The sequence below is a fragment of the Triturus cristatus genome, chromosome 7 (assembly GCF_964204655.1).
Source record: "Triturus cristatus chromosome 7, aTriCri1.1, whole genome shotgun sequence".
Taxonomy (NCBI): domain Eukaryota; kingdom Metazoa; phylum Chordata; class Amphibia; order Caudata; family Salamandridae; genus Triturus; species Triturus cristatus.
The window spans coordinates 1,817,609,398-1,817,753,576 of record NC_140590.1 but is presented as its reverse complement, the minus strand read 5'-3'; the positions used below and the strand labels follow the sequence as shown (position 1 = coordinate 1,817,753,576).

Here is a 144,179-nt window from a genome sequence, read left to right as displayed (position 1 = left end):
TTTTCCTCTTTCTAAGTGTGCTGCATTATGCAGCATGCATAGAAAGAGGAAAATGCCTCAGAGGATTGCTTTTGTGCAGGAAGATGTCCCTTCCTGCACACAAAAATAACCCTGCTTACAATGCAGACTCCCTTGCACCATGGAGCAAAGGTGACTGCATTGACTCACGCATTCCTTTTTGGCCAATTCTTAGACTTGGCATCTTTTGGCGTGTTTCCCCTGAGTTTGTGCTTTCTGCCCTCCCGGTTTTGACTCTATTTTTGCTGCTGTAACGTTTCTGTGCGCTTTTCGCACTGCTGATCAGTGGTAAAGTGCTGGTGCTCTTGTGGTAAATTGTGTTATGATTGGATGTTTGACTTACTTGTCAGTCCCCAGTAAAGGGCACTGCGGGCGCCGGGGCTTGTGAGTCAACCGCTACTCGTGGGCCTGCGGCACGGATTGTGCCACCCACATACATAGCCCGAAAAATGTATAAGTGAATGAAGATTGGTATGCCTGAACTCAGCGTCTAAAGACGCAGCCTTTAGTGAAACTGCACTTTTCATTATGAGTTCATAAAGGCCAATTTTAGAAAGAGGTTATTATTTTGCTCGGTCATCCCGTGTGCCTCTGCTGGAATGTGGATTGCCTGTCTGGGTTTTGGACGACAGATGGCTAGGAAGCTGGGTGGCTCCCGATAATCTAGGTAGGTCAGGAAAGGGCTAAATAAACCTGGGCTGCGATGTGGGAAGAGGGAGGAGATTTCCTTGCACCTTAAAGGGCCTGGTCTGCCTCTGACAAAGCAGTCTCCACCTCCTGCCAGGAATTCACACCAGAGAAGGCCGAACTGGTTCTGGCTAGGCACAGACACCCTCTGCCTGGAAGATCAAAGGATTTTTGTGTACAAATACTGGGGCCCAGACCCCTAAACTTTAGAACTCATCTGGATCAAGACGACTGCCAAGAAGAAGAGCCGGAGAAGCTGCAAGAAGGAACGACTGCTTTGCTGCGTGCTTTGCTGGGCCGACCTGCAGTGGCTGCTTCTGTCTTGGACAGTGAAAGGCCTGAACTGGACTTTCTGCAACCGCATTGGTGAGACTCTCCAAGGGCTCGAAGTAGAGCTTGCCCCCTGTTCACGGAGTCTCAGGAACATCAAAGACTCCAGGTTCTTCGACCTGCAGCACTGGGGACTGTGTGTTTCATACTGCGACTCGAAGAACACCACCTCAATGATGCCTACGACCACCCTGCCGACCCCGTGTCCTGAAGGCACCACAGAAGGCACCGCCGCACCACGACCCTGGTCTCATCGACGACGGCGCTGATGCCATCACTGAGCCGCTGCTTGCACCGCGACCTGTGGGCACCGCTCTCTGCACCGCCTCACTACACGACAACGCCGTGGCCTTCCTGATGCCGCCACTTCCCACCGAGATCGATGCCGCTGCTTGCACCGTGGTTCGGGGGCACCGCTTGTAAGTTACACGATGCACCGCCCTCATTCCACACCGCAGCCTTGGCCCACGAACGCCGGTGCCATCGACTTCCACTCGTCAGCCGCCGACAGTGCTTCAGCAACGACGACGCCGCTGCTTGCAGGTGACCTGCTAGCTCTGCGCCGCGCACTGCCTCCATCTCGCACCGCGACCCTGGTCTCAGCGACGATGCCATCTGACGCCACCACCGAGCTGCTGCTCACACCGTGACCTGGGGGCACCGCACGCCGCACCGCTGCCCTACGCACTGCAGCACCTGAAGCCTCTTGGCGCCAGCACTCCTGATCCCATCAGACTTTAAGGGCCCCATTGCCCTGCATCTCTGAAAGGTACTGTTTGCGGGTCTTCCCGACACCGCAGCTGGCCCGCGACCCCGCAGGCAGCCAGAACTGTTTTGGAATTTGTGTTCCCACAGCGCCGTGGAAGCCCGGACGGAGCTATCCACACAAGGAACTCTTTTCACTCAATGTATTTTTGAACTGTGAACTTCTAAGTTTAGTATTGTGGATTTTTATCGTTTTTGGTCTTGTTTTAATTATATAAAAATATTGGATATTTAACTGGTGTGGTGTCCTTTTGTAGTGCGTACACTGTATTATTGCCGGTCATGTGCAAATGCTTTACACACTGCCTCTAAGATGAACCTGGTTGCCCGTGCCAAGCTACTGAGTGGGTGAGCAGGGGTTATTTTGGACGTGTAACTCCCTTATCCTGACTAGAGTGGCGATTTTTGCCTGGCTTTGGCCCACGCCCGAGCCTACTAAAAATCCCATTTCTAACAGGCATGCTAATCTATCACCCCCCTGGAGCCCATAGACAACTTTTTTAAACTTTTACCAGAAGTTGGTGCCAATTTGACAAGCACCCCCTCTAATTTTACTCTGTTAGGGGATTTTAACTTGCATTTAGAGGACTCTTTGACTCGGTTGCATCTGATTTAGCCCAAAATCTCCTAGCTAGCACTGAATCCTGTGCCATGGTCAGACCATTTCCTGATTCCTTTGTCTTGGGACACTTTGAGACCTCTCCCACGACTGGTACGGTTAGTAGCTGAGAACACACATGGTCCAAACTTCCGTTACTATATTGGATTGAAGTTTTGAAGACACAAGGCCTATATCAGACCCCAATCCTGTTTCCGCTAATGTAAAATGTAATCATTGGATTGACTTCTCCTTGGACCTAGTCCTCCTAAAGAAACACATCCATAAAAGAGTTAGGGATAATACCTCTCTGTGGGACTCCCCCAAGCTGCATGAGTACAAACAAGCTCGCAAGCGTTTGGAAAGGAAATGGAGAAGGGATTATGATGTACTAAGCAAACACAAATATAGGGATTCTATAAAAGTCTACCAAACAGAAGGAAATAATTAATTTAGACTCTCACTCCTCTCGTAAAATCTTCCGGATCGCGAAGAATCTTCTCAAGTTGTCTGCCTCTGATGTTCCCCATGAGGGCGCCCCTGTCCGCTGCAGTGAACTGGCGGAGTTCTTTAAATAAAATTCAAGACATTTATAATACCTTTCCCCATTCCTCTCCCGTAACTCGCCTTCTAAGGATGCTATCCCTTTGAGCGAGTACTCCCTTGAAGAAATTCCCATGATGGACATGGACACTTTAGTAAAAAATCTCTGCCTTGGTAAAATCTGGCTCCACCAGTGACCCAGCATCCCCCCAATTTCTGAGTAAGGCTGGGGAAGCAGCCCTTCCTGTGATACTGAAGTTGATTAATTCATCTACCTCCACCGGACTAGTGCGGCCACCCTGGAAACACGCTATGGTAAAGGCATTGCTGAAGAAGCCCTGATATCTTGGGAAACTATCATCCCATTTTCCTTCTTCCTCAGATTATCAAGATCCTAGAAAAACATAATAATTCGGTCCTTTCTATGCTCCTTGAGTCCCACAATTTACTGCGCTCTTTGCAACCCGGATTCCGCCCCCAACATGGGACAGAAACTGCCCTTCTGGCAGTGGTAGAAGAGTCTAAAAAGATTCCTGACCAAGGAGAAACTACAGCTATTATCCTCCTGGATCTCAGCTCTGCATTAGACACTGTTAACTATGACATCCTGATTATCAGGTTGAGGAATGATGGAGTGTCGGGAGGCTTTATTGCCTGGCCACAGTCCTTCCTGGTAGATAGGACCTTTCAGGTTTTTGACTGAGAAAATATCTCAAAGTGTATGTCACTCAGCTGCGGTGTTCCTCAGGGTTCTTCCCTGAGTTCCACACTGTTTAATGTTTATATAAGTCCCTTGACACAGATTGTCCTCCTTTTTGGTATTGAGATAGTTACGTACGCCGAGGACACCCAACTGGTTGTGGGCTTAAATAATCCGGAAAACTCTCCGTCCTGCCTACGTCCCCGCTTAAGTGGATGGAATCCTCCTATCTCAAACATAATGGAGAAAAGTCTGAGCTTATGCTGATGGGTAATCCACCCATTTCTGATTTTAGATTAATATGGCCAAGCTGACTCGGCCCGCCCCTACCCAAAAAAACAGATTAAAAGTCCGGGTATGTGGCTGGACGGTTGCCCAAATTTGACCATCAGGTGACGTAACTGGCTGCTTCTTGCTATGGCAATCTAAGAATGCCCCACAAAGTCCTTCCTTTTTAGTCAAGGAGACTCATGATCCAGGCCCTGATTCTCTCCCGTCTGGACTACGGTACGCTCTGTATTTAGGAGCCCCACGGGCAACCACATCTAAACTGTAAATAGTCAGAATTGTGCAGCATGTATGGTCCTTAAGATCCCTAACAGACAATCTGCCAGGACTGGACTGAAGGCCTTGCACTGGCTTCCCATGATGGAAAGAATAACATTCAAGTCCTTATGTATTGCCCACAAGTCCTTCTGGAAGTAAGCGCCTTTAATCATTCGAACCATTATCTCCCCCTATGGTCCAAGCAGATGCCTGCGATAGACCAACCTTCACCTAGCCTCAGTCCCCAGAATTAAAAGGGTGAGTAGTGGCTCCTGTTCCTTCTGCTATACCGCTGCCAACTTAAACGCCTTTTCTCTCTATTTACTCTCAGAATCTAATCTTCTGGCCTTCCATAAACTTCGCAAAACATGGCTTTGCTAAAATCCCACCTATTAATTTGCTGTCAACAGTCTGTTGTCTCGGCCAGCGCTGGGAGGCCTACGGGTAGCTACGCGCCCTATAAATATTTCTAATAATAATTGATGCTAGGCAGCACATTGTACACCAGCACAAGGAAAGGACCGGAAGGCACCGTATAATGTTAAATATGGTGCATTAATGCCCTTTCATGCAGCACAACGCAGCAAGGTGGCTTGCTGCCCTGCGTGAAATAATGAAACATCTGACCCCCAAGCCTTATTGACCCTAGATAGATTACTGCAAGAGAGGCCCTAAGTCAGTCTGCTGATTCTCGGGTTTCTGTGGGACGAAGATTTGTTCTCACTTGTCACTTTAGGAGGAGTCCTGAATGAACCCCGCCCTCTGACATCACAATGTCGAAATCTCCAATAGAAATGCCCTCTACATCCCTCGCATCCACAATCTCGCGCATTTATATAGTATAAAAAACATCCAGGTATGGACCCTAAGACACTGACATCATTTAAATCACCCACTCATCCCCTTTCATTGCAAATCAAATTCATGTGTTTTTTTAATATGTTCCACACAACCATGGAAAGGGATTGCAAAAGCTTTTGGTTAGTAATGAACATTTACTTTAATTTACAATATTGCCTTTGTTACAGGAGCGAACATACTCACCAATATTCACGCATGGGAGGGAGCCGCCGAGAACAGGAGATGAAATTGGCCAAAGATCACTGACTCTAGGCAGACTGCACCCCCTGGCGGCCATGCAGAGAATATCCAGAATCACCAATGCGTCTGTACTGTAGCAAAACTGCACTCCATCAGAAGACTCACTGAACACATCAACGACATGACGCTCATCCCAAGACCATAACCACACCATGGAGGACACCATCCTCAGGTCAAGAAGGTGGATCCCCAGGACACTGACACATGCACACCACATCATACGGATGCATGACTAGGTGAATTAGAGCCAGGGTAGGGTGTGAGGGTACTACCTGCTCTGAGCACTCATGAAGATCTGCATGTGGTAAAAACAGCAGAATCGTGATCATCACCTGAATATATACATTCCACAAATGACCTTTACATTCATTGTAGTTCTATGATGCTGCTTACCATCAGGAGGATCAGGGCAGTGCAACCGGTGCAGCCACACCTGGTCCAGACCTCTGGTGGGTTGGTGTCTTGTTTGGAAATAACAGAAATAACATGTGGTTTGAAAAAACCTGCTGTAAAGTTCCTTGTGTGTCCAGCAGATTTCACTCAACAATTAAAATGTCAAAGTATCACTGGTCATTAACTCTCCAGCTGCAGAGAGATGGAGTTTTATCTAGTGGCAGTTTTGATTCATCATATGTAGCGCGGAGAGTTAATGTGCCTGCTGCAAAGAAGGTGTACCATGCAGAACAAGGAACTGTATTGTATGGCTCAGTGGGTTACTGCTTTTCTCACAGACATCCCTATGTTACTGGCAGTTCTTAGGTACAATCGTAAAATAACACAGTGATCTATGACTGTCATCAAATAGCTGCTTGCAAACTGCATGGTATAGGTTAGAATGTTCTATTTTTCCCCAGTCTTTAATTATCCTTATGTTGTTAAAAGTTTGTATAAGTCGAAATATACTATTATTAATAAAGTCAACTTAACCACTGTAGTACATTTTAAATCCTGAGTTTGTGCTTCTGCAGACCTAATACTCTAAAGATAAACTAACTACTGGTATCGACAACATGTTATTTAACACCTTGTAATCTTTGGTGTTTAATGTAACATTTCCTGTCGACTGATGTACACAGGTGTGATTCATTGTGTCTGTATAATGTGTGTGTGATGTAACGTGCTCTGACACCTCATATTGGTATGAACAGTGCTGTAAAATAAATGAAATGGCTGTGAAAAGGGGGCTATGGAGAGATGAGGGGCACTGTTGGAGGGTGATAGTGAGGGAGTCCATGGAGAAGGAGGTCATTCGGGGGTCGCCAAAAAAGATTGCCGCAGCGGGCACCACCAGCAGTAAAGCCAGCCCTGGGGAGGATGCATCAGCTGCCATTTTAATTCTACTGCATAGGGTTTATGCGCTCTGTCCCTGTCTGCGTGTGTCTACCACCTTATCTTAAGAGTTCACACACAACCCTCTATTCCAAATGTGAGCAGATGATACTTAGATCTAAAGTATATGGAAGATGGGGGCAGAGTGTCAATAAAGGATCACAAATGATCTGAACCGCGTCGCTTCTGTACAAAAAACTGTGGTCCTGATTCACAAAGATAACTTACCCTTTTGAACAATTACCATTTTTCATTGATTTCACTACTTTTGGTTATTCACAAAATCCATGTGTAAAGTTACTCAAGAGTGTAAGAGTAAATTTCAAGTGTAAATTGTAAAAAGTCCAAGTTCCCTTTGTGAAAAGTCATTGTATTTTGTGAATAGCCCGCAGGCAGTTTCAGTTTGGTGGAGACAAGTAGGTTACACTTCTGGAGTAAATCAACACATTTCGTGAATAGCCAAAAAGTGGTAAACAAACTGAAAAGTGTAAATTACTCAGAAGTGTATGTTTCTTTCCTGAATCAGATCCAAAGAGTATTGCGATTCCATCAGTTTCTGCCTCTCCACCAACTCGTTCAGTGGTTTATCCTATTTCTCTCTCATCAATGCTGTTATTTTATTGAATTCTGAAGATGTCCCCACCAGAAGCCACCACAGCACCCCCTTATATGCATCCTGCGTACCTCCATATTCTCATCCATTATTTAATTAACCTCCACATATTTCGATCCCATTTTTTAGCCTCACCTTGACCACTGGGAGACTTGGTTCAGATTTCAAGGAGGCTATAGGTAAGGCTGAAATGAACCATAGTCGGAAGAGAGATGGCCCATTCTCCCTTTTCTTTTCCTTCCATGCGTCATCAATGAGGACATAATTCACTGTTGTAGACGCCTGGTGGACTGCAGAGCAGAAAGTAAAATCTGTGAACTGTTAGTGGCACAACTTCCAAATATAAATCAGATCCAATGAGTCTAGCCAGACCCCTGGTTTCCTGTTTTTGATTCTCATCCTTTATTGTTTATATTGTGACTGGTCGTTCACTTGATTCAAATCACCTACTCTAATGATCCCTGCATCCTGCTAATTGCATTTTTTCTGAAGAGCTAACTTCAAGAAATCTGCCTGTGCTATCTTGGGTACTTTTACTTTTAACTAACATTTGAAAACACCACAGTGAAAGAATATCCCTGGATGTCTGCCTTATCTATAAAAGTCTTCAAATTGAATTTTTCTTCTAACGCTCCTGTTCTCTTGGATTCTGAAGCAAAGAACATTTTGGAAAATGCTGCAAAGGAAATCTTACACCAGTTGTAATCAAACATGTTTCTCGGAAGAGACATACATATACCCTGCATGGGCATGACAGTGTTAGAATGCCAAAACAAGGGATAATATTAACTATGGATTTTTAACTATATAGCCAACAACCTTGATAAGCATAGCTTAATATCGATTTCTATAGACAGATTGATCAACTACTGGATTCATCCTTAGGCCAAAGTACAATAAACCACCCCAAAGAATATTATCCCCACATCAGGAGGACCATCAAACTCAGTCCTTTGAATTCTGCTGCCAGGATCCATCCTTCATCTCTGGGTGTCAAGAAATAGATATCCTTCCTTCAATTTACAGCACTCAGTCCAAAGACAAAACTGTTCAAATAAGGTATTGCCTAAGTTCTGAAAACACAAATCAGAGTCCCTTTCATTCTCATATTTCTCACAACCTATATGTCAAATTATGTACCTAGTCCTTCCATTCATGTTGTCTCCACCATCTTATTCCTGTCAGGTCTGCATTAAGCACTCTTACTTGTACCCAGCATTTAAATCTTTTCCAGATGAAATCTGTCTGCGTCCTGTGAATACTAACATAGCTAGTTAGCTTTGGGGGTGGGGGGGGGTTGGAAATTGAGTTACTGGCTGAGGGAGTGAATCCCTACTCAAGCAAAGACCACAATTCTTGTCGAGGAGAAACACAAGCAAACTCCAAATTAACTTGTGCTTATCCCTCAGGTAGCCTGACACAACATCAGTCAGGCTTAACTTAGAGGCAATGTGTAATTATGTATGCAGCACTTAAAACAGGAATAAAGTGGGATCACAGCAACAGCAAATACCACACCAATTTAGAAAAATAGAGTAAAATTAAAGAAATTAATTGAGATCAAAATTACAAAAACCCAATCAGTAGAACAACATATGTGCAATTAAAAAAACTTAAGGCAAAACAGGGCTTAGAAGCACAAAGTGGCTTCTGTGATTTTCTCATTGTGACAATCCAGTTCAAATTAACAATTTAGGCCAATTGCGATAGAGCATGGGCCAAACACAAGGACCAAGTTAGGCCAGCTGAATAAAGTACCTTAAATCCTTGCTTGCAGAGAGTTGTAAGAATGCTGACCTCTCTTTTGTCCCCTCCATCAGAGCAATCTGCCTGTACCCTGATGTGAGATCAAAGGCACTGTGGAAATTGGCAAAATCTAGCCGGTCAATGAGCACATCACTTCAGGGGATGGGGAGAGTGTCAGTCTTGGTGACTGAACTGAGACCCCTGTAGTCTACATAGAACCTGGGTTCTGGGGTGGCGCCTGGTGGAGACCCCCTCCTCTTTTATACTCCTTATTCTCCTCTTGGAGAACTCCTCATTTATACTCTCGTAATGAGTAGACAAATGTATAAGCACAGGGGCATGGGAGAACAGAGAAGAAAACATCCCAAGTAACAGGCAACAGTTATTCTGTTGCTCTAGGATCAGAGAAGGCGACAGGTTAACACCCTCTACTGACCCATCATGTCCCTGGGTAGACAAGAAGTCAGAGAGGTTCCCATTTCTCTTTCACTCTTTCATACATCACCAAGATCATGGTGACTTCAGACCGCTCACAATGGGGCTTGAAGTGGTTTATTTGGAGCACCCTTAAGATGTTTCTAGGGATTTTGAGATCCACCAGGTAGGTAGCAGCCCACTTCCGCTCCTTTACCTCAAATGGGCCTATCAAACCATCTTGGAAAGCTTTGGGCTCTACATGCTCCATGACCATCACAGGATGGCCAGGTTAAAACTCCACCAGAGTGGCCTTCTGGTCGTACCAGAGTTTCATCACTTCTCGACTAGCCTCCAGATTATCTTCAGCCATTTTTCAGGAGCACTACACCTGATTACAGAGAGCCAACATGGCAAGCTGACTGCATCCTGTGGGGGTTTCCCTGGGAGCTTGCTACCATCCCTCTCATACAAGGCTGAGATGTCCCCTAATGTCATGTCTATTGAGGAGCTCACTTGGACCTAAACCCAATCTCCATCTATGGCACCTCTTTGTGAGTGACTAGCAGGCATGGCTAAGTGATGTCCCACTTCCAACTCATGGGCTAAGGTAGGCCCATTCAGGGTCTTGCTGATTCTTTCAACAAACCTGTTGGTTGGAGGGTGGTTAAGTTTGAAGAAGTTATAGCTTACCCCACACTCATCAAACATGTACTTCCTGTACGCCGCCATGAAGTTAGTGCCTCTTTCATTCACCTCTTCCATGGGGAACCCCAGGCATGTAAAAATCCCCATCAGGGTCCTTGCCACTGCAGGTGCTGTCACCAATCAAAGACCAGAATGACTCAGTTGCCTGAGGTTTCCCGGGGTCCAGGGGACTAACAGTATCAATTCCAATCCTCTCAAAGGGAGAGCCACTGACAGGCAAGGGAACCAGGGTACGAAACATATCTGAGGCTGTCTTCATCTGGGGCAATATAAGTGGGAGACAAGCCTGGCAAAGGCTTTATCCTTCCCCAGATGTCTTGCCAAGGGTATATCATGAGCCAGCACTAGTAGAAAGGCCCTGTAACACTGAGGGACCACCAGCACATGGGCGGCCCCAGGTCTGGGAACCAGTGGCTCACAATAAAGGAGGTTGTTCTGTCAAGAAATAAGTCCATCTCCAGAGGTATCACCTGTTGCCTGGATCTCAGCTTGCAGCCTAAAGCCCTCTAGAGTTGGCCACCCTTTCTGCACCTGGCAGAATTATTCCCTGGTACCCCCACCCTCAAATTGTCATCCAGGAAGCCAGGTTTCTCAGGTCGGCAATGTCATCCCCGTTAGGCTCAGGGGCAGCTTCTTCAGGTGCCTCGTCAACCAGGACTCTAGGAATTTCGGGGGTTGATTAACCACATCCTCTCGCCCTTTCTCTTCTTGGCAGCTTCCTGGGCCATTCTTTCAGGGCACAGGCTTGCTTAACTACCCTATTGGGCAGTCAAGGATGTGTGGTCCTTCAGACCAGTTCAGGCAAGCCTAACATCTCCAGGTGTGACCTGAGCTCTACTTCCTTCCAGACACTGTGATCTAGCTCATTGCCCAACAGACAATCTACAGGCATGGCAGAGCTCACAACTACTATTAGAGAACCTGAGACCCACCCGCACACAAAGGGAACCAGAGCCACTGGGTAGTGACTCTCACAGTTGTCTGCCACTATGGCCTGGTGTAATGTAATAGGGATGACCTGCTCTGAGGACGTCAGATGACACTTTACAGTAGTCATACTGGCTCTGTGTCTTTCAGAGCATCTATCCTGTGCCCATTTATGGTGACCTACTGCCTATACTTAGTAATATTCGAAGACATATGGGCGTTTAGTGCCATCCCTCTATCCTTTAGGGACACTAAGGTAACCTCTTTCCTCTTCCTCAAAATAAGTGGGACCAGCCTCTTATCCAAGTGCTACACTCCCCAACCCACAATTTAGCAATCCATCTTTAAGAAATGTTTTTAAAACATGCATTTTTCAACAAGCTTAAAAAGGCGAGCTGTGTTTTGTGGGTGGCCTCTATTCCAGCACCTGGACACTCCTGAGAGTATCTGTGTACTTTATAAATCTATTTTCATCATCAGGTGTTTGCCCACCAATGGGGGCTGTGCCCTCTTGGGACATTTGCTGTCACACTTGTAGTGCTCATCCTTGAAGCACTCAGTGCACAGGGGGAAAAACCTCTCTGTCTGTTTTTCAAAGAACCTCTTCTTCTTTGGTTTGGATTGGGACTGGTTACTGTTGGTCCCTTGAGAATCATTTTGGGGGCCTTTAGAGAACTCCTTATTTTTAAGTATCTCGCTATCTGCTCCCAATTAGAAGATACACTTGTAAGATGTTACAAGACAGTTCCAATGTGAACCTCTGGGAACGATATGGCTTGCTGTAGTGAAAAACAAATTTAGCAGTATTTAACTATCAGGACATGTGAAACTCAAAAGGACATGCCCAACTTTTTAAAAACACTGCACTCTGCTTATCGGGCTACCTAGGGCCCACCTTAGGGGTGCCTTACATGTAATAAAAGGGAATGTGAGGACCTGATAAGTAGGTGAACTTGCCTGGTTGAAATGGCAGTTTTAAACTGCGCACACAGGCTCTGCAGTGGCAGGCCTGAGACAGGTTTGAAGGGCTACTTATGTGGGTGGCACAATCGGCACTGCAGGCTTACTAATAGCATGTGATTTAATTACCCTGGGGACACACAGAGCACTGTACTACGGAATTACTAGTAAACCAAATATGCCAATCATGGAGAAATCAAATACCTTTACATTTTAGACATAGAGCACATGCACTTAGCACTGGTCAGCACTGGTTAAATGCCCACAGTCCTAAAACCAGCAAAAAAGAAGGTCAGCACACAGTCAAAAGCATCAGAAGCAAACAGACTGGGGACACCATGGCAAAACATGCCAGTTCTAACAGTCATCTTTCCTTAAGAGATGTGAATTGATTCTGGCACCCACGCTCTTCTCACTTTATATCAATGGGATAGTTGAACTCATGCTTTCTGTTAATACGGACGCTCCAAGGTTGGCTGGTGTTTCCATCCCCATACTATTGTTTGCAGACGATACGCTAATCGTATCTAGAACATCTAATGGTCTGCAAAAAGCCCTTCGCCTGTTTGACGAGTTTTGCCTTGACCATGGTCTAGAGGTTAATGTGGCAAAAACGAAGTCTATGGCCTTTAACCCTCACAGCAGCTTCCAAGGGAAAAGAGTGTTCATGAATGGGCAACCCTTGGAATTAGTAACCAATTTTACGTATCTTGGATTGCAAATTTCAAATAGTAATAATTGGCGCCGGCATCTTGAAATGGCCTCCCTGCGATTTAAGCAGATAACTGGTGCCCTGAGCAGGGAATTTAGCAGGTCATTCACTAAACCAATAAGCCCGGTTTTGCAAGTTTATGAAGCAAAGGCCCTAAACTCTGTCCTCTACGGGGCGGAGCTCTGGGGTTTTGAACAGCTAGCGACTTTGACAAGTGTGGAGCACAAATTCCTACGTAGTATAACTAGTCTTCCCCAGAGCACCCCTCTGATCCCACTTAGGTATGATCTGGGCAGGAGGTCCATCAAGGATATTGCAAGGCTCCGTCCGGTTTTATACTGGCGGAGGCTTTGGACTACTCCGGAACTTTCTTATTATGCCAATGGCCTCAAGGACATTATAAAATCTGATGTCTTTCATAAAATCGAGTGGCTAAAGAACTTGCATGAGTCTTTAAAAGACATGGGTATGGAAGGGATGTGGTCTGACCCAGCTACTGCCCAGTTTCCATCAAAAAGCTCTCTCAAAATAGCATACTGGGAAAGAATTGATTCCAAGGTTTTGAGTAGAGCATCTGGGATGTCCGGGAACTTTCTGGAGTTCAAAGACTTCCCCAGCCTTGAACAATACTGGGATGTGGTGACTAATGTGGGTGACAGAAAACTCTACTTCCAGTTCAGAGCTGGTTCTTTGCCTCTTAGATCTTTGACTGGAAGGTGGGCCAGGAATTCGGAACTGCAGTGCCCTGCATGTGGGGCTGCGATTGAAACATCTCCCCACTTTTTGTTTGTTTGCCCGGCATTTTCCATTCCTAGACGTGTTTGGCTTACTCCAATGTGTAAATCTCTCGGCACAAGGAGCTGCGCTGTAGCATTACGCATTTTGCGCACTAGCTCTTTGGCATTAGTCTCTGTCGCATTGGCAAAATATCTGGGCTGGGCATGGGCATTGCGGAGAAAATCAATCAAGCGTACCCTTGATGGCCTCTAATGAATTCTGTGTCTGGGTTTCCCCTATTTTTATGCTGTGTTAGGGACAATTTTAATTCCAAAATCTTTTTTACTATATGTCAGTCCAATGAAGTGTTTAATGTTTTTTTAACAAGGTTTTTTAATAAGGTATTTTAATGTATTTATTGAAATGTATGTTTTAGGTACTATGTTTGTGTCTTTTATGATTGTTTTTTAAATCGAATAAAGACTGATTGATTGATTGAATTGATTCATCTGTACCAGTCCTTCCAGTATTGAGTTGCACCCTATTTTCATTATCCATTTTTTTTTCCAGAGAGGGGTCTCCAGCTTTGAAGGGGCAATGTATTTCCAGACCCCAGGTTTTAACCTTGAAAGAAGATTAACAGATTACAATTTTGCATTGTGTTACTTCTAGCAACCCTCTAATTTAATGTGAGATTTTCAGAACACTACCAACTTTTAAAACATACATAGATGCTTAAGGAGCATATTGGGTGCCAATACAATGTCTGTCTTCAAATTCTTTAACTTATTTCTTCCTGTCGAGTCTTCACACACAGGGTAAGCCTTGGGCTTCACAGTCTTGCCAAGGGAAAGTGGATTTGGTTCAGACATTGGGAGTAATCTCTATTGTGAGAATGTGCCTGTTTCTGCATGGTCACCCCCAGTTTAAGCTGATTGAAATTGCTGTTTTTTCTCAACTCTGCACACTGGGATACTGCTGTCCAGTCCCTAGTTTATGTGCTCTGACCACCTTGAATAACTCATAGTTGGCCTACATAATATCTCAGTAAAGCCACAGTATATGGCGTAGGAAATTTCACCAGTGGTATGAAAAGTTAAATGTCATCTATGGACTGGAGAACATGTAGTGCCATGCACTAGACTGAGAAAGAAAATATGGTTTTAGGCCTACCTGTGTAGCCTGACTTTTGCAGCTTTTAAACATGCAGGTGCATCTGGCAAAATCCATTTTTGAAAGGAAAGAACCCTATTATCAAATATAAAATACATCACCCCTAAGAGGTCTTGTAGACCGTAAGTTATGGCGCGTGGTATTCAAAAGTGCTATATACAAGAATATAGTGTTGGCATGTACTCAGAGTGACCATCTCCCAAAAGCTATTTTCAGTCTGAAGGGATATAGCTGTTCCTAAAAGAGAAACTAAAGTTCTGAATAAAATCATAATTCTGTTAACTTTAGTTTGGGACTATTAGATATGGGTCTCTAGTTGGCATTGGTTTGCACCCTGTCCAAGTAGGGACCCTCACTCTAGTCAGAGTAAGGGTGTCACACAGCTAAAATAGCCGCTGCCACCCCCTTAGTAGCTTAGCATGCGCAGTCAAACGTTTCTCAGAGGCAGTGTGAAGTATTTGTACATACACAAACACACACACACAGTTTTATTGGCTTGACAGAGTATAAACAATGACAGGTTTCTGGAAAGGTATATGAATTTCAAAAAGGAGATAGGATAATAATCTGGTTCCATCAAAGAGATTTAGGTTCAATTTTAGATTTTAATAATGCCCCATCTATTCAATTGATGGAAAATCATTGAAGTGATTGAGATGAGACTCGATGTGGTGTCTGATAAAATATTTTTGTAAGAGGTATAGATAGAATTTTCTCAGCTTTTCCAGGATAAACTAGGATGTATCCAAGATTTTCATCACAGGAAACATTTGATTATGGGAATCAATCCCACATGCAGTATTATGCGGAGACTGCCAATAGCAGTGAATGAAGAAAAGCGTTCTGAGCTGGAGAGACTGAAGAAAGATGGGATCATTGAAGAGGTTGAGGGAACTGCGTGGCTAGCACCAGTGGTTGCAGCTAGGAATTGAACAAGAATGTGATCATTGACAGGAATCCCCTGCCCGATATCTCTGAAATGCTAACGTTCTGGGAGGAACAAAGGTTGTCTTTATCATTGACCTCACCTCAGCGTACCATCAGATTAGACTTGAGGCAACATCTAAAGATTTGACAGTATTTATAGCTCATTTTGAGATGTTTAGATATGCTAGGCTGCCTTTTGTATTAGTTTTGGCAGTGTCTATTTTCAGAAAGCCATGGAATGGGTTTTGGAAGGAGCAAAATGAGTAAGAATCTATCAAGATGACATTCTTATGTTTAGAAGGAATATTCATGAGCATGATGTCAGTGTGAGGAATGTATTGGAAATGCTGCGTGATTTTAACCTCACAGTCAGATAAAAAAAAATGTAAGTTGAGGAGTAAATCCATAGATTATGTGCATCAAGTCATGTCAATAAACATTATTCAGTCATAAAATGTGAACCATTAAAGTAAAATACACACATATACTATAAAACACAAGTTATGATAAAACGTACTGCACATTGGCATCCTTAAAAATATAAAAACTATAATCCTCCCTCAATACATCTAAAAGTTCTTAACAACAGAGATCATAGAGTGAACACACTTCAATGGTGTTCAATTTAGAAGCCCTCCTATGCAATTTCCCAGCATTAAGCACAAGTCTATACACAGTCAGCACAATTTCATCTGGGGCCAAGGATTACAAAAGACACAGTACTTCAATGCAGAGGTGAACAAGCATTAGGCTTAATAACCTACCCAAGCAATTTCCTTGCCTTAATCAGCAACCTCAGGAAGGTGTAGGTTATGTGGGTCATACCATCAATGGCGATGTGATTGTTCCTAAAGAGGAGTTGATCAATACGATACAAAATATGAATTTTTCTTCTTATAACGATTGATGTAGTTTTGGGCATGGATGAATATTATACTAAGTTTATTCAGAACTTTGAAGTACTGAGTGGAAACTTGAGGAATTTGCTTAAGAAGGGTGTGGGTTTTGTTTGGAATTCTGCATGTGAAAAATAATTTTTAGAGTTGAAAAACAGTTTGAGTCTGGCACCTAAATTGGAAACCTTTGATCCTCTGAGGAAGTCCATTCTGATGACTGATGCCAGTATGAAAGGTTTAGGAGCTGTACTCCAACAAGGTGGACAGGGTGCAGAAAGAATGATCATGTTTATCTCACGATGCTTGAAATGAGCAGAAACAAAGTACTCAGTCTTTGAAAGAGAGGCGATTGATGTGTACTGTGCTGTGAGATGGCTCAAGATGTTTTATGGGGTGGAGTCTTTATAATAATAGCCGATCATTAACCATTGTGTGAGGTTTTTAAAAGAAAAGGCATAGTTACAGTGTCTGACAGGATTGCCAGGTGAGTAGGTGCAGGATTATGACTGTGATGTGAAGTACATTTAGAGAGTGGAGGCAGCTGATGCATTGTTCAGAGTAGTCCCTAATGCAATGAGTAGTCACAGAATATGAAGATTGGGAGATTTTTCAGTGAGATTGGAGATGAGATTATCTTTGAAAAAGGATGCTGTTTGGAGTCAGATAAAGTTTTTCATGAGGTGATGGAGTTAATTTGTACTTGTTGAAAGTATATGAAAGAAGGAAATGAACAGTGTGAGAGTTTTTGGTCAGGGAAGAATCAATTATCAATGATCAATGTTTTAACGTTCAGGGGCAGGAGATTGATCCCTCCAAGCAAGATTAGAGAAGAACTGATGTTCTTAGCTCACAGTGGTTGTTAAAAATGGGATCAGCAGCAGGCTCGACTACGGAAACGCCCTCTACGCCGGAACCTCGTCCAAGCTCATCAGCAGACTACAGAGAATCCAGAATGCCTCTGCACGCCTGATCCTGGACGTCCCGTGCCTCGACCACATCACCCCCACCTGAAGAACCTGCACTGGCTCCCCGTCGACAAAAGAATCTCCTTCAAGCTCCTGATCCACGCACACAAGGCACTCCACAAAACCGGCCCGGCCTATCTCAACAGCCGACTCTCCTTCTACGTATCCAACAGAAAACTCCGCTCCGCTGACCACGCCCTGGTCACGGTCCCAAGCATCCGGAGAACTACTTCCGGAGGCAGATCCTTCTCCCATCGTGCCGCCAAGACCTGGAACACCGTTCCCCTCCACCTACATCAAACCGAAGACCTGCTGACCTTCAGGAGACAACTCAAGACCTGGCTCTTCAACCACTAACAGCTCCCCCCCCCAGCACCTTGAAACCCGCCCGGGTATGTAGTGCGCTTTACAAGTTACATGATTGATTGATTGAATGATCTAATTGGCAGTGGTTTGCACTGTTTCCAGGTAGGGACCCTCACTCTAGTCAGGGTAGGAGAGTCACACAGCTAAGATAACTCCTGCTCCTACTCAGCCCCCTTGATAGCTTCACAAGAACAGTCAGGCTTATTCCAGAGGCAATGGGTAAAGCATTTCTACACACACACAAGCATACACAGACCTAACCATTTGAAGTGGGGAGGAATCTGTCATGGACATTGTTGGACAAAAAATAAACAAAGAAGGGGGTATCCTTAAATGAGAGAAGGTAAAGACCTTCTGTGTGTTAGAGAGTTCTCAGAGAAGTAAAAAGAGAAATTATTTCTTTTTTATGAAACCCCTCACTCACCAACCTGGTTGGTGACATGCTTCATCATCGGGGTCCACCCGAGCAGTCGAATACCACTCGGGTGGGCTTCCACGTCTGATTACAGCGGAGCAGGTTTGTTATTATATCAGTACGTGTAAGTGACGTGTGTGAGTGAGTGAAATAAAGTTAAAAGTAATCCTACTGTGCTCCCTAACAAATTTAATATGGAGCAGCAGGGTCACGATTAAAAAAGTGGTGAAGTGTAATACTAATGTAGGTTTAATTTGACCTAAAGTATTATCCAAATATTGACGGTCTACATGTTTCAACCTTTGAGTGTAATCACAGGTTTTCGTCAGGACCTATCGACACACCGGGTGGTCTACACGCACTAAGGTGCATCCAACCCTGGAGCGTCTGTGTGCCACCTACATATACTTGCGAAGGTGGTAAAAAGGGTTCAAGGAGTCTTCTGTGTACAGATGAACCTGAAAAAAGCACATACAGTTCTGGGCAATCAGAAAATGATCTAATTTGAATTAGAATGAACAGTGCCCATTTCCGTGTGAACTCTAATTTGTGCGCATATAATCACCTCATTCTGAGTTATGCGCCCCATGTAATTACCATTGGTTGTTGGAATCGAGCATTCGTTCCATATTATGCGAAATTAGCATCAACCCACTAAATCATTGTGGAAATCGTGGGTGTCTTATGGCTACACAGAAATTGTGAGTATACTTGATGTGTGATTCTATAGAGCGGACAAAGACGCACGTGAAAAAAACTCTATTTGTGACATGCGTGCGCTAAGGAAATTATTTAAAAACAGAACACGGTGGAAAAAGGAAACGACTCAAGACTCACTCGCGATTCTTACTCGAATCGTGTCATGGGCTCATAAGGGAGACAGACGGTGCTGCATTACTGTTGGACAAGAAACACAAAACACGTGCGGCAATGGTCAGAACACTTAACTCTAAGTGCCTCACGTGTGCGTGGCCACCAGCTCTTCCCTACATACTCTTACCTCAGCTCACCGACTGCCTGCCACAAACCTGCGGTGCTTCCCCCAGGCGCCTGGATGTTACTGAATGGGCCGCAAGGCTTCAACTAAATACTCCTCACTTCCTGGTCACATGACTAGTGGGCGTGGCCTGGAGTGAGGAGACAATTTTTAAAGCGACAGGTCGATTTCTGCCAGTGAATGGCTAGTCATAGGTGAGAAAATAAAAGGAGTCAAGAGTGATTATTAAAAATATATTTACATGGAATAGGACCTTCCACACGTAGGAGGAATGCTACAGAGAGGAAAACAGTAATTCAGTTAAAATTACAAGGCACAATGAGGTTATTTGTTCAGCACAGAGTTCCAAGGTATGCAATCGTTCATACCATGTTTGTGGGTGGACAATCAGTGTATCCAGCGTTGTTCTTTTTCATACAGATATTTCTGTGTGTTAGTACCAGTCACAGTTTCATTTATCGTCCAACGCATATCGTTGGGTGTTTGATTGTGTTGAAGAAAGTGTTCCGTTAGACGCGTGGTTTGTTTGTTTTTTGCATCTAATAGTGCTCCTGTGCTCACAGATCCTCTGCTTCACTTTCCTTGTTGTCATCCCTATGTAACGAAGTTCACACGGGCAGATAATTAAATATACTGCATTAGTGGTGTTACAGTTTGTATGTTTTCTTTGTGACCATTCTCTGCCAGGTTCTAGGGATAGTGTTTTTGTGGCTGGGGTCCACTCTTATGGGAACTGACCCTAGTAGCTGAGAGGGTTACGCTCCTGGCCCGGCAGGCGGATGAGGCAAAATCCTACTCCTGCATGAGGCAATGTTTAATAAAGAAGGTTGGTCTGACCCTAAAACAATGCAGGGTAAGGTTCAGGGACACCCAGATGGTAAACACACAGTCATGGATGGACTTTGTGGACATCTCATCGAACGCACTGGAAGACTGGATTGGTGGTATCCAAGTAAATACACATGAGGGATTGTATAGTTTGTTTTTGAAAGAGCACATGTTGACTTATTGTGTGCCAGTATCTAGTCGACTCTAAGCTGACTAGGTCTAGAGAGCTGGGGGAGTTAGCTGATGAGTAGGTGAGAACCCTTGGTTCCAATAAGCATCAGGTGGGTCAACAGAATAATGGAGGACAGGCCTCTCCCAGGGGAAAAAAGGTCAAAAACCGAAGGAGTCCTCAAAAGACCCACAAAAACCTGAACAATGAGTGAGGCCCAAGCCAATCCAACTTCAAGCGGAGGGGGGCATAACAGCAGGAAATCTTGGTTACACACTTGGCTGTGGTAAGCTTTCCCAGTGACTGTGTTGTTAACTGCGCCTAGAAAAGGCTGGACCTGGAGGAGTTGAAGGTGGGACTTGACTGTATTGATAATAAAGCCTAAATTGTGTTTTGTGCTGGTTTGGTGGTATTGAAGTAAATACATAAAACCTGAACAAGGAGGGGGGCCCGAGCCAATCCAACTTCAAGGATAGGGCGTTTCAAGGGAAGAATGGTAGGTTCTTTGATATCTTAAGGTGGGAAAGTGCTTTGACTCTAATCAACCAGTATACAAGAATGGAGACGCTGTCTGCAGAAAGACGTACCCCATTATTGGACTGTCCCCAGGGATTGCTATTGTAAGTGTGGGGGTGGATAGTGCCCCAGAAGCAGGTAGGTAAGTGACTGAGGAAACCTTAGTGTCCAGGGTGGGGCTGAAATATTGCAACCCTGGCCGCCTTACCTCCAAGATAAGTACAGACAGAGGCTGAGGCTCAGAGAGACACAGGAACCATTGTGATTATGATCATGCACCCACTGGTGTCTATAGAGCAGATCCTACCTGGTGAGTTTCACCAGGTGACCTATGTAGACCCTCATCCCGAATAGTGCAGGGAATTCTTCTGCCTAACCCAATCCAGGGGGCATTTTTTCCGCCCTGAAGAAAGTCCAGCACCCTTTATGGGGCCCAGCAGGACTGAAACATGTTGGCTATAGGGTCTTAGGACCATAATATCCCAATTTGACCCTAAAACTATTTTATGTTCACCACTGACAGTTCCAAGAATAAAAGGGATACTGGGAACTGCTGTGGCTTTTAATCTTTATCTACCTGGCCAAAAACATCTTCATAAGAGCTCCCTGAGATATGGTCGAGCCCACCTCGACTTATAGGGTTCGAGGTGTCCCGATGATGAAGCATGACACCACTAGGGTGTGTGAGGGAATATAAAACAAAAGGAGTTGCCTCCTTCCCCACTGAGTAGTGGTGTTTAGTTCCATCTTCATTTAGGGATCTTAACATCTGAAAATTCTAGGTCTGTTCAAATACAACTCACAATCTCATCTTTGAGTTAGTGGTGGGGAGTACTTTTTGGTAGAACAGTGTATAACCTGGGAGGGTGTACTCCTCCGTATATATTTTTTCCTCTCAGCCCCCTTGTAAGTTTGGAACCCCTTCCTGCTTACGTCTGTATTTAACGACCTATGTAGACAGCAGGACCACACTCCATCCAACGGCTATGGTGAATTTGGAATGGAGAGGTGTGACAGGCCCTATAAAAGTTGTTGTGTCTCCGCACTCCCACTACAGTGTTTACTGGAAAAGTATCTAAAAGCATCTAAATGAGCAGAGATGGGGAGAGAACTCCATATGAGGATGTTGGCGCTCCCTTTGTGGGTACGTGCTGTGACTAGCTCACAGACTAGCCAGAAGGGAAATGATGGACACTTGGATCCTGGAACAATGGGCCAAGCGCCCATGGAAAAGGGCACTTTGTCTGATGAGCCTGCCCAGGGAAATCCAGAGGTGCAGCAGGATTCTGACCCTGAGGGGGAGGATCTGGCTTCTGAGCCAAATACTCCATCCCTGCCAGAGCTGTCAGGCTTGGCAGAACTGACAGTAGCCTGTGGACCCTCCAGATAAGAGTATTTCATGGCCAGAGAGACTGCCACAGCCTTGAGGGCTTGAGGAGGATTGCCTTAAAGCAACAGGAAGCGGATGACAGAGGGTTCCAAAGGATTTACTGGTAAGATGGGCTGCTCTATATTGAGGCCAGAATCCTCATGGAAGGATCAACAGGAGATTAGTGGTGTCCCAGAAGTACAGAGACATCATCCTGACTTTGAGTCATGATATCCCATTGGCAGGTCATTTGGGACAAAAAAAGATTTGGAACCAGTTGGTGAACCATTTCTATTGGCCCCCATATGTCTGAGAAGAAGATAAAGGAGTTACGTAGCTCCTGTGTCACCTGTCAGGCCAGTAGAAAGAAAAGCTGCAAGTCAAAGGCTCCCTTGATACCACTGCCAGTGGTCAGGACTCCCTTTAAGAGGGTGGAGGTGGACATTGTTGGTCACCTAGAACCCCCAACTACATCAGGGAATAAGCATATCTTGGTGATAGCCGACCATCCCACAAGATACCCTGAGGCAATACCCCTCAGAACAGTCACTGCTCCTTAAGTGACGAGGGCCCTGCTTGGGATGTTCACCAGAGTGGGGTTCCCAAAGGAGGTAATTTCACATAGGGGCACGAACTTCATGTCCAGCTATCTGAAAGTGATGTGGGATGAATGTGGTATTACAGACAAGTTCAGCACCCCATATCACCTCTGGAATAATGGTCTGGTGAACGGTTTAATAAGACTCTGAAGGGCATGATCAATGGTTTGTCTGACAAACTCAGGAGGAGATGGGATGTTCTGCTCCCATGCCTACTGTTTACCTATAAGGAGTTCTCACAAAAAAGGGTTGGTTTAAGTCACTTTTAGTTACTGTTTGGGGAGCTTGTGAGAGGGTCATTGCACCTGCTGAGAGAGTCTTTGGAGAAGTCTCTCAAGAAAGCAAAGAACACTGTGCTTGACTATGTGCTAGGCCTTAGATCTTGCAGGATAGAGTACATGTACATGGCAAGCAGGACACTGGAGCCCAGCTAGGAGCTCATGAAGTACTGGCATGATCAGGGAGTTGCAATGCCTGAGTATACCCCAGGACACTTGGCATGGGTGTTGGAGCCTGCAGCTCCTAGGGTCCTCATGAAAAGTTGGCTGGCCCCAACCAATATTTGAGAAGAAGGGTGAGGTTACCTACATGGTCGACCTTAACACCACCAGGAATCCTGATAGCATTCTGCATGCCAATGTATTGAAACCCTACCATGACAGTGCGGACACAATCATGTTACTGGTCACAGAGAGGTAAAAGAAGAAAAGACTGAACGAGTACCCAACCTCCTCTCCAACAATGTTTAAGATAGGTCAGTGGAGGAAGTTGTACTCTCCCCCAAATTGACAGGCCAGCAGCACAGAGCCTACAATACGTTGCTGAGGCAGTTTGCTGGTCTATTTACTTTCACCTGATATTCACAGAACACTGTGATACTCGTTTTGGCGTAGCATATTAGCAAGATGGTTAATAATGTTTTCCTTTCGCTTAAATTCTAACATCACTAGCGTGAAATTACTAACGCATGAATACCGTAAACCCACTGAGCTCGGCCATCGTGAACTGATGAGATTTATTAACAACATACACAGTATAGAACACTCCACAAGCGTGACTTTGTCAAATATACCGGCATGTTTAATTACTGTGTATCTTGGTTGAAACATCACGGGCTCTTCCGGTACTATCACATTTTTAAAACCACGCTCACATTAATCGCCTAAATACATGCCGCCGCAGCATGCATGTTTAATCATTTTGTATCTTGGTTGATACTTCACGGGCACCTCCGTTACTATCGCACATTCAAAACTTCGCTCACGTTGATCTCCTTATGTTTGCGAGCCGGCTGTAATTACCACATGCAAGCATAAAACCATACGCGTATAGATCTCATCACACAACTGCCACTATACTTTTGACAACATAAGTAATTTGTCATATGGTCACTGCCATCACAATAGCGGATGTATGCACTACTAGTTTATAGCTCTATTCTCACCATGTCTTGTTTTATTAACCTATTGCTTTTTATATGGAGCACTTCACGTAATAGTGATCGCATGCAACCACAAGTTTTTACTGTTAAGTTCAATATGTACATAGGTTATTTGTCCCTCATGGATTCACATATTTGTTGTAGGATTTATCCCTGATGAAGGATGATACATCCGAAATGCATTGGATATTTCATTCCAGTTGTTATGATTCAAAGTGCATTGCTAGGATTGAAGAAAGCAAGGACACAAACAGTTGATAAAATTCAAAATAAAAACCAGGATTGAACCTGTGGATTATTTTCATTTGTATCTTGAAAAGCCTAACAAATAGGACAAGAGTTGTGCCTATTGGGACACACCCTGTTTAGGATGTGCACCAGTAACTATTTATTTTCAGCCCAGGTACCACTGATTGGTGTGTGAACCATATTGACACTGGTGACAGCCAATCTGTCAAAAATAAACTGCACATGTTGTTTGACCAGATCAGAGCTAGCATCAAGGCAGAGGTGGCTAATATGCTGGAGTTGTTGATAATTGAGCCCTCACACAGTCCGTGGGGCAGCCCATGGCGCTGGGGCCCAAACCTAATCCCCAGGGGGAAAAGAAGGAGTTAAGGTCCTGTGTGGACTAAAGAGCACTGAATGCAGTCACTAAGACTGATATTCACTCTATTTCTAGAGCGTATGAGCTCATTGATAGTTTAGGGGCTTCTAAGTATCTGAGTACATTTGATTTGACTTCAGGCTACTGGCAGAGTGCCCTCACTGAAGGAGAGGTCAGCATTCTCCACACCAGAGGGACATTACCAGTGCAAACTAATGTCCTGTGGCTTAAAGAATGCCCCTGCCACCTTCCAAATGTTAGTGAATAGGGTCCTGTGGGGTAGGAGCAGTCCTTTGAAGCTTATCTGGATGATATAGCTGTGTATAATTCTACCTAGGAGGTTCACTTAAACCATCTGAGAGAAGTGCTTCAGGCCATGCAGCAGGCAGGTCTGATGATTTAGATGTTGACCTTAATCATCAGACCTGCCTGCTGCATGTTGCATGCTGTCGAAGTGCTTAATAGGGCAGAGTTCTGTGGTGTACCTGGGCCACCTGATAGGAGGGGGCCATGTACAACCTTGTACAACCTCTCTAGGCCAAAATCCAAACCATTTTGAATTGGAAGGCTCCTACTACCCAGACACAGGTCAAGTACTCATTGGTCTGACTGGGTACTATAAAATAATTTTTTCTGAACGATGGGTCCATTGCGGCTCCACTGACAGAGCTTACTTCCCAGAAAAGGCCAATAAAAGTGGTGTGGACCCCAGAGTCTCAGAGTGCCTTTGACACACTAAAAGAGGCAATTTGTTCAGCACCAGAGTTACTGGCCCCTGACTACACATAGAAATGTGTGGTTCAGACAGAGGCTTCGGAACAAGGGCATGAAGCAGTGCTGGTACAAGTAAATGAGGAGGTCCTTAATCAGCCAGTTACATTTATTAGCAGGCAACTTCTCCCCAGAGAACAAAGATGGAGTGCCATTGAAAGGGAGGCCTTTGCTGTGGTTTTTTTACCTGCAAGAGTTGAGACCATACTTGTTTGACACTCACTTTTGTGTTCAAACTGACCACTGAACTCTCAGGTGGCTCATGCAGATGAGAGGGGAGAATCCTAAGTTGTTGAGGTGGGTCATTTCTCTACAGAGATGGACGTCACAGTAGAACACAGACCTTGGGATGCCCATGCCAATGAGGATGGACTTTCCATGTGTTTCCACTTAGCTGATTAAGACCTCCAGGGTGCAGGTTGTTTACCCATCACTTTTCAATTGGGGTATGGCATGTTAGAAAGTCATCCTTTTGCCCTGTTCACCACAATGTTTTGCTGAATGATACTGGTGGTAAATGGCCCTAACTGTACCCTGGGCTCTGCTAACCAGGCCCAGGCCAGTGTTATGTTTAAAAAGGTGCATGTAATAGGGTACACTTAGAATTGGCAAAGGCAGATCCTACAAGTTCCTAGTAGTTTATGGACCGGGGGTGCAATCTACCTGTAAGTCCCTAGTATAAAATGGGCCATGGGGGTTTAGAGGCCCAGCAGATTTCCTGCACTTGCATGTGTGCACTGCTGTGTGCCTGCTGTCATTTGAAAGGCAGCTTAGCTTTGCAGACTGTAGTTAAAAGTAAATTATGTGAAAATACAACCTTGGTGGTATGGGCTCTTCAAAAGCAATAATCTACCTTATTTGTACATATTAGGCACCCCCAAGGTCTCTCCTAGGAGTCTCAGGGTTGCACCTATAAGCAGGGACCCTATAAAATATGTTTTATTTGTCCTAGTGAGGGAAATATTCCCCATTTCATTTTCCCCATTGTAGATACTTAGCTCCATAGGATATCGTTGCTATATTTTTTAAGTGTAACTAATCATTCAAAGACTCAAAAGATTGGTATTGATAAATTCAACAGCTTGCAACTGTTGATGGTATCATAACTAGTACAGAAGATAAGTTATAGAACTTTCTTTTCTGTAAGCCAAATTCCAGCCTTGTGGTGGTCTGTGCTGACTCGTAAGCCTCAATAGGCGTGGCCATGCTGCTTTTAGTAGGTGATAAGTGGCCTGGCCAGAGCAAAGATTATCTAATGGAGATAGTTCTGCAGCTGAGGAGGATAAGTCATAAAGAGGGGGCTGGGTAAATCAAACTGAGCTCAAAGAGAAAGCAGATCACTAAGGAATGCCAGGCGTATCTACCCCACATCCAGATGGCAGGCGTGAGCCAGGAATTTGCAGAGGTCATGGGGAGGAGAGCTAATGGAAATGAGCCACACTGTGTGTTTTTTTAGCCAGCTCTTACTCCTCTGGAGAGAAATTATCCATGTTGGATTTTGGAAGTGCAGTGCTTTGTGGGGAAAGTAGATGCCACATTTTGGAGGAAGTTGTCATTCTTTTGGGTGGCACCCAGCATCTCATTGGACAGATGTGTCGCCCTTTTGCCTGTCACCGCAGAACACTGAATAAATATGTGAAAGCTGCGTTGTCTCTCAGATCTGCTACCTGAAACTAAAAGGAGAGGAAGGACTGACCTGCTAGAATCTCGATCGGCGGCCACAGACCTGCATTATGAATGACTGTACCTGCTGCACACTCTGATAATACAGCCCTGAGGACTGTGCTTTGCTTCAAGTAGTATTACGAAGTGGGCTTTCTGCAAGCTACAGGTTAAAAGAGCCCAGCTGCTTCCTCTCCACCAAGAATCCCCATCCTGGATTATGTCCAGTCGACTTTTAAGGATTTGGCCAGGTGCATTGTGACAATTGTAGTTCAGACGACCCAGAGACAATCTAGGAGACTCTAGACATTTGAATTAGTGTTTTGGACACTTTGAACCTACTGGGAAACCTCCAGGAATCACCTTCTAAAGTGTTGAGGACTTTGGAGAGCTTTTGTGGAAAATAAAACTCCATGATGTGACCAACCCAATGGCGAGAATCAAGCCGACTACCTTCAAGCGCGACCCAGCCTGGATTTCAGGTTGGTTCAGCTGAAGTCTATGAAGCTACAGACTTCCAGGATTTGAGCGGGGCCTCGCAGAATGTCAACCTATTGAACCCTCACCAGATCCAGCCAGCCTGCTGTGAAGGGCCGAGCGAAGTTGGAAGAAAAAGCTTCAGAAAAGCTTCTAAGTGTGAAGGTAAAATTTTGACCAGGACCTCCCGCTTAGCGTATCCGACCAGGGCTCCATCGCGATAGACCGTCAGCTATGATTTTGTCCCTGTCAAGCACGACCATATGCCCCAGAGTGGCGCTATATGTTTTTAAGCACTATAAAGTGGTTAATCATTACAAAATCATATCTCTGTTTTTCTAAATTAAATTTTTGTCATTTTGCTGTCTATTTGTTCGTAAAATTCTTTCCTATTTTAGTAAACTGATGTGAGATTTCTATTGTGTGTTCTGTCTTACCTATTTGATGTAATGGTGTTTTTAAAGGCTTTATACTTCTGTCTGCTAAATTAGGCCTCACTGCTGCTCATTGTCAGCTACCAAGAGTTGAACAAAGGGCTAATTTATTGAGACATTTACTGGACCCTATACTGTGTTGGTGGCCTTATTATTTGTGGTAGGTGCATACTTACCTCTCCCATTAAACCGCTTGCCAACAGTATGCTGCCACCAATTGTACTGAATGTTACTGAAGTTATAGTGATTGTAAAAAATCCAAGCCAATTCATTAGTATAGTGGTAAGGGTGTGGTAGGTAGCTGGTGATGCATTTTGGAGAACACTACCACGCATATATTGCTTACCCATGGTATGGTAGTGCAATTAAAGACTGCACATGTTTCATTGAAATTGCAATAAAATTCACTCAGACATGCAGTTTTACTGATAAAACTGTATAACTCAGAAATGATAAAGTGTGGAAAATGAGTTTCAGCAAATGTTTATTGTTTGCACTTCACCTGTAGGTAAAGGGTCTTTATTTGTTTTGGTCCTATTAAAATCTTAGTTTCCACAACACCTCAGATTTACAAACAAATTTGCTTCATTTGGGCTCTCCTAACTGCTGATACATTTGGAAATATGTTTACAGTTCATTTACAGCTATTGAAATGTTTGTTAGATTAAACGTAGTCTCTACTTTCAAACTCCATATTCCCCAACAAGATTGTCTAGTAGTTCACTTTACAAAAGAATCTAAATTTCCAGTAAAAGAATGAAAAGTAAACACTAGCCTACACATTAAAAAATCAGCAGTAATTCAGCAGAAAACATAGACTGACATTTAACCTCTGTCTTTGAACACACAGCAAAGATAAAAAAATGTAAAGGCATCTTTATTACTCATTCACTTTCTGAACTCCAGCATGTTTGTTTTGGGGGGTATCAGTAGTCTCTAATGGGGGTGTGGCACTGTTACCTCCCAGTTCATGATATGCCTCCCTTGAGGTGATCCCCCCTGAGTACACTCCAGCCTGTCCACCCCCTGCTTCAAGGGGTGTGGTAGCATGCAACATACTAACTGGCTGCAAGCAGAATAAGCCACCGCTAGCCGAGCAGTGCCATAGCCAGTATTGCTCTCCTGTGGAAGGAAGTGTTGTGGTACTCTTTGGCTCCCACTGGCGGGGCGGTAACTTCAATTGAGGCAAATACAGCAAGCTTTGGCTCTCCCACCTCGGGATACATACAGCATGGACTGTTGCTATTAGAGCCATGATGCATGAGGCGTTTAGGGGCATATTTACTACGAAGTGACAAAGCGCAGTGTTAGCCTCATTGGCTTAACGCCGCCTCCACCACTTCTGAAATGCAGGGCTGCACCATATTGACAACAATATAGTGCAGCTCTGCATTTCCCCCTGCCCTGCTGCTAAATTAAGCAGCCTAGCACCAATGCAGGTGATGTAGCTCAGATTTCATCTGGATTCAGGCATTGCTTTAGTTTGTGTTTCAGCCAGACTGCATTTAAATTGGCACGCAGATTTTGGTGCAAGTGAAAAATACATGGCACATGAAACATGAAATGAGGCCTAGTCAAATGCTTATTAAAAGTGGCACTTTTGGTGCATTTAAAGTGAAAGACATGAAATGAGGCCTGGTCAATGCTTTCAGTCTGAAATGCTTGTGCTGAATTAACATGTGTTTTTGCAGTGTAGAGAAAACTCGTGATTTCAGTGGCCTCCTTAGCTTTGAAGATAATCATGGAATGTGTTCTCTCTTCCCAGCTCCTTTTCCTTATAATCTACAATCCCTGTTCCTGTCTTAAGAGACTTTGGCTTTGTTGCATATTTAGACAATACATATTCAGTTCATAACCTATCTTTTTATAATGTGTATTAATTAATGCACCAACATTACACGTGGGGCTAAAGCATTTTGCATGAAAAAGCTATCTAAAATATTAGAGCATGTTGCTATAAGTATGAATTAACTGCTTGTGCTTTGATAATGTACACTGATGCATGTTTATGCTATGTTGTACATTGTACATTTTTGCATGTTGTGCACAAATAATAGAAAAGCTGCTTTAAATTAATACATTTTGCTAGGTAATAACTAATACAGGGTATTAGTATGGGGAAGTAAACAATGTTTTTTTATTTTGTAAATTAATGCTCTTTTGTCTTTGTTTTGCTTTTGGGCCTAAGATAAAATGGCTGCCTGTGAATCCAGCAAGGCTGTGAATTGTATTGAATGAGGGACGCATGTGCAGAACCAGCAACACACTGCCAAGTGCCTGAAGTGAAGTCATGGTTCAAGGCCACCGTGAACTGTTCATTCTTGTTGTCCTGCCAATGTTCCAGTGTTTGTGGAATGTGTTTATCCTGCGTGCGATGTGACAGGAAGGAGGAAATGGACTGAAACATTTTTTCCTAGTAAATGTTGCTAAAACATATAATTGTATTAATCATTAACGCTTCTTTTGTTTTATGTTTATGTAAAGTCTCCTGAAGGTAATATACAGTGGCAAGGGTCCAGTATCTTTACAGCTGTAAATTAGAGGTAAATGAGGTTTTGCATTGAGAAATGACCGTGAAATTACAGCTGCATCACAGGCACCCTTGCACCATAGTGCAAGAGTGTCTGCGTTGAGGGGACGATTGTTTATGTGCAGGAAGGGTCACCTTCCTGCACATCAACAATCAATGGCCTTTTGCTGTTTCTTGTGTGCTGCACAATGCAGCACACATAGAAACAAGAAAAACTATGAGAAATGAAACATTTCTCCTTGTTGCTCCTGCTTAATACCAGGTTTTCCCTGGTCTTAATTTTGGCACTGCCCCATATGTACACTGCCTTTGTAAATATATGGCAGCGTCAAAACCAATGGGTATTGCTTAACGATGCCTTGTGAATTAGGCAAATCCTCTATCACCTCTACAATGTCCTGAAATGTGACATTGTGGTTGCGATAGGGGCTTGCATATTTGCCCCCAAGTGCTGGGGATGACCCACGGTTCTGGTCATCTTCCAAAGGTCAGTGGTGGTCATCTTGGGTGATCTATCAAGCCAGCCTCATGAAGTTGGCAACACATACTATCCAGGTCACAGAATTTCCAAATGGGAACACTGTTTGCCTTCAATAACCCTAGCCTCCTTGCTCTCACTTGTTAAGTGCTACAAGTTCCCAGTCAGTAGAGGGGTACAGGGATACACTTGTGTCTCATCAGAAGTTCCACCCCCTGAAAGTTCAAAGACCCAATAAGAAACTGGTAGAGATTATAATTAACGCAGCAGTGTCGAGCAATAGCTCCCATTTTTTCTTACTTTCCACAGGATAAAGAGGAAAGGAGGTGGACTCAGAAGTGTAGGCAGGCCTGATGTGAACCTTCTCTGTTCCTCAGGATGAATACTTCACACTGGATACTAAATGAGCTGGAAGGTTGCATCAAGTGTCTCTGCTTGAAAATAAGACATAAAGCTGAAAAATATTGTCAATCGTGGGTCAGGTCTATCAGGGTCCCACAGGGAGGCCAACGACTATGTTGCTTCGTTAGATAAATCCAGGAAGTGCACCTTGTGTTCAGGTTCTAGTGATCCTTGATGCTTACAGGAGGGTGAGCTCTATGAAGAGATAACAAGAGAAGAAATGTGTTGTTTTTTTAGTTATGGCCAGAAGGAGGATGCAGCAAAATCTGTTGAGTTCCCCCACTGTCTTATTTTATCAAACAAAAAAGCAGAAGTACTTCTTTAGGGCAAATTAGAGGAGTTTAAAGTCCCTTTTTTACCATTTGTATAAGAGATGCTCCCAGGTCACCTCTGTAGTGAGCAATGAAGGCCATATTTCTTAATTGTCCTTCCTTGTAGCAACCATGTCTTTCTTAACGCCCGGCTCTTTTTCTGTGACTCTATTCCTGCTGCTCAGTCCATTGCTGGTAATTTCCAATCTGAGAAGCCAGCAGCATTTCTACCCCATCCACTCAAGTGAATCAGAACCACAATTGTCAAAGCGTTAGTCTTTCTCCAACTGTTCAGCCTGAATTATCTGACCCAATTCCCTCTGAACAGGAAAAAAAGCAGTCCAGGCCAATATAGTCTTTGTTGGCCATCAGAGTAATTCGATCAGTTGTCCCAACATTATTACCAACAGCAGCCATTAACTCAAGACCTCCACCCATGAATTAATTTGTTTTCCTCAGTTTTCCTCAGGGGCAATGGAGGAAGCAGTGGGGACAGAGAGAGTGTTCTTACCATCAAGCTGCCTCTGCTGCAAAGACAGTCTGAGCAAACCTAAGAACAACAGATGAAGCTTTAAACAAATGCAAGTGAGTGATACAAACAATGTTGAAGGCTATATCATAAGTAAATAAATCGAAAAAATGTGAAACGTTGTTTAGTAAAGAGGGAACCACTTAACCCATTATCCTAATGCACAGACATTTTCTTCTCACTCAAACGGCAAAATTATTTGTGGTGCATAAAGTAGACCAACCTGGATGTTGTAATACATAGACTGTCCTTAGGATTCTTAAAAAGTAGGTACTGCAATTTCCAAGGCTAAATCTGTCTCTACATACGTTTCCCTTTTCCATTCAGGTATAAGGCAGAAGGCACTTTTTCTGTGAATGGCCGTAGTTGGTATGACTCAAAATTACAGTAAATTAGTTTTACAAAAAACAAGAACTACTGAATGGAATGGAGAATAAAGAAAACCAAGTAAATATTGATATCTAATACATGTATATGTTAGTTAATAGAATAGTTATACTAGTACCTAACAATCATTAATGGTGGATTTATTTTTTAACATTAATTTTCGCAAAGCTCCATTTAAATCTTTATTTCGAGAACTATAAATCAGAGGGTTTAGGATAGGAATAACAGTGACATACATCACAGCAATCAGTTTGTTTCCCTCCATGTAGTAGAGTGAAGCTGGTCGCATATACAAGCAGAGTGTGGTCCCATAAAACAATGTAACGACTGTCAGGTGGGACGAACACGTGGAGAAGGCCTTGCGCCTCCCCTCAGTGGAACGGATACGCAGGATCGTGGATATGATGCAAACATAAGAGGCAAAGGTTAGGAGGAATGGGCCAATCCCTAAAAAGATGCCTTCCACATATGTCACCATCTCTATGGCATAGGTTGCTGTGCATGAAAGTTTCATCAATGCTGTGAGATCACAGAAGAAATGGTTAATCTCATTGGAACCACAGAAGGATGACAGAAATGCAAATAGTGCATGTGGCATGGTGTCTAAGAAGCCAACTAACCAGGAAGCTAAAATGAGAAGCACACATGCTTGATTGTTCATGACGACTGCATAGCGTAGGGGATTGCAAATGGCGGTGAAGCGGTCATACGACATGGCTGTCAGGAGGCAAAACTCTGTGCTGAGAGAACCCATGAAGAAGTACATTTGCAGCACACACCCAGTGACTGAGATGCATTGATTCTTTGTTATGAGTGTCAAGAGCATCTTTGGCACAGTCACAGACATGTAGCAAATGTCAATAATTGATAGGTTGATCAAAAGGAAGAACATAGGGTTATGCAGTCGATGATCGATGAGAACTAGGAATACAACTAGGATGTTTCCAAGAAGTGCCACAAGATAAATGAAGAGAAATACAGCAAAAAGGATGCCGCGGAACTGAGGTGAGACTCGAAATCCTAGAATCAGGAACTCTGACACTGAAGTGTTGTTTATCATGTTCTTCTTCTTCTTCTTCTTCTTCAATTCAAGGATATGTAATGTTAAAGTATTTTTAAGGTGCTGTAAATAAAGAAGTAAAATTGTCTGTGCACAGTGATTCCATGAGTGTAGACTTTATCCTACTCTTGGGGTCTTTGCCAAATAGTCAAATAATTCTCCAAACCAACAGCCTTAGAGAACACCATCCACCCCTCCCAAGAATTCTGCGACACACTCTCAGACTTCTTCAGCAGCAAGATCACCAACATCTACAAGAATTTCAACAGCCAACCCAACACCCTCAACCCCGACGATCTCAATGAACACCAGCCAAACTATTACCACCTGGGCACCGCTCTTACCACCTCAACCATCATGTCTTTCATCCACTCCGGGGTGCCCACCGACCGATGCCTTCATCACCTCAATAACCTCACAATGAACCCAATCAGCACGCAACTCACCAGCATCCTCAACACCTCCATCTTCACAGCAACCTTACCCGATAGATGGAAACACAAAAACATTAGACCCCTCCTAAAGAAAGCCTCTGCTGATCCCAACAATCTTAAAAATTACCGTCAATCTCCCTGCTCTCATACCTGGCCAAGGTACTCGAGAAAGCCATCAGCCAGCAGCTCACCGATTTCCTGGAACACAACTAGCTACTTTACACCTTTCAATCAGGATTCCGTGCCAACCACAGCACTGACTGTGCTTATTGCTGCTACAGATGACATCAGAACACTCCTCAACCTTGGAGAGTCATTTGACACAGTCTTCCACAACACACCCATCAACAGACTCTAAAACATAAGCATACAGCAATATGTCCTCAAGTGGATGGCCTCTTTCCTTACAGGATGCACACAGAGAAACCAACTGCCTCCCTTCGCAACCGCACACAAAGACATCATATGCTGCATACCACATGGATCATCCCCCAGCCCACCCTGTTCAACATCTACATGACCCCCTTCGCAGACGTCATCAGTATCTACAGACTCAATATTATCTCCTACACTGAAGACACTCAACTGATCCTCTCGCTCACGAGGACCCCTCCAAAACCAAAACCAACTTCTGAGACACCATGACCACCGTGGCCAAATGGATGAGGGACAACTGCCTTCAGCTCAAGTCTGACAAAACTGAATTACTGATCTTCGGGAAGAACACCTGCACATGGAACCACAGCTGGGGGCCTGCAGGACACAGACTAACGCCCTCTCTGACCAACTATGCTTGCAACTTCGGCATCATCCTCAACAGCCAACTGACTATGAAACACGTAAACTCTGTCACCTCCTCCATCTTCCACACACTTTGCATGGTCCGCAGAATCTTCAGATGGATCCTAACCAACACCAAAAAGACGGTCACTCAAGCTGTTGTCACCAACTGCCTCAACTACAGCATCGCCCTCCACACTGGCATTTCCACCCAGCCCATCAGAAGACTCCAAACTATACAGAAACACAACCTACCAAACAAACCCATATCACCCCCACCTGAGAGACCTCTACTGGCTGCCCATCCAAAAGAGATGCCAGTTCAAGATCTTCAAGACCACCTACAAAGTGCTCCACAATGTACGACCTGCCCCCCCAACCACCGGCTGAACTTCTAAAAACACACTAGACCCCTGTGCTCCTCTTCGTTCAACCTCGCCCATACCACCCGCATCTGTCGCAGCAGTGGCCACTCCTTCTCCTAGATCGCTTCCAAGACCTGGAATGATCATCCCCTCCAGCTCTGTACAGCTCCCTCCCTCGCAGGCTTCAGAAAGAGAATCAAGACCTGGCTCTTCGATGGAGTCACAGCGCCCAGATTCCACTGAGGGTAACAGTGTTGTGCATTATAAACCCTATTTGATTGATTTGCTATCCCCTTCTACTACTATAAGGGTTTGGAGGTAGGGCTGTCCTATCACCTCCCCAGTTTTACAATGCCTAGACTTGGGACATGCCTCCCACAGACTGATAGGAGCATGAACACATTGAAACAAAAGCTGCCTGTGGAGAAAAGGACTCTCCATTGAACATAAAAACATTCCTAGCAAAAAAAGAGAATCCTCTGAACTCAATCTATGGACTGCTGGAACATATATGGGAGGGAAGGAATGAGGAAGGGCTCAGCCGTGTCTAAGACAAAAGCCGCAGAATGTCAGTCTTTCCTGAACACATTCAAAGAAACTACTGTAGTGCTAAGAGAAGTTCAAACTCAATGCAGTATTATCATATAAAGAAAGATGTGCCCATTATAGGTTAAATAGAGGCTCTCTGATCAGGGGATACTTCGGACATTTCAATTTTGAAGGGTCATGTAGAACCTGGCAGACAATCTGTAAGTCCTCCAGGGGCTAGGAGGGGACCTTCCACCCTGTTTAGGCAGGTACGGATGTCTGTATTGTGAAGGGAGTCGCTGCCTAGGAATTACCAAATGTGCTTGCAAAACATTTTTGTTTAAAGAAAAGCGAGACTCCAAAAGAAAGAGTTTCTCTAAAAAAATCAAATCACCCCAACACACAGGGAGTTTTCTTCTTGCAGAGAGGTCAGGAAGGGAGACATTCTACATTGTTCACTACATTAGTCATCAATGCTTTCATGGCATTCCCTGGCAAGAAAAGTCAGTGATGGGTCTCACCCTACCCTCAACAAGGCAGGATGACTGTCACTGTGACAGAATGGCCTTTGGTGGATCCTGAGGAGTTTCTGCCAGCATAAACCAGGTGATCTCTCCCGCTCCAAGTGGAACATGGGAACCACAAGTGGGGGAGCATAAATTACACTATAGCTGTAATTCAGGCAATATGGATGCTCATGGTCAGCTACAAGTGATCACTTCATTCTTTGTTATCTGAAAAACACACAGATACCACTGAAGCTGAAAACAGTTGTTCCATCAGTTGAGCATCCCACCCCTACCAGAAGAAGCGGTCAAGCTCTGGATAATGATACACCAGAAAAGAAAGCAGCTGCACAGAGAAGGCCCTAAATGACAATACCATTCCATCAAAGCGAATAAATTGTGAATCCAAGACTTGCCTCTGAACTATGCACAGTCATCTGGCTTAGGGCTATATCAGCAACGGCCAGCGAAAATTTTCGCTGCCAGTGCTTAGCGATAATTTTTGTTATCGCTGGCTATCTCTGCGTTTTATCGCCCTGGTAGCACGTTATCATCAACTCGCTGCTCCTGGGTGATAAAAATTCCAGAGATAGAGATGTTATCGCCGTTTTGCAGGGAACATCGCTGGTTTACCAGCGATGTTCCCTGCAAAAGGGCGATAACCTTGCTGATACGACCCTGTGGACATGTAGTGTATGTCAGGAACACCCACTTTGCATCTCATTAGAGATACAAAGGTAGGCGTAGTGTAAAAGGGTGCTAACCTGCGAATATGCATGTTAGCACCCTCTTGCTGATAGGGCGTTGGTTTTATCTACGCTTTTCTGGCTTTTAAAGCCAGAAAAGCCGAGATAAAGCCCTTGATGATATGCCCCAAAGTTTCCATGACTTAATTATCTGGCCAGTCTCATTCATCTCCAAACAAGGGAAGAGCTCAAATGCATAAGCTGTTGAGTAGTTCCTACTGATCCATAGGATCTGCGTATTGTTTGGACAACATAAACTAGGGCCTTGGTGTCAAGACTGATTCCGAACACCCTGGTAGGAGATGTCAGCCTACAGACCAGCTTGCTCACTGTGCCACTTTAAGCCGCCCGAACCTTACCAGAGAGCGAATAGTTTCTGGCAACCACTGAACATGACAACTCTGACCCCTCAGGGATCGTGGAAACACAATAATGTTGTGCGAAACTAGATGTGTGAACAAAATATAGTTTCAGGGAAACTAATCCAACATTGTCATGCATGAAAATATGAGCAAAACGTTACACCTGAAAGATAGTACAATGTAAGAAATAAGCTGCTTCGCTACATAGGGCTAACTCGGTAATATAACAAAGCTACCACCCGCAACAGCTGCAAATCTCTGCACCCTCATCTGGAAATAACCAACACACCCTAATAATTCTGTACTGGGAGGTGAGCGATGGCAGTGATGAGGAGATAGTTCCCAACCTTTGACCTGGAGAAAGCATTCAATCAAGTTGATCAGCCACCCAAGCAGGTGTGGGCCCAAACTTCATCTCAAAATGGCCGTCCTTCAACCCAGTTGTAAAGAGCTACTGTGTGTCCTTTTATTTGAATCATTTGCTGTGAAGAGATGAATCAAACAGTGATGCCCCTTGTCTCATTTACTCTGTAGGTTGGCACAAGAACTGCTGGCAACTGCTTTCCAACAGAAATTGTTGTGAAGTTCCTAGGACCCCCCAGGACCTGTGCATTTTGGATGACCTAAACTGAGGGCTTGGTGTGCAGACAGACTCTGGACACTCCCACAAGATGTATCATCTGTTAGACCAGCTATCTCTACTGCACCACTACCACCCCCCTGTATTCTACAGTGATGTGTGTAGTGTCTACCTAAATGTACCTAGCCTAGATATGTAGGTAAACCATGTGTATGTAAGTGCTAGGATTGATCCTAATGGAGACAAGATTCCCCCGGGGAAGTACTAACCCCTCATCTGATGGTTTTGAATGAAGGGCCCAGTCCCTGCGTCGAGGATGGCACACTGCAAGGGATGTCAGCTCTCTGCCTGTCGAAGGATCAGCCTCCAGAGTCTTGGTCCAGCTGGTAAGAAATTCTCCACTGCCTTTGTATGGGGGAGTGAGGGTCTTTTATTCTAAAGTGATCACTCCAGGGTTTCTCCTAGAATCAATATGTTTTGAAAATATTCACTAATCCTTTGCTAATCCTTTTCTAAATAAAAACACTCATACACAGCTGGCTGTTGGCCATGGATGAAAAAAGTAGAAACCCTTATACAGAATAAATCTGCCGTGCCTGGGGACATGTTTATGTACGTCAGTTACAGGGATTAAAATAGGGTACCGAGAGCCTGGTGTCAAAGAGACAGTAGCTAGCTACTAGGCAAAAGGTCACCTGTGTATAACCGTTATGTCGTGTGGATGGGACAACATGTATGTAATTGGTATGTACATGATGGGACTATCCTAAAGGACATGACAAAGTAGTCTATTGAAGCTATCAATGTTCCTGCAGGAGAACAGACGCTAATGAGAGAAATGTACATCTCACAAACTCACACATGATGTGACAGGTAACATTACAAATGATGTTAATGCATCACTGGCTACCTTATCTGTCACCTTTGCACTGACGTTATGGATGACGTCACTATGTAGGCAGTATCATTTCTTTGCGGAAATATCTATATTTAATGATGTTAGGATGTATATTCTATTATTCATTGGCACAAATATTGTGAGGTCCTAAACAGTACATTTGATGACCAAGTTATATTTTTCAAGGTAGGTATGTAATCCATAGTTTGCATATTTAACAATAACTGGCCAATTTGAGGTGTTTCTGAGTATTATTTTGTGAACATAACCACATTATAACTGTTTTCTTAATTGATATTTCAGAGGTGTTATGAGCATAAGCTAGCATAACAACAAGTTATTTCCATGAGTTTCTGTTTTATTTGATGGCATTCTCTTCCATATTATACTTTTGATGCCCAGCACCAACGTTCCATGCTTGCCTAATCTCAGTTGCATATGGCCACAATGCCTTGTCTTTTCATTGCATGGTAGCCTTTAGAACATTAGTTTTTTTTTCCTAGTCTGCTGAAAATCCACTTAGCCATTTTGAAAATCTACGGCTAAAAGTGAGTGTCCATCACGCATGTCAAAGTGAGTTTATTTCTTTAAATGTTCTCCTACATGAAGTGTAGATACATATACTTTCTGGCCAAAGTACACATGCACAACACTTTTCCCACATGCACTGGACACTCATAAGTGTTTGCTCCCATTGTTCCCAAGCACGGGGAGATAAGTGCAAAAAAGAAGGCCGCATTGTTATGTTATGTTAACATTATTTGCTATAGCGTGCGACTCACCCAGGGACATCTCTGCGCTGATGCGGATCCTAACAGGAAACATGTACCAGATAGTTCAGAATAAATAGGCTTTAAGTAGTTTCCTATACAGTATGGGGGGTGGATCTCAGGGTTAGGGGAAGTTTGTTCCAGTACCTTGGGGCAAGATAGGGGCAGGCCTTACCCCCAGTGCATGTTTGGTGGTGCGGCGGATACACAGTAAGGCTTTGTCACTGGACCTAAGATTGCGACTAGGGGCATAAGCTGTAATCTTTTCTGGGAGATAAAGTAGGCCTTTGCCTTTTAAAGCATTGTACGTGAGTCAACAGATCTTAAAATGGGAGCGCATCTTCACTGGCAGTCAATGCAGTTCCTTCAGCAAAGGCGCTGAGGGTGTTGCAGAAGGGCGGATCAGAATAAGCCTGGCCGCTGTGTTCTGGACCCCCAGGAGCTTTGAGAGCAGTGATTCACTGGCTTCTACCAAAAGGGCATTTCCATAGTCCAGTCTGCTTATCACCATGGCCTGGACCACTGTTCTATGGACCATAGTGGGGAGAAAGTGAAAGATTTAAAGTAATAACATGCAGTAGTTGCCGCTATCTCAAGCTGATATTTCATCGTTAACGCTTGATCCAGTTTTATCCCTACATTCTTTACAGTTATTTGGGCACGGGGGTAGCACCCAATTGGTGGGTCCACCAGCGGTCCGACCAGATGAAGGGGGCTTTTCCAAGCAGCATGATCTCCGTCTTTTCTGGGTTTATCTGGAGAAAGTTCTAAGCCATCCAGCTGGAGATTGCTAGCATACTTGAAACAAACAGTTTTTTTGCTGTTGGTTTTGTCCAAGAGTAAACATCAGCTAGGTGTGTATGATATTATCTCAAAGTCAAAGTGCTCTGCAATCTTCACTAACGGTGCCACATAGATATTGAACATTGTGGGGCTCAGACATGAGCCCTGCGGGACACCCTTGTCTAAGCTCATTTTACGTGATGAGTACGTGCCCAGGATGACAGTTTGCTGTCTGTCTGTCAGGAAATTCTGAAGCCACTTAAGTGCCAGACCCTGTACACCGAGTGCTTCCAGCCTTTCCAAGAGCCTTAGATGAGAGATGGTGTCAAAGGCTGCGGAGAGATCTAATAGTATCAGTTTAACTGGCATTCCCGCATCCATCCCCAGTCTCAGTGAATCGAGTGCTGTACCCTGGGAGAAAGCCAGATTGAGAGGGATCAAGGATATGGTCGAGTTCAAGATCAGATCCCAGTTGTTTGTTTATTAGGCCTTCGAGATGTTTGCCTAGAAGAGGTAACAAGGATATTTGGCGATAGTTGCAGAGAGATTTTTGGTCCAGCGTTGCTTTTTTTTAAATGGGCCGTACGCATGATGCCTTCCACTCTGTCGGAATAATGCCTGTTTTCATTGAGCAATTAAAGATCTCTTGGATCATTGGGTGCAGCAGGTAGCTAGAAAGGAAATTATTTTCGGTGGACAAAGGTCCCGTGGTGACCCAGACTTGGCTGCAGCCAAGAAGCTGTGTATTTCCTCTAAAGTGAAAGGCTGAAAACTGTCTAGTGTATGGAGGGTTACTTTTGGCTGCTCTTCTTTCAAAATGGTGGTCTCAGTGTCCTGCAAGGGAGCAGCAGGACATTTTGAGTAGTTGTGAGACATTTTCTCCTGGAAGAAATAAGCCAGAGAGTCACAGAGGTCCTGGGATTCCACGGGAGATTGAATGCACGCTTGTGGAGTGATACAATCGTGAACTATACTAAAAAGGACTTTGGGGGAGTTGTCGGCTCATTCGATTTGGTTAATGATAAAGTTCCGCCTAGCATATTTAATATTCTGATGATATTGAGACAGCGCTTGTTTTTACTTATCCTTGTCTTGAGGCTCTTTCCTTCTACGCCAGAGTCTCTCTAAGATCTTGCATGTCGTTTTTTCTTGTTTTAGATCTGGCGTGAACTACTGGGCTGAAGGCCGGTGATGTGTGGTAGCGTGGTTTTTAAAGGGAACCGTTGCATCCAGCGCCGCCATAAGGGCAGAGTTTAAAGAATTCAGCAATTCAGAGACCTCAGGGTTATCATTTGGCGATGTGGGATGAGAGGCATCGCTAAAGGCTTCAAGAGTACGTTTGTGCCAAGGTCTATGGGCATCGCGTCATGGTCTGTTGTTTGTAGTAGTACCCAGGGAGTGAGGGGGCTGAACCTCAAAAGTGATTAGAAAGTGATCACTTCATGTAAGGGGGAAAGGTGTTTTACAGTCCAGCTGTCCTATGTTGGAAAAAATTAGATCCAGCGTGTGACCAGCTGTATGCGTCGGGCCATTGACTCTTTGGGAGAGTCCTAATGTTTCGACGTCTGTTAACCCCTTCGCTGCTAGGTCTTTTCCCCCTCTGTGATAAGCCTTTTTTGGGCTATTTGGGGTAGTGCGTGCTTAGGCCCCTGTAACCTTTTGACCGCATAAGGTATCCACACCAAACGTGCGTCCTTTTCTTCCAACATCATGGGGATTCTAAAGCTACCCAGGGTTTGTGGATTCCCCTGGAGGGGTCCCAGAAATTAGCCAAAATACAGCAAAACTTTGTTTTTTTTGGGAAAAACTGGTTGCAAATGAAAGCGTCTGGGTTTTTCTCTACAAATGGTATCAAAAAGGGTTTGTGGGGCTGAAATCACCATTTTCCCAGCTTTTAGGGAATGACAGACTTTTGTCAGAAAACCAACTTTTTTTACACAGTTTTGGCATATTTCTGGGACATATCCTATTTTTGCTATTTTTTGTGCTTTCAACCTCTTTCAAAGTTAATGGTAGAAATGGGTGTGAAAACAATAATAGATCCTGGAAAGCTATACATTTTAGTAAATTAGATAAAATTCTGAATTCTGCAAGGGGTCATTTGTGTAGACCCATCAAGGTTTCTTTATAGAAACTAACAGTTAAATATAGGAAAAATTGAAATTTAGTTGAAAAAAAACAGCCTTTTGTGTCAACGTTTTCACCTGCAACTTCTTCTAATTATGACAGCTCTTTGAAAGTGATATACCGTTACATCCGCTCGACGTTCCTGGTTGTGGAGATATATAGGACTTGTAGGTTCACCAAGAACCCGACGAACCCAGAGTTAAAAACTGAGCAGCAATTTGCAATGCTTTTTTATTATGTTCCGGGTAAAAAGCAATTATTGTGGGAAAATGTATACAATGAAAAATCGGTATGAAAGACACCTATGTATTTCTGAAATGGGAACAAATTATAGAGTTTAGAAACAGTACATATTTGCACATTTTCGAAATTAAATTGGGAATACTCATACTAGCATGAGAATTATAGGTCATTTTTCAAAATGACTTCTTTTTTACACATTGTCTTTCATTTGGAAGGCAGAAATGCATCAAAAATCAATAGGTAATAACAGTTGCTTTACAAATCTGAATTACCCTAAGTCTCCCAATAAAAATGGTACCTCACTTGTGTGGGTAGGCATAGTGCTCACGACAGGAAATGGCTCAAAACTCAACGTGAACACAACACATTTTCACAATGAAAACTTACCCTTTTTTTGCGAAGTGTCTAGCTGTAGTTTTTGAACACTAGCTCTGCCGGCACCTAGGGAAACCTAGCAAACCTATACATTTTTTAAAACTAGATACCTAGGGGAATCCATTATGGGGTGACTTGACTGCCTCCCACCAGGTTCTGTTATCCAGAATCCCTTGCAAACCTAAAAAATTGTCAAAAAAAACACATTTTCCCCACATATCTGTGGTGGAAAGTTCTGGAATCTGCGTGGATCCACAAATTTCCACGCACCCCGCGTTCTCCAAAGTCTTCCGAGAAAAATGCTACCTCACTTGTGTGGGTCGGCCTAGTGCCCGCAAGAGGAAACGACGCAAAATGCAACATGGACACACCTCAATTTCGCAGTGAAAAATGACCCTTTTTTGGCAACGTGCTTAGCTGTAGTTTTTTAACCCTAGCTCTGCCGGCACCTAGGGAAACCTACCAAACCTATAAATTTTTGAAAACTAGACACCCAGGGGAATCCAGTGTGTGGTGACTTGACTGCCTCTCAACAGGGTCTGTTACCCAGAATACCTTGCAAACCTAAAAAATTGACAAAAAAAACACATTTTCCCCACATTTCTGTGGCGGAAAGTTCTGGAATCTGCATGGATCCACAAATTTCCACCCACCCCGCGTTCCCCAAAGTCTTACGAGAAAAATGGTACCTCACTTGTGTGGGTCGGCCTGGTGTCCGCGACAGGAAACGGCGCAAAACGCAACGTGGTCACACCTCAATTTCACAGTGAAAAATGACCCTTTTTTGGCAAAGTGCCTAGCTGTCGTTTTTTAACCATAGGTTTGCCGGGACCTAGGGAAACCTAGCAAACCTATAAATGTTTAAAAACTAGACACCCAGGGGAATCCAGGATGGGGTGACTTAGCTGCCTCCCACCAGGTCCTGTTACCCAGAATCCCTTGCCAACCCAAAATATTTGGAAAAAAACCACATTTTCCCCACATTTCTGTGGTGGAAAGTTCTGGAATAAGCGTGGATCCACATATTTCCAGCCACCAGGCATTCCTCAAAGTCTTCCAAGAAAAATGATACCTCACTTGGTGTGGGTCAGCCTAGTGCCCGCGACAGGAAACGTCGCAAAACGCAACATGGTCACACCTCAATTTCGCAGTGAAACATGACCCTTCTTTGGCAAAGTGCCTAGCTGTAGTTTTTGAACCATATCTCTGCCGGCACCTAGGGAAACCTAGCAAACCTATACATTTTTGAAAACTAGACATCAAGGGGAATTCAGGATGTGGTGACTCGACTGCCTCCCACCAGGGTCTGTTACCCAGAATCCCTCGCAAACCTAAAAAATGTCCAAAAAACAACAATTTCCCCACATTTCTGTGGTGGAAAGTTCTGGAATCTGCGTGGATCCACAAATTTCCACCCACCCCGCGTTCCCCAAAGTCTTACGAGAAAAATGGTACCTCACTTGTGCGGGTCGGCCTAGAGTCCGCGACAGGAAACGGCGCAAAACGCAACATGGTCACACCTCAATTTTGCAGTGAAAAATGACCCTTTTTTGGCAAAGTACCTAGCTGTAGTTTGTGAACCCTAGCTCTGCCGGCACCTAGGGAAACCTAGCAAACCTATACATTTTTTAAAACCAAACACCCAGGGGAATCCAGCATAGGGGGACTTGACTGCCTCCCACCAGGGTCTGTTACCCAGAATCCCTTGCAAACCTACAAAATTGTCAAAAAAAACACATTTTCCCCACATTTCTGTGGTGGAAAGTTCTGGAATCTGCGTGGATCCACAAATTTCCATCCACCCCGCGTTCCCCAATGTCTTTCAAAAAAAATGGTACCTCACTTGTGTGGGTCGGCCTAGTGCCCGCGACAGGAAACGGTGCAAAACGCCACGTGGTCACACCTCAATTTCGCATTGAAAAATGACCCTTTTTGGCAAAGTGCCTAGCTGCAGTTTTTGAACCATAGGTCTGCCGGCACTTAGGCAAACCTAGCAAACCTATACATTTTCGAAAAATAGACACCCAGGGGAATCCAGGATGGGGTGACTTAGCTGCCTCCCACCAGGTTCTGTTACCCAGAATCCCTTGCAAACCTAAAAAATTGCCAAAATAAACACATTTTCCTCACATTTCTGTGGTGCAAAGTTCTGGAATCTGCGTGGATCCACAAATTTCCACCCACCCCGTGTTCCCCAAAGTCTTACGAGAAAAATGGTACCTCACTTGTGTGGGTCGGCCTAGTGCCCGCAACAGTAAACGGTGCAAAACGCAACGTGGTCACACCTCAATTTCGCAGTGAAAAATGGCCCTTTTTTGGCGAAGTGCCTAGCTGTAGTTTTTGAACCCTAGCTCCGCCAGCACCTAGGGAAACCTAGCAAACCTATACATTTTTGAAAATTAGACACCCAGGGTAATACAGGATGGGGTGCCTTGACTGCCTCCCACCAGGGTCTGTTAACCAGAATCCCTTGTAAACCTAAAAACTTGTCCAAAAAAAAACATTTTCCCCACATGTTCTGTCTTGGAAAGTTCTGGAATCTGCGTGGATCCACAAATTTCCACCCAACTCTCGTTCCCCAAAGTCTTACGAGAAAAAAGGTACCTCACTTGTGTGGGTTGGCCTAGTGCCCGCGAGAGGAAATGGTACAAAACGCAACGTGGTCACACCTCAATTTCGCAGTGAAAAATTACCATTTTTTGGCAAAGTGCCTAGCTGTTGTTTTTGAACCATAGGTCTGCCGGCACCTAGGCAAAGCTATCAAACCTATACATTTTTGAAAAATATACACCCAGGGGAATTCAGGATGGGGTGACTTAGCTGCCTCCCACCCGGTTCTGTTACCCAGAATTCCTTGCAAACCTAAAAAATTGAATTGCCCAAAAAAACACATTTTCCCACATTTCTGTGGTGGAAAGTTCTGGAATATGCGTTGATCCACAAAGTCTTCCGAGAAAAATGGTACCTCACTTGTGTGGGTTGGTCTAGTTCCCGCACAAGGAAACGGCGCAAAACGCAATGTGGTCACACCTCAATTTCGCAGTGAAAAATGACCCTTTTTTGGCAAAGTGCCTAGCTGTAGTTTTTGAACCCTAGCTCTTCCGGCACCTAGGGAAACCTAACAAACCCACACATTTCTGAAAACTAGACACCCCGGGTCTTTCAGGGAGGTATGGCTTGCGTCGATCCCCCAACGTTTCCTTACCCAGAATCCCCTGCAAACCTCAATTTTAGCTGAAAAAATCACTTTTTTCACACATTTTTGTGTGGGAAAGTTGGGGCATCACCAGGCTCAAACTAATTTCCCACCACCCAGCGTTCCCCCAGGTCTTTTGATAAAAATGGTGCCTCACGTAGTGAGGCGACATCAACATTGCCTATCAAAAATATTTTTGGGCCCTTGCCTGTCGCGGGTACTTGGGTACAAGTGAGGCACCATTTTTATCGAGAGACCTGGGGGAATGCCTGGTGGTGGGATATTTGTGTGAGTCCAGTAATGCCACAACTTTCCCACACAAAAATGTGTGAATAAAGTGATTTTTTTTCAGCTAAAATTGAGGTTTGCAGGGGATTCTGGGTAAGCAAACTTTGAGGGATCCGCACAAGCCATACCTCCCTGGAAGCCCCCGGGTGTCTAGTTTTCAGAAATGTGTGGGTTAGGTAGGTTTCCCTAGATGACTGCCGAGCACGAGGCCAAAAACCCAGGTCACCCCCTTGCAAAACCAGGTGGTTTTGAGAAAGGCAATTTTGATGACGCCTCACTACGTTTTGGCTTTTGGGCCCTTGCCTGTCGCAGGTACTTGAGCCTCCCACACAAGTGAGGCACCATTTTTATCGGGAGACCTGGGGGAACGCTGGGTGGTGGGAAATTTGTGTGAGCCCGGTGATGCCACAACTTTCCCACACAAAAATGTGTGAAAAAAGTGATTCTTTCAGCTAAAAATGAGGTTTGCAGGGGATTCTGGGTAAGGAAACATTGGGGGATCCACACGAGCCATACCTCCCTGGAAGCCCCCTTGTGTCTAGTTTTCAGAAATGTGTGGGTTAGGTAGGTTTCCCTAGATGGCTGCTGAGCCCCGGGCCAAAAACTCATGGGACCCCCATGCAAAACCAGGTTGGATTGTGATAGGTCCTTTTGATTGTGCATCAATAGATTTCGGGCCCTTCCCTGCCGCGGGTGCTTGGCCCACCCATACAAGTGAGGTACAATTTCTATTGGGATACTTGTAGAAATGCTGGGGGGTTGGACATTTGTTGTTACTTTCCGCAGTGTGAAAATTTGGGCACAATAATGCAAGGAAAATGTCACAGTCACAGTTAGAGGTCTGCAGGACATTGTGGGTAAGATGACTTGTTTGGATCCACAAGAGAGACATCACCATGCACTCCCATGGGTGTTTAGTGTACGACAAATACTACAGTTGTTATGTTATTCTTAAATGAAATGTACAGCTTGGCAGAGAGACAAAACAGACAAAGATTACTGCACAGCCATCTATTCCTCAAGCACACACACATACTGGTTGGATTTGGCACGAGAGGCGAGTAGTGGTTCAGTATATAAAATTGTGTTAACAAGAGATTTCACAAAAATGAAATGCACTATCAATAATTGAATGGACAAAAAACTGAACCAGTGACTCGCAGCTCGTGAGCTGTAAAGCCACTTCAAGGCACCAACTGCTTTACAGGCCATTCACACACCTTTCATACATGATACACACAAGACAATTTACACCACCAGGCACAAAACCAACACATTCCAACATTCACAAAAAAGGACAAGGTATACCCTGCTTGACAAAAACAGAAAAAACAAATTTTTAACACAACCACCTATTCCTCAAGCACACACACATACTGGTTGGATTTGGCACGAGGGCGAGTGATGGTTTAGTATATAAAATTGTATTAACAAGAGATTTCACGTACCACCAGTATACACAGATGAACGGTACCACCATTAAATGTACAATTGACTTAACTCTGCGAAACTTTGTATAACGTACACTGTGTGAAATATGAAAATGGCAATAAAAATATGTTTAAAAAAAAAAAAAAAAAAAACAAGAGATTTCACAAAAATGAAATGCACTGTCAATAATTGAATGGACAAAAAACTGAACCAGTGAGTCGCAGCTCGTGAGCTGTAAAGCCACTTCAAGGCACCAACTGTTTTACAGGTCATTCACACACCTTTCATACATGATACACACAAGACCATTTACACCACCAGGCACAAAACCAATACATTACAACATTCACAAAAAAAGACAAGGTACACCCTGCTTGACAAAAACAGAAAAGACACATTTTTATGCACAACCACCAATTCCTGAAGCACACATACATACTGGTTGGATTTGGCACAAGGGTGAGTGATGGTTCAGTATATACAGTTGTATTAACCAGAGATTTCACAAAAATGAAATGCACTGTTAATTGAAAGGACGAGACACTGAACCATTGACTCACAGCTCATGAGTTGTAAAGCCACGACAAGGCACCAACCACTTTACAGGCCATTCATACACCTTTCATACGTGTGACACATACAAAACCATTCACAACGCCAGCCGCGGGGCCAGCACATTACAACACTCACACCAGCAGACAGCGCCATTCAAGGGCCCATCACTTTCACACGCCCACATTCCTGACACAGCAACCACACCAGCTCATGGATTTCATTAAGTGGCGTTTGGCTAGCAGTGTGTGTAGTGACCAGCAGCTAGTCACTACTCACACACCGCCAGCCAAGCGCCAGTCCACGCACACCACACTGCCAGCCAAGCGCCAGTCCATGCACACCGCCAGTCCACGCACACCACACCGTCAACCATGCGCCAGTCCACGCACACCACCAGCCAAGCGCCAGTCCAAGCACACCACACCGCCAGCCAAGCGCAAGTCCACACACACCTCCAGCCAAGCACCAGTCAAAGCACACCACACCGCCAGCCAAGCGCAAGTCCACACACACCGCCAGCCAAGCACCAGTCCAAACACTCCACCAGCCAAGTGCCAGTACAAACACACCGCCAGCCAAGCACCAGTCCACGCACACCGCCAGCCAAGCGCCAGTCCATGCACACCGCCAGCCAAGTGCCAGTCCACACACACCAAACTGTCAGCCATGCGCCAGTCCACGCACACCTCCAGCCAAGCACCAGTCCATGCACACCACACCGCCAGCCAAATGCCAGTCCATGCACACTGCCAGCTAAGTGCCAGTCAACACACACCGCCTGTCAAAGGCCGTTGATTCTCCACAGAGGCAGAAGATGCTTATTCCCAATTCCTTCCTCTCAGAACACACTGCGTTAAGCAGCTGCTCTAAGCAGGGGGAAAGGGGAGTTGGACAGAGAAGAGAAAGACACTCGAGCTGGACCTGAATTCCCTTGTCTTCTGTTTTCCTGTCTTCTGGGGTTCTAATGCACATAAGGGGAAATAAGCATTCAAATACACATAACAGTTCTGCTCATTACTAATCTAAACACTTCTTATCTGTCCTACCAGGTATTGCTGGAGTGTAGGCTCCTCTTCTGTAATGAGGTCTCTCAGTTCCTACTGGTCTGGAACTGTAGCTTCCTAGCACACATGGAAGACACTACATTAGAATCACAACACTACTTTCTACCTTTCTTCTATTAACTGGGAAATGGACGTCTCCTACCTAACTGGTAGCTTGACCTATCACTTAGGTTTCTCATAAAGGTTCGGAATATTTGTCTAATTGAATGAAGTCTCACATGAAGTCTCTCTTCCTGAAGTCTGGAACAGTTCTCGTTGAATTAGTGAAGGTAAATGGCTTCAGGGAGGTACGCGCAAGAAGGATCAAGGAAGGATAGAGTGGAAGGAAAGGAAAGGGAAGAACGCTAGGAAGGAAGGGTACAGTGGCTAACGCGCTTCTCCAAAGTTGCAGTCTCCTTAACGCTGTAGCAGGATAAATTCTTGGCTTACTTGACTGTGAAGGTTCTCGGGCTCACCAGCTTAGTACTCTCGAAACTCCTGGAAGGCTTCAACAACTGGCCTCTCACAATGCGAATTAGTAATGTCCCAAATAAGAATTGGACACTTGAATACTGAACACTTGAATGGGAAATAATTCCCTCTGTGAAATTATGTCTTTGAATAAGCGCCGCTTCCACTAAATTGCTTAAAAGGAAGCACGCTTCGAATTCGAACTTCTCTACCTCAGATTCAAATTGAAGTGCGCAGTTGAGCGCGCTCGCGAGCCGCATCATTCCGAAGTGCCTTCAAGACTAGAACGTCTCTTCTGGAGCCTCTGATGCTTCGCGGGCAACGCGGCGGCCATCTTGAAAGGGTCTTTTTCACCGGGTTAACATTAAACCAATAATTTACAGTAGCCGGTTTAATTACTACTCTATGTCTTTTGGGATAACACTGCCCTATGGTAAGAGCACTCACCAGGTTCCTGACAGTACCCCCTCTCAATGACCGATTTATCGGTCTAAGTTTGAGAGGATTTTGCAAATGATAGCGTTTAATTAATTGGGAAGCATGCACGTTTAAGGCCGGTTCCCAAGATCTCTCTTCAGGTCCATACCCCTTCCAGTCCACCAAATAATATAGTTTCCCTCGAATCCTTCTTGAATCTAAGATTTCTTTGACTTCATATTCAGTGTGTCCTTTGATTCTCACTGGAGGGGGAGGGGTACCCTTGCGAAGATGGGGGACTGCTGGCTTAAGGAGGGATACATGGAATACACGGTGAATCTTTAATTGTGAAGGCAATTTTAGCTTAACTGTCACTGGCCCTAACACCTGTTCTATTGGGAAGGGACCAATATACCGTGGTTGAAATTTTCTATTCCCCTTCAATCGCAGGTGACGAGAGGATAACCACACTGAATCTCCCACCTGATACTGAGGGGCCTTCTTTCTGTGTTTATCTGCTTGTCGCTTATAACTCTCCTTAGCCTTTAGAATATTAGACTCTGCAGATTTGTGAGCTCGGGATAGTTCTTTCAAATACTGATCAGCTGCCGGAACCCCAAACTCTTCTCCACAACTGAAGGGATTTGGATGTCTTCCAAAATTGAGGTAAAATGGAGTAAACCCAGTGGAGACATTCTTCGCATTGTTGTGCGCGAATTCTGCCATCCACAGCAGGTCAGACCACTCACCATCCCGAGCCAAAAGGAACAGGCGAAGGTATTGTTCCAACTCTTGATTTACTCGTTCCGTTTGACCATCTGTCTCGGGATGATAACTGGTAGAATGCCTGACTTCTACCCCTAATCCCAGCATGAAGGCCTTCCAGAATCGAGAGACAAACTGAGGACCCCTGTCAGAAATCAAGATCTTAGGCACCCCATGAATCTTAACTATGTGTTCACTGAAAAGTTTGGCTATTTCTCTAGCTGTGGGAACCCCTTTTATAGGAATGAAGTGACTCATTTTAGTAAAGGTGTCCACTACCACTAAAACGGTATCATACCCCCTGCTTACTGGAAGGTCTACGATTAAATCTAATGTGACTGTGTGCCAGGGTTCTGTGGGAGTAGGTAGGGGTTGTAAAAATCCTTGGGGCGCTTGCCTACTGGTTTTCCCTCGAGCACAGATGTGACAAGATTCCACATAGCGTTTCACATGAGCCTTCATATCCGGCCACCAGAAGTATCGCTGGACTAAGTCAAGTGTCTTGGCCATGCCTTTATGCCCTGCTAATGGTTGATCATGACAGTCTTTCAAAGCTTGTTCTTGGATTGCTCTGGCTGGCAAATATAACGCACCTCGATGGTAAGGCAAGGAGTTGACAATCTCTCGGTCTGTTTCTTGATTTGCCCATTCTGACATTTCCTCTATAGTCATTTGTCTTCCAATTTCTTCCTTATAGTTCGTGAAACTAAGAGTGCATACAATCTTGGATTCAGGAATAATTGGGCGTGATTCCACTGGATGTTCTGAGGCCTCTGTTTGAATTCGGGACAGAGCATCCGCTTTGCCATTCTTACTGCCTGGGCGATAAGTAATCACAAAATCAAAGTCGGCAAAGTAAAGGGACCAGCGTAGTTGACGAGGAGTCAAGGTTATGGCTGATTTCAAAAACTGAAGGTTTTTATGATCCGTGAAAACTGTGACCGTATGCTGGGCTCCTAATAAATAATGCCTCCATTCCACAAAAGCATCCTTTACGGCCAGCAGCTCTTTCTCCGCAATAGTGTAATTCTGCTCTGCTGCATTCAACTTTCTAGACCTGAAAGCTACTGGATGTAGTTGTCCCGTAGATCGGTGTCGCTGAGACAGGATTCCACCTATGGCTTGGTCTGAGGCATCCGCTTCTACAAAGAAAGGTTCCGAAGGATCTGCATGAAGGAGAATTGGGGCCGATGTAAAACTGGTCTTGAGATAGACAAAGGCCTGTTCCGCCTCTTCTGTCCATTGAAATTTTTCCCCTTTTTTTAACAATTTTGTGATGGGGAGAATCTTTTGAGAAAAACCTTGAATGAATCGACGATAGAAATTGGCAAACCCCAAAAATCGCTGTACCTCCTTGACATCTGTGGGAGATGGCCATTCGACCACAGCCTGCACCTTCCTGGTGTCCATGGTAATTCCGTCTGGTGACAGTACAAACCCCAAAAACTCAACAGTGCGAACACTGAACGCACACTTCTCTAATTTCACATAGAGCTGATGTTGTCGAAGTCTTTCGAGGACCAACTTCACATGCCTCACATGTTCTTGTGGATTCTTAGAAAAAATCAAAATGTCGTCCAAATAGATCACCGCTACCTTATCCAACAAATCTCCCATGGCATCATTAATAAAATGTTGAAAGGCTGCGGGAGCATTGCACAGCCCGAAGGGCATCACCTGATATTCGAAGAGCCCGTACTTGGTTCTGAAGGCTGTCTTCCACTTATGACCCTCCTTCATTCGGATAAGATGGTAAGCTCCCCGAAGATCTAATTTCGTGAATATCTGAGCCTCTTTGATCTGATCCAAAAGGACGGAAATCAAAGGTAACGGATAGCGGTTTTTAATCGTTGCTCTGTTGATTGCTCGATAATCGATGCAAGTCCTCAAAGACCCTTCTTTCTTTGGAATGAAAAACAATGGTGAGGAGACCGGAGAATGGGATGGTCTAATGAACCCGTTAGCTAAGTAACGATCCAAATAATCCTTCAAATACAGGTTCTCGGCCTCCGTTAATGCATAAATCCGACTACAGGGCAAAACGGCCCCTGGTTCAAGGTCAATGGCGCAATCGTAAGAGCGATGGGGGGGCAATCGTTCCGCTTCACATTCACTGAACACATCTCCAAATTCCTTGTATTCATCCGGAACAAGTATAGACTCGACAACCCCAATGGGATCTCCTCCGTAAGACAACAAGGTGGCTGTGGAAGGTTCTAGATTCTTTTCATCTGAGGAGAAACAATGTTCAGAACAAAACAAAGAAGTCATCTCAACAGTCCGATTCTCCCAGTCAATTGTCAGATTGTGTGTGGTGAGCCACGGGATACCCAGAATGATCTGAAACTGTGGGGCATCAATCAAGTTAAACTGAAGATATTCTCGATGTCCATTTGATTGGACCAATTCTAACAACTCAGTGTGATGGGTGATGGGACCCGATGAAAGATTGGTCCCATCTACGGCTCGAACCAACTCCTTCTTTTCCTTTAACCTCGCTTGGATTCCCATCCTCTTCGCGTACTTGATGTCACAGAAGTTCCCCGTAGCTCCGGAGTCAATCATGATGGCTACTCCTGTGATTTCTTGTTCACGGAACTTCAACGTCATCTGTAGGATCAAATGCGGTGCTTGAGTTTGAAGGGTGTTCATTATGCAATGGGATTCTGGAACCTTCTTTTCACATTTCGCCATCTGAGCGGCTCCTCCTACAGATGGTTTTGAGAGTTTCCCGACACAACAGGTTTAGGTCTCTTTGGGCACTCTTTCACAAAATGTCCTGCAGCTCCACAGTACATACATAACTTCTTTGCTCTCCTCGACTCCTTTTCCTCTTTACTTAAGGGACCCCTCACTGTTCCTATCTGCATTGGTTCACTCTCTGATGTGGATCCATTAGTTTTACTCCCTTCAACTCTAGGTCTGTCAAAACGTGAAAAATTCCATTTAAAATCTCTAGACTTCTTTTCTCCTTTTCTCTCCGTACAGCGAAAGTCGATTTCTAACACTAAGTCTACTAATTCTGTAAAATCAGTAGGTCGGTTTGGAATCTGTGCAAGTGTGTCCTTTATCTCATCCCGTAAGCCTCTATAAAACAGTGCAGCCCTCTTCTCTGGTGGCCAATTAGTTTCCATTAACAGTTTGTTAAATTGCGTTAAGTACGTGAGGAGATCTTTGGATCCTTGACGCAGTTCCAAAAGTTCATTGTCAGTGGCCTGGGAAATTCTTCTCCTGTCAAAGATACGAAGAAACTCTGTCTTGAAGCGTTCAAAATCATATAAAAAAGGATCATCTCGGGAAACCAGAGGCATAGCCCAATTGGCGGCATCCCCACTAAGATAAGACAAAATGAAAGCCACCCGGGATTGAGCATCTGGAAATAGGGTTGAGCGACACATGAAATGAAGGGAACATTGTGTGAGGAACAATTGGGCCTTTTGAGGATCCCCGCTAAACCTTTCGGGTGGTGCTAAAGGAATAAGGGGGGAAACTGAATGAACAACTTGGGCCACTGTTCGGGGGTTAGTTTCTGGCAAGGAACCCTTTAAATCTGCTACAGAAGGAGGAGAGTCTGAAGGCATCATCTCACTAACTCTTTGGGATAGCATCATTGTTTCCTGACGTGAAGCAACCATTTCTTGTTTAAGACTCTTATTCTCAGCGCTAAGATGTCCCACATCCCGCTGAATTCTCTCTAACATGTCCCCTAACGCCTTCAAACTAAAACCCTCTGCCATTCTGCCTGGGTGGAGTGAAGTCGTGGGCACTTCAATCTGTCAAAGGCCGTTGATTCTCCACAGAGGCAGAAGATGCTTATTCCCAATTCCTTCCTCTCAGAACACACTGCGTTAAGCAGCTGCTCTAAGCAGGGGGAAAGGGGAGTTGGACAGAGAAGAGAAAGACACTCGAGCTGGACCTGAATTCCCTTGTCTTCTGTTTTCCTGTCTTCTGGGGTTCTAATGCACATAAGGGGAAATAAGCATTCAAATACACATAACAGTTCTGCTCATTACTTATCTAAACACTTCTTATCTGTCCTACCAGGTATTGCTGGAGTGTAGGCTCCTCTTCTGTAATGAGGTCTCTCAGTTCCTACTGGTCTGGAACTGTAGCTTCCTAGCACACATGGAAGACACTACATTAGAATCACAACACTACTTTCTACCTTTCTTCTATTAACTGGGAAATGGACGTCTCCTACCTAACTGGTAGCTTGACCTATCACTTAGGTTTCTCATAAAGGTTCGGAATATTTGTCTAATTGAATGAAGTCTCACATGAAGTCTCTCTTCCTGAAGTCTGGAACAGTTCTCGTTGAATTAGTGAAGGTAAATGGCTTCAGGGAGGTACGCGCAAGAAGGATCAAGGAAGGATAGAGTGGAAGGAAAGGAAAGGGAAGAACGCTAGGAAGGAAGGGTACAGTGGCTAATGCGCTTCTCCAAAGTTGCAGTCTCCTTAACGCTGTAGCAGGATAAATTCTTGGCTTACTTGACTGTGAAGGTTCTCGGGCTCACCAGCTTAGTACTCTCGAAACTCCTGGAAGGCTTCAACAACTGGCCTCTCACAATGCGAATTAGTAATGTCCCAAATAAGAATTGGACACTTGAATACTGAACACTTGAATGGGAAATAATTCCCTCTGTGAAATTATGTCTTTGAATAAGCGCCGCTTCCACTAAATTGCTTAAAAGGAAGCGCGCTTCGAATTCGAACTTCTCTACCTCAGATTCAAATTGAAGTGCGCAGTTGAGCGCGCTCGCGAGCCGCATCATTCCGAAGTGCCTTCAAGACTAGAACGTCTCTTCTGGAGCCTCTGATGCTTCGCGGGCAACGCGGCGGCCATCTTGAAAGGGTCTTTTTCACCGGGTTAACATTAAACCAATAATTTACAGTAGCCGGTTTAATTACTACTCTATGTCTTTTGGGATAACACTGCCCTATGGTAAGAGCACTCACCAGGTTCCTGACACCGCCAGTCAAGCACCAGTACAAACACACTGCCAGCCAAGCGCCAGTCCACGCACACCGCCAGCCAAGCGCCAGTCCATGCACACCGCCAGCCAAGGGCCAGTCCACACACATCACACCGCCAGCCAAGCGTCAGTCCACACACACTGCCAGCCAAGCGCCAGTACAAACACACCGCCAGCCAAGCGCCAGTACAAACACACTGCTAGCCAAGCGCCAATCCAAACACACCGCCAGCCAAGCGCCAGACCACGCACACCGACAGATAAGCACCACTCCACGCACACCGCCATCTCATTTAGGATTTGTTTTTATATAAATAAGAAAACACAAATTGCAAATAGATACAAATCTACTAACACAAAAACTGAAACTAAATGCACTACACAAATGCCAACCTTGAAACTGAACAAAAAATATTAAACAATAGAGGCCAGGCAGATCACTTTACCACTCATGGATGCTCCCAAAAATTATTTTGCGTGTGATACATTCTAAAACAAGCAGGCACACACAGCCCAGGGTTAGAAGGACACTCGGGGCAGTACATACGAGTCTCCTTCCGCATACCTCTTTGCCAACAGACTCTACATCTCCTACTGGGAAAGTCTTTTGAGGGTGTGGGAGAAATGTGATCAGGAAAGTGGCGATCTTTCAGTCTAGCAACATCCTCCACCACTCCAACTCTAGGAACACTTGCCTGTTCCACTAAAACAAGGCTGCCTATTACAGACTCCTGAAACTTAGTAAAAGTCATCTTTGACTTAGGACAAGAATACTGGAACACAACAAAAGCATTAAAGTTTGCAAAGTGGAAAAGATGGATAGCCAACTTCTTGTACCAAATGTAAGCCTTACGAAGAGCAGCATAATGTTCCAACCTCTGATCTACTCTGTCAACACCACCCATGTGCCTATTATAGTCTAAAATGCACACAGGTTTGCGCACTTCAGCAACCTGACCCCAAACAGTCACAGGTGCAGTGCTTTCATCATGGATGGTAGTCAGCATGTAGACATCTCTCCTGCCGGAAAACTTCACAGCTAGACGCTCCTCGCAATGCAATGTACTGCACTGTCTCCGCACAAGCTTTTGACAAACAAGTTCTTTTGGATTGTGCCACAAGCAACAGTGTCCACTTTGGCCAATTCCCTGAACAACTGCACACCAGTGTAGAAGTTATCTACTTATAAATGGTAACCATTGTTAAAAAATCCCCTACCAAGTTCCTACACAATTTTTTCAGTCACTCCAAAAGTGGACGGACAACCAGGGGGGTTAATCCTGGATTCTTTACCGGTGTACACCCTGAAATTAGAGACATATCCAGTCCTACTGTCACACAGCATATACAGCTTAATTCCATAGCGTGACCTCTTACTAGGAATGTATTGCCTAAAAACCAAGCTGCCCTTGAACAACTCCAAAGACTCATCCACTGCAATTTCTTTCCCAGGACCATAGATCTCAGCAAATCGATCAACAAAGTGATCAATGACAGGCCGAATCTTAAAAAGACGGTCACAATCAGTGTGATTTCGTGGCAACGCTAAACCATTATCGACAAAATGCATCATCCGAAGCAGAAGAAAATACCTATCACGACTCATGACTGCCGGAAAAATAGCAGTTGCCATCAAGGAAGTAGTAGACCAATATGAAGACATTGATGGCTTCCTTAGCAAGCCCATCAAAAAAGTTAAACCCAAGAACTTCTCAATCTATTCCAGATTTGTGGGAGTCCACCGGGTAGCTCTAGAGTGAGGCTTAAGACTGGCACTGTTGTCCCTCAAAAACTGTTCGGCATTAAAATTAGTCTGCTCAACAATCTCTGCAAAAAACACATCATCCATAAACAACTGAAAAAAATGTATCGGCAAAAAGTTTTTAGTATTCACTCTACACCCTGGCACACCAGTAAAGTCTGGCAATGCCGTCTGCACCATGCCTGGGGCAACCCAGAGGTCAGCTTTTTCAACGGGAAGCCTTGCAGACCCAGGCTGCAGCCCTGATGCCTCTTGCTGCACTATACCAACGGGAAGCCTTGCAACCCCAGATGCCTCTTGCCGCACTACACCAACGGGAAGCCTTGCAGCCGCAGGCTGCAGCCCAGATGCGTCTTGCCGCACTACACCAACGGGAAGCCTTGCAGCCCCAAGCTGCACCCAAGATGCCTCTTGCCGCACTATCGGCACCTCAAACTCCTCCTCTAACACAGGCACTTCATCCGCACTAAGAGTATCTTCATCATCCGATGATTCCATATGGAGAGAAAACTCACTGCCAGAATCGTCCCTTGCCTCCTCTGCATCAGATGCAGAGTCACTCTCTGAACCATGGTCAGAGGAAGACTCAAAAAGCATACCAACATCCTGCTAAGCAGTAATCCTGTGGCTAGTCATTATCCTGACTAAGAAAGGAGACTGCACAAACAAGTCAACAACAACCAACACTGTGCAAAACAAGTAAGTAAAAAAATGTGTGCCTTTATCACAAAGATCTATATACTCAAAAACTATCCAGTTCAGTTACAAGAGACAGCTACACTCACCAGCACCTACTCTGCAGAGGCACAGCAAAAACCAACGATATCCCACTAGAAAGAAAAAAACAAAACAAATTACTCACAAGACAACAAAATACACATCGAGCACAAATGCAAAAAGTTTTTGACACTCAAAAACCAGAAGCCAAACATACTGCTATTATTACACCATTTGCAAAAAACAAATTCATGCAGAGTAATGAAACTCATTTACATTGTACAAAAAAAGTCTCTTACCAAACACATGCAACTACACAAACAGCAGAACCACCAGTAACGAAACCGCAACCTGAAACAGTCTAAAGAGCAAAAGCCTTCACCTAGAACAAAAAAGGAAAAATAAAGCATTACAATTGTAATTCACAAAAAAGAAAACAATTAACATTATAACACGCTATGTTACTACCCAAATGGTCAATCAGCCAGATGGGCCTTCAAATAGGGCTGAGAAAAATAGGGGGTGATCTTTCCCAAGGGATCGGGTGAGGTTGTCTGCCAGGCCAATCTGCCCCTCAGGTGGGGCAGAAAACAGCAGACAGAAATTTGCCCCCTTGCGAAAGTGATAAATCCCTAGTGCCAAGTAGGGTTTTCTGCCTCCCCCCTCCCGCCTAGGGCAGAAAGGCCAAGAAAGGGCAGATCTGTTCCCAGGAAGCAACCACGTCGCTTCCATTACTCCCAAAAGACAATCCCTGGTGCCTAGTGGGGTTTTCTGCCCCTCCCGGGGACAGAGAGGGCATAAAAATAGGCTGATCTGCCCCCCGGAGGTGGCAGAATACGCATACAAAAACAATATGCCCCCTAGCAGCGACCGTTGCCCAAGGGGTCACTCCCATTTAATTTTTAAAATGAGTCCCTGGTGTCTAGTGGGGTTTTCTGCAAAAAAACGGGCCAATCTGCCCCCGGGGGGGGGGCAGAATTCCCATTACAAAATAAAATGGCCCCCTGAAAGTGACCCTTTCCTAAGGGGTCACTTCCATCATATTTTAACAAAATGCCCGTGTGTCTAGTGAGGGCCAAAAAAATGAGGCGATCTGCCCCCAGGGGAGGCAGAATATCCAATCAAACAAAACTGCCCCCCTGGAAGCGACCCTTGCCCAAGGGGCCGCTTCCATTACAATTGCACAACTACTCCGTGGGTCTAGTGGGCTTTTCTGCCCCCCCTGGGTCCAGAAACGGCCGAAAAAATGACCGATCTGTCCCCATGGGGGGGAGAAAAGTCTTATTTACATTTGGCCCCCGTAGGAAGCGACCCTTGCCCAAGGGGTCGCTTCCTTTTCAAACAAAACAACATCCCTGGTGACTAGTGGGGCATTCCTGTTGCGATGCTGTGTGTTAGACGGACCGGGAGGGTTGGCCGAGGACAAGGGGAGAGGTCTCCGGGGAGAGCCGTCTCCAGCGATCGTACAGACGAGTAACTTCCCCCCCACAGATGTACACCACACAAGGATAGGATTTAGCGCTCTTTATAAGCGATTTCTTAAGGTACGATGGAATGGTACAAGGAGGTCTGGACTCAGGGGTCCCCTCGATTCTAGTCTCTTGGTTTGGGAAAGGGGGTAGCGGGACAGTCTGGTTACCAATCTGGTAGATGCGATGATGGATAGCTCACAATCCTCGAGCTCGGTGTTCTAGCTTGGATGGGCCGCGGCAGTGCCAGCAGGTCCCGGTGTAGGTGGTCGTTACACGGTCCGCGGCAGCGCCAGCAGGTCCCGATGAAGGTGGTCGTTACACGGTCCGCGGCAGCGCCAGCAGGTCCCGATGAAGGTGGTCGTTACACGGTCCGCGGCAGCGCCAGCAGGTCCCGATGAAGGTGGTGGTTACAACGGTCCGCGGCAGCGCCAGCAGGTCCCAACGAGGATGGAGGATGCAGAAGGCCGCGGCAGCGCCAGCAGGCAGGACGACAGTTCACAAGGCAGGGCTACGGCAGCGCCGGTAGTCCGTCAAGGATGAGTTCTTCTCGGTGTCTCTCGACTCCAGGATACAACTGCCTTCCTGCTCTGGAGCTGCCCTAGTTATAGGTCTGGCGCCCTTTGATGTCCGGACCCTCGCACTTGGAGGTCGGGAGGTCCGGGATGAGGGAGTCCAGACACCCAGCAGGGGGGTGGAGCCAGCGCCCGGGGGAGCTGGAGGGCGATCGGCACCTGGCGGGGGAGAGCCATCGACACTTCTTTCTCCCATTGACCTGCCAAGTGGTCCGTTCACCTCCTGGGTGGATGGTGGGGCCGGGATGTCGGGGCCTGGCCAGGCCCAGGGTTAGGGTCGAGCTGAGGCCACGCGGCCTCGTGGTGCAGTGTCCAAGATGGCGGCTGGTCCGGCCGGGGGAGCCGGTAGTGGTTCGGCCCCATGATACATAGATGTCCGGGGGCAGGAGTTCCGTCGGGAGACGGGGTGCGGGTTGTTTCTGTGGGTACACCTGGAGGGCCGGGGCTTGGGCCCTGTCATGCGGGGAGGGGGCAAGCCCTTCATGTGGCCTGTACAACATGCGTCCCCCCCCAGCTGAAGGCGGGGAGAGTCACCCATCCTCTTGGGGACTCTCCTCGTCGAGGCGGAAAAAGCGTGACAGGCCATCTGCGTTGGCGTGGTCTTGGCCCGGTCGATGTTCCTCAATGAAGTCCATCCCCTGCAGGGAGATGGACCAGCGCAATAGTTTGGGGTTTTCCCCCCGCATCTACATTAGCCACTGCAGGGGTCGATGATCTGTTTGCACCCGGAAGTGGGTACCGAAGAGATAGGGCCGGAGCTTTTTGAGGGCCCACACCACTGCGAAGGCCTCCCTCTCGATTGTGCTCCAGCGCTGTTCTCGGGCCAGGAGGCGTCTGCTGATGAAGGCCACCGGTTGGTCAAGTCCCTCGGAGTTCAGCTGGGAGAGGACCGCCCCGATGCCATGGTCGGAGGCATCCGTTTGCACAATGAATTCCCGACTGTAATCGGGGGCCTGGAGCACAGGGGCAGTGCACAGGGCGGCTTTCAGCTTCTCGAAGGCCGCTTGACAGTCTGGGGTCCAGTTAATCTTCTTCGGGTGGTTTTTGGATGTGAGTCCCGTGAGGGGCCCCACAATGCGGCCATAGTCCCTCACGAACCGCCGGTAGTAGCCGGTGAGCCCCAAGAAGGCTCGGACCTCTGTCTGCGTGACTGGGGGTTGCCAGGACTGGATGGCAGCGATTTTGAGTTGCAGAGGGGCCACCAGACCGCTTCCCGCCTGGTGTCCGAGGTAGGTCACGGATCCTTGACCAATTTGGCACTTGCCGGCCTTGATTGTGAGGCCGGCCCGCTGGAGGGCCTGCAGGACCTCTCGGAGGTGGTGGAGGTGGTCGGACCAGTGGCGGCTGTACACAGCGATATCGTCCAGGTAGGCGGCGCTGAACTCCTCGAGCCCCGCCAAGACCTGGTTCACTAGTCGCTGAAAAGTAGCTGGGGCATTCTTCATGCCGAAGGGCATGACTTTGAAGTGGTAGTGGCCATCGGGGGTAGAAAGGCGGACCGTTCTTGGGCCCGGGGTGTGAGACCGATCTGCCAGTAGCCCGCTGTCAGGTCGAAGATGCTGAGGTAGCGGGCAGCCCCCATGCGGTCGATCAATTCATCCGCTCGGGGGATGGGATGAGCGTCGGTCCTGGTGACAGCATTCAAGCCCCGATAGTCGACGCAGAATCGGAGTTCAGGAGTGGTGCCGGGGGCAGCAGCTTTGGGGACCAGCACGACCGGGCTGGCCCAGGGGCTATCCGAGGGCTCGATGACCCCGAGCGTGAGCATCTTGGATACTTCTTCTTGGATACAGGTCCGCACCCGATCTGGTACGCGGTTCCCGGTGTCTGATAGGGGGACTGTCCCCAGTGTCCACGTCGTGCAAGCACCAGGGGGTGACCCCTGGGGTGAGGGAAAACAAGGTAGCAAACTGCAGCAGGAGGTCCCGGCAGCCTTGGCGCTGCTCTGGGGTGAGGGCATCGGCGAGCCGGACCCCGTCCACGGAACCATCTTTCTCCTGAGTCTTCAGGAGATCAGGGAGTGGCTCGGAGTCTTCTTCCGCTCCACTGTCTGTAGCCATCAGGAGGCTGAGCTCCGAGCGCACAAAGTGGGGCTTGAGTCTGTTAGTGTGGAGGACCCGGAGGGGGTTCCGGGGAGATTCCATATCGATGAGATAGGTGACGGGGCTCTTGCGTTCGACCACTTTGAAGGGCCCCGTCCACTTGTCCTGCAAGGCACATGGTTCGGTGGGGGACATCACCCACACTTGTTGACCAGGTTCGAATTCGACGGAGGAGGCATTTTGATCGTACCATTTTTTCATGTCCTCCTGACTGGCCTCAAGATTCGCTTTTGCCATTTCCCTGAATCGCCTGGCCTGATTGCATAGTGTCAGGAGGTACTTGAAGACGTCTGGAGGGGTTTTTAGGGGGGCCATCTCCCAACCTTCTTTGACTAGGCTGAGGGGCCCTCGCACAGGGTGACCGTACAAGAGTTCGAAAGGGCTAAAGCCGAGGGACTTCTGGGGAACTTCTCGATAGGCGAAGAGGAGACACGGAAGTAGTACATCCCACTGGCGACGGAGGGGCTCTTCCAATCCCCCAATCATTCCCTTGAGCGTGCGGTTGAATCGTTCAACTAGTCCATTTCCTTGAGGGTGATAGGGGGTCGTGAATCGGTAGGTGACCCCGCACTGTTGCCAGAGGGACTTCCTATATTTCGAAATAAAGTTCGTGCCTCTGTCGCTGACAACTTCTCGGGGGAAGCCCACCCGGGAGAAGATCCCCATTAAGTCCCGGCCGACCACCGGGGCTGTTACAGTTCGCAGGGGCACAGCCTCGGGGTAGCGGGTGGCGTGGTCCACCAGTACTAGGATGAACCGATGTCCTTGTGCTGTACGGGGGTCCAGGGGCCCCACAATGTCTATTCCCATCCTCTCGAATGGGGTGGTGACAACTGGGAAGGGTTGCAGAGGTGCTTTGAGTTTGCGGCCGCTCTTCCCGCTGGCCTGGCACGTGGGGCGGGACCGGCAGTGGTTGAGGACGTCGTTTCTCATTTTCGGCCAGACAAAGTGGGTCACCAGGCGACTGTAGGTTTTGTCCTGGCCCAGGTGTCCAGCCAGAGGGACATTGTGGGCCAAATTTAGCAGGAAGTCTCTAAAACGGAGGGGCACCACCAGCACTCGACTGGCCCCTAACTCCGCGATTCTCTGTTCACTGTATAATAGGTCGTTGTCCCAATAGATCCAATGGGCTCCAGTGGTGTCCCCTGCGCTCTGGGCGAGGCCTTGCTGGCGGAGTCCCTCGAGGGAGGGACAGGTCTTCTGCTCTTGACGGAACTGTTCCTGGGTGGGCCCCCCTTCTTGACGCCACTGAGCCAGGTCGGGAAGGTCCTGGGGCTGGGCGACCCCTTCGGGGGTTTGCTCTGGGGGGTCGGTATAGTCGGTGTCCTCTACTGGAGCGATCGGGGGAGGAGGTGCAGGCCATTCTGGTTCTTCTGGCCGGGGGATGGCACGGGCAGCCATGGACCGGGTGGTTACGCACGCCCAGTCCGGGAGGCCCAACATCCCCAGGTGCTCTCTTCTCTCGACGGCGGCCCACGGGGAACTCTCAAGATCATTCCCCAGGAGACAGTCCACGGGGGCATCATCCCGGACCGTCACCTTCAACATGCCGGAGACTCCTCCCCATTCGAAGGGGACGCAGGCCATCCGACATAGACTCTCTGAATTGTCGGCTGAACGGACGGGGCAGAGAATGTTCGGCAGGATCTGCTCTGGTTTTACCAGGTGACAGCGGACGGCCGTCACACTGGCCCCCATGTCACGTAGTGCTTCGGCCCGGCGCCCATTAATGTTCACCCACTGACTGTATTTCCTGGTGTTGGCGGGTAGGGGAGCCCGCGGGACCATGTCTTTTCCCCCTAGGCACGCTAGAACCATGGCGGCCGGTTCCCACTCTTGTTGTGCCTGCTCGTATTCTTCTTGTTCTTCGGAGATTTGTTCTCCCCCAGGGCGGCGGCAGCTGCCTGGCGGGGTTTTGGAGTTTGGTTCTGTGGACAGTTCGGGTCATTGGCGTAGTGGCCGACTCGCTGGCATCGGTGACACGTGACGTTGGCTCAGAACCCCGGGCGCATCGGGGGGTTGCCCCGGCTGGCCGGGGGCGGGGTGCTGGCAGCGGGAGCGGCCGGGACGGTGTCTCTTCCTCGTCCCTGGCCTCCTCCTCCTCCTCGGGGACGGTGCTGACCTTGGTTGTTCCGGTTCTGCTCGTGTGGCCCTCTCCGGCCCACTCGGGTGCTTTCCCACCGGTCAGCTTCGGCGGCGAGTTGCCATGGGTCAGTCAATTTACTGTCGAGGAGGTGCTGCCTGAGCTCGACGAAGCAGTTGTTAGAGAGGTGCTCCCACACCATGAGATTAAAAAGTTGCTCGTAGGTCGTTACGTGGCTTCCCTTGATCCAACCCTCGAAGGCTCGGATGAAATAGTTGACATATTCCACCCAAGTTGTACCTGGGATCCGGGTGCAGTCTCGAAACCTCTGGCGGTACAGTTCGGGTGTGAGCCCATATCGGGTGAGGAGGGCAGCCTTCATGTGGTCATAGGATGACATCTGATGGTCTGGGAGCTGTAGCAGGGCATCGCGGCCTTCGTTGACGAACCTCCCCCATAGGCCGGCTCCCCAGTCACTTCGATCGATCCGGTGGGAGGTCATGGCAATCTCGTAGGCCTTGAACCACTGTTGTATGTCGTCCTCTCGGACATACTCTCGAACGACATCCTTGGGGATGTGGACTTTCTTTTCTGTCGCTCCCGGGGTGCGCGGTCGCTCGGGCACCTCCGGTTCTTTGTTCTGCTTCCGTAGGTCTATTTCTGCCAGTTTGCGCTCGTGTTCGTATGCTAATCTCTTTTCTTCGAGCTCTCTCTGCCTCTGTTTTTCTTCCCGTTCTTCTCGGAGCCGCAGATGTTCTAGGTTCAGTTTTTGCTCGGCTAATTTTAGTTCACCGTCCATTTTGAGCCGTGCCATTTCTAACTCATGTAGTCTGTTTTTTTCTCTTTCTTGGATCTCTTCCTGCGAGAGGCCCGTTCCTCGCTCCTCGGGAGCCGTGGCGTTCCTCTCTGATGCTGCCATGTTTCGGTCTGGGGATCTGGCGACCCCGGTTTCTGCCCACGACTCAATGGCGTGCTTGAAATCGTCCTTGGTACTCAGGCCGGTGGTAGCAATGCCTAGTTCCATGCAGAATTGTTTCAATTCACGATGGCTGTACTCTTCCAATTTCTCCATCTGGAATTTCTCGGTGGATCCGCTCTCTTTGGTTGACATTGTGGTTTTGTCGTGGGGTGAGCTACTCTCTGTACGATTACGCGTTGATTCGGATCCCGCCGCTGGCCACCAATGTTAGACGGACCGGGAGGGTCGGCCGAGGACAAGGGGAGAGGTCTCCGGGGAGAGCCGTCTCCAGCGATCGTACAGACGAGTAACTTCCCCCCCACAGATGTACACCACACAAGGATAGGATTTAGCGTTCTTTATAAGCGATTTCTTAAGGTACGATGGAATGGTACAAGGAGGTCTGGACTCAGGGGTCCCCTCGATTCTAGTCTCTTGGTTTGGGAAAGGGGGTAGCGGGACAGTCTGGTTACCAATCTGGTAGATGCGATGATGGATAGCTCACAATCCTCGAGCTCGGTGTTCTAGCTTGGATGGGCCGCGGCAGCGCCAGCAGGTCCCGGTGAAGGTGGTCGTTACACGGTCCGCGGCAGCGCCAGCAGGTCCCGATGAAGGTGGTGGTTACAACGGTCCGGGGCAGCGCCAGCAGGTCCCAACGAGGATGGAGGATGCAGAAGGCCGCGGCAGCGCCAGCAGGCAGGACGACAGTTCACAAGTCAGGGCTACGGCAGCGCCGGTAGTCCGTCAAGGATGAGTTCTTCTCGGTGTCTCTCGACTCCAGGATACAACTGCCTTCCTGCTCTGGAGCTGCCCTAGTTATAGGTCTGGCGCCCTTTGATGTCCGGACCCTCGCACTTGGAGGTCGGGAGGTCCGGGATGAGGGAGTCCAGACACCCAGCAGGGGGGTGGAGCCAGCGCCCGGGGGAGCTGGAGGGCGATCGGCACCTGGCGGGGGAGAGCCATCGACACTTTTTTCTCCCATTGACCTGCCAAGTGGTCCGTTCACCTCCTGGGTGGATGGTGGAGCCGGGATGTCGGGGCCTGGCCAGGCCCAGGGTTAGGGTCGAGCTGAGGCCACGCGGCCTCGAGGTGCAGTGTCCAAGATGGCGGCTGGTCCGGCCGGGGGAGCCGGTAGTGGTTCGGCCCCATGATACATAGATGTCCGGGGGCAGGAGTTCCGTCGGGAGACGGGTTGCGGGTTGTTTCTGTGGGTACACCTGGAGGGCCGGGGCTTGGGCCCTGTCATGCGGAGAGGGGGCAAGCCCTTCATGTGGCCTGTCAAACACTGTGCGTGATCGTGAAGCAGGAATGCCCTGCATTGAGACATCGGGGAGAGGAAATACTCTTTCCTCTCCCCCGATGCCTCAAGGCATCCTGATTTGGCCCCCCCGCCCCACCAGAGGCAAAACACGTTCCTCCTTCGCTGGACGTGCTGGAAAGAAATGATTTCCAGCACATCCTGATGACGTCGGCGCATGCTGTGCGCGCTGATGTCATGCGGAAGCGTGGGGGGGGCTCGGGGGTGGCAGCGGAAACTCTTCTGCTGCCATCCCCCTATGTGGTGCCAAAATCGATGCCCCAGGGGGAGAGCACCAGCGCAACCCCCAGGGGCTGTGCTCATGACGGAGCAGTTCCGTCATAAGCACAGCCCAACCGATGCTCATGACGGAACCGCTCCGTCATGAGCATCGAAGGGGTTAAAAGTTTCCTAACTTACGGGTTGGTATGTTCTCATCCATGGAAGTCAAAGTCGCCTAGAAGGAGAAATGTATTGGGAGCTAGAACATGCATGGCTATCTGTTCTATCAATAGCTGACTGAAATTGGTCTTAGGCCCCGGGGCGGTAAATCAGTGCACCATTCTAGCTATCTGTTGCAGATACTCTTATCTTAAAAAGACCTAACTCTATGGAGTCAGTACATGTAGTTGAGACCCATGTCACATTATTAGTGTTTTTAAAAGCTATGCCAATGCCTCTATCCATTTTTCCCTCTATTTTGATGGATTAGTTTGTAGTTATTAGGGATACCTAGCGCAATAGTTGGATCGCTGGAAGGGTTTAGCCATGTCTCTGTTAGGAAGCATATATCTGGAGTCTGGGAAGAAATCATGTCCCATATCTCGGTTGAGTGCTTGGCCAGTGACCTAACATTACAAAGAAGACTGTTTAGGCCATATTTGGTTGATAAAGATCTGGGTACTTTCCCTAGTGATATTCCAGTCTCCTAGTCACATTGGAACTGGCAATTGTAACAGGCCACTGGGCCTTCTAGGGTATGCAGATACTGGTTGGAGCAGAGAAGCTGTAATGGTGTGCTAGCCTTGTTCTGTGCTCTCAGCAGGTGTAAGGAATCTGCTGAATAGTGAAGGCATTGGGTGGTCTGGTTATTTACCTCAGTAGGTCCAGGGTTCCTGGCCCCTAGCGACAACCAGGCGTGGACGAGCGCAGACAGACTTGCCTTTGGAGCACCTTCGGCGCACCAGCGCATCGTGATAGAGGTATTGCTGTATTATTCAGTACAGTTAGAACCCACCTGATTACGAATATTTATTTCCAGGCTATTTGACCACTCAGGAAGTGATAGAAAAGAACAGAAATTCTTTCCCCAGCCCTTATAGCCTGTGCCTGCAGTGCTTGTCACATACCCTCCTTGTGGCCCAATGGCAGGGGCAGATCATTTACTCTCTCCCCAGCTTTGCTTAACTGCTGTGAGGGCAGGATTGGTGCATCAAACGGAACAAATAATTCAAACCGGCCTATATAATTCTTGCAGGGAATAGATCCTCAATCCACTAGTTTCTTCAAAACATTTATTTATTGCATAAACTAAAGTTCATCTCAATTCATTTACATTATTGACATAATAAACATAATTAATCTATGCATTTAGGATTATTACTCTATTACCTATTTCAATAAAGCTATATATTTCATCATAACAATTTAATGCTCACAAAATAAAAGGAAACAGAACAAACCATATTCAATTCTCGCATCCACACCAGGTACCCGCAATCACATACTCTCAGCAAACACCTCACTCCTCCCCTGGATGTCTCCTAAAAAACGAGGAGTCCCTTCTTCAGTCTTCCATTGCTGTATCTTAGCCAGTGAACTCTAATGATGGTGGAGAGGTTGGTGCCTATGCCATCCCTCCTTTCCTAAGGCAGGAAGGACAGCATAACATTATTATATCGGGATAGCGTACTGCTGACTCAGTGTGCACTCTCTCAAATGGAAACTGTCAAAATTACAGAACACTATACCTCACAACCTCCTCACCTTTCCCATGGGTGAGGGAGGAAATTGCCCTCTCCCCCAAGAGTTCCTAAGTGTGAGGTGATTATCTTGTACCCTCTCACCTTGTCTACAGATGAGGTAGACAATTTGTCCTTACCATCGGACACACCTAAAGTGTGGATGAACCATGCTTTGAATCATCCTCTTGTTGCCCAAGGATTTCGGGAGAAATTTTGGCTTTCAACCTTATGCTTTACAAACAAATAAAAGGGTGGTGTGGGTACCGGGTGACCTACATCACCATGGCCCACAGCATTGTGCAGGCATTGGAAGGAGGTTTCCAGAAGAGTGTTCTTGAGGGATGCAGGTGTGTGGCAGCAGGGCTGTAGTAAGCTGGTCCAGGTGCACCAGTGGCTGCATGAGACAGTGAGCTTGAGCACTGAGGCATACTTGTGAGGGCAGGAGGAACACACCATAGGATAGTGGACTAAAATATCAGGATCAATATTGAGGTATCAGATGATGAGGATGACACACACCCAACATTGACATATCCAGGCTCTTTCATTGGAAGCACCAGGCCATTGTAGAGTGCATGGAGCAGTTCCAGAATAAGAAGGGAGAAAATAAAAAGTGTTGGGCAAAATGTTAGAAGAAGACTGCAGATTGTCAAAAGAAGATCAAAGAGGTCTTACCAGGAAAGCTCTCTCAACCTTACTGACCATTTCTTTTGCCTCCATCACTCAAAGCTTCTTCCCAGATGTTCTAAAGTCTTGTCCAATCCTATAACTCCTAAAGACACCTACATTAGACACTTAAGCATTGCCATCTTCCAGTACATCTTTCAACTGCCCTTCAGCAGAAAGATAATCGAAACAGTAGTCTATATTTAACTCCTACATAACAACAGTTCTAATTGTCTTCCGCATGACTATCTATCAAACTGGCTTCAGAGCATCAAGACCATGACCTTGTACATTGCACATAATGTTCTCCTGGCCACAGAAGAGCCTTTCCTCCTGATATTAGTGTACCTCTTAGCTGTCATTGACACAGTTGACCATCCCACCTCATTCACCTCCTAGAGTGTTGAAAGGGATTTTCTGGGAGTGTTCTTCACTGGCTCTCCAACCACTTTTCCAATGACATCCTTTTTTTAAAAATGATTACGTCCTGTTCCCAAGTTATGCCTTTCCCTGCAGAGTTTCTCAGGGTTTATGTTATTCCTTTGTCATTTTCAACCTCCACATGGAGGCCGTTGTGGTTCTACTCACAGTCAACATGAAGATTGAATATGATGATACAAAACTCCACTTGAACGTGTCCTCTGCTCCCTGCAGCCAATGCCTTGGACACTTCTGGCACCTCATCCAATCATGGACGTCAACAGCATAGCTGAAGCTGAACCCAACCAAGACAGAATCCCTGTTATTTGCAAAGAACTACAAGCATGAAATTGTGCAAACTTGGATTAATGACAAAACCTCGATGACTTTGAACCCAGACATTCACCAAATGGCATGACAAATCAATTCACCCCCCAGGAAAACATTACCAAAAAACAAGAAAGACAGCCTTTATTCTAATAAAACGTGAAATTGTTTCTATCAAAAAGCAACAAGCAACATCAAAACTGGTGTTCAAGCCTTGTGCTCTCAGATCTGGATGGTGGTAACACCCTACATGATGGCATCCCAGACTCCATACAGTCTCTCCTTATGGGCATACTACATGTTGCAACCTGCTTCATTCAGGGCCTAAAGAAATATGATCACATCACATCACCACAATCCCAATTAAATTCCATTGACTCTCCATGAGGTCACACACCCTTTTCAATAAAAAACTGCATCATTTACAAGCAATCCCCACATGGTGGCACTTAGATTAGGGATGGCACTCTCGAATAGCCTTCAGATGGGGGTTTGAAAGGAAAAACGACAAGGTAGCCCTGCTAGAGTATTCTGGTTCATGGGGTCCATTTTGCAATGTTAAGTGAAGTGTAGCAGCACTTGATAAAAATGTATTTCTTCCAGTATTCCTTTTATAGCCCCCAGATACAAATGATATGATTTGTATGAGCTGTTCAGTGTAGCACAGAAAGTTTCATTTAGACAGTTATCACACCTTATGCTTTCTTGCAGACAAGTTCACCATCTCTAGTGGTTCTTGACACACCTTTAATCAGGAAACCATCAGACTGGACATAAGAGGAAAAAAGATTGACACAAGATTTTCCAACAACATTCATGTATCCATCAGGATCACCACAACATCACAACACTGTATCAATTTAGGAAAATGTTTATGATTCACCTCTTTCAAGAACACTACATCACAATGCAATAAATGCCCACAAACCAACCACCTGTTCTGTCAGGCATACTTTCTATATAAAGGTATAGGCTTTTCGTCACTATGGGTCAGATTTACGACCCTTTTTAGCGATGGCAAACATGAAATTGTCCTGTTTGTGACCGCTGAAAAAGGTTTATAGTATTATTACTTATTATTACTGACACAACACCTTGTACTTTGGGCTATCTAGGTCTTACCTCAGGTGTGACTTTTGTGTAATCAAAGGGGCGTTTAAGGCTTGGCAATCAGTCCTAAATTCCAAGTCGAATCTGCAGTAAACTAGATGCACTGGCACTGAAATTACAGGCCTGAGACAGGTTTGGAAGGCTACTGGTATGGGCAACACAATCAGTGCTGCAGACCCACTAGTAGCATTTAATTTGCAGGCCCTGGGTGTATGCTATACTGCTTTAGAAGGGACTTACAAGTGAAACTACTAAATATGCCAAGCAGGTGTAAACCAATTATGCCATGTTTAGAGGAGCGAGCACATGCACTATTGCACTGGTGAGTGGTGGTAACATTCTCAGAGTCCTAAAGCCAATAAAAACAAGGCCAGAAAAAAGAGGAGTAGAAAGGCAAAATGTTTGGGATGACAGCTCAAAGAGGGCCATTTTCCTACATACACTGACAAAACACTCTAGTCTTTGTAAAATAAAAAGGACCAGGTACGTAAAATGAGACAAACATTGGAATAAAACATTCTGAAGATTTGTATATGGAAGGACACTAGCTCTTCCTCCATTCCTCTCCACTATGGCAATTCCTCTCTGCTACTTGTTTCATAGTAGGGGTTGGCACAGCCATAAAATGGGAAAGACAACATCTGAGAACCGCAGATGTGGATGTTTGGCAGAGGGTCAGGAAGAGGGGTACACTAATGACAATAGTGCATCTTTCCACTAGTTTAGGTGACCCGTGCACTGTTTATGGCTAGAGTTTATCCTCTCTTTACAAGTACAGGGCAGCAGTGATGTTTATACATTGATTAACTTTAGACTGTATTACCCCTGTGGTTTTCTCTAGTCATTTAGAGAATATGAACCAAGCACAGAACGCAAAGTTGGTGGCCTTAAGAAGACAATCTTAGGTATAGGGCCTGATTACAGGTTTGAAGGAGCAGGCCCTTAGGTTGGTATCGCTTAAACAATAATTATTGGCCCAGTATTCCTACCCTTGGAGTACTGATCCAGTGGATTACCAGCTTGGGTTACTCACACACCATATACACACCTGGGCCCATAAACATTCGAACAAATAAGCTAGTAGTACCGCCTGAGTCAATTTTGTTTTACCTGCAAGATTTTGTTTTGTTATCTTTACCCAAATCTTACCAATCCAATCTCCTTGACAATGAATTTCCTCTGGTCAATGAATATAGTAGCGGGGAACAACCTTTACAACGCAACTTTTACAACGCACTACACTTACAACGCAATTTTTACAATGCAACATCCACTACAACGCATTCCATTACATCGCATGACACTACAACGCATTTTTAAAAACTACCTTTACAACGCATTCCATTACATCGCATACTACCTTTACAACGCATACCATTACAACGCATAATATTACACTACACTATCCAACACTTACCCTACTGTTGCACCCCCTGGAGTTAGAATAGTAATTTTTACCCCTATACTATCCAACACTTACCCTACTGTTGCACCCCCTGGAGTTAGAATAGTAATTTTTACCCCTATACTATCCAACACTTACCCTACTGTTGCACTCCCTGGAGTTAGAATAGTAATTTTTACCCCTATACTATCCAACACTTACCCTACTGTTGCACCCCCTGAAGTTAGAATAGTAATTTTTACCTCTATACTATCCAACACTTACCCTACTGTTGCACCCCCTGGAGTAAGAATAGTAATTTTTACCCCTATACTATCCAACACTTACCCTACTGTTGCACCCCCTGGAGTTAGAATAGTAATTTTTATCCCTATACTATCCAACACTTACCCTACTGTTGCACCCCCTGGAGTTAGAATAGTAATTTTTACCCCTATACTATCCAACACTTACCCTACTGTTGCACCCCCTGGAGTTAGAATAGTAATTTTTACCCCTATACTATCCAACACTTACCCTACTGTTGCACCCCCTGGAGTTAGAATAGTAATTTTTACCCCTATACTATCCAACACTTACCCTACTGTTGCACCCCCTGGAGTTAGAATAGTAATTTTTACCCCTATACTATCCAACACTTACCCTACTGTTGCACCCCCTGGAGTTAGAATAGTAATTTTTACCCCTATACTATCCAACACTTACCCTACTGTTGCACCCCCTGGAGTTAGAATAGTAATTTTTACCCCTATACTATCCAAAACTTACCCTACTGTTGCACCCCCTGGAGTTAGAATAGTAATTTTTACCCCTATACTATCCAACACTTACCCTACTGTTGCACCCCCTGGAGTTAGAATAGTAATTTTTACCCCTATACTATCCAACACTTACCCTACTGTTGCACCCCCTAAATAAATACGATCCTCAAATTGGAAAGAAAATAAAAAATCAGGATGCAATGGAATGAAGAAAAAAGCCTGGCACAAATCAATTACGGTAAACCATCCTGCCTTCCATGGTATCTGGTACAATATCACTCCAGGGTTAGGTACCATAGGGCAACATGGCACAAAAATCTTGTTTATATTTCGTAAATCTTGTACTTCCCTATATTTTCCGTTAGGTTTCCTGATGCCAATTGTAGATGAATTACAAGCACTACTCATTATTTCTTTTAAAATGCCTTGTTCGACCATTCGATCAATCTCTGCTGCAGCACCAGCTTTTATTTCAGGACTCATTTTGTATTGTTGTGTATTTGGTTAAACTGCACCTTCTTTTACAGTCACTTTTAAGGGACCTACATTTTTCATTAATCCCACCTCTTTTCCTGTAAAATCCCACACTTCAGGATTCACTGTTGTTTTGAACTCATTTGGTAAGTCATCTTTGGTCATTATGGAAAACAATTCATTTATTCTGTTCCTTGTTTGGCTAGCATGATTTTGTATATTCTGTCTTTGTCTGAATTGCAACACCATCCGGTGTGCAAAATATGGTGCAATTCATTTTGCACAATAGATCCCTTCCTAATAAGTTCACAGGACTGGAGTCACACACTACAAACGTATGAATTTGCCAATACATACCTCCATTGGTTTTGTAACAGGGGTTCTAATTTGTTTATTAGAAATGCCCACTACTTGGATCGCTTCTCCCGAGAGGGGTAGGTTTGGGATGTCTGCTGTTCTCACAGTAGAACGGGTAGCACCAGTGTCCAATAAAAAGGAAATGTCATTTCCTTCTACCTTACCATCAATATATGGACCTGACTGATCTACTGGCAAAGATGCGCCAAGTAGGCACTCGTCTTCCTCCCCCCTCAGGCACCGTCATTTGGTGATAAAAGACCAAAGTTTCACCAGCAAACTCGTTTGCTACCAATTTCTCTAACTTTTATACATAAGAAACTAATCCCTAAATCAGTGCTTCTAGTCCTGCATAATTTTCAGCACCTTCTTAATCCAGACAAGTAACCTCACTGCAGTGTGGCTTCAAATCGCCATCCGCTATTCAATATTCCAGGGAATTTCCAGACAACATAAAACAGAATACAAACGGGTTTGGTTAATATATAAATCTATAATTCAATCCACAATATTTTCTATCTAACTAACTAGAACACTAAACCATAGCTCTGCTACCAAGTAAAACTGATATAGCGGATTACCAGCTTGGGTTACTCACACACCATATACACACCTGGGCCCATAAACATTCGAACAAATAAGCTAGTAGTACCGCCTGAGTCAATTTTGTTTTACCTGCAAGATTTTATTATCTTTACCAAAATCTTACCAATCCAATCTCCTTGACAATAAATGTCCTCTGGTCAATGAATCTAGTAGCTTGTAGAATAGGTAGAAATAACATGTAAGGGTTTCTCCAATAACCACAGACTGAATGAGTTTTAAAAGATTTATCTAATCAAAATTTTGTGAGTCAAAAATCAAGTACTTGACAACATCGGGTTCATTCAGGAAAGAAATCAAGTTTTAGTTCAATATAAGTCTCATTACAGTATCGTGATGACAGTACCTGAAGAGGGAGAAAACAGAGAGCAGGTACAAGGACAGATTTCACAGAATTATATTTACCTAAGATGTTAGATGAACCCAACTCCTCGAAGATGAGTCAGGTGGAGTCCACCAGGACAAGTGGAAGACAAAGGATCAGGACAGGTTCAGGGCCAGAAGGTGACCTCTTCTATGTGCAACGCCAGCATCGCACCCCTCTCTGGCACTACTCTCCTCGAATTTCTACCGCGACTCCCCTTCTAGATGATTGGATTATCGATCAGTATTTCGGTCTCTCGAGCAGGATCTCTGGCATCTGCAGGGTCTGAGACAGCGTCTCTGACAGAGTCTGTGGCAGCATCGGTGTCGGGTCTGTCACTGCTAACTAACTAGCCTACCTTAATTATACTATTCTGTGTTCGTGCATGTTAGACCTGGTACCATTAGCGTGAGTCTCCCTTCCATTTTTTCTGATTGCCTCTTCTGTTTTTGATATTTTTTGCTGGTTTTAGATGCTTTGGGCACTGTGCCACTGCCATTCAGTACCACAGTGCAAGTGCTCCCTATGTTAAATTGATTTACTGATTAGTGACTCCACGATTGGGGTATTTGATTTACTTGTTAGACCCTAGTACAGTGCACCATGTGTGCCCAGGGCTTGTAAATCAAATGCTGCTGGTGGGCTTGCAGCACTGGTTGTGCCACTCACAGAAGCAGCTTGTAAAGTGTGTCTCAGGTCTGCCATTGCAGAGCCTATGTGCAGTCTGGTACTGCCATGCTGACTGACCAAGTGCACCCACTTGGCAGTCCCTAAACCTTCCCTTATCTTCATATCAGACACCCCTATGGTAGGCCCAAGGGCAAGGTGCATTGTAAGTATAAGGTAGGACATGCCCTGGTGTGTGTGGCATGTCGTAATAGTGAATTACAGCCATTTTTGTTTTTCACTATTGCAAGGCTACCTGTTCCACATAGGCTAGAATGAGCAGTTTGATTATTACATCTTATAATCCTAAATGACTGAGGGAACATGGTAGAAATTCAAATGTAGTATGCCTGAACTCATAATGATAAAATACATCTTTTAGTGAGGTTGGTTTTAACATTCCGTGTTTGAAACTACCACTTTTAGAAAGTAGGTATTTTCTGCTTAACTGTCCAAGCCTGGTAGGTTGTGTATTGTGTGTCTCGTTCTGTGAGTGACAGGGGCTGGGGATTCCAGGGGAGAGGGCGAGTCAGCACAGGGCTGAATAGGAAGATCTGCATGTAGATGGGTGGGAGGAGTTGCACCTGGGACCTGAATAGGGCTGTGCCTTCCCTCCACAATGCTGGCTCCACCTCCTGTGGTGTGTCTGATGTCTCTGCTCTACACTCTGAAAGGAAAGAAGGAGTCATGTAAACAAAGTGCTCCAGGACTGACCAGAACTGGTTTGGACTAGGCAAAGGTCTCTCTGCCTTCAGAGAACAAAGAGAAAAGTTGTATAAATATGGGGACCCAAACCCCAAGACTTTAGATCACTTCTGGAAGAACAAGAAGAAACCTCTGCCAAGGAGAAGACCCAAAGGAAGCTGTAGGAGTGGACTGCCCCCTGCCAGTGTGCTGTGTTGCTTAGCACACTGCCTCTGAGATAAGCCTATCTGCTCTTGCCAAGCTACCAAGGGGGTGAGCAGGGGTCATCCAGTAGTGTAACCCCCTTTGCCTGACTTAGAAGCAAGGGTCCCTATTTAGTCAAAGGTACCTACCTCTGCCAACTAGAGACCCCCAGTTCTAACAGTGTACCACCCCCTAATATTTCAATATCGTGAAATCCCTTATTTCTGATTGGATAAGGCAAGGAGGTGAGTTCATCACACCATGCTAAATGTAATATTTTACTTTAGGTTCATTGTTCAATGTTCCCACCCCTTAATTCATTTTCCCAAGCTTTATTCGCACCCGTATTTCACATTATAATCAATACATTGTATATAATTCGTTCAATTTTGCTTCCTCTGTCCGGGTCGATAGGTTAGGTTCCCAAGAGATTCTTTCCAGTTGACCTTGGCTGGGTTTCAACGGTGTCATCATAGTTCCGGCCAGGGTTTAGTGCACTTGCGCATGGGTCAGGTGGGTTAGGGATTTCAGTCACCCTCTGAGGCCCAAATACAAACTAATAATAAAATCAGAGAAAGACATGTTAGAATACAAAAATAAATGAATTCACTGTATACCAATTATCAGTACTCTAATCCCATTTACTTATATATATCTTTCGCATTAGCAATTTTAGTAGAACTTGCAAGGTTTAGTTTAAGCAAGCATGCACATTAACATGTGAGCTACAAGTGGCCATTTTAGAAGTTATTGCGTAGCTGCAAAGGTTTCCCTCCAAGCATATAAAACATCATACTATGTAGATGCAGTAGATGCATGCGCAGTGAAATTCCTGTGTTTTGTCGCCCATTTTTAGTGACACTTTGCTTATTAGTTAGTAATACACATAGGCAAGCATCCCCTAGATACAATATATCGTGTTGATTACGGTATTATATGTTATTTGAGAGGATTGCATCCGAGCAAGCCTATTCTTTACGAAACCTTGCTCCATCAGTACCCAGGTGTGTGAACCTGAGGGTCAATTTTATGAGTTTAGAAATCCAGCTGATAAAACTACTCTGGATAACCAACAACCTCCCCACTCTTTTTTCCCTCTACCCCGTCCCTGCGAATTTGAAAGTCCATGAGTAACTTTGCTCGGAAAAACCAGGACTGCACAGTTATTCATACCTCCTTGGGGAGTTACAGTGCAAATATTAAGCTGTATTTGAAGCCACACAGTATTCCTAAAGAGAAATCTGTATTACTTATAATTGTTGCCAAAGTTTTTTGGTCCAATGTGTGTACATCTATGTGTAGAAAGGAGCATGTGGTATTTATATAACTAACAGAACCAGTTAGCATAACATAAACTAAACTATGAGGGTAGTATCAGTGGAGTCGAACAAATAAAAATATAACAATTAGTGCTGACGGGAAAACTGTTCACACAGCTGGTACTCTAATGTGTAAGCTCCTATGAAATTGTTGTTCCAAATACATGAAAATGAAGTAAATGAGTGTGGTATCCTGCTCTCTTCTCTGCCTAGCCCTGTCCCTATGTTCTGTACTCTGCTGCTCAGCCAGTCTTAGTGATGTCACAGAATGTTCCCTGTGTGTATGTTTGAGTGGGATTGTCAATTGCTGTATGTGGGCTGAGCAGCAGGGATACTGTTCCCGGTTGGCTGATTCTCCTGATACTACTTTCAATACTACTACAACCATCTTATCCTCTAATGTTCCTGTCCCGATTGAACTGAAGAACAAATCTACCTTTTGGATAAAACTACATCTCAGCTTGCTCCCTTTCTTGAATTTCACGATGTGGTACATAATATTCTGTGCACTAAGAATGGAAATAACAGCATGTATCATGACTCAGAAAATCCCAAGTCTGGTGACTTGCATTTATATGATGAACAAGCTGCTGATGATTATAATCATCAGCATTATCATCATCACAATGATCATAATTATGATAAAAAGCAAAAACAAAACTACAACGTGATGATGAGGATGATGATGATGTAGTAATATTGACACTAACAATAGCAATAACAATAATAATAACAATAATATTGACTATAGGAGGATCATGATGATAGTGATGATGAGAATAATAATCTGATCTTTATAGCCACTACTAATGTTACCATAACTTCAAATACTATTATTACTGCCTCTCCTCCTACTTATAATAATGATAATAACAAAATATTGAACATTCATTTTATGCACATTAATAAATCGGTCACTTCTCAGCACTGACCAGTACACAAGAATAATGATCTCCTATATTTAGTAACGTAAGGTGGTACATTGGTACATAAAGCCACACTTGCCACTGAGAGGACAATCAAGAAACTCACTGCTTCTATAGAGTTGTGAGGACTTTTCATTGTAATAACATTAAAAACAAATGGTGTTACAACACATAATAATCATGCCATTACCACATGTTCAGCTTTACTTGAAAATGACCTGTGCAGGTTTTCAGAAGGATTTATGCATTTGAGGTAGTGATACTACTGTCAGAGCATTTGTAATGCAGTAAATATCAGTGACATTAAATATCAAAATCAAGGTAAAGGAGAGGAAATTCAATTGCAGCACATTTGGCACGATACGTATCACTTTTAAGCCAGTGGATTGTGCAGGGCAGAATGCATAGATTACAGGATTATTGGATACATGCATTAAATAACCTATAGAGATCAAAATTAGATCCTATAATAATATAAAAACTAACATTTAGAAAAACACTGACATTTACGAGTCACGGTCCACTCAGCTAACTATGACTTGCGCCCCGCCATGCACAGCTTATGACCTTGCATAGTACATCACTCCATGACTTGTAAATGATATCAATAATGGCATCACTGATGACATCTCAAATTACATCACTGAAAACACCATGATGATATACAGCATGGAATTACTGTGTGCACATGTGTGAGTCTACAGCATGGAAATAGAGTAAGCCCTAAAGACAAGCATGATTGAGCATGTTGAAAGTAATGTGATGCATCGTTTACAAGTCTGGCAAGTGCTTCTTCCTGTTAAACAAGATAAAGTCTTCGCGACCTAATGTGAGTCACAGAGGCATTTTTTGTAAGTAGGTTAAGGAAGAAAGCTAAAGACTATTGCACCCAAATCTGTGAGAAAGGCGGCACCTTCTGTTCACAATAGATTATCCAACAGTGGATATCTGGGAACTTATCTATATGATAGTGTTGTAATACAGTGGTGTTAGACCTGTCCGCCCTAGGGTGATCTTCCCTGGTTTTTTTCGCCCTTGCCTCATTTTTTTTTCCACCCTCTTTTTGGTTGGCTCTAGGTCTTCGGGCACCTTACCATTGCTGGTCAATGCTAAGGTGCAGGTGCTCTTTACCACTAAGATGGCTGCCACAGACCCCTGCTACTGCGGAGCGGTCTTTCAAGTAGCGCCCTAGTTGTCAGGAGCTGTCTAGAACCCTTAGGTATTGTGACATCACTAGCCTGGTTCCCCTGACCATCCCTAGTAGGTAGAAGCTCCTGGAACCTTCCGGAATAGAGAGAGGTCACCTGACCTGGGAGTATAAATAGAAAGGGCGGGAAACTTTCTAGTCAGTTGGGAGGGCGTCACTGACCTGGGGAGACCCTGTGCTGGAGTTTTAGGCAGAAGGGGGAGGGGGCACCTATACCACTAGGGGTGACTAGGTCTAGGCCTTGCCCTTTAAGTTGTGTGAGGAAACCTGACCAAACCCACTGACCTGGCCCAGTGTGAGGGAATCCCCAGGGGACCATCCAGAGAGGCCTGACTGACAGCAGCCTCCAACTCAACCCCCCCCCCCCCTATCTGCCTTAACCAACCCCTCAACTGGGAAAAGGGCAACGAGCCAACAGGGCCACAAGAAACCACCACCTGAACGAAGGACTGCTGGGGACCTAACCGAGTATCCTACACAGAGCCCCCTCATTGACTCTGTCAGCGCTGTTACCCCCTGCAGATCCCAGCGCTATATGCTAGAGGCCCTAAACTGGATGGGCGCTGTCCTTCCCCTGAGGCGCTGAGCCCTGAAGCGCTGTGCGAGAAGCGCTAGTCATTCCCCCACTCACCGCCGCAGCCCGAGTCCTGTCAGCGCGGCAGCTGAGAGACCTTAATTAACTCCACTCACCGCCGCAGCCCGAGTCCTGTCAGCGCGGCAGCTGAGAGACCTTAATTAACTCCACTCACCGCCGCAGCCCGAGTCCTGTCAGCGCGGCAGCTGAGAGACCTTAATTAACTCCACTCACCGCCGCAGCCCGAGTCCTGTCAGCGCAGTAGCTGTGAAGTGTAAATTGGCCCCAAACTCACCGCCGCTGCCCGAAGAAGCTGCAACTGTAAAGAGGGGCTGGCCGTCCCGGTCGCGACCCCTACATCAGCTGAGGAAAATCATCTCCGCGGAAGCACCGGCGGCCGCAGCCGATCTGAGGAGACTCTCCACCATCACGTGACGGGGGTGCCGGCCGAGTCATAGTCCTCGCCCCCGCCCTCATCCAGCCTCCATCTCCCCTCGTCATCACTCCCCGCGAGCTGCTCTGCTCCAGCGGGAGTGAAGCGGGTTCGTGACTCCTTTGACAGTCCCCCTCTGGAGGCGCCAGATCATCGTGACCGACGCAAGGGCCCTGGAGGGCCGAAGAGTGCAGGTAACGTCCCCGGGAAGGGAGCGGAGATTCACGGAGCGCGGGGGCTGCCGAGAAGTGTCCAACTCAAGGGAGGCAGTCCCGCTTCCGCCCTTCCCCGGGAGAGACTGAGACTGTGCCTAAAAGCCTGGGGGGAGACACCGTGAGGCTCGACCGAGACTGGGCCTGGGGTGCCTGATGAGGCTCAGGGAGGCTTAGGACATACCTGCAATACCTAGGAGAGCGAGTGAGGCTGGGGAGAGCCAGCAAGCAAGCGCTACAGCCCCTTAAGGAATTCACCCCCCCTTGGAGGTGGTTCAAGGAAGCCATACACCCTTGCCTGGGATATAGTCCCCAGTTGCCGAGACTCTGTTAAGGAGGGTTGAAGTGTGGGGGGGTACAGTCATTAATGAATTCCTGCTAATTTACAGTCAATGTTTTGCTCAGTCATTAATGAATTCCTGCTAATTTACAGTCAATGTTTTGCTCAGTCATTAATGAATTCCTGCTGATTTACTGTCAATGTTTTGCTCAGTCTTTAATTAATTCATGCTAATTTACTGTCAATATTTTGCTCAGTCTTTAGTGATTTCATGCTAATTTATTGCCGAGGTTATGCTCCTATCTAAATGAATTCATGCTAGCCTACTTCCTGCTATAAAACGCTACATAAAGAGTCTTGTTCTTAAACACAAGTGGAGTGGTGTCAGATCATTGCGTGCGTTACTCTGCCTAGGTGGATGTGTGTGCTGCACAGCTACTTTACACAGAATGCCTTTGGGTGCCTTCCTGCCACGAGCCAGGCTACCTTTGTGAATTGGCAACCCCAGTTCCAACATAATTTGGTGCTCAGCGGTGGGATGAGATCCTGTAGTTGTGCAGCACCCTTCAGTGAAGCAGAGTACGCCGCAATTGGACACCTAGTGTTTAAGCAAGCATAGCCAGGTGGCCCCTACTGTCTAACGGTGTGCCCAGAGGATTGCCCTAGTTGTTACCTACGTCCTGATATTCACTCATATTGTCTGGGTCCCCACCTGTCAGAATGGAGTTCCAGCTAGCCAACATAGAGGAATACTCGGTGGTTCAGCTGAGGAGTTTCTGTAAGGGGATGGGGGTGGCAGTTGGGAAGAGAGCCAAAGGAGAAGAGCTCCGTAAAGCCTTACAAGCATGGGTATTAGCCCACCCAGAGAGGAAAGGGGACGAGGAGCCAGAGGAGCAAGGGGCATTAGGGGAGGCGGGCACGTCAGGAGAACTAGACCTGCTGCACGTTGATGTCAGTGAAAACTTGTCGCCAGGGAGACGTTCTGGGGCAGGCAGTAGTGTGTCTAGAAGGAGTGCCTCGCCGGAGGAGTATGAGGACAGGAGGGAGGAGAGGTTACTGAGATGGGAGCTTGCAAAATTGGAAAAAGAAAAGGAAGATAAGAGGCTAGCAATGGAAGAAAGGAAGCTTGCGCATGAGCTCCAGCTCAAAGAATTGGAGTTGAGAGCATTACAGATCAGTGCGCAAGGGAATGTAAATGGTGGCAGCGTACCAGAGGTTCCACGGGAGCCTAAATTCTACCTCCCAAAAGATGTGATTGCTAGTTACGGGGTAGGGGATGACATCAACCGGTGGTTGGAGGCATACGAAGTATCCCTGAAGGTCCATGGGGTGCCCACAAGCTACTGGGGGGGTGGCCTGTACCGATATATACCTCCCGTAGTGAGGGACACCCTCTTGTATCTAGAGAAGGTAGACCAAACCAACTATCCGGTGATGAAGGAGGCCCTGCTTAAAAAGTTTGGCCTCACCCCTGAGAGATACCGTCAGAGATTCCGTAGCAGTCACAAGTTGACCACGCAGAACTGGGTGGATTTCTATGATTATGCCCGGAAGGCTTTAGATGGATGGGTGCGTGGCAGCAAGGTGCAGGATTTTGAGGGTCTGTACAGCTTATTTCTGAGAGAGCACCTCTTGGATAAGTGTTTTCCGGAGCTGCGCCAACACTTGGTGGACCGCAAGTTGACCGACCCCCGGACACTTGCGGAAGAGGCGGACACTTGGGTTAGTACCCGAGTGACCTTTAAGGGTTCCGGGGCAGATGGCCCGAAGGGTGGACAGAGCACCCCCCAGAGGAAAGAGGGGGGAGATAAAAAGAAGGAGCTCTCCCGAGGCCCACCAAACAGGCAGTTTGGGAAAGGTGTAGGGACCCCCTCTCAGTCCAGTTTCCCAAAGTCCACTCACCCTGACAAGGGTCAACCACCCAGAATAGTCAAGTGCTATGAATGTGGGGAGGTGGGACACTATAAGGGGGATGTCCAGTGTCGCAAAAGAACTCCCGCCCCCACAGGAGGTAAGCCCCCTGGGGTGGCTAGTATAGCGCTTGGGGTGGAGTTGCCCCTAGATAGGGAGGGGGAGTGGACAGGCCTGACCCTTGTCTCACTGGGGGATAGGGAAGAGGTTCCAGTGATTTCCTTACCATCGAATACTGCCAAATACCGGCAGAGGGTGCAGGTGAACGGACAGTAGGTGGAGGCTTTGAGGGACACAGGTGCCAGCATGACCACCGTAGTAAGGCGGCTGGTGTCCCCGGAGCAGTTGATCCCTGACATGTTCCATCCGGCCGTATTGGCCGATGGCAGCCTGAGTCATTACCCGGTGGCTCAGGTTTCATTTGAGTGGGAAGGAGTCAAAGGCCCCTTAAAAGTTGCCGTGAGCCCTGCCCTGCCAGTGGACTGTCTGCTCGGGAACGACTTGGAGACCAATATCTGGAAGGAAGTGGAGCTACGAGCCCACACAGAAATGCTGGGGTTACCAGGATGGGCCTGTGTGGTCACAAGGTCCATAGCTGCCCGGCAGAGAGCTCACACCGAGTTGGAGCCGGAAAGAACAGCCCAACCCGAAGTTGGACCAGTAGAGGAGATGGCTACCCCCCGTGGGATGGAAGGGGAGCCGGTGGTTGTGGCTCCAGAGTCCGCGGAGGTGGATGTTATTCCTGTGGGGGACCTGCCTATCCCGGCCGGTTGGTGCGTGGAAGGAGGGCCTACCCGGGAGGAATTTCGCCGGGGCCAGAGAGAGTGCCCCACGCTTGAAGGCATGCGGCGACAGGCCACAGCTCAAGCGACTAATAAGGAATCCGGTAATTACCACATTTACTGGGAGGATGGCCTCCTGTATAGCGAGCCGAAGGTTCCGGTGCATGGATCTTCAAGGGCCTTAGTCGTGCCCCAATGCTACCGGACCTTTTTGCTGGAGTTAGCCCATGAGATACCTCTAGCTGGACACCTGGGCCAGGACAAGACTTTCGCGCGGTTAGTCCCGCATTTTTATTGGCCCAGGATGAGAGTTGCCTCTGACACCTATTGCAAGACCTGCAAGACATGCCAGGCAAGTGGCAAGACAGGAACCAAGGTGAAGGTCCCCTTGGAACCGCTTCCGGTGGTCGGGACCCCTTTTGAGCGGGTCGGGATCGACATTGTGGGACCATTGGACCCTCCGACCTCTTCGGGACACCGGTTCATCCTGGTGTTAGTGGACCACGCCACCCGGTACCCGGAGGCCATTCCTCTGAGGACCATCACTGCACCCGTGGTGGCGCGGGCCCTAATGGGGATCTTTACCCGAGTGGGATTCCCCAAGGTCGTGGTGTCGGATAGGGGCACAAATTTCATGTCAGCCTATATGAAGGCCATGTGGAAGGAGTGCGGGGTGACCTATCGGTTCTCCACTCCTTATCACCCCCAAACTAACGGACTCATAGAGCGTTTTAACAAGACCTTAAAGGGGATGATCCGGAGCCTGCCAGAGGACTTGAGGCGGAAATGGGACATCCTCCTCCCTTGCTTGCTATTTTCGTACCGCGAGGTGCCGCAGAAGGGAGTCGGGTTCAGCCCCTTTGAGCTGCTCTACGGCCATCCCGTTAGGGGGCCCCTCAGCCTTGTCAAAGAGGGATGGGAGAAGACTTCGATGAAGCTTCCCCGGGATGTTGTCAGCTATATGCTGGCATTCCGCAGCCAGATGGCCAAGCTGTGGAAGGAGGCCTCAACCAATCTAGAGGCCAGTCAAGCCGTCATGAAGGAGTGGTATGACCGCAACGCTCGGACGGTGGAGTTGGATGCTGGACAGAAGGTGTGGGTCATGGAGCCTGGGGAGCTTAGCACCCTCCAGGACCGGTGGACTGGTCCGTTCGAGATTGTGGAGCGACGAGGCCAGAACACCTATATAGTAGACTTGAAGACCCCCCGGCAGCCCCATCGGGTGTTCCACGCCAACCGCCTGAAGCCGCACCATGAGAGATCGGAGATGACCCTCCTTATGGTGACGGATGGGAGCGAGGAGGAAGAGAGCGAGCCTCTTCCTGACCTTCTGGCGGCTCAAGAGAAGGATGGTTCGGTAGAGGGAGTGGTCCTCTCCCCATCCTTGACCCCGGAACAACGGAGGGACTGCCGCCAGGTACTGGAGCAGTATGCCTCATTGTTCTCCCTCACGCCTGGACTCACGCAACTGTGTACCCATGATGTGGACACAGGGGACAGCCCACCGGTTAAAGCCAAGTCTTATCGGCTGTCCGACAAAGTGAAGAATAGTATCCAGGGTGAGGTGACCAAGATGCTGGAGCTAGGAGTTATTGAGCCCTCCAGCAGCCCTTGGGCAAGTCCGGTAGTGTTGGTGCCGAAAGCGGCCCCACCGGGCACCACACCAGAACTTCGGTTCTGTGTGGATTATCGGGGTTTGAATTCCGTCACCAAGACGGACGCTCATCCGATCCCTCGGGCGGATGAGCTGATTGACCGGCTGGGAGCAGCCCGGTACCTTAGTACCATTGACTTGACGTCAGGGTACTGGCAGATTGCCATGGCGGACGGAGCACGGGAGAAAACGGCGTTCTCCACCCCCGAGGGCCACTTTCAATTTAAAGTGATGCCCTTTGGGCTCAAGAATGCTCCGGCCACGTTCCAGCGGTTGGTGAACCAGGTACTATCTGGCATGGAGTCCTTCTCAGCGGCCTACCTGGACGACATAGCTGTCTTCAGTAGCGGCTGGGAGGACCATCTGCAGCATCTCCAGGAGGTGCTGCGGGCTCTGCAACGAGCTGGTCTAACCATCAAGGCCAGCAAGTGCCAGATCGGACAGGGATCTGTCGTTTACCTGGGACACCTGGTGGGCGGGGGTAAGGTGCAGCCCCTCCAGGCCAAGATTGAGGCCATATTGGCCTGGGAGCCCCCCAAGACTCAGACTGAGGTCCGAGCTTTTCTCGGCCTCACTGGATATTACCGCCGGTTTGTCAGGGGGTATGGAACCATCGTTGCCCCCCTGACTGAATTGACATCTAAAAAGCAACCACGGAAAGTCAACTGGACAGCTGCTTGCCAGGAGGCATTTGACACCTTGAAGCATGCGATGTGCACCGCCCCGGTGCTTAGGACTCCTGATTACACCAAGGAATTCATCGTGCAGACAGACGCCTCTGAGCATGGCATAGGCGCTGTGCTCTCGCAACTGAACCAGGATGGCCAAGACCAACCGGTGGCCTTTATATCTAGAAGGCTCCTTCCCAGGGAACAACGGTGGAGCACCATTGAACGTGAAGCCTTTGCGGTGGTCTGGGCGTTGAAGAAGTTGAGACCATACCTTTTTGGTTCTCACTTCCTCATACAGACCGACCACCGCCCCCTTCGCTGGCTCATGCAAATGAGAGGCGAGAACCCAAAGTTGCTAAGGTGGTCCATTTCCCTACAGGGGATGGACTTTCGGGTGGAACATCGGCCCGGAGTTGACCACGCCAACGCAGACGGTCTCTCTCGGTTTTTCCGCCTTAGCGAGGAGAGCTCCCTAGAGGTTGGGTAGGTCTCCCCACTTTCGGCTGGGGGGGACGCCTGTTAGACCTGTCCGCCCTAGGGTGATCTTCCCTGTTTTTTTTCGCCCTTGCCTCATTTTTTTTCCACCCTCTTTTTGGTTGGCTCTAGGTCTTCGGGCACCTTACCATTGCTGGTCAATGCTAAGGTGCAGGTGCTCTTTACCACTAAGATGGCTGCCACAGACCCCTGCTACTGCGGAGCGGTCTTTCAAGTAGCGCCCTAGTTGTCAGGAGCTGTCTAGAACCCTTAGGTATTGTGACATCACTAGCCTGGTTCCCCTGACCATCCCTAGTAGGTAGAAGCTCCTGGAACCTTCCGGAATAGAGAGAGGTCACCTGACCTGGGAGTATAAATAGAAAGGGTGGGAAACTTTCTAGTCAGTTGGGAGGGCGTCACTGACCTGGGGAGACCCTGTGCTGGAGTTTTAGGCAGAAGGGGGAGGGGGCACCTATACCACTAGGGGTGACTAGGTCTAGGCCTTGCCCTTTAAGTTGTGTGAGGAAACCTGACCAAACCCACTGACCTGGCCCAGTGTGAGGGAATCCCCAGGGGACCATCCAGAGAGGCCTGACTGACAGCAGCCTCCAACTCAACCCCCCCCCCTACCTGCCTTAACCAACCCCTCAACTGGGAAAAGGGCAACGAGCCAACAGGGCCACAAGAAACCACCAACTGAACGAAGGACTGCTGGGGACCTAACCGAGTATCCTACACAGAGCCCCCTCATTGACTCTGTCAGCGCTGTTACCCCCTGCAGATCCCAGCGCTATATGCTAGAGGCCCTAAACTGGATGGGCGCTGTCCTTCCCCTGAGGCGCTGAGCCCTGAAGCGCTGTGCGAGAAGCGCTAGTCATTCCCCCACTCACCGCCGCAGCCCGAGTCCTGTCAGCGCGGCAGCTGAGAGACCTTAATTAACTCCACTCACCGCCGCAGCCCGAGTCCTGTCAGCGTGGCAGCTGAGAGACCTTAATTAACTCCACTCACCGCCGCAGCCCGAGTCCTGTCAGCGCAGTAGCTGTGAAGTGTAAATTGGCCCCAAACTCACCGCCGCTGCCCGAAGAAGCTGCAACTGTAAAGAGGGGCTGGCCGTCCCGGTCGCGACCCCTACATCAGCTGAGGAAAATCATCTCCGCGGAAGCACCGGCGGCCGCAGCCGATCTGAGGAGACTCTCCACCATCACGTGACGGGGGTGCCGGCCGAGTCATAGGCATCGCCCCCGCCCTCATCCAGCCTCCATCTCCCCTCGTCATCACTCCCCGCGAGCTGCTCTGCTCCAGCGGGAGTGAAGCGGGTTCGTGACTCCTTTGACAGTCCCCCTCTGGAGGCGCCAGATCATCGTGACCGACGCAAGGGCCCTGGAGGGCCGAAGAGTGCAGGTAATGTCCCCGGGAAGGGAGCGGAGATTCACGGAGCGCAGGGGCTGCCGAGAAGTGTCCAACTCAAGGGAGGCAGTCCCGCTTCCGCCCTTCCCCGGGAGAGACTGAGACTGTGCCTAAAAGCCTGGGGGGAGACACCGTGAGGCTCGACCGAGACTGGGCCTGGGGTGCCTGATGAGGCTCAGGGAGGCTTAGGACATACCTGCAATACCTAGGAGAGCGAGTGAGGCTGGGGAGAGCCAGCAAGCAAGCGCTACAGCCCCTTAAGGAATTCACCCCCCCTTGGAGGTGGTTCAAGGAAGCCATACACCCTTGCCTGGGATATAGTCCCCAGTTGCCGAGACTCTGTTAAGGAGGGTTGAAGTGTGGGGGGGTACAGTCATTAATGAATTCCTGCTAATTTACAGTCAATGTTTTGCTCAGTCATTAATGAATTCCTGCTAATTTACAGTCAATGTTTTGCTCAGTCATTAATGAATTCCTGCTGATTTACTGTCAATGTTTTGCTCAGTCTTTAATTAATTCATGCTAATTTACTGTCAATGTTTTGCTCAGTCTTTAGTGATTTCATGCTAATTTATTGCCGAGGTTATGCTCCTATCTAAATGAATTCATGCTAGCCTACTTCCTGCTATAAAACGCTACATAAAGAGTCTTGTTCTTAAACACAAGTGGAGTGGTGTCAGATCATTGCGTGCGTTACTCTGCCTAGGTGGATGTGTGTGCTGCACAGCTACTTTACACAGAATGCCTTTGGGTGCCTTCCTGCCACGAGCCAGGCTACCTTTGTGAATTGGCAACCCCAGTTCCAACAAGTGGTATAGAGACATTCTATGTAGCAATGACGTATGAAGTGTGGAAGTTATTTTCCAGACCTTTGCTGAAGATTGTGAGGCAGTGGAAATTTGTTGAATGATGTAGAATGTAGGCGTGTTTCACTTAGAGGTGGTATGTCTCTCACTGGTGTGGTAAGTATGACTCTAATGTTTCATGCAACTGTGTCTATTTTAGGAATGTGTGTAATGTAGCTTACTGAACTAAGGATTGTAGCACACAGATCCAAGCAATTTCTATACTATATATATCATCTAGACACATACATCTGGAGGAGGTAAATTAACCCTAAATTAAAATTACTTATAATTACCTTGACACGTTTTGGTACAATATAATATTTGCCATTGCATTTTGTAGTATAATAGATTTACCACATTGCTCTTGTACTAAACCTGTTAGACTTTAGTAGAGATAGGAGTGCAATGACAGAATGATTGCACTTGGGTAGAAATTATTCTTTATTGACAGAGGGATGGCATTTAGACCACGGTGGAGATATTTGTGTAATGATAGAGGAATGATACTGACGGCCAAATTTGTCATTGCACATCATTTGGATTTCCCAGTCACCAGGCTCTGCGTCTTTACAATTTACAGGTGTTGGTTTTGATGCTCTGAGCCACTGTATGTCATCTGCTGAATTCTTCCTATGTTAATGAGGGTGCATCTTTTGATAATCCTTTCCACCTCCCCAGCTAGCCCCTATGCACCACTGGTCAAAGAATCTTGTTTTGATACCTGTTGTGATACATCTGAGCAGCATCTACCAATGTGAATTTAGAGGTTGTATTTGTTTTGTATGAGGGCCACTTACATGGATACCGGGCTTTGAATATGCTGGTGCTTGTTAACTGAGGTGACATGACATCTTACTTCTAAGGCTTTATGAAGAAGAGTACTCATGTTTAGGCATGGGTTTTACCTCCTCTTCAGGAGTCTTCCTGAACCCCATTCTTAAAACATGGTATTGCCATTAATTCCCCCAGAATGCCGGGCTTACAAGAGTTCACTGGTCAAAATGGACCCTGCATCATTCTTGCATGGGAAGTGTGGTAATCTTGGACTGTGGCGAGGAAGGAATTCACAAAATGCATTCATTTTGCAGTGTGTAAAGTAGAACTACGGTTGTACTTCTAACACACTACAAAATCCAATTCACAAAATTCCACATATCTAAGATGGTAAAAACAATGCAAATTTACTCGAGCCCAGCTTTGGCGTGAGTCAAGCAACCCATATGCCAGCCACAGGTACTGCAACACACTACCAGAGAAAATAATGGAGGCAGGGAAATAAAATAGCACCCTATAGGATCTAATGTTAAATAAGTTATATTGTTTCAACATTTACATAATATATATATCCGTGATGAATGCAAGCATTGTTCCATCATATAACGGTTTTTGGTGATACAAAATAAATATTAATGACAAGCTTTGCAAATAATTAGTGATTCCTCATTTTATTGTTTTAAAATTTAATAATAATTGTAATCTAAAAATGTAACATATTTTAAAATTTAAAAATAGCAATAGTTGAAATAATAAAAGACATACCTTTTCAATTTGTTTCTAAACATTAAAAACATCTAAAATGTAAATGGGCTGTACATTTTAAGAAAATGAGTATGTATATATTCAATCAATATACATACACATATTTATTGTTAAGTTTATGTGCTGTGAAATGGAAATGTATTGGTTCTTGGATAGTAATAAATACTATAAATCAATTTAAATTTACACTATAAATTCCTTTTTTTTTCTTTAAGGAATGCCAAACTTTAATATTCTTCCCTTACTTTCCCACAGGGAGATCAAGAGGTCTCCATCAACAGGTGCACAGTTATTACTAGCAACATTACTCTTGCAAATTCTGCACACAGAGGCTCCGCAACCATGTAAGCCTACACCAAGGTGTAAATTTCTTTTTGGAAATGATAAATAACAAAAAACTGGAGACTTACAGCAAGGGGTGGGAGTAAACATACAGATGAGTGAATATACATGTGTATATTTATCTCTGGAAGACAAAAGAGGTACGGTGTTCCTGGGTGGAAAGTTGGCCACCTGGTGAGTACTCAGAGTGGTGGGGAGGTGGGAAATACCTCCTTTTGGAACTAGGACCCTCACACACCCAGCAAGCTAGGTGTCATGCTTCATCATATGGGTCTGCTCCTCGTCGAGCCAGCGCTGCAATGCTCGATGGGCGCCCATAAAGGGGCTCTTAATCAGAGATCTTTTGTTCCTTGCCGTATAGGTGCCGTGGGTGTGAGGGGCCTGGTAAGATGTTGATGTGGTGTGTGAGTTAAAACAGGTAAGGGAATCCTCTATAATTATTTTTATTCTGGCGAGGCCACAACCTGATTAAAAAGTAAAAAGAAGAAGGAGGGCGACTATTTTGTTTTAATCTGACAAACATTACGCTCTACCCCTTAGTGGTCAACATGTTTCTCGCCTATAAAATGTCTCTAATAGATCAGTTGGCGATTCCTCAGGACCTAGTGACTAAATGAAAACTATCTACGGTGTGTGGTGTGGTTCTACATACCACTTCTTCTCTCGGTAGGATGTTCCCCCCGGAGAAAAGCAGCCAGCCTAGAGTACAAACAAAAAGGATCAAAAAACCAAATGGAGATATTGGTACATGGTCCTATTAATTCCAGTGGTTGTATTTCACCGTACACAACCTCTTTGAATCTATACAAGTGATAAAAACAACATGATTTCATGAATATCACATTCTAAGTGTGCCTTCATTTGTATTTAGAATATAAAAAATAAAAACCTCTGTATAACCAGTTAGAGTAATTGAACATCATGGTGAGTGTGTATCAGCTCACCTCTTAAGGATTCAAGTGCTGCTTCATCAGACTGCAGCAGAGTTTATGTACACTCAACGTAGTGTCGCTGTTTATTAAAAGGAAAAAACAAAAATACAAAAATACAAGGTATGCTGGGTGTGGGCTTGTAGGCACAACATTTAGCTGCTAAAGCCATGACTCTAGAGCATTAAAAGTGAAAGTGGGCATGGTTCAGGTTAAAGTAAGCCCATAGTCGTGAAATTGGTATCATTGACAAGGTTATTCAACAGACTCAAAAGTGCCCCAGACCTGCTGCGTAGCTGCTGGCGCCTTCACCATGCGCTCCGATATTATGCCAATCGTGCGGTGTGTTAAGAGCGCCTACAGCGCCCAAGCTATGTCTTAGTGTAGAGCTCTACAGAACATCAGAGTCAGCGTACCCTTCCCAAAGACCAGTGGTAACTTGTCAGCAATTCCCAGCACCTCTTACCTCTCTTAAAAGCTTGTGACCAGGCATAGTCTCAACGCGTAATCCATACTCACCTGCTCCCGCTCAGAGCAGTCCGGCTCACCTACCTGCTCCGCTGCCTCAGGAAGGAAAAGACAGGTTGCCGGTTCCTGTCTAAAATACCCTCTCCTGGTGCCGTTAAGCATGGTAAATCAGCCGCACCTGGTGTGTGATGTGATGGTGTCGGCATGACATCATCTACAGTGTAACCATGGAGGCCATCTTTGAATGTGGTGAAAGTCTATAGTTCTGGCTATTACCTTGATGTGGATGCGCATCAAGGGCTTCAAATTTGGCATTGAGTGGCGCGGTTTTATCAACAATGTGAACAAGAATATATACAGTGCAAAAGCGCTCGCGTCACTGCGCTAAATTCGTGCATAAATTGCTGGCGACTGCCGATTGGGTGATTCGCATGTCGGCCATCTTAGAGTGTAGTATTGTACTCTATTGTTAGTTATTAGATATATCGTCCTAACAAAGCCTAATCTCCATATCTGACTAGCCTGATGTCGATATCATGTGGCAGAGGTGTATTAAGAGGTGAGAGACTAGCGTGGAGTCCTAAGCTGATATACTCATTCGTTAAAGTTGCGGACAATGGTTGTATATATCAGATTAATTAATGGTGCTCCACCTTGAGTGATCGCTCCCCTCGCTGCTCCTCACAGCGTGGTATCGTATTGCTGCATTGTAACCAAGTTGTTATATCTGCATAGCTCCATTTTTAGTAAGCTTCGTAATTTCATAGCGCTATTATCCCACAGCGCTTACATTGCTTTGATTGCATTGTTGTGTGTGATTTCCCCCGGCGCCCTGCTCTGACCTCCCCTCCATTTTGATCCTGCTGTTGTTGTGTTCCCCTGAGCCCGCCACGCCTCCCAGCTGAGCCGCCCTCCCACAAGCACCCAAAAGCATTCCCCAAACCTCGCAGCGCTGTGATTCACTCGCTGCTTCCGCCTTGAGTGATCGCTCCCCTCGCTGCTCCTCACAGCGTGGTATCGTATTGCTGCATTGTAACCAAGTTGTGATATCTGCATAGCTCCATTTTTAGTAAGCTTCGTAATTTCATAGCGCTATTATCCCACAGCGCTTACATTGCTTTGATTGCATTGTTGTGTGTGATTTCCCCCGGCGCCCTGCTCTGACCTCCCCTCCATTTTGATCCTGCTGTTGTTGTGTTCCCCTGAGCCCGCCACGCCTCCCAGCTGAGCCGCCCTCGCCCCTCCCCCTCCACTCTCCATATATGACAGTAGTTCCCGCGCGCAGCGTTTACGCGCAGCGCCCGCGCCCAACCCGCGCCAAAGGTGCGCCAAAGGTAAGCCCGTCTACGCCCGTCCGCGCCTGGACCGCGCCCAGCGCCAGACCCCCTGCCCCTCGAGCTGCCCAGCCCTCCCGCATTACCTACGATGCCGCCTCCCTCCTAGCCCTCGACCCCGGTCGCGCCCCCAACTGCGTCCTTGCCGCTCCTGGACACACCCATGGCCCTTTCTCCTGCTACTCCTGCAAATTCAGCGGCACCGACAACATCTCTGCTACGTCCACACCACAGATTCCCGACCCCAACCACCTACAATGCATCCTTCTCAACACCCGATCGGTCCATAGGCATGCCATTGACCTATGGAATCTACTAGACACCATTTCCCCGGACATCGCCTTCCTTACGGAAACATGGATGAATGCTTCCTCCGCACCAGACATCACCATTGCCATCCCTGAAGACTATAAGATCACCCGCAAAGACCGTACCAGCCACACAGGAGGAGGAATCGCCATCGTCCACAAGAAATCTATCCGCATCTCAACCAGCTCTGACGTCAATCTCGCCAACTCCGAACATCTTCACTTCCAGATCCACATCGACCCCAAAACAACACTCAGAGGCACTCTCCTCTACAGACCACCAGGACCCCGCGCAAAATTCAGTGAAGACATCCCGGACTTCATCACCCCACACGCGCTCCCCTCCAAAGATTACATCCTTCTAGGAGACCTCAACTTTCACCTTGAAAAGACCAACGACCACAACACCTCCACCCTCGTGGACAACCTCGCCAACCTCGGACTTAAACAACTAGTCACTTCCCCCACCCACATCGCAGGTCACACACTCGACCCCATCTTCACATCCAGCAATCATATCTCCTTCTGCCACACTACGGATCTCCTCTGGACCGACCACAGCTGCGTTCACTTCATCTACAACAAGCCGAAACCCATCATCCACTCCCAACCTACCCTGCAAAGAAACTGGAACAAAATCACCACGGACCAAATCTCCGCATCGCTCCTTCGAAACTCCCCAGCCCTCTCTTCTAACGCCAACGAAGCCGCCGCCAACCTCACCCTATGGTTATCCAACACCGCCGACACCTTAGCTCCACTGAAAAAACGTCAAAGCAAACCTGGCAGCAAGAAAGCCTCATGGTTCAACGATGATCTCAAGAAATCCAAGAAACTCTGCCGCTCCCTTGAAAAGGCCTGGAAAAAAGACCCAACCACCAGCACCAAGGACGCCTTCAAAAGCGCCTCCCGCACCCACCACCAACTGATCCGAAAAGCCAAGAAAACAGCTTTCAAGGATCGACTTGACAACAACGCCCACAACAGCAAGGAACTTTTCAACATCGTCAAGGAATTTTCCAATCCCTCGGCCAACTCCAACGACATCACCCCCTCTCAAACCCTCTGCGACTCCCTAGCCTCTTTTTTCCACAACAAGATTGCAGACATCCACAACAGCTTTGACAACCAACCCGGAAACCAACCCACCCTACCATCTGCTGACCACCTTCCCCCCGTGAACACCCTTAACGCTTGGAACCCAATCTCCACTGAGGACACCATCCGCCTGATGAATTCCATCCACTCAGGATCCCCCACAGACCCATGCCCTCACCACATCTTCAACAAAGCAGACTCCGTCATAGCACCGCACCTCCGAGACGTCATCAACTGCTCCTTCAACTCCGCTACCTTCCCAGAAGACTGGAAACACGCCGAACTCACTGCCCTTCTGAAAAAACCAACAGCGGACCCCACCGAACTCAAAAATTACCGCCCCATCTCGCTTCTTCCATTCCCGGCCAAAGTCATCGAGAAAGCCGTCAACAACCAGCTCGCCGCTTTCCTCAAAGCCAACAAATCCCTCGACTCCTCACAGTCTGGCTTCCGAGCCAAACACAGCACTGAGACCGCCCTCATCGCAGCAACAGACGACATTCGAACTCTACTGGACAACGGAGACACAGTCGCCCTCATCCTCCTCGACCTCTCTGCAGCATTCAATACAGTCTGCCACAGCACCCTTCTACAACGCCTCAATAACATCGGAATCCAAGGAAAAGCACTTGAATGGATCACCTCGTTCCTCACCGGAAGAACCCAGAGAGTCCGCCTTCCTCCATTCAAGTCCGAGGCCTCTGAAGTCATCTGCGGCGTCCCTCAAGGATCCTCACTCAGTCCCACCCTCTTCAACGTATACATGAGCCCCCTTACGGCCATCGCACGCCGACACAACCTCAACATCATCTCCTACGCGGACGACACTCAACTAATCCTTTCTCTCACCAATGACCCTAGCACCGCCAAAACTAACCTACACGAAGGAATGAAAGAAGTTGCCGAATGGATGAAACAAAGCCGTCTGAAACTGAACTCAGACAAAACTGAAGTCCTCATCTTAGGTACATCCCCCTCTGCATGGGACGATTCCTGGTGGCCTGAAGCCCTCGGAAAAGCACCCATCCCGACAGACCACGCACGGAACCTAGGCGTCATCCTGGATTCTTCACTCTCAATGAACAGACAAGTCAGCGCCATATCCTCTTCCTGCTTCAACATTCTTCGCATGCTCAGAAAAACATTTCGCTGGATCCCCCTCGAAACAAGGAAAACAGTTACCCACGCTCTTGTCACGAGCCGACTGGACTACGGAAACACCCTCTACGCGGGTACTACCGCAAAGCTCCAGAAGAAACTCCAACGAATCCAAAACGCATCAGCCAGGCTCATATTAGACATCCCTCGCAACGAACACATCTCTGATCACCTTAAAGACCTCCACTGGCTACCCGTCAATAAGAGGATCACCTTCCGACTACTTACCCACGCACACAAATCACTCTACGACATCGGACCAGATTGCCTCAACTCTCGACTGTCCTTCTACACCCCCTCCCGCCAACTACGATCTTCCAGCCAAGCCCTCGCCACTATACCTCGCATCAACAAGACCACCATGGGAGGCAGATCCTTTGCATACCTGGCTGCTAAAACATGGAACTCACTCCCCGCCTACCTTCGCCTCACCCAGAACCACCTAGCGTTCAGAAAGCAGCTTAAAACGTGGATATTTGACAAATAACCCTCCTCCCCTTCCTAAGCGCCTTGAAACCCTCTGGGTACGTAGTGCGCTATACAAATTCTATGACTTGACTTGACTATGGCGTCATTCAGGCCGTCATTTGCTAAGTCAAGATGGAACACCCACCTTTGTTCAATCCTGAACAAAGCAGTCTGTGTTATTTGTTGGTGGGATTCTAGGATGACCCAGCGTAGACTCATTGGGGGGTGTCCGAGTTCAGAGAAGTGGGTGTATAGTTTGGTGGTAGTTTTATGGCAACGAATATTGCTCTTGTGCTCAGTGATTCTGACCTTAACGGGCCTCATGGTCATGCCAACATACCTCTTGTCACAAGGGCAGGTCAGCATGTGAACACAACGTGGGGTGTTACAGTTAGTGTGTTTGATTAGCGTCCATGTAAATGTGTCTGATAGAACCTATTGTTTGGTGTGTCTGGTCTGTGGGCACATGGTACAGGAGCCGCAGGGATAGTGTCCTGTCACGGGTGGGAGATCCCACAGTTGCCTCTGGTTAGGGATGTTGCTATTCTTGGGTCTAGTGTGCACCAACATATCTTTCAAATTGTTGGTACGTTTAAATGCAAACCTTGGTTTGGGTATTGTCAGTGTACCCGTGTTCAGAATTGCCTAGTGTTTGTTCACTGCCTTCTTTATTAGATTGGATCTAGGTGTGTACGTGGTCACACAGGTCAAAATGTCAGTGAGTTCTTTCTCATGTACCTCTAGGAGGCTTTCACGATTATTGTTTCTTGCTCATTTCGTGCAAGAGGGAACCTGTTTCTTAGGGTATTGTCTCTTCAGCAGATTGTCAGCCAGTATCTCTGCTTCAATTTTGTAGTCCTCTGTGGAACTACAATTTCTTCTAATTCTTAGAAATTGGCTGAAGGGAAGGTTATTTATCAGTGTAGCAGGATGATAGCTACTGTACAGTAGCAAACTATTTCTGTCGGTAGGCTTTTTGTATAGGGATGTCGTTATTCTACCCTCTTGTAATTTGATGGTGAGATCTAGGAAGGCAATGTTCATGGCAGATATAGTGTGGGTGAATTTCAAGTGCTGTTTTTTTGTGTTAATCGAACTCGCAAAATTCGGCACATCTCTGTATGTCCCCCTGCCAAAACATGAGGATGTCATCTATGTACCTCTTCCACAGTCTCAGGTTAGCTCCGAAGGGGTTAGTCACATGTTGAATGGTCTCTTGTTCAAATGCCGCCATATACAAACATGCCACACTGGGGGCAAAGGTACTCCCCATCGAAGTACCCTGAGACTGGTGGAAGAGTTGGCTGTCAAACTCAAAAAAGAATTCTGTTAAGGCCAGGGTGGCACATTATTTATCTCGGCGCATCAGATACAGAATAATGAAGATCACAGGTAAATAGTCTGGTATTTCCCCTTATCAGGGGCATCATTGCAATCTCACCCTAGAAGCCTCCATAAGTGTTGTCGAAAGAGGAAGCGATGGGAGCACTGCAGGATTCAGTGTTGCCGCAAAGGCAGAGGTTGGTGAGTGGCATGATGTGTCATTGCAATACAATTTGACAATGACTTTAGTTAGTAAAGCTCAAGCCTGTTCAGAACGAGTGTGCATGCACATTTCCTCACACTCGCAAACATATGTGCATACATGCACAGATACCTGCAGACAAATACACACACACACACGTGCACGTGTTGTGACACACACGCCCTTCAATGTCTTCAGAAACACTGTAGTAATATATCAGCCATGGGCTGAACATCGGATGCCGGGAAAAAGCAAGGGTCACACCACCTACACCGGCACCCGAACAAGGAGTTGTTGGCAAGTAAGCAGAATCTTCGAAGGCCTTAAAATTAAAACGGAGAGGGGATACAGCTCTGCAGGGCATTGTGGACCTCTTCGAGCCGCCCACAAGAAAAGCTTATGGGAGAAACGCACTTAATGGATGGAAGCTGCCTGGCTCAACATTATTTTGCTCCTTAAAGGGAAAAACACCGCTCCATTCTGGAAATACATTAATCGAATTGTAACCAAGGCCGTTCTATGGAGAACAGAGTATCCGAGAGTGTATGGGCCAATTACATCAAACAGCTCTGGAGCAACAGATGGGTGCTATGCAAGCCCTCCATCCCATCAGATACCAAATCCCGAAAGGATCCTGGGCCCAGATATTCTAGAAGTTGCAGTAATTAAATTCATCAAACATATGAGCAGTGACCGGTGCGCCGGGGCCTAATGGAATTTTCGTAGCAGTTTTTCAATCAAATCAATCCTTCTGGGCAGGACTTCTCACACCGCTCTTTAAACCTGCTTTACAGCCACTATTTATCCTACATGGCAGGGCTCAATACTGCATCCTAACCATGAAAAGGGCAACCGATCAAATCCGGCCAATGCCCGGCTAGTAGCACTGCTGGACATTGAAGCTAAGACCTATGCCCGCATCCTACTGGCTGAATTAGAAACTTGGGTAACAGAAAGAAGTATTCTTTCTCACACCCAGTCAGGATTTAGATTGGGCTGCTCAACAACAGACAATGTAATAGCGCTGGCATACTTATCCCGGAGGACCACTCAGGACAAACAGCTACCTTTATTCTGCTGTTTTGTGGACTATAGTGCGGCGTTCGACAGAGTCGACTTGGGAACTCTATGGCACAAGCTAAATTCCTGGGGAGTTCCCCATACACTTCTCTCTGCACTAATGTCACTTCATCAGGAGATCTGGGCGAAGAGCAACACCAGCACCCCAACAGTATCCACTCAGATTCCATCACAAAATGGCTTAAAACTTTGGACTGGACGAGGCGGATGGGTTGAGCGGCGGAGCCCACAGCTCCGCGCGGTCACCTGGCGTTTGGCTCCTCCCCCTCTTTCTTCTTCACCTCTCGGCTCTCGGCAGTCATGGCGGCTCGCGGCTGCCGGCGTTTTCCAGCAGATACGTTGTGCCGGGGCTCTGGAGTTTGCCGATTTTGCGGATTTGACCTCCTGGTTGGCTCTCTTTGAGTCGGCTCTTCTGGCGAAGTTGGATCTGCTGCTCGGAATAGGACGATATCGCTACTGCCAGCGGAAATTACCCATGACTGACTAAATCCAAGCCCTTCTAGGCCAGAAGAGTGCAGAGCAGGTGAGCAAGTTGCTCTGGGCTGAAAGGCATAGTTGGTGTACAGGTGGTCGAGAATCGGCGTCCTGATTTGGTTCCGGCTGGGGGGGAAAAAAAAAGTGAAGGAGGTGAAGGAGGCGAGGTGAAGAAAGATTTAATAGACTGCAGAACCATTTGGTGAACTTTGTCTGAGTCATGGGTAAACTATTAAACGCCCACATTAATATAAAAGCAAAAGCTCGCCGTCAGCTGCCTATGGAGATAAAGAATGTGAAGAAGGCAACTGATAGGGTGTCCCTAGAGAGCTCAGACGAGTTAGAAGGACCCTCTACGGCCCCAATAGGGCAATTCAGTACAGTTGAGATTTCGGTGCAGGGTAGAACAAAGAACCTCTGCACTAGTTTGGTGGTTTTTCAATCAGCTCATCCACCTGAATCACTGTCTCCCACTCAGTTTGACTCTGGTAATGAACCTAAAATCGAGACTAAATTGGCTGATGGTTTGAAGGGGGGTAAGCAGTTCCCCCTGTTTGAGAAGAAATCCAGTACGCTTTTGTCAAATAGCTTATCTTGCGTAGAGGGACCTCAAAATGCGACTTCCTCAGCAGATATCCAGTCCTCAGAAACAGTGTCCAAGCCTGAGTCTGAGTCAGAGTTTGTACCTAGCTCTATTTTAGTACCTCCTCGATTTCTTTATCAAGATGAGCATTCATCCCGGCTGATCGCACAAAAGCAGGATGAACAAACATTGATGCCTGAAATGGCCTCACAAAATTATACTCGAATTGGTTCTTCGACTGCTATGGATCTTAATACTGCCCAATTAATATCTACGAAGCCGTCTTCATTATCATCAACCATGGACACTCCACCCACAAGGTCAGCCGACCCCTTCAGCCCTGTCTTAAACATGACTACGGAGTCCATAGGTGAAATTCAGATGTCAGTTAAAGACATGTTGAATTTGATTTTGGATGAAGTTCGGGAGATAAAAAGATTCCAAAAAGCTGAATTAGCCTCAATACATCAGCGACTGGAGAAGATAGGGGACTTAGTTTCAAGCTTTCCACTCCGTCTTCAAGAAGCTGAGATGCAAATCTCTACCTTGGAAGATCCAATGACGGCAGTTAAAAAAGGTGCCAAAATAATCGACAGAAGCAGACGTGCCTTGGAAATAAAACTCGATGATTTGGAAAATTTCACTAGAAGATCAAACCTGCGTATTGTAGGAGTCCCGGAGGGGTAGAGGGATCCAATACAGTGCACTGGGTGACCTCCTTTTTAAAACAGAAAGTAATACCAGAATATGAGGGGGATCTAACAATAACTAGAGCACATCGTTGCCTGCCCAGTCTTTTCCCCACTCTGCTCTACCTCGCACAATCCTGTTACATTTTTCAGATAGTCGGATAAAGGAAGCTATTTTGTCTAAGGCATATCAGTTAAGACAATTTGCTGTCAATGAGACAACTAAATGCCGGATTTTCTCCGATATGTCGGCAACTGCTGCACGTAGGAGGAAGGAGTTCGTGAAAATGCTTCACCTGTTTAAAGCTACCGTGCCCAGGCCATGATTGCTCAACAATCTAAACTTAAAGTTCTGGCACAGGGCAAGCAGTATATGCTGTCAGACCTGGATGAAGCACAAGACTTACTGAAGGAAATCACTCAGGGGCATAAGGGTGAAAAGTGATGGCTGGGGAAAAAAAATGTTTTTTTTCCTTTGAGGGGGAGGAGGAGTCCAGGACCTAAGGGGTGTAATACCAGGACACCCAAGGTTTAGGGGCTTAGATCTGTGGCCAGTGTGGGGGAGGGAAGTAGGGCCACATGTGGGGGGGTGGGAGTCACGTGGGTGGGGATGGAGTAAAAAAATTAAGTCTTTAGTGCTATGTTTATCAAATATTTTGCTTCGAATAGGTGGCTCTTTGCTTACAAAAGATAAAAAGAGAGATATTTGCAGAAAATATGTAATCTATTTTAAATGCTGAGTGATGAGTGTTTGAAAATGATTTCTTTCAATGTTAATGGTTTAAATAACAAAAAGAAGCTTCAGGCCATAGAAATGTGGATCCAGTCTGAAAATCCCTCGGTAATATTGTTGCAGGAGACTCATATCTCATCTTTAAAATTAGATCAATTTTCAATGTTTAAAACATGGGCCTCATACCGTGGTTTCTCCTTGTTTTCTGAAGCGCAGCGAGGGGTTGCGATATTTCTAAAGAAGAATATTCATGCTGAGATTGTACACACAGACGAGGATGGCTCAGGGCGTTGGTGCTGGGTCACCTGTAAAATTAAAAATAGACTGAGACCTATCACGTTTGTGGGCTTCTATGCCCCAGTAGATGATAATTCTTCAGTGTATGAAGATTTGTTTCAATCTTTATTGATGGTGGTAGGAGACATTAATATTGGAGGAGATTTTAATCTGCTCATGAACTTAAAATTGGATTCAACCACGCAATCAAGGAAGCAATCTAAACCTAAATCATTGAAAGTCATTCTTAATTAGAAAAAAACTTTAGACCTTTGTGACCCATGGCGCACACATTACCCGTTAAGAAAAGCATACACATGCTGGTCAGGGAGATTTCTTTCTTGTCTCCAGACAGCTTAATATGCTGCATCAGAGGCCCATTCATAATGGGTTCTCAGACCATGCAATGTTAGTCATTAGGTTCGCTTTAGTACAAAATCTAAAGACTCCTAAGCGTTGGATATTCAACAAAACATACTTGAATGATGAAACATGGGTAACATCTCTGAAATCAGAGATTAGTGATTTTGTTTCCCGGAATGTTGAAACGGCCCCAATTAATATCGTTTGGGATGCCATGAAGGCCTTCGTTCGCGGAATAATTATAGGTAAAGATGCAGCAGCATTTAAAGTAGCCAAATGTAAAAAAGATGCTTTGGAACAAAGAATACAAGTTTTAAATGAATTAAGGCAGCTGAACCCCTCCAGCACGATTTCACATCAATTAGATGAAGCCAAAAGGGCATTTAGCACGTATTACTATGCCCAAAGTGAGGAGATTTTTTACAGACAATCTCCAAAAATATACGAAGAGAGTAATTTTACTGGGAAGTTTTTGGCCTGGCAGGTGAGAGAACAAGCTGCGGCTAATTTGATTAGAGGATTAAAATGCCCAGTGACCCAAATGGACACTGCAGATTCAGTCGGGATAGGAAAGATAATGCTTTCTCATTATAATAATATCTACAGTCAACATCATAATATTGATCAGGAAAAGTTATCAGATTTCTTAGAAAATTGTGCATTGCCTTATCTCTCCCAAACTGATCAATCAACATTAATGTGCCCATTTTCTTTGGAAGAAATAGAATTGGTAGTCAAAGATCTCCCAAATGGTAAAGCTTGTGGCCCAGACGGATTGTCTGCTGAATTTTTTTTAAAGAAATTCTGTGTTTTCTCTAACATTTTTTTGCAATTATTGAATTCAATGTTGGAAGGAGGCCCAATCCCGGACTCTTTTCGGGAAGGAACTGTGGTGAGTTTTTTGAAGAAAGGGAAAGAAGCTAAAGATCCAAACTCGTACCGACCCATTACCTTACTAAATATAGATTATAAAATCGTTACAAAATTAACATCAATGCATATGAATCGAATATCAACAGAGTTGATCCATTCGGATCAAAACGGCTTTATTCCAGGGAGGCATCTGTTCACGAACACGCATTACTTAATTGAAGCTTTAGATTATTTTGAGACACGAGGGATCCCGGCATTGATTTTGTTATTGGACGCAGAAAAAGCCTTTGATTTGGTGGTATGGGAGACACTTTTTATTATTTTGGAGCACTTTGGTATCCCCGATAAAATCTTAAATTTAATTTGAAATCTTTACTCTATGGCCAAAGCAAATATTATCATAAATACGGTAATGGTCAGTACAGTTTTAGTTAAGCGTGGCACGAGATAGGGCTGCCCCTTATCCCCAGTTTTGTTTGCGTTTTTTATTGAGCCCCTTGCCGCCGCAATAAGGAACTGTTCTAGTATTCTTTCCCCAGTCCCTTTAATGGCGAAGATCAAACTCTATGCGGATGATATTATGTTACTAATTAAACCTGAACTACATTCGCAAGTTAGGATTTTTCAGATTTTCGAGGATTTTGAAGCCTTAGGGGTTATCGGATCAATAAAAAGAAAACAGAGATTCTGAAGTGTGGGAATAGAGATCTAGAAATACATCCCGATTTAAGGTGCTGTATCAACACTAAACCGAAAAGATATCTCGGGGTCTTTTTCTCACATACAGTTAATGATCTATATACGCTCAACTTCGATCCCCTTCTTCTAAAGATCCGTTCAATGTTTACACGCTGGAACTCTTTGCCACTATCGATTCTGGGTCGGGTCGCCCTGATAAAAATGTCCGTTCTTCCTTTATTCAATTTTTGTTTTCCACTATTCCGTGTTTTCTGCCAGGAACTTATTTTTCTAGGGTAGAATCTTTGTTTTCTGCCTTCGTCTGGGCAAAAAAGCCACCTCGTATAGCAATAAACACTCTTTACGCGGTTTAAGATCATGGAGGACTCTCTCTGCCAAATATTAGAGATTACTACAACGCATATTTTATACAGTATTTGTTGAGGTTTAGGAATAAAACCCAAGGTCAGACCTTATTTATACATTTTTGACCTAATTTGTTTAGAAAATGAGATACCACCCCCCGCAGATTTTCAAATCTCCCAAATTAGTCCGTTATAAGACTCTGATATGGTTTCTTAAGAAACGTACTGCTATGTTTAAAAGATATTCACTCCCATTGATTAATGCAACAACCCTGCTGTCCAGTATTTTTCCACTGATAGGCATTAAAAGTGGATCTGAGATAGTAGATAACTGGGCCAGAGCAGGATTTATTAAAGTAGTTGATTTTTTTAAAAATGGAGTATGGATAACTCCAATAGAGATGGCATGTCTTATTCAGAGGAACTTTTTGTTGGTTTGGTCTTACAATACTATCTTTAAATTTTGGGGAACAGGAAAATCATGTATTATCTATGAATACTTGGAGGACCATTAATTATTTTAATTTTAATATACTTCGAGGAGCAAATTGGTGTAGAATGTTATTCTTTGGGAAATGGCTATGATATCGTACTCCTGCGGCTATTTCTAAAATGTATCCAAATTATTCATCGAACTGTTTTAGATGTATACAGCACACTTCCGCCAAGTGGTCCCATGTAATGGTCCATTGTACTAAAATTAGGGTATTTTGGGATGATATTTTTGGGTTTTTTCAGGCCTATTATAAAATTACGGTCCTTTTTAATGAAAAATTGATGCTTTATGGTTTTGATCCGGATCTTAAAATCCCTGTCCAGTTTGTTAAATTACTGTATATAGCAATGGCAGTGGCAAGATCTTTGTTATTGCAGAACTGGCGGTCAGAACAGATTCCATCCAAATCAGAATGGATACAGAAAATAAGGAGAGTTAGGAAAAGTTAACAAATCTATGCCATGCGGGTGGGAGGAGTAAGAAAATTTGATAAAATTTGGGGACCTTATTTTGATTTTGATTGATTTCTATTTGATCGACGATGTTAAACTTCATTATTTGGCTGTATTCTTTTGTTGAATTTGATCCTATGTATTGTTGATCAGTAATGTAACTAAAGTACTTCAAATAAAAAAAATAAATAAAAAAAAAACAACAAACGGGCTTAAAACAAGGTTGCTCACTAGCCCCACTACTCTTGAACCTCCACACCGTCGACCTGCCCAAATCATTAGCAGACGCAAGCGTGGTTGCCCCAAAACTCGGGGGTCTCCAGACCACGCAAAATGCCGACGACATCGTTATTTTGGACCAAATCAGAACGGGCGACAAACAGCCCTTAACACCCTCAATACTTATAACATAATGAATAAACTTCTGCAAACCAGTCAAAAACCAAAGTTATGGTCTTCCAAGAATGAAAACGATTCTCTGGCGGATAGGCAGATCGTGAATTGTAACTTGCACCAGTTACAACTACTTGGGCGTCTGGTTTAATGAAAGGGCAAACCATGCAGTTCACCTCATACACCTTAGGTGCAAAGGAGCCGGGGTGATACATAGCTTGAGACGCCTAAATCGTCACCTGCACAGCTCCACCACTGAGCCAATTTAAAAAGACTGATGTGGCAAACTGCTGCCAGCTTTGTCCTACGTCCATCCGGCCTTCGCAGGTATAATGGACCTATGTTTAGCGAACTATCAAATAATGGCTTACAAGAAAATGTCCTCCTTTCCCCAGCATGCAAGGAGGGCCAGCGGGTGAGGCTGGAGCTGGTCGTGGCAAGCGCAGACCTTTATTGCCCAGGTGACTTATTGAAATATTACATCTCTACACAGCGTGCCACAGCCCATTCCCTGAAAGCACAACGAGAATCCATGTCCGCGGATGATCTTTCGCCCCGGCATTCACAGCTGCATCTGGAATTGGGACACTAAGATTGAATCTACGAACTTATCCAATTCAAACATTCCCTTGTCCATGTGGAAAAGAACAATAAAAAACACAAATCACTCAAGTATCATTTGGGAGAGACATTGCAAGGCTTCCACAAAAACCCCTCTTACGACCTTGGACGCCTTGAACATCATGGGGAAGGCACAACCCTACCTCCATTTTTTTATCAACCACAGACTCGTTACAAGATTACCTCCACCAGGCTGCCGGCCCTTCCAATGCATGACTTTAATCCGCTCTGGGCACGGAGGAATGGGCGGCTCACCTGCAAGCTTTGTATCTACCAGCTCGAGTCTTGGCTACACCTGCTGTGCAGATGCCCCCACCTGGCCAACGACCAACAGCGCCTTCTGCTTCCGCTCTGCCAGGGCAAGATTTTCAGACATTGTAGGGAAACATCTTGCTTCACCAATACCCCCCAAATTCTATCGAGGGCCGGGAAGTCACCAGCATCCTTTTAACCGCCCTGCACACAGCGCAGCTTCAAGCTCCCTGCTAAAGTCGAACACGTGGGCCCTGAACCCGTGAAATGACTTCAGAAACTGAACACGAGCCATGGTAGCGCGGCAGCGAACATGAGCAGTTTGGAACAACACTAGGGACAGCAGCCGAAACTTATCAGAACAACATGTACACCCTGAAAATACTTTAATATCACAGTATTTTAACACCTCGTCTTAGCATGCCGACCTGTATTAGTGTTGTCCGACGCCGTTCCTTATGTAAAGCGTTTTAAACTCTGTCACTTTGTGCAAAGGTTTTAATTAACTGTGCACTTAATACCACCCCTTCCCTTTAATATATCAGCGTTATGCCGCTTGGAAGGTCATACACAGGGCTAATGTTTATTTTAAGATGCCCTTAAAATGCACCCTGGGGTGGCTGTCTCCTCGCTCAGTTTCCAGGCCTTGGTTTTCTCTTTTTTTGTAATCATGTGTCCAATGTCATGAAGCAAGAAAGGCAGCCCCAAAGTATGCGGAGTTAACAAAACTACATATCCCTAACGCATCGGCTGTTTGTGGGGACGGGGCTGAGTCAGTTCTGTGCTGAAGTCTCCACTGAGCTCTGATGAATAGAAGCATGTTCTTATTTTTAGAAACAACACGAAGTGCTCTCTATTCTGGAAGAAGGCACCTCCGAGTGTTTCTTACATACAGAAGTTTAGCCTTCCAGACATCTCCGCTAGCCCCCCAGGGCCTCACAGCTCTGCCCACAGCACTGGCAGTCACGGTATGTGGGCAGGGCACATGTGTAAATTATCGGGAGAGAGCAGCCACCGGGGCCAGAAGGGTCCTGTCCTGGCATTCACTTAAAACTCAGTGCATTCTGGGATTTGTCGTCCTGCTTCTCCCAAATGTAATGCACCCTTCCAGTGCAAAACAATACGATTAGACATAGTTACCACTTTTCACAGATTGGATGTGTGCTGGTTAGTTCAGCATGCAAAAACAACAATTGATGGACAGAATGCAGAACAATGTTATACATTCACCCCAATACAGAGATCTGGGCCTAAATCCATCGTTTTTTTGCTCACCATGCCATTCCAGTTTGAACCCAGCCATATGCAAATCAGCCTTGACCCTGTGCCTCATGGGAACAGTCCAGCCCGAACTGCCAAGCCAGGTCCTCCCTGGACTGGGAACAAGCATCCTAGGACCGGTTTCGGGGTTTCACCCCTCTTCAGCCAGGATAGCTGGATTCCAGTGGCATGGAGAGCACGGGACTCACGTCTGAGCATACCCGTCCCACTCGGGGTGACAAGTGCAAAAACAACAATTGATGGACAGAATGCAGAACAATGTCATACATTCACCCCAGTACAGGGATCTGGGCCTAAATCCATCGTTTTTTTGCTCACCATGCCATTCCAGTTTGAACCCAGCCATATGCAAATCAGCCTTGACCCTGTGCCTCATGTGAACAGTCCAGCCCGAACTGCCAAGCCAGGTCCTCCCTGGACTGGGAACAAGCATCCTAGGACCGGTTTCGGGGTTTCACCCCTCTTCAGCCAGGATAGCTGGATTCCAGTGGCATGGAGAGCACGGGACTCACGTCTGAGCATACCCGTCCCACTCGGGGTGACAAGTGCAAAAACAACAATTGATGGACAGAATGCAGAACAATGTCATACATTCACCCCAGTACAGGGATCTGGGCCTAAATCCATCGTTTTTTTGCTCACCATGCCATTCCAGTTTGAACCCAGCCATATGCAAATCAGCCTTGACCCTGTGCCTCATGTGAACAGTCCAGCCCGAACTGCCAAGCCAGGTCCTCCCTGGACTGGGAACAAGCATCCTAGGACCGGTTTCGGGGTTTCACCCCTCTTCAGCCAGGATAGCTTGACTCCAGTGGCATGGAGAGCACGGGTCCCACGTCTAGGAAGCTTGTTTCTGGTCCAGGGAAGGCACGGCTTGGCAGTTCGGGCTGGACTGTTCCCATGAGGCACAGGGTCAGACTGATTTGCATATGGCCATGTCTGAACTGGGGTGGCGGAGTGGACTAAAGAACGGTGGTGGATTAAACCCAGATCAGTTGACTGGGGGTGAGTGCTTGCAATGTTCAACACTCCGTCCATCATTTCCTTTGGTTTTGCTTTGTTCGCCATAAGTTGGCAGTGTATGCTCAGACGTGAGTCCCTTGCTCACTTTGCCACTGGATTCAAGCAAGCCTGGCTGAAGACGGCTGAAATGCCAGAAACCGGTCCTAGGAAGCTTGTTTCCAGTCCAGGGAGGACACAGCTTGGCAGTTCGGGCTGGACTGTTCCCATGAGGCACAGGGTCAGACTGATTTTCATTTGGCCATGTCTGAACTGGGGTGGCAGAGTGGGCTAAAGAACGGTGATGGATCAAACCCAGATCTGTTGACTGGGTGTGAGTGTTTGATTAGTTCTGATGCTCCGTCCATCACCACCCCCTTTTGTACCGCTTTGTTCACCATAAGTTGGCAGGGTATGCTCAGACGTGAGTCCCTTGCTCACTTTGCCACTGGATTCAAGCAAGCCTGGCTGAAGACGGCTGAAATGCCAGAAACCGGTCCTAGGAAGCTTGTTTCCTGTCCAGGGAAGGCATGGCTTGGCAGTTCGGGCTGGACTGTTCCCATGAGGCACAGGGTCAGACTGATTTGCATATGGCCATGTCTGAACTGGGGTGGCAGAGTGGGCTAGTGTTAGAAATAAATCAAAACATTCCTCCATTTTACCACCCGTCTTACACAAGATGCATTATTTTTAGTCTACAGATTTTAGTAGAATGGGATTTCTGCCAAGTTCCATAGGTGATAGGATGAGAACGCCCATGTGTCATCCTTGAAATGTGCAAAGCAACACTGGCGCTACCTTGCCTTCCTTTAGAGAGTTTTGAGTTGGATAATCAAATTGAAAGTCAACAGTTTGCACCAGTTGTGTAATATTAGTGATGGATACCCGGCACAAAGTGTTAGCAAATCCACCCCTTAGGGTGTAGTGGGAGACCAAAGCAGCAGGGTTGAAGAGAGGAAGGGGAAATTAATGCGGTCTGTTGCCTGTGTTTGGCATTTCATATGGCCAAAGCAGATGGTTGGAATTCACCATGAGCCCATGTACAAGGAACGGATGCAAAAGAGTTTCAACTACAAAGGTAAAATAAAAAAGTATGCTGAAAGTGCAAAATGCAAATAGTTGAAAAAGTCTAATTTGTAATAAAAATAGTGAAACAGTGGTGCTGGAACAAACTTCAGAGTAGGGGCGCTGCTGTGAATGTTACAATACCGCAGTCATAGAGGTTGGGAAAAATCCAAGGGTCACACAAAGAACCAGTGTAGCAAGTGAGGCCTCCACATTCAGGATAACAGTGGTAGGGGTGCACTTTGGAGCCCACTGTCACAAGTACACTGCTAAAGCATGGTGTGGTGGCCACTGTCACAAATACACTGCTAAAGCATGGTGTGGTGGCACACTGTCACAAATACACTGCTAAAGCATGGTGTGGTGGCACACTGTCACAAATACACTGCTAAAGCATGGTGTGGTGGCACACTGTCACAAATACACTGCTAAAGCATGGTGTGGTGGCACACTGTCACAAGTATACTGCTAAAGCATGGTGTGGTGGCCACTGTCACAAATGCACTGCTAAAGCATGGTGTGGTGGCACACTGTCACAAATACACTGCTAAAGCATGGTGTGGTGGCACACTGTCACAAGTATACTGCTAAAGCATGGTGTGGTGGCCACTGTCACACATACACTGCTAAAGCATGGTGTGGTGGCACACTGTCACAAATACACTGCTAAAGCATGGTGTGGTGGCACACTGTCACAAATACACAGCTAAAGCATGGTGTGGTGGCACACTGTCACAAATACACTGCTAAAGCATGGTGTGGTGGCGTGGTGGCACACTGTCACAAATACACTGCTAAAGCATGGTGTGGTGGCACACTGTCACAAAAACACTGCTAAAGCATGGTGTGGTTGCCACTGTCACAAATACACTGCTAAAGCATGGTGGGGTGGGCACTGTCACAAATACACTGCTAAAGCATGATGTGGTGGCACACTGGCATAAATATACTGCTAAAGCATGGTGTGATAGCCACTGGCACAAGTATACTGCTAAAGCATGGTGTGGTGGCCACTGTCACAAATACACTGCTAAAGCATGGTGTGGTGACCACTGTCACAAATACACTGCTAAAGCATGATGTGGTGGCAAACTGGCACAAATATACTGCTAAAGCATGGTGTGGTGGCAGACTGGCACAAATACACTGCTAAAGCATGATGTGGTGGCACGCTGACACAAATATACTGCTAAAGCATGGTGTGGTGGCCACTGTCATTTACAGACTACACATTTTCCACTGAAATGTCTACTAAGTTTGCAGAGAGATGCAGTTCTACGATAAAACTATAGGGCACACAAAACATAATGTCTGGACATTGGCGGTCACCAAATATTTATTATTTGCACATCAATAGGTCAAGAGTCCTGATTTATTTTCATCCTATTGAAACATGTTTTCATAAACCGACAGAATACCTGCTATTTTTTTAAATAGTGTCATAGTTCATTTACAAAAATGTACATGTTGTGTGTTAAAAAAATTACATCCTAAAGCCTACAATTTTACACTCCCTGTGTACCAACAAGGTTGTCACACAATGCAGTTTACAAAAGCCTCTCAATCTGTAGTCAGAGGAAGAAAAGTAAATGTCAATTTCCATGTTAAAGGAATAAAGAGCTATATGTCAGAAGACATTACCTGGCATGTGGCCTCTCAATGAGACAAGGTAAAAACGCATCGTTATTGCCCATTTCCTTCTGAACCTCAGCACCCCCACTTCTAGCGCCTGTGAGGTGGAACAAAGCGAATCTTTTTCCTGCTCACTGTGCCATATTGTGCACGTCTACAGTTTTAAAAGTGCATTCTATAAATCATTTTTCACCCATGGATCATGTTAACCTCCTCGTGAGGTTTGACTCATTGCAATTAATTGTTTACCCAGATATCTGTCTATGAATGTATAATTTTTGGGAATTGAATAGACTCATGACCTTTCATGAAAAGGCGTTCAGTGTGTAGAAGCAAGAGGGCACAGGTACAGAGATTTGTTGGAAGAAACCCCACTCCCATCCACAAGGGGCAACGACTCTTGAATACCAGCACTTTTAACTTGTGAATACAAAGTCCCACCCAGGGGTCACCTTGAAGCGAAATCTGTAATTATCCCAGTTTGTTACACGGAAACCAATCTGTTGGAGGCTGGGCGTTCGGCACATCCACTAACGACCTATATTTATCTTAAGTGGAAATCTAGCTTTGTGAATCTGTCATGAAGCCAGGCCTCGAGGCACAGCCTTAAACCACCTGCTTTAGAGTTTTCCCCTTCCATGACATTCAAAAAAGGATAACATGTACACGGTCATGCATTAGTGACACAGGCACTCACCTCAGCAGCAGACAGGGCAGCTCTGGCACCCACCCCAGTGTACAGTCTGCAGCCCGGAGAGAGGGACACATTTAAAGGGCAGTCTGGGGTGGGAAGGAGGGGGCCTGGGCAGGATGCCCACTGCTCATGGAGTGACACAGGCACTCACCTCAGCAGCAGACAGAGCAGCTCTGCCACCCACCCAGTGTACACTCTGCAGCCTGGAGAGAGGGCCATATTTAAAGGGCTTTCTGGGGTGGGAAGGAGGGGGCCTGGGCAGGATGCCCACTGCTCATGGAGTGACACAGGCACTCACCTCAGCAGCAGACAGAGCAGCTCTGCCACCCACCCAGTGTACACTCTGCAGCCTGGAGAGAGGGCCATATTTAAATGGCTTTCTGGGGTGGGAAGGAGGGGGCCTGGGCAGGATGCCCACTGCTCATGGATTGACACAGGAGCTCACCTCAGCAGCAGACAGGGCAGCACTGCCACCCACCCCAGTGTACACTCTACAGCCTGGAGAGAGGGACGCATTTAAAGGACAGTCTGGAGTGGGAAGGGGGGGGCCTGGGCAGGATACCCACTGCTCATGGAGTGACACAGGAGCTCACCTCAGCAGCAGACAGCGAAGCTCGGGCACCCACACTAGCGTACACTCTGCAGCCTGGAGAGAGGGACACATTTAAAGCGCTTTCTGGGGTGGGAAGGAGGGGGCCTGGGCAGGATGCCCACTGCTCATGGAGTGACACAGGAGCTCACCTCAGCAGCAGACAGAGCAGCTCTGCCAACCACCCCACTGTACAGTCTGCAGCCTGGAGAGAGGGTCATATTTAAAGCACTTTCTGGGGTGGGAAGGAGGGGGCCTGGGCAGGATGCCCACTGCTCATGAAGAGTGACACTCTATGAGAGACACTTGGGACAGCCTCCGTAAGGGAACTGGCCCTCATCTGCTTTTCGTTTAGTTTAATTGTGCAAAAAAACTTACAATATAATTTATCTTAGAACACAAACAACGATTTCAGCTTCAGGTATTAAGCATCAATTTAAAGATTTATTTCAGGCAGATGTGCTTAAAAGCGAATATGCAAACACTCTTTTTTCTGGTAGGATGTACACATTGTGTGTCTCTTTATGAGTCCTCTTTCCCAGCTGTGCCTTCCATGGTACGTTTCACGCAAGCAGTGCTATATATCACATTATATATAAATATTACCATAAATACAATTGCTAGCTTGCATGTTTGGGTAATAAACTCATGCTGCCGAAAGTATTCCGTCTATTTTTGGAACGTTTTGTGGAATTCCCATATTGAAATATATGGTGCGAGGTGACATCAATCCATCATCAGTCATACAATGCACACTTCCTGTTTTACGACTGAATTCTTGTTTGCTCTGCACAGTGTACATTACCAAAGCAATGTTCTCACTTGATCGTACACGCCAGGAAAGCTGCTCCCTGGGCGGGAAGGGCAGCTCCAGGGTGCGAGGCTTTGGGAAGTGTGAGCCCACATGTGTGTATGGTATTCACGAGCTCTTGCAAAGCATACTTCCATCCTTAACACGTTAGGACAACATGATTCCTGTCAATGTCTGGAGTCAGTCGATATTCAGGGAGAAACTTCTTCTGAATTCATGAGGACGGTGAGAGGATTTTGATCAGGAGAAAAAGATTTCCCCTCTGGGAAAACTGTTTTAAAATGCGATCACACTATTGCAAAGTTTAAATTCATCTGTGACTGTGCACCTTACATTTACATATATTAAAATTTGAAATAAACAAACTATTTCATGAATATTTCTTAAGAAAGCGTGACTGCCACAGCTTTACCTGCATACTCCTCAAATGCTCTGTGTAGTGTCCATGTTATCTGTGGTCATGTTCTATGATGGAGTGTTATTGTATCACTAGGGTTCTAGGTTCCATGATGGGTTGACAGCTCATTAGCAGTTAGAGTCTGTCCTGTGTGGTTGTATAAGTTGTCCTCTCTGATGGTAATAAATCTACCTGGAATCCACCTGATGTGAATCCTGTGATTACTTCACACTGGCGACGACTGGGAGTCAGAGGAGGACAGCGTTCACTAGTGAAGACGCCTTCAAGGTTTTAATGGTATGTGCTTCTGATTGCACCTGCGGCTGTTTGATCGTTTTTGAAGTGGCGTTTTGGAGTGGTCGATACTTGTGCCTATCACACTTTCTTTGTGGTCTGCACGGTGTGAAACTGTTTTGCGCTTTGATTGCGCCTGCGGCAGTGTGTGAAACCGTCTTGCGCTTTGATCGCGCCTGCGGCAGTGTGTGGAATCGTCCTGCGCTTTGATCGCGCCTGCGGCAGTGTGTTTCACCAAAATCGGAAAATTTTAGACGGAAATACTGGCGTGTGTATCCTGGGGAGATTGTAGCGGTTACGTGGTTATGTTTAAAAAAAAATAAAGCCACACTCACCCGCTCGAGCTAGCCCTAGCCGCAGCGTTCTTGTCTGGAACCATCTTCTGCATTATCTTGATTACGCACTTTCCTTCTCACGGAAGATTCCAAGTCAGCAAAGCATGCTGGGAGCGTGATGATGTCACGCGTTTTAGCCGCCATCTTGGATTGGTCTAGTTTCGGATACAGTGATTAATATTGACAACTTTATTCGTGTGGCAAGCAACATTACCTGCCTTATACAATTTTGCTTAATTTTTTTTTAAAAAAAGAGAGAAGTCACGTTTCTCATTTTCATTCAAATTTGTATTCTTCATTTTTTTTTCTTTTCTTCAATCAAATTATTATTTTTTTTTTAAAAACCAAGACTCTAAGCAATTTTATTACGCCTATATATATTTTTTTTTTTGTGTAAAGGCAACTAAAAGTTTTTATTAAAATGTCTAACATTTCGGCACCACCACATTTCTTGCCTGCAGCTGGAGAACCTAAAATGGAATGGGATTTATGGTATCCCATGTTTCTAGCTTATGTTGAGGTTTTAGAGGAGGAAGGCTGTTCCCCAAAAAGGAAATTGGATTTGTTAAGACATTGTTTAGGTGGTCAAGGGATCAAAGAATTTGATAATTTGCCTCCTCTCGAGAGCACTGAAGGTGTAAATGTGTTTGAGGTAGCAGTTAAAAAGATGAGCACCAGATTCGGGAAGAAAATAAACATTGTGATGGAAAGATTTAAATTTTATTCCCGTGCTCAAAAAGAGGATGAATCCATTGAAAACTATGTGTCAGCTTTACGTTCTCTTGCTGGTTCTTGTGCATTTGATACCATCAATTACGAGCAAGTGCTTAGAGACCAAATAATGATGAAAACTAAAAGTAAAAAGATACAAGAGAGGTTATGGTTGGGCACTGAATCTTCTTTGAATGCCGTGGTCAATATCGCTAAAGGCATAGAACAATCAGAAAAGTTTGTAAGTGAGATCAGAGGTCAACCTTCAATTGTCAACGTTAAAGCACAAGATCCTGTAGCTGAAGTTTCAGTAGTGAAGCCTCAGGTTTTTCAGAAGAAAACTCCTTCAGTTTTTATTAGAAGAGATCCAAGTTTCAAGGACAATAAATTTAGCAACAGGAGAAATCCTGTGATCTGCTATAGGTGTGGCAGTTTTGAACATGTTGGTAACTATAAGGGATGTCCAGCATGGACTAAAATTTGTATTAAATGTAAAAAGCCAGGTCATTTTGGAAAAATGTGCAGGTCTCAACAAAAAGTCAATTGTATTACCTGTGAAGAGGAGATTGCTACAGAGTTTAATGAATTTAATTGCATTGCTTGTGTTTCTGAAAACAATTGTAAAGGGTTTCCATCTGGTTCCATACTAATAGATGGAAAAGAAGTCATGATGATGATAGATTCGTGTGCGTGGTACTCCATTATAGGTAGGGATCTTTTCATAAAACTATGGGAGAACAGAGAATTATTACCTCCGGACATTAAACCTGGTAGTTACTCAGGGCACAAAATTGCACTGGAAGGTTATTTTTGGACAGATTTGTCTTTTAAAGGGAAGTCTACTAAAGGGAAACTATATGTAGCAACCAAAGGGGTATCTATACTTGGGTGGCCCCATCAACAAGAATTGGGCATAAAATTAGATCCCAATGCATCTCCACCGGTATACAGTATTCTTAGTGGGGATTGTGTGGATGACATTAAAAAAATGTTTCCTAAAGTATTCAGTGATCAGCTTGGGGAATATACAAACTTTAAACATAAAATAATACTAAAGGACTCTGCTATTCCTGTAAGACATAGGGTTCGTAATGTTCCCTTAGCATATCGTGACAAGTTGAAAGACATGTTGAAGGATCTAGTTTCAAGGGATGTTATAGAACCTATAGAATCATCCCCATGGGTTTCTCCGGTGGTTCTTTCCCTTAAAGGCAACGGAGATCTTAGGTTGTGTGTTGATCTCCGTAGCTTAAATAAGGAGATTTGGATTGATAGACATCCTTTACCCAACATTCATGAATTGATATCAACTTTATCTGGTGCGTGTGTGTTTTCCACAGTTGATTTGGCGAGTGCATACCACCAGATTATGTTACATGAACAATCCAAATGCTTGACAGCTTTCATTACTCCGGAGGGCATGTATCAATATAAGAGGATGCCATTTGGTTTGGCTAGTGCCGCTTCGGTCTTTCAGAGAATCATGAAGGATGTCCTGGAAGGTTGCCCTGGTGCCATAGCCTTTCAGGATGATATTCTGATTTTTGGGAAAGACTTTGAAGACCATGATTGTAATCTAAAAAAGGTGTTGAATAACATACAGTGCAAAGGTTTAACGCTTAAGCTTTCCAAATGCAAATTCAGAAAAGATAATGTGGAATATTTAGGCCACGAGATTTCAAGAGAGGGTATCAAACCAAAAATGGATCATGTAGCTAGTATTACTAAGGCTCCGTCTCCTACTTCTAAAGATCAATTGTTGTCATTCTTAGGTTTAACGGAATTTTACAGTAAGTTTGTTAAGAACTATGCCTCAAAAGTGTTTCCGTTGCGCAATCTACTGAAGAAAAACGCTAAATTTGTCTGGGGAAGTGAGCAAAAGTTAGCTTTTGAAACACTTAAAAATGAGATTTGTGTGGCTCCGTTTTTGAGACCTTTTACTATTGGTGGGGAATGTATGGTAGCGGTAGACGCTAGCAACACTGGTTTAGGCGCTGTGCTTTTACAAAAGAAATTTGGGGAGGAGTATGTTGTTTCGTATGCCTCAAGAACTTTAAAAGGAGCGGAGGTTAATTACTCCACCATTGAAAAGGAATTACTTGCGTGTACCTGGGCTGCGCAGCATTTTAGGCAATTTTTATGGGGGACAAAGTTTCAATTAAGGACTGACCATAAACCTCTGATAAACATGTTAGCGGCTGGTGGTGGTAGAACTTTGACTGCTCGATTAGCCAGGTTAGCTGCTAAACTGCAGGAATACCAGTGTTCAGTTGTGTATATTCCTGGCCGTTTGAATGTTCATGCGGATTGCATGTCTCGATTGTCTTTAGATGAGAGTTCTGGTGTAAGTATTACCTCTGAGGAATGTGACGTAGCTTATACTATGGAAGATGTGAGGGAAAGTGAAAGTTCGAGTGCCATCTCGGAGGAGATTTGGATTAAGGCAATGTTGGAAGATGACGTTTTACAAAATGTTGTAAAGTACTTACAAGGAGGATGGCCGGAAGAAAGGAAGTTGAGTGGTGAGTTGAGTTCGTTTTGGAAAGTAAATGATGAACTTATGTTTTTGCATGGATTTGTAATTAGAGGCGATAAGATTGTTCCACCTCAAAGTGTTAGAGAACAGTTAGTAAAGTTGTCACATGAAGGACATTTAGGAATGTCTTCCACCAAACGTCGTTTGAGAGAGTTCTATTGGTGGCCAAGCATGGATGGTATGGTGGACAGGTGGGTTAGAGATTGTATTCAATGTTCTAAGAGTGACAAATCGGTCAAACCTTTATCTGTGGGGATCTCACCTATTGAGTATTCCTTGTGTCCCTGGAGTAAATTAGGGATTGATATTATTGGGCCTTTGAATTTTTCTTCTGCTAAACAGGTTTTTGCGGTGGTTTTAGTGGATTATTTTTCGAAATGGCCAGAAGTCAAGGTGGTAGACAAAATAACCTCTAACCATGTCATAGAATTTTTGGACAGCATTTTTAGTAGAGAAGGTATTCCATCTGAATTGGTTTCTGATAATGGGCCACAATTTATCAGTCATGAATTTGAAATGTTTCTAAACAAATGCGGGGTCACGCATAAAAGAGTTTCTAACTATAATCCAATGGCTAATGGTCAGGTTGAGCGTTTCAATAGGGTTGTGAAGGAATCTATACAGCTAGCTATTAAAAGTAATATTGATTGGAGGAAGGCTTTACGGGCCACTTTGCACACATATCGGATGTCCCCTCATTCTGTTACAGGTTGTTCTCCATTTGAGATGTTAAGAGGAAGGAAGCCGTCCTCAAAGCTCATGCCATGTTGGTTGAAGAATAACAAGTGTCCTGATTCCATGGTGGATCTCAAAATGGTTAGAGAGCGGATTCATAGATACCAAGATAAGATGCTAAATGCGAAGAACAACAACTCTTCAAAAGTTTGTAAAATCAAAGTGGGTGATTTAGTTCGTGTTAAATTGGGTGGCATTGACAAACGATGGTCTAAATGGTCTGACCCGGTGAAAGTAATTGAGGTTTTCAGCAGAGCTGTTAGGGTACATGGTGGCAAAATATGGAATTTCAGACGGATATCCATATTTAGATCCAAAGATTTTTGTGATGATTCACCTGTCTCTCCAGTAAAGAAGTCTTTGAACACTGAGGAGAATGGGGACTATCAAAATTTTCTGGATACATTGAATGGTTCTAATTCTGAGTTTGAAGGGGTGTTTTCTTCTTCAAATATTGCCAATTTGGATAATGTTGGGAATGCTGTTGAACCTTGTTTGACTCAATGTTCCTCTGCAACATCTAATGTGGTCCCTGTTGAGAACCAACTTGCTAGTTCTCCTGTTGAGGTTTCCATTCCACCAGTTCCAAGGAGAAGTTCTCGGGTGAGGAAACCACCCGTTAAAATGAATGATTTTGTTATGTTTTAGTTTTTTTTGTGTATTTTTTGTTTTTTTTGGGGGGGAAGGTGTGTAGTGTCCATGTTATCTGTGGTCATGTTCTATGATGGAGTGTTATTGTATCACTAGGGTTCTAGGTTCCATGATGGGTTGACAGCTCATTAGCAGTTAGAGTCTGTCCTGTGTGGTTGTATAAGTTGTCCTCTCTGATGGTAATAAATCTACCTGGAATCCACCTGATGTGAATCCTGTGATTACTTCACTCAGCATTCTCCAAACTTCAGATAATACATGCATGAGGAAGTGTTCAACTTTTAGTGGAACAGGGGGGCTTATTTACAAGCCCCTTGTACCACTGGTGCGTCACTGTTAATGTGGGAAAAAGTGACATACTGGCGGCACAAGAGGCTTGTAAATAAGCCCCCTAGTGACATGGGGCCTCATTTATGGCATTTTGACGTAGGGCTGCAAAGCAAGCCTCCTTTCTGCGCTGCCCTACGCCAAAGTGAAAGGAGAGGACTGCACCGTATTTATCCAATACGGTGCATTCCTGTCCTTTCCCCCTGCGCTGGCGACGTTTCTGCAGCCTAGCACAAACGCAGGCACCCTTTGACCATGGTGCAAGGGTGCTTCTGTTGCCAGCAGAATTGTTTTTGTGCAGGGAGAGGCACCTTCCTGCACAAAAACAATCCTACAAGACGTTTTCCTCTTTCTGTGTGTGTTGCAGAATGCAGCACATATAGAAAGAGGAAAAAACGAGGAGAAATGAGTACATTTCTCCTTGTTAAGCCATCACTTCTGAAGCAGCATTAAATTCCATGTGTGCTGCATAGGAAAACACACAGCAACGCCCATGGCACACCTCCCAAGTAAGTAGACGCAGCGATTTGCACTCCATCACCTTACTCATGATTTAGAGGCCACTCAAAGCCACTCAGAATTGCTTTGCGTGGCTTGATAAATCGGTTTCAGAGCCCTGCGTCACAAATGTACCACTTTTCGTGGTGCCTTTGTGACACAGGGCTCTCGAAAATAAGCCCCTTAATGTCCAACGCAGTAGCACACATGTACACGGGTAAACCCATGCCCGTGTACGAGCCGTACAGCCCCCCACCCCCAAATATGTCAGCACCGTACACCACCCTGTCCGCACTGTACCCCAGCCCCGCAACTGTACGTGCAGTACCGCCCCCAGGTACGCGCCGTACCCCCCCATGTACGCGCCGTACCACCGCATGTACATACTGTACCCCCAGCCCCCCACCGCATGTACGCACCGTACCCCCAGCCCCCCCACCGCATGTACACACTGTAAACCCAGCCCCCACCGCATGTATGCACCGTACCCCCAGCCCCCCCACCGCATGTACGCACTGTACCCCCAGCCCCCACCGCATGTACGCACTGTCCCCCCAGCCCCCCCACCGCATGTAGGCACCCAACCCCTGCACCGCATGTACGCGCCGCACACCAACACAGTACCCCAGCCCCCTCACCCAGCATCACGTATGTACGGATCGTACCTACGCGAAGAATACTCTTACAGAACCTGGACACTGTAAAACAGCACAAGGAGGGCCAATCCGACTCGCACAACAACACAAAACACGTCGACATGACAAAATTGATCTCAAAGACTGACCTGGCACATCCAAACAGAGGCCCAAAATCACAACCACCAGTTATAACACACCCACCAAAATTCAAACACAGCCACACCCAAAAATGGACCAATAAAAAGGGCCCACACACACACCCCATGAGCCTTTGCAACAGACCCACTGCTGCCAGACCCCACGGACAAACAACCCCACACAACTCATACCTTCACCACACCTTCACTCACACACCTTCACACAACCACCTCAACAAACATCCCCCTCTTCACATTCACACACACACACACACAACCATCCACACCCACACCCCACACCATGCCCACAGACAAGAATCAAAAGTTCACCACGGCGGAGCTGGAGCTCCTTGTCAACGAAGTCATCAGAGTCGAGCCACAGCTGTTTGGAACATTGGTCAGGCAGACCAGCATAGCTGCAAAATCTGCCATGTGGCAGAGGATTGTCGACAAGGTGCATGCTGTTGCGCCCGTCCGAAGGACCAGGCATGAATGCCAAGCCAGGTGGTACGATCTGCGCAGGGCGGTCAAGAGGAAGATTGTTAGACGGCGACCTCAGAGGAGCCCGGAAAGGGGGTCCTGGCTACCCTGAGACCCACCCTCAAAGTATCGTAGCCGGGCACTGGCGGGAGACTCCTCAGGAGGAGGAATCCCGTATCGAGGATCGTACTTCTGGCACCACACGACACAGAAACACCACACCGTGCGTTCTTAGGAATCACTCTTTATCAAACAGGTTAGCACTGCAATATGTACAAGGAGAGCGCGGGCTCAATGAGTCTCGGAAGGGATAGGGGGTAGCGGGACAGTCTCTGGTAAGGTTCAAGGCAAGGACGTACCCGGCGCACAGCTCACAATCCTCGAGCTGGGGTGTAGGCTTGTTGTCGCTGGGGTCCGGCGGGACCAGTGGAGTCGGTGGAAGCCGCGAGTCACTCAGTGGGCTCAGGTACAGTTCGGAGGTCTTACGATCTTCAGGGAGCCGCGAGTCACTCAGCAGGGCTCAAGTACAAGTTCGGAGGTCTTTCTTACGATCTTCGGGGAGCCGCGAGTCACTCAGCAGGGCTCAGGTACAAGTTCGGAGGTCTTACGATCTTCAGGGAGCCGCGAGTCACTCAGCAGGGCTCAGGTACAGTTCGGAGGTCTTACGATCTTCAGGGAGCCGCGAGTCACTCAGCAGGGCTCAGGGGGTTCTAAGTTCCAGGCGCCGCGACCGCGTCAGCAGGCTCTCGTTGTTCCAGCGTCGAATCTGCCGGACAGACTCAGAGCACCCCTTGTTATAGGTCGACCCCTCTTTGATGTCCGGAGTCTGTGCAGGCAGGGGTCTTGTCACCTGGGGGTCGCTTGTCGGGGTTTCCTGCCATTGTCTTTTGATCCTCTCAGGGCCGGGTCGGGAGGAGTCCCAGACACCCAGCAGGCATGGAGCCAGCTCTCAGGGAGGCCGGAGGGCCGATCGAAACTCATCGTCCCAGGGGAGTTCAGAGGTGCGATAGAACTGCTCCTCCCTCTCTCATCCCCTGGCAAGCGTGGTGTCCTCCAGCCGGAGTGGCGCTGCTAGGCCCGGGTCGCGCTGGGGCCGGGCGGCCATCTTGGTGCATGAAGTGGGCACGCGGGCCCGGGGTGGCCGAAGGGAGAGAGGCCATGGACGAGGATGTCCGGGTCGGGTGCGTGTGTTCTGGTGGAAAGGATCGGCTAGGCCGTGGGCTCGGGGCTGCAGGTACCAGGTTAGGTGGTGCGGGGACAAGTAGAGCCATGCTACGAGGCCGGGTCCAACACGCGTCCCCCCCAGCTGAAAGCCGGAGAGAACTGCCCATCATCTTGGGGGGTTCTCTTCGCTGAGGCGGAAGAACCGGGAGAGGCCGTCAGCGTTGGCGTGGTCCGTACCAGGGCGATGTTCTACGGTGAAATCCATCCCCTGGAGGGAGATTGACCACCGCAGTAGCTTGGGGTTTTCTCCTCGCATCTGCATGAGCCATCGCAAGGGCCGATGGTCGGTTTGGACTTTGAAATGGGTGCCGAACAGGTAGGGGCGTAGTTTCTTGAGTGCCCAGACCACGGCAAAGGCTTCGCGCTCAATGGTGCTCCATCTCTGTTCTCTGGGCAACAGCCACCGGCTGAGGAAGGCGATGGGCTGGTCTAGGCCTTGGTCATTCACCTGGGACAGGACGGCCCCAATGCCATGCTCGGAGGCATCGGTTTGGACTACAAACTCCTTGGAGTAGTCGGGAGCCTGGAGGACGGGGGCAGTACACATGGCCTTCTTTAGGGCATCGAACGCCTCCTGGCAGGCAGTCGTCCACTGCACCTTCTTTGGCTGTTTTTTGGATGTGAGTTCTGTGAGGGGGCCGACAAGACTGCCATACCCCCGGATGAATCTTCGGTAGTAGCCAGTGAGGCCCAGAAAGGCTCAGACCTCCGTTTGTGTGGTGGGGGGTTCCCAGGCCAAGATGGCGTCGATCTTCGGCTGTGGAGGGGCGACCTGGCCACTCCCGACCTGGTGCCCCAGGTAGACTACTGATCCTTGCCCAATTTGGCACTTGCTGGCTTTTACTGTGAGGCCTGCCTGGCGCAGGGCGGTTAGCACCCTCCGGAGGTGCTGGAGGTGCTCACTCCATTCGGAACTGAAAACGGCGATGTCGTCTAGATAGGCCGCTCTGAACTGTTCCAGCCCGGCCAGGACTCTATTCACCAGTCGCTGGAAGGTGGCCGGGGCATTTTTCATTCCGAAGGGCATTACGCGGAAGCGGTAATGCCCATCTGGGGTGGAGAAGGCGGACCGCTCCTTGGCTCCCTCGGTGAGCGCAATCTGCCAGTATCCGCAGGTGAGGTCGAATGTGCTGAGGAACCGGGCTGCCCCGAGTCGGTCAATGAGCTCGTCGGCCCGTGGAATGGGGTGGGCATCGGCTCGGGTGACATCATTGAGCCCCCGGTAGTCCACACAGAATCGGAGCTCGGGGGCGACACCGGGGGCCGCTGCCTTCGGGACCAGGACCACGGGGCTGGCCCAGGGACTGTCAGATGGCTCGATTACCCCCATGGTCAACATCTTCGAGACTTCAGCTTGAATGCAGGACCAGACCCGGTCAGGGACCCGGTATGCTCGGTGTCGCACCGGCGGGCTGTCCCCGGTGTCCACGTCATGGACACACCAGTCGGTGACTCGGGGGATCAGGGAGAAGAGGTCGGCAAATTGTCCTAGGAGCTGGCGGCAGTCCTCTTGTTGCTGGGCAGTGAGAGCTGGGGAGAGGTTCACTCCTTCCACGGAGCCATCCTGCTCCTTGACACACAGGAGGTCCGGGAGGGGATCGGACTCATCTTCGGCCCCGTCATCGGTGGCCAGCAGGAGGCTCAGTTCTGTCCGCACGAAGTGAGGCTTGAGGCGGTTCACGTGAAGGACCCGAAGGGGATCCCGAGGCGACTGGACGTCCACCAAGTATGTGACTTGACTCTTCCGCTCAATCACTTTGTAGGGCCCGGTCCACCTGTCCTGGAGGGCGCCTGGCTTCACGGGGGCCATGACCCATACTTGTTGGCCCGGCTGGAACTCGACCAGAGTGGCATTCTGGTCGTACCAGCGCTTCATCTCTTCTTGGCTTGCCTCTAGGTTGGCCTCGGCCAGCGCTCGGAACTTCCTGGTTTGGTTCCGGAGGGTCAGAACATATTGGAACACATCTCGTGGGGTGGTCTGGGGTGCCGCCTCCCACCCTTCCTTAACCAAACTGAGGGGACCTCGGACGGGGTGTCCATAGAGCAACTCAAACGGGCTGAACCCTAGGGACTTCTGGGGGACTTCTCGGTAAGCGAACAAGAGGCAGGGGAGCAGGACGTCCCACTTACGCCGGAGGGGCTCTTCTAGGCCGGTGATCATCCCTTTCAGAGTCCTGTTAAACCTCTCTACTAGGCCGTTCCCTTGGGGATGGTACGGGGTGGTGAACTTATAGGACAGTCCACATTGTTGCCACAGGGACGTCATGTACTTCGAGATAAAATTAGTGCCACGATCGCTCACGACCTCGCGGGGAAAACCCACCCGGGAAAAGATCCCCACGATGTCGATCCCGACTCGTTCGAAGGGGGTACTGACGACCGGGAAGGGTTGGAGGGGAGCCTTGCGCTTCCCCCCACTCTTCCCACTAGCTTGGCACGTGGGACAGGACTTGCAGTGGGCTTCTACAGCTGCTCTCATTCTAGGCCAGTAAAAATGGGTCACGAGACGGCTGTAGGTCTTGTCTTGACCCAGGTGGCCGGCGAGGGGGACGTCGTGGGCTAAGCCCAGGAGGAAGTCTCGGAAGCGGAGGGGTACAACCAGCACCCGTCCGGATCCCAGCTCCACCGACTTCTGCTCACTGTACAAAATGTTATTTTCCCAAGAAATTCGGTGCGTTCCAGTTTGGTCGCCTGCGGCTTGGCCCTCGGCCTGGCGCCGCAGTCCGACCAGGGAAGGACAAGTGGCTTGCTCCCGGCAAAATTCCTCCCGGGTGGGCCCGCCCTCGTGGCGCCATTGGGCCAATTCGGGTAGATCCCCTAACTCGGGGACCGGGGCGGTGTCGGACGGTGAGGGTTCGTCGCTGGCGACTGGCCCTTCCGACGGGGGGACGGGAGGACCCTCGGGGGTTACTGTTCTGACTTCCTCGGTCGGGGCGTCTTCGACTTCTCCCAGGGGGGGAAGTCGAGCTGACATAGATCGGGTGGTGGCGCACACCCACTCGGGGAGCCCCATCATTCCTAGGTGGGCCTTGCGCTCGACGTGCTTCCAGGGAGAACTCTCCAGGTCGTTCCCTAAGAGGCAGTCGACCGGCTGGGAGGTTCTTACGGCAACCCTCAGTTTACCTGTCACCCCACCCCACTCAAACGGCACCAGGGCTACCTGACACATACTCTCTCTATTATCGGCGGAAATTACCGGGCAAAAGACGTTGGGGAGGATCTGCTCCTCGGGGACTAAGTGCCTGAGGACACCGGTGATGCTGGCCCCGGTGTCCCGCAGGGCCTCTATTTGGTGGCCATTGATCTTGACGAGCTGCCCGTATTTCTTCGTGTTGGAGGGCAGGAGGCTACCAGGGACCATCTCTCTATCTCCCAGGGATACTCAGGCCATAGCTGCGGGTTCCCACTCCCCAGTTTCCTCAACCTCCTCCCCCAGAGCTATGTTGGCTATCTGTCTTGCAGGGGTGATTTGGTTGGCCATGGGGCACTCTGGGTCATTGGCGTAGTGCCCGGGCTTCTGGCAACGAAAGCAAGTGACGGTTACCCGGTGTCCCCGTCTCCCGGGGGGTCCCGTTACTGGTGGGGGGGGGCGCTGGAAAAGGTGGAGGTTGGGTCTTCGGGGGGCTAGGCTGGGACTCTCGCTGCCCTCCCTGGTTCCCTCCTCCTCTCTGGCGGGGCGGTCCCTGACTGGCTCGGGGGTATTCTCCTACCATGCCCCGGGGGACCCGGGTGTTGGTCCAGCGGTCTGCTTCCACCGCCAGCTTCCTGGGATCGGTGAGTTTGCTGTCAAGCAGATGCTGGAGTAGTTCCACAAAGCAGTTCGCAGCCAGGTGTTCCCACAACATGAGGTTGGTGAGTTCCTCAAGGGTGGTGACTTTGCTGCCCTTGATCCACCCATCGAAGGCCCGACTGAAAAAGTTTACATATTCCACCCAGGTGGTGCCCGGGATTTTCCTGCAGTCCCGGAATCGCTGATGGTACATCTCGGGGGTGAGACCGTACCTTGTGAGTAGAGCCTCTTTCATGTGGCTGTAGGAGGTCTGCAGAGAGATGGGTAGGTCGAGCAGGGTGTCTCTTCCTTCGCTCAGAAACCGTCCCCACAACCCCGCCCCCCAGTCCTTCTGCGGGACCCGATGGGAGGTCATGGCGACCTCGTAGGTCCTGAACCATTGTTGAATGTCATCGTTTTTATAATATTCTTTGACCACGTCCTTGGGGATGTGGACCTTCTGCTCCGCCGGGGAGGCCGCCTCTCGGTTTCCCGGGGGCCTCCCTTCCTCGCTTCTGGCCTTGAACTCGATTTCCTTCAAGCTGCGTTCGTGCTCTAGTTGGAGCTTCCTTCCTTCGTGTTCCCGTTGGAGCTTCTTCTCTTCTAGCTCGCCTCGCACGTGCATTTGCTCTACTGCTAGCTTTTTTTCCGCTAACTTTAATTCGCCTTCGATTTTGAGTTTGGCTAACTCGAGTTCGTGATTGCAGCTTCTCTCTCTGTCCGCGAGTTCTTCCGGGGATAGGCCCCCATCTGGTACGATGCCTCGCACCTGATTGCTGCTGCTTTCGCCTTGGGGGGGTTCGGCTTCGTCGGGGCGCTCCCCCGTGCCTTCCGGGCGGGAGGCCCCGGCATCCACCCAAGCTTTCAGTGCTTTCTGCAAATCTTCTTTGGTGTTGAGACCGGTGGTAGCGATTTTAAGTTCTTTGCAGAATTGCTTTAGTTCTTTGTGCGTGTATTCTTCTAGTTGTTCCACCTGGAACACCCTGTTGGCGTTGGTTTCTGCGGGGATCATGACGTTTCCTTCTGCCATCTTTGTCGGTAGTGCGTCCGTCGTTCACGGTACGATCTCTAGGTGATGGGCCCGAATCCCGTCGCTTGCCACCAATGTTAGACGGCGACCTCAGAGGAGCCCGGAAAGGGGGTCCTGGCTACCCTGAGACCCACCCTCAAAGTATCGTAGCCGGGCACTGGCGGGAGACTCCTCAGGAGGAGGAATCCCGTATCGAGGATCGTACTTCTGGCACCACACGACACAGAAACACCACACTGTGCGTTCTTAGGAATCACTCTTTATCAAACAGGTTAGCACTGCAATATGTACAAGGAGAGCGCGGGCTCAATGAGTCTCGGAAGGGATAGGGGGTAGCGGGACAGTCTCTGGAAAGGTTCAAGGCAAGGACGTACCCGGCGCACAGCTCACAATCCTCGAGCTGGGGGGTAGGCTTGTTGTCGTTGGGGTCCGGCGGGACCAGTGGAGTCGGTGGAAGCCGCGAGTCACTCAGCGGGCTCAGGTACAGTTCGGAGGTCTTACGATCTTCAGGGAGCCGCGAGTCACTCAGCAGGGCTCAAGTACAAGTTCAGAGGTCTTACGATCTTCGGGGAGCCGCGAGTCACTCAGCAGGGCTCAGGTACAAGTTCGGAGGTCTTACGATCTTCAGGGAGCCGCGAGTCACTCAGCAGGGCTCAGGTACAGTTCGGAGGTCTTACGATCTTCAGGGAGCCGCGAGTCACTCAGCAGGGCTCAGGGGGTTCTAAGTTCCAGGAGCCGCGACCGCGTCAGCAGGCTCTCGTTGTTCCAGCGTCGAATCTGCCGGACGGTCTCAGAGCACCCCTTGTTATAGGTCGACCCCTCTTTGATGTCCGGAGTCTGTGCAGGCAGGGGTCTTGTCACCTGGGGGTCGTTTGTCGGGGTTTCCTGCCATTGTCTTTTGATCCTCTCAGGGCCGGGTCGGGAGGAGTCCCAGACACCCAGCAGGCGTGGAGCCAGCTCTCAGGGAGGCCGGAGGGCCGATCGAAACTCATCGTCCCAGGGGAGTTCAGAGGTGCGATAGAACTGCTCCTCCCTCTCTCATCCCCTGGCAAGCGTGGTGTCCTCCAGCCGGAGTGGCGCCGCTAGGCCCGGGTCGCGCTGGGGCCGGGCGCCCATCTTGGTGCATGAAGTGGGCACGCGGGCCCGGGGTGGCCGAAGGGAGAGAGGCCATGGACGAGGATGTCCGGGTCGGGTGCGTGTGTTCTGGTGGAAAGGATCGGCTAAGCCGTGGGCTCGGGGCTGCAGGTACCAGGTTAGGTGGTGCGGGGACAAGTAGAGCCATGCTACGAGGCCGGGTCCAACAAAGATGAATGAAGAACATGCCCAGACCAACATCACTGGAGGTGGGCCGACCCGCAGACCCGTACACTACCATCCCTGGGAGGAGAAGGTGATGGCCATGCTACCGCCGGTGGGACTACACGGAGTGGACGGAGTCGCAGAGCCTGGTGAGTACACAAACAACTCATGTAACTTGGGGGGAATGGCATCCACACCCCAACCACCAGAGGCGCAACTAGAGCAAAATTTCGGAGGAGGCTAAGAAAAAATTTCGTGGGGGGATGAATCATGTAAGCCATAGGCAGAGTGGAGCTGAAGGGGCTGTTAAAGGGGTGAAACAACAGCGAGGCCTCATTAACACGCAAATGGCCTGTTAAAGACCTGTGAAGTGCTCGGGTGCGGCTGTGAGGGCGCTGGGAAGCTGTCTCATCCCGGGCTCCCACACACAACGGGGGGGGGCTGACGCCCTGTGAGTCCAATGGGTGTTGCGCGCCTGCAAACCACAACAAATGCACGCACCTACCCCCAAGCACTCACCGCACACAACCACACCCAGAAACCACGCCCATGCCACGAACATCACCAATCACCCATCACAAATCAAGGCAAGGCCATGTCCAAGGCTACAGCAAACACAAGACTGGATGTCCGGGAGGCTGGGAGGGTGGGCCCCACACAACACGTTGTCAAAATGAGACGCAGACAACAATGTCAGCAGCCCATATGACAGAGGTACATACCCATGCACAATGCACAGGGACTGGCAAAGTACTGACAAGGTAGATGACACTGGGCCCTGCTGTATACAGCACAAGGCCCTCCTGGGACCACTGGTTACCCAAACACCAACTCCACAAGCACAGGTATCTAGCACAGGAACTCACACTCACTGTCATGCCAGCATGCACCATGAGGGGACACACACATCACCTGGGAGACCCAATGACAACTCACACTACACACAACACCAGGCCCCCCCCTAACACAAGCACACACCCCCGGGGCAGGCAACGGATTTACACACTCCCACAATGGACATGTGACACAACAAGACCAATCCATAGCCAAATAGGCATCAGAGCCAACAATCTACAGGTCAAACACTCAGGAGAACATCCCAATCTGTCCCCCGCAACATGCCCATCCCCAAGTGGACACTGAGAGGAATGCTAGGGACATCCAACTACCTGGGTGAACTGTGTCAAATAGAATATGTATGAAACATGGATGTGGCATGAAACAGCATTAACATTGTCTCTCTCTCACACACAGGGCAACGTCGACGATCTCCCCCCAACACTGGGGGGGGGAAGAATCACAGTCCCAGGCACCGCGTGAAGACGATCCCACCGGCAGCGATGACTCTCACCACTCCGTGGATGACCCCGACCAACCTGGCCCCTCTGGTGTACAAGCCCCTGCAGCACCTGCGTCAGGTACATCTGTGCCAACCACCACCTCCATTCCTGCCACATCCCAGGAGACACCCAGGAGCCCTGCTCGCACTGAAGAACACAGCCAGTCTGACCAGGAGGGACAAGGTTCTCCGGGCACCCAGGAGGAGGCAGGCAACCCTGTAAATGCCATCCCTCAGGGGTCCCGGAGACCCGATGTACCCACAACGGCAGGCCAGGCTCGTGTGGGCAGGGGTGGTGGGAGTGGAGGCAGGCGGAGGCGCAAACCTGACCAGCTAGCTCAGGACCCCGGTATGACACACATACGCAACATCCTGGACTCATACGGCATGACACCAGAGGCATGGACCAGGTCGTGTCCAGACTTTCCGGGATGCAGGGGACCCTCGATGAGATCAAGAACCTGCAGGTCGAGCATCATGCCAGTCATCAACAACACCAAGGACGGATGGAGGCAAGATGGAGGCAAGACTGGCTGACTGGCTGAGCTCCTGGCGGCGCACAGGGACGTGGGACAATCACTCCGTCAGATCGCCCAAAGCCTGGCAAACCCTCCCTCCAGGCGTAGACCAGCACCAGACACAGGGAGGGACGAGGAGGAGGAGGATTCGTCTGAAGGAGCGTCCCTGACATCGTCAAGGCCTGCATCTGAGAGTCCCCGGAGGAAGGTGGGTCGTCCACGTAAGAGACCGTGAGAGTTACCGGACCATCACCGTCTCCCAGGTCACTTGGCCTGGCACCTGGCCCTCTGACGCAACAGCAGCACCTCACCCAATGACATTCTCTTCCACATGGACTTGCTGGTCACAGTCTGACCAATGATGACCAACACTGTGGTCTGGACTCTGATGACTCCAACTGACAAGGATGCCATCTCCCCCTGTGAACTTTGGATTCTATTTCCCCGGTAGAGCACCTTGGCACATCTACCAAAAGACTCACCCACCAAAAATAAATTCACATTGTTCTGCACATGAGATGTTGCTGTCATTTTGCATTATTCAACGACATATGTGTGTGGAAATGTCTAACTATGCCTGAGTGTTGAGCTAACTCCAGCCATCCATACGCTGGGAGCAGAGTCAGGTACAGGACAGACATGGGTCACAAGGTATCATTCAATGTAGGCATTGAGCACAACACTCACCTGTGATGGCCTCTGGCTGCTGAGGGGGGGCTTGCTAAACTGTGTGGACACACCCATTTGGTAGATCATTATCAAGGCGTAGAGGTCATGGCCCATTTGGAGGTACCCGGGGAGGGAGTCCCAGGTATGTGTTGCCAGGTGGGAGAACAATGTCCTGTATGCTGGAGTACGGTGGATGTTAAGAACGGTGGCCAGGGCAAGGTTGGATGCATGGAGATGGCCCAACGGGATCTAGGATGACAGACGCACAAGGTAGGTTTGGGGTCGGGGTTGTGGACTGCATCCTGAGTGTGGGTGGGGAGTGTGGAGGTCATCCTGCAGCAGACAGTGATCCATTGCAGCTATCTATGGTGGACGGTGAGGTGGCTGAGGCGCAGGGTGTAGAAGCTGAGGTGTGCAGATGCCCCCTGGAAGTGGACCAGGTTCCTGGGAGTGCGGATGTACTTGCACCGTAGAGGGCAGGGCAGTATATGAGACGGATGTTGTCATGGACCTGGGGGATGGTATGTCTTAACTTGGAGTGGATCTATCTGTGGATCATGTGCATGATGCAGAGGGCATTGCAGCATGAGGCCCAGATGCTGTGGACTAGCATGTCATATGTGAGCTTGCCAAACATGATGCACACCATCTCGTGTGTGTGGCCACTGGGTGCTTGTGCAGGGCCCACAGCAGCAGGCGCCATCTCCCTGAAAAATGCCCCATTTTGCACACAAAGACTAGGATGTCAGAATGCAGATCCAACAGACAGCCCACTCACACCGTCGGCTCAGCACGCGCAGTCACAGACCCCGCCCAACCAATCTCTCGACATTCCGCCCACATGATCTTATTACATACCCCAACATCGGTTATGCTAACGTAATTCTAGGTCGACCCCCAATAGGATAGACACTCATGAGACACAGAGGTGCCTTACCCCAACGACGCTACAAACCCTCGCCGATATCATTGGTTGTGCCTGTTCATGCCTCCCCCCCCTAGTTTAGGCCTTCGTTTTACCCTAGTTTCTGTGCCATATCTGGAACCTGAGACACCGGGGTATACACCTCATATCAAGTCTGTACGTGGGTTATGTTCTCCGATGACGTATCACTGATATATGCAGCTGATGTATACCACTATTGAATGTACTATCTGTTATAACTATCTGAAAGATCTATATGATGTACGTGTCTAATGTAAAAATGGCAATAAAAATAAGTTTAAAAAAATAAATAAAAAAGACTATGATGTCAGAAGGACAACTTCAACAGGCGCGTGTGTAAAATAAGGAGTGTCCAGTGTCACATGGCACACCGACAGACAATGCATGCACAATCACCAAAGAGCCATTACACCGGATCAGGCAACTGAAGGGCGACCTGCGCACAGGAGACACACCCTCAGCAGCTGGTGATGGCCCATTGTGTGGTCGACCTTGCTAAAAAACATACACGACCATGTACTTCGTGCCCAATAGAGAGCCTAATCCATGAGCAACTGCATGCATGTCGCTAGACTACACATGAACTCCTATGCATTATCGACAGCAAGTATGCCAGAGAAGCCGCATGCCAAGTGGCAAGAAACCTGCATTGACAGAGACGAGGCACCTTGGAGTGTGACGAACACCTTTATTACTCAGCCTCACACAAATAGAATTGCATCCATTGGAACAGTATCACAGGTCATTTGGCTGACCATGTGTGACCTACACTGGACACCCCCTGCAACTACTGAGCTGGCACACAAGTGAAGGGGTTGAGCCTCACACCCCTTGCTGCACACGGAGAGTGTACAATTCCCCATTGAGCCTCATATGGGGATGTCCCACACCATGTCCACCATTGGCATCCCGTATGTTCCTGAGGGATGTTATACACACATTGATGCCTTCATCAGAATCCACAATCCATGACATATGACTGTCAGGAAGGGTGACTATCAATTCATGGGAGCCATGCAACACGTCAGGTGGCCCATGTTGAGTCGACATGTATGCAGGGTAACACAACATGCACAGGAGCAGTCCCCACATATCACAAACACGTACCACCCACAAAACGCCTTGCTGCACTCCTTACCCAAAATGACTTTTCACCATGTCTGTGCATGTAACTCTGCTCCAACCCACGTTGCGATACTCATGAGGAATAGCAGGAGTGCAATGATGACATGAGCAGACGACAGCCGCAGGAAGCTGGGGAGGACAGACACACAACAAGTCAGCGAAGAGCTAGTAATCCGCAGACATGTACATGCACTCTACAGGATTTATGTTGTCACCATGCTAATCATGAAATATGTGTACCCGCTAAAATTTGGGGAATGACATCATGACTTGAATGACACATCAGAACACACCTCCAAGTCACTTAGCACACAGTCAGCTCGACACACACATTGCAACACATGCCACACAAGGCCCTAAGCGTGCACACTCAGACACAGGGACTCACCATCTTGAGAAGAAGTTGCGGATAAGCTGACTCCGGATGTCCTCATCCTCATCCTCATCCTCACTTTCCCCGTGCCCGAGCCCCTCATCCTCCACGGGTGGATTATCCTGCTCATCCGGATCCAGGATGAGTGGCACGGCCTTCTCCACTGCCATGTTGTGCAGCATGCAGCACACAAGGAAGATTTTGCAGACCTTCACCGGGGCATATGGGAGTGCGCCGCCGGTCTTGTGGAGGCACCGGAATCTGCTCTTCAGGAGTCCAAACGTCCTCTCAATCACGCGCCTCGTCTGCCCATGGGTGTCGTTGTACCGGTGTTCTGCGGCTGTTCTGGGGTTGCGGAGCGGCGTCATCAGCCATGGAATGTTGGGATAGCCAGCGTCCCCTACATGGAAACATCATGGACAGAAGTGGGTCAGGAGAAGCAGTAAGATATTAAGATACCGCTGAATACAGGACTAACAGTGTATACCCACCAACAAGACATGCACGTTCATTGCGCAGCTGCAGCATCATTTCAGGCACCCTGCTACGCCTCATGATGTAGGCATCGTGTGCTGATTCTGGAAAACGGGCACAGACATGGGATATCATCATGTTAGCAAGACATACCACAAGGGCATTGATGGAGTGGTAATGTTTGCGGTTACGGAAGGCTACCTCCTCTGCGTGTGGTGGTACCAAAGCCACATGTGTCCCATCAATGGCCCAAATGACGTGGGACATCCCTCCCAGGGCATAGAACTCACCCTTGACACCTGTCAACTGCTCATGAGTCGGGAAATGTATGAATTCATCCAGGTGTACCAACATGGCCTCTAACACATCATGCAGGACACGGCTGAACATGGTCTGGGACATGCCTCCTACATCAGCTATGGTCAATTGAAACGTACCGTGGCAAGGAAATGTAGGGCTCCCATCACCTTCATCTTGGCTGTCAGTTCAGTAGGATACCTGTGTAGCGGTTGGAGGTGTGGTTCCAGCCTTGTGGCCAAGTCGTCAATCAACGGTTGGGAGAAGCGGTAGTGGCGTATACAGTCACGTTCCCTCATGGCAGCCAAGTCTGGCATTGGTTGGGGGAGAGGCGGTGCCCTGCAAAAATTCGGAAGGAATAACGAAGATTGAGTACAGCACTACACCACTGTCAATGAACTGAGCACATGTTCAACAGCTAATACACATATGCTACATACAGAGTCTGTACTGTGCAATGCATCCAGGACACGTATGCCAGCCAGGTGTCACCCCTGCCAACAGTCAGCTACACACGTGGGTGCTCAAGGTCAACATGACATGCTATGGAACTAGCTGTGGGCCAGTGTAAGTGAACAGGCAGACACATTACAGGAGTGACAGACAACCACATATGTGCATGAGAAGGATGTTAAATCATACAGACCGGTTGCGGAACACCAGAGACACAGGTCACATGTGCTTGAAATAGGAGAGTTCACACACCTTGCCATGAAGGGGTACATGTCAGGAATGTTCACACATACATTGAGGCTACGCAGATATGTCCTTGTCTCGCAAGGCCATGTGCGATGCATGCATACACCCGTTACGTCTGATTCCACATGTGGCCTGGTGTGCATAATAGTGTGCCATGCCCATCCACACGCACACACATGTTGGATGCAGCAACTGCAGATGCATGTCACGGAACAACTACAGCAAGCTCATGGGAACACTTGACACACACATGACATAGTCACATCGTGCAACGCCGGTAGTTACATGTCAGGTGTCATTATCCGTGTACCTGGCATCAGGGGACAGATGCGGGTGTAGGTGACTGTGCCATGCCAGTGATGCAGTGCCCGACTGTCCACAGAGGGTAGCTCCTCTGTATCAATTGATATCAAGTAAATTTGCTGTTGTGTCATGCTCCCCATTGTTTCACAGTGGCATGGTGGGTAAACCAACTGTGTGGTGCAGGGCCTACATATGTTTGTGGTATTGTAGATGTCACTCATGTTGCTGTTCATGCTATGCGTTGTGTCCTATGTAGTTTGGACTCATGTGTCATATGTCTACAGGTGTCTGATTATTTCCTGCCTCTTCACCTTGACCACAGCATCGTCGGGAGAAACCGAGGGAGACACTGGCACAGATGTGGGGGAGGGATCCAGCACCGGGGCCACCAGTCTGGCGCAGCAGGTGGCATGGAGGCCGAGGGGAGTCAGGTGGAGGACCTGTCCAGTCCCATCACCGCCCTCCCACTTGCTCGGGTCCCTTGTGTCCGTGCTAGGTGACAACAGGTGCGTGAGAGGCGGCAAGGAGATGTATTTAAAAGGTGAAGGGTGTACTTCCACTCCGGATCATTCTGTGGTGTGTAGGCAGATTCAATTGCATGGTGCATGTCATATGCACGCTCATGATTTAGCTTGTATTCTGAGGTGGATTTGTGTGCCAGTCATGACCCCGTCTTCTGCGCTGCTTGATAATGGTAATTATGTGCTGTTCAATGAAGAAGCTTGCTGTGGGATGCTTCCGGGAATTGCTCACATCGTGACTGTATCACTACGAGTGGTTTTCTGTCATTACGTCCTTTTCCCACCCCCGCATGGCCAGCTGGATGTATCCATCTGGCCTTCCATTCCAACCTTGAAAGCAGAGTTCAACAAGATGTGCAGAATAAGGGCTCTATTGTCTCAAAAACAAGTTGTGTTGACTTCATACCGAGAAACATTTGTCCTTCACGTAGCTCACACGCGCACAGAGGTGCAAGCGCTTTTGGACACTGCTCTCCCACTACATATTTGGGACTCGGATTCAGACTATCTTTCATGCCTCGTCAACAGGTGGCCTGGATGTTTTTTTCAGAATTGTGTGCTCTGGCCTCGTGACCTCCTTCCATACTCTGTTTGGTGTGATCCCCGCCTTTCATCATTCGATTTGTTCTGCTTCTTCGGAGGTCTCCCTTTGCTTCTCGCACTCGTGGCTAGGGTGATATTGTTGATCTGCGTACTACGCTGTGGCTTCACAACTTGCGTTAGAAGACAGCATGCACCGGCTGCTCCATCTTCGGAAACAGATGCTTGAATTCTACGGCACTCTATCGCTGGCGACCTTAAGCAGTGCCTATGGATTGTCCTTCCGGTTTCCCTTCTTTACCTGCGTGCAACCTGTCTTTCATTGCCTAGATTGTCCATTCGAATGGGCTCTGGATTTGTGCCTGTGTAACTCGGTGTCTCCTGACCCGGATTATGATCGACTGATGAGCCTCTTAGTGGCTCATGAGTTGGACTGCTCTGGCGTCGGGATTATGGCCTGTGCTGCAGCACATGGAGTCCTTGGGATTTGGGACATCGGAACCGCTGCAACTGAATTCTTATCCAGAAGTTATCTAGATGTCCCCACCTGTTGTCCACAAATGGTGCTGGATGCCCCGATTGTTGAGGAACACGTGTGTTCTTTCCCCCTGCTGAACTGGATGGCAGATAATTTTGCGGAACGTTCGAATGATTTCCTCTTGGAAGCTGTTGCGACTTATTGTGCTTATACCTTGATGGACTGACTTTAGCCCTGCTCATTTCATGGTGCATCCATCGATGTTTTGTTTTTCCCCTTTTACATGGTTCATTTCCCTGCAACATCGTTCATCATTGACATTTCTTTTCTGACTTTGTCGCTTCTATGGACTTCCAGTTCATGCCCTTGGTTTCGTTGTATCAGACTTGAACTCTGCGTTCTCGGTTTAGCGCCCCTAGTGGTTAGTGGTACGAACAAGGGGGGGTGTAGTCATGATTCCTATCTCCCTATGTACAATGCTAAGTTGGCACCACCGCGTTAGTTGTTAGTGAGCCATCTTGCCAATTTTGCTGCTTTTGCACGCGACACTGTAGTTGCGTGTAATCATTTTCAAAAGGCCTACTCGAGTTAGCATTCCATGAGGAATGTCAGTTGTGTGACATCCTTCACAGTGAGCAGCGAGCTTGTACTGTACATTGTGTACACAAACATTCTGGGTGACTAGACGGTGCATGTTGTTGTGTGCAGGTTGATCGCCCCACTATTTAGCCATAACATGCACGCAGCTGCAGATACCTGATAGACGAATGCTTGCCATATTGTGATGCAGCACGTTTGAGTTTCATTGTGATGGGGATCTTTCGCAGGAGAAGAGACTAGCTGATCCTGTGATGTGATACCACTGAGCTGATTGGTAGGGTGGGGGGTCCCCCGTTCAAGCCTAGAGACCTTCTATTAGTCGAATGATACTACTATTGGTTTGCTGGCGACAGGAAGATTGCTGTTTCCAGTGTCATTTACTCATGATTGCTCCTTTCATTGTCTATGATATTGCAACTTTGATGATGCTTCTGAACTTAACCATTTGTCTGCTTATGTTAACCACAGTACTGCATCTTAGGACGCGAGGTTCATTGAATGAACTCTTTCAACTTTACAGTGTCTGTGTATATTCTGTTGTGGACTGATCTGAGAATAATGACGTACAGGTATGTCTGATTCCCACCATTCGTGAGAATATTGTAATGCGCTTGTTCTGGGTTGTCTATACATTGGGACAGCCGAGCTCAACCTCGGCTAACGAATGGGACACTAAGCTAGTCGGATGAGGGGTTCTGGGTTCTGAGGGGAGTTTGTGGTACACCAAACATGTCTCCTTCGTGCCAGGCACCGCACCCCCTGCCCCTGTCTCCCCTGCTGCCGTCCATGCAGAGTCTGTGGACATTCAGCGCCAGTTGCAGGTTGGTCAGACATGGCTCCTGCGTGTCCTCCATGGCCACACCAGACTGCTGACGCGGATGGTGTCGTACATGGAGGGCATGTCTTCAGCGATGTCTGACCAACGGATGTTGCTGAGGTCCATGGACTCGTCACTGAAGGCAGCAGTGGGTCTCCTGCAGCGCACTGCCCCCCCCCTACCCCGGCAGCATCCGCACTTCCCACTCCCATGCCTGTCCCATAAACACCCAGACGTCCCCATGCTCGCACCACACGATACACAGGCAGCACACCACCAGGGGAGGCCAAGCGCACTCCTCCTGTCACACACACACGGGGGGAGAAGGCACAGGCACTGGGTCGGGGGGAATACAGCAGCCACGCTGTCACAGTAGGAGTCCGCAGTCCTCACGAGCCACTACCTCCGAACCCACTCCCCTTGGCTCTCCTGCCCAACAGTCGGACAGGGAGTCCTTCATGGCCAGTCTGTCCCCTGCCCCAGTGTGACACCACCCCGCAAGCTTTTGAGGGATTACCCGGGCAGTGTAGTTGATTCCCCCCCTGTCCACACCCTCCCCCAGTTGCGCTACGACCCATCCCTCTGACCCCCCCCTCCTTGGGGCCTGTGGTTCCTTCGGGTGCAGGGGAGAAACTGGAAGAGCTTGCTGCCGTGTGCAGCGCCATACTGACCTCCTCCTTTGGCGCTGCCCCACCCCCTGTGGTGGAGTCGTCCGTCCCTGCACCCACGACACCTACCCGTGCCCCTTCTTTCCCTGCAGTGCCTGGTTCTTCCCCCCCACATGATGCCCCCCACTCTGTGGCTGATATGGTACAGTGCACTGTGCAGGCAAGCTAGGGGAGACGCGTCCCGACGTGTCCCCCCCCAGGACTTCGCATCTGGCGTGGCCCATGGGCTTGGTGAAGAGTGTACTGTAGCTACTTTTCTTCGAAATGCTGATTGTGGTTTTTTGTTTTTCCTTTGCACACAAATGTTTTTCTGTTGGTGCTGATGTTCCCTGAGTTGTGGTGGTGATGATGTGTTGTGTGTCTGGGAAATGTTGTGGTGTGCTGCTCATGGGGTGGACCCTGGTATCTGCATGCCGTCACAAGGTGACTGCATGTATTCTTAGGTGATGTTCGCTCTTACTGCATGGTGACATTGTCCCAAGGTGTGTTCCTTACTCTGTGGCACCTGCCATCTTCCCTGCAGGGTGTTTCCCAATTGTTGTGCTGAGCTGTGTCAACATTTCCTGGGTGTGTGACACGTCCCTTCGACTTTCGCCATGCATGCTCTGCTACGTCTCCACCTGCATCGTTTGTGGCATCCTTGCTGGACACTGTACTTCTGTATGGAATGTATTGACATGTCTTCATGTGGACATTTTCCCTTTTCCGCACTATGTGTACTCCCTGCCTCACACACATGTGTTACGTGTTCTGCAGGGTATTTGGGCACCTGACTGACAATTGTGGGCATTGTATCTGTGTGTACTCCACCCTTTTCCTTCCATGGGAGGCTACAACTTGTTGGCTGCCCCAGCACCTGTGCATTTCTATCATTCCTGGTATGTGGGTGACAGTGTGTGTTACTTTAGTGGTGTTTGACATGAGGATACTGTCTTGTTGCATGATCTCAGTGTGTGTATTGTGCTGCCTCCGCCAGGGGTGGGTATGCATGTGTAATTTGTCATCACACCCACATGTGGTGTGTCATGCTGTGGGGGAAGGACATCCATCCTCATGGGAGTGGGACACTGCAGTGATGTGTTGTCATGGCACTCTCAACATTGTCGCACATTGTGTATGCCTTCATGCACCCATGGAGTTTGGCTCATCGGAGGGTGATGTACACACCCCCATGGCTCTGTCCACTGGTGGGGGTCCTCTACACCCACCCCTCATATGTCTGGGCAGTGCTGGGAGTGATAGGCACCTACCCCTCATATGTCTGGGCAGTGCTGGGAGTGATAGGCACCCACCCCTCATATGTCTGGGCAGTGCTGACAGTAATAGGCACCCACCCCTCATATATCTGGGCAGTGCTGGGAGTGATAGGCACCCACCCCTCATATGTCGGGGCACTGCTGACATTGATAGGCACCTACCCCTCATATGTCTGGGCAGTGCTGGGAGTGATAGGCACCCACCTCTCATATGTCTGGGCACTGCTGACAGTGATAGGCACCCACCCCTCATATGTCTAGGCAGTGTTGGGAGTGATAGGCACCCACCCCTCATATGTCTGGCCACTGCTGAGAGTGATAGGCACCCACCCCTCATATGTCTGGGCACTGCTGGGAGTCCTCTGCACCCACCCCTCATATGTCTGGGCACTGCTGGGAGTGATGGGCACCCACCCCTATGTATGTGTCCGCTGTCGTGGGACGAGCCGTACCCATGCGCTGATGTCCTGGGTACGGCCCGTACCCCTGTGGCACCCCAACTTTGGGGATGTGGCCCGTACCCGTGCCTTTGGGACGTGGGTACCGGCCGTGCCGCCATTGTTGGTGTGATGTAGGGGTGGGCGTGGTATGTGCCATACCCACGCGCTGATGCCCTGGGTACGGCCCATACCCCTACGGCACCCCAACTTTGGGGGTGCAGCCCGTACCCATGCCTTTGGGATGTGGGTACAGGCCGTACCGCCATTGTTGGTGTGATGTAGGGGTAGGCATGGTACGGTCCGTACCCACGCTCTAGGGGGCGTGGGGACGTCCCGTACCACCATTGTGGTGGTGACGGGTACGCGTCCACGTCCGCTTCCGTTGTGGCGGGACGTGGGATTGGTGGACACGCCCCCCGTAGTGGCCAGGCCATGGAGGTAATTATTGTGCAGGTTGTATTTTTATTTTGTGGGGTGTGGGTTATGTTTCTTGCCCCTTGCACCCCACCCCCCCTTCGCCCCTGGGGGTTGTTCTGACCTTCTGCGGCGTCTGCATCGGTTTCTGTACACGAGGTGGTAGGCTATGAGGGCCGGGATGATGCGTAGGTTGGGGTCCATGGCTGTCCGTCGCGTACGGGTACTCCTTGTTCACGTCGTCCTCAATTTCCCGGCAGTTTTTGGCTCCCGTAAAAACTGCTGCGTGCGGAGTGACGTCGGCACGAATCGTACTTGCTGCTCCGTAGAACGCTGCCTTACTCCGTCCAGACGTCGCGTATGTGCAGTCCAGATTCAGATTTGTATGTATTTTTTTGCCGGTCGGTGTTTTTTACGACTCGTACGGAAATGGTATTTCTGTGCGAATCGTACTTGCGAATTTGTAAGGTGTTTTTCCCGGATACGAGTCGGACGGAGAAAACGCTCCGTACAACCATTTGTACCCGGGTTTTACAGGATCAGAATCGGCACTAGAGTGTAGAAATAAATTTCCCACCCTGAAAAGACATTTCTCCAGCTTTTGCTCCGGAGCAACTTTCCAAAGAACAAAGGACATGAAAAGACTCCCCCCTTTAAGAGTTTGTTCTTGTAAAACATACAGAAATCCAGAGTGGGTCTAAAAGGACACAGCATTAAGGGGCAATGCTGATGTTGGTCCCCTGTAGGCACTGAGATCTCAACCAGGCAGAGAGGGATCTCTAAACCATGCAGGCATTCATCCTGGACTCTGATCACGTGGTGGGCTGCAATCACAATCTATATGACCATCTATGCTGACTCATAGGCAGTCTGGATGCCTGTGGAGGTCATTCAGATGTGAACCTGTGATGCATCATGGTGGTATGTACAGGTGGATACAGATCAATGAGACATATATCCATCCATTTCTGCAAGCACTGCACGTGCTCATACACTAAAGCCATGAATTAGGCTACACGTGGCAGAAAGCAAAGTACAGGAGCAGCAACTACTATTTTACACATCTCTTTAACCTTTTTTTGCTCAGATGCATTTTCAGTGAGGCCACTGATTATACTGAGGGCAAGAAGCAAAAGACACACAGATGATAGCCAGAACGCAAAGCAAATCAAACGGTCACCTCCAGTCAATTGATCAGGGTTAAATCCATTGTTCTTTTGCTCACCATGCCACTCTAGTTTAGACCAAACCATATGCAAATCAGTCTTGAGCCTGTGCCTCATGGGAACAGTCCAGACTGAACTGCCAAGCCAGATCCTCCCTGGACTGGAAATAAGCTTCCAGGGACAGGTTTCAGGGCATCACTTCTCATCAACCAGGCTAGCTTGAATCCAGTGGCACAATAAGCCCGGGACCCACATCTGGGCACTCTTAGGGTGAGAAACTAAAAAAAAGACACACAGAAGATGGATGGAATGCAGAGAAAACCAAACATTCACCCCCAGTTTATAGATCTGGGATAAATCCATTGTTCTTTTGCTCACCATGCCACTCCACTTTAGACCCAGCCATGTGACTTTGTGCATCATGGGCACAGTCCAGAGCAAACGGGCAAGCCAGGTCCTCCCTGGACTGGAAACAAGCCTCCTGGGACCGGTTTTGGGGCATCACCCCTCAACAGCCTGACTAGCTTGAATCTAGTGGCACAGTGAGCACGGGACCCACGTCTGGGCATACCGGGCGCACTTGGAGCTAGAAAGAAAAAGACACGCAGATGATGGACGGAATGCAGAGGAAATCAAACATTCACCTCCAGAATAAATATATCTGTCTTAAATCCATTATTCTTTTTCTCACCATGCCACACCACTTTAGACCCATCCATGTGCAAATCAGTCATGACCCTGTGCCTCATGGGAACAGTTCAGAACAAACTGCCAAGCCAGGTCCTCCCTGGACCAGAAACAAGCCTCCTGGGACCGGTTTCCAGGCATCACCCCAGATTATACCACATCATAATAATTCTGGGATTATTGATAATATGATTT

At 47.4% G+C, this 144,179-nt stretch overlaps 1 protein-coding gene across 1 annotated transcript; it reads right to left on the bottom strand.

Annotated features, from left to right (window-relative positions):
* Positions 1 to 32,781: 32,781 nt before the first annotated feature.
* On the bottom strand, positions 32,782 to 100,576 carry LOC146813259 (olfactory receptor 5AR1-like). The gene is made up of 3 exons (XM_085615346.1): positions 100,521 to 100,576; positions 79,083 to 79,155; positions 32,782 to 33,786 (listed from the first exon to the last, which is right to left on the bottom strand). The coding sequence occupies exons 1-3, from the start codon at positions 100,574 to 100,576 to the stop codon at positions 32,782 to 32,784; spliced, it is 1,134 nt and encodes a 377-aa protein (XP_085471472.1).
* Positions 100,577 to 144,179: the final 43,603 nt, after the last annotated feature.

Coding starts and splice junctions, on each gene's coding strand:
- LOC146813259 (XM_085615346.1), bottom strand. CDS start 100,576: ATGACTGCCGAGAGCCGAGAGGTGAAGAAGAAAGAGGGGGAGGAGCCA. Junction 79,156..100,520: donor GGGGAGGAGCCAAACGCCAG/GTGACCGCGCGG, acceptor TTCCATTCTTAG/TGCACAGAATATTATGTACC. Junction 33,787..79,082: donor GATGTAGTTTTATCCAAAAG/GTAGATTTGTTC, acceptor CTTTATTTACAG/CACCTTAAAAATACTTTAAC.